The sequence below is a fragment of the Cyrtonyx montezumae genome, unplaced genomic scaffold (assembly GCF_038088225.1).
Source record: "Cyrtonyx montezumae isolate F1298 unplaced genomic scaffold, pur_monq_1.0 scaffold_9, whole genome shotgun sequence".
Classification (NCBI taxonomy): Eukaryota; Metazoa; Chordata; class Aves; order Galliformes; family Odontophoridae; genus Cyrtonyx; species Cyrtonyx montezumae.
This window is the reverse complement of record NW_027072100.1, coordinates 1004290-1120340: the sequence shown is the minus strand read 5'-3', so window position 1 is coordinate 1120340 and position 116051 is coordinate 1004290. Positions and strand designations below refer to the sequence as shown.

The following is a 116051-nucleotide window of genomic DNA, read 5'->3' as shown; positions in this document are numbered from 1 at the left end:
AGGTCTCCCTGGTTCTGGGGTCTCCCTTGGCCCAGCCCAGGCACACGAGTGGGTCGTTGGCTCATCCCAGGGGGAGCACACGCTGTGGGTTCGGTTCTCTGACCTCTGGCAGTTTCTGTTGAAGCACTCTGCTTCCTCCGTGGCCGAGCTCAGAGCTGCCGAGCCACCGCTGGGCTGTGCTGGGAAAAGATGTTTACAGCTACACCTTAATGCTGGGAATCTGGGAGCTGCAGAGGGCAGTGGTGTTCTCAGGAGTGCTTTTGGGCCCCCAGCACAGTGCTGCCTTGTGTGGCAGTAATGAATCGTCGCTGATGTTCCCATGTAGGTGCAGTGCACGTGTTCTTTTCCTCCCCCTGGGTGGGTAGCGGGAAAGCATAAACATAAGCAGGAATTTGTGGAGCTCCTCAAGTTTTAGAGTGTTTCTCGGAAGCTCTTTAATATGCGTTGTGGTAATGCCTGTGAGTCACATAACTTTGATATTTCAGTTACTTTTTGCAGCAGTTTTGACCTGAAACACTCTTACTTGTCTCATTACAGCTGCCCTGCCGGGGCTGTGCCCTGCTCCCATCTGCCTGTGGCTCTTCAGAGGGCTCATGCACACAGAGGCCCTGCAGAGCACACAGGCAGGGGCATGCGGGGTGTCAGCTGAGGGGAGCTGGGTGGCAGGAGTGCTTGCTGCAGGAGTGGGCACCCCGGGCTCCCGAGAGGTTTTGATCCAGGTGAATCACAAGTGGAGAAGTGAAACCACGTGATGAGATCACCATAGTGGTGAGTGGGGTGGCCTTGCTCCTGCGCTGCCTGGTTGTGAGGGGCAGCAGCTGTTACTGCTGGGCCTGGTGGCAAGGCACGAAGGGGAGCGTGGCCTCGTTGCTCCTCTCAGCTCTTGCCATGGTCCCTTTAGTGCACAGACACTACATTTACCCACAACCGTGTATGTACCTGTTGGATCTAATGGCCAAACACACTTTAGTCCACTGACCTAAAAGATATGAGCAGTGCATGAGTAGCAAAGAGAAACATGGAGCGGTCAAACATTCACACATCTTCAGTAACTTGAAGCCCCTATGCCACAGCCATGAGTGTGTGTCACGTGCAGAACCATCGCTTTATATCCCAGTGGGCTGCAGAAGCTGCTTTCAGGTGCACAGGTACGGACGGGAGCAGAGCTGTGGGCTGGGGGGGCCCCGGGTGCTGAAGTGGAGCACTGCGTCTCACCGCGTGGCTGAAGAGCAGCCCTTAGCTCTGTTCCTCGTTCCCACTGAGTGTGAGTGTGGTGCCCACCTGAGCAGTGCTCACAGGGGGAGATGGGCTCTGTGTGTGCCACCGCCCCTCCCCCACAGCCGGGGAGCAAGTGTTCATCACTCGCTTCATCCCATGTGTGCCGGCAGCGCTCCCTGCCTCGCACGTTTGTGGTGACCGAGCTGTGAGTTTGGGGCTTTTCGATCTGGAGAAGGGAACTTCAGACAGTGTCAGTGCAGGTGTGGCAGGGCTGTGACGCCAGACGCGTGCCGTGCTGCCAGCCCTTGGGTTGGGCACAGGCTGCAGGGCCCGGGGCAGAGCTGTGCCCTGTGCCTGACAGTGCTGTGAGGAGCCCAGAGCTGGGTGGCCCAGGACGGCTCCAGCTCTTCTCCCCCGAGGGCTTGGAGCACGGCCGAGGTTTGTGTCAGTCGTGGTGTGGCGCCGGGTGCCCTTTGCAGTTGTCAGCTTCACAGCTGGCGCGGCTCTGTGCTCTGCCCTTACCCATCCGAGGGCGGATCCCCACCGCCAGTTGCATCGCAGTGAGCTGCAGCTCAGCCACAGGTGTGACACAACCGCACCGAGTTCCTCTGTGTGCACTGTAAGACCCCTCAGCTTGGGCTGGTGACTGCTCTGAGTGACGTGGTGCAGGAAGGGGGGCAGCAGAGCGCAGCTGCCATCCGTGACTGAGCGGTGCCGCTGACGTCCTCCACGTGGATGTGAGCGGGCGCACGAGGTGAGGACGCCGGGTACCACGTGCTTCAAGTCCTACACAGTTCGTATGGGTCTCTGTGTGTTGCCAAGGAGTGATCTTTTTGTTCCTACTGTATTTTTCTGTAAATATCCCTGGCGCTGAGTTGTAAAGTAAAGGCAAAATGTAAATATGAAGATGTGAACTACGTTCCCTCGTCTCTAGTCCTTTATCTCTTATTTGTTTAGGGAAGGCACACAAAGGCTTGTTTGTATTTATGCCAATTCTTTGTCCAGGAGAAACACATCAAATACTGAATGTAACACAATTAGCCCAATAAATTTTAAAGATTCTTATCTAGTAATCTTTCAGGTTTCTGTTTTTGATGATAGTTTTCCAGTTATTTCGGTTGAAAATACCAGTGCTGGCGCTCCCCCCGTCCTGTGGGGCGGGCACGGGGGGCCAGAAGCCTGGTGTGCATGGGCAGGGGGATCTGAAGCACTGAAGCTGTGCAGTTGGAGGGCAGTGCTGCTGATGTTGCAGAAACTGCTTTACTGCAGGGTGCTGCCTCCTGTGAAGGCAGTGCAGCTGGGGTTATGGGTGCTGGCAGCACGGAGCTGGGGGCACCTGGGCCCCAAGAGGCGTTTGCTGGGTCTGGGCCCAGCTGTGCGTTTCGGAGCCGAGCAGTGTGTCCTGGCAGCCCCATACTGCTCTGCCATGTCCTGGCACACAACGCAGCTCAGCACAGAGCGCTCCTGTGGGGCTGGGGCTTTGCACGGGGGCTGGAACAGGAACCACTGGAGGCACCTTCAGAAACGCCGGGCAGAGCAGTGCAGTGCCCTCAACATTGGCACTGCAGTGTGAGGCTGCTTCCTGCTGCCCAGGAGAGCAGTGGGATTTTCTGCTTTATTACACCAAGGTATGATTTGTTACCAGAAACATCCACCCTGCATGCCAGGGCTCATCTCTGCTTGCAGCTCAGCTGTGGCTGTGATGGCAAAGAGGTGATGTGAGGTGGCTCCAATGCTCAGGGTTGTGTGGTATCCCCACCACGGCCTTGGGCACCCGCAGGATGCGGACACAGGAGGGGCCATCACCGAAACAGCTGTCCCCTCCAGCAGCAGGAGTGAGGCACGGACATGGGCCGGGCCCTGGCAGCACGGGGCCATAGGATGACAGTAGTAAATGATTCCACGCATCTTCTTAAAGCACTTAATGTATGTGCCCGTGTGATTCGTTATTATCATCTAATAAAAGATTATCTGACTCACTTTCATGTTTCTTCCAATTACAAATTGAAATTTTTCCCACTATGACCTTGCAGCTGCTAGATTTTCTAAAATTAGCCATAATGATGCATTTTACTAAGATAATTAATTATCTAAACTGAGAAAATTGAGTAGTAGAACTACTTCACATGCTGCTAATTATCTTTTATTATGTCATCTTTACATGCAAATAAAGAAATATTGTGATTATTTTAAATACTGTTTTCATTAGCTAATACACTTGTTAGCACAGTGATGGCTCGACTCCTCCTCTGCAGTAAGAGCCCCCAGGGACTCGGGTGCTTGTTGCCTGCAGGACTCTTATTTTCAGATTAAAAATACAGAGTTACACTCAGAACTTGAATGTTAGTATAAAACTTGAGAGCAGTTGGCAGAAATGGCCCTGGGGATGTGGGGTCACTCGAGTGCCCTTAGGGCACAGGGAACAGGGGTGCCCTGGGCAGCAGCAGAGTGCTGCTGGAGGGTTGAGGCCATCCTGCACCGCACTCAGTGCTGTGCGGCCGTGCAGGAGCGCTGGGCACAGCTCGGGGCTCGCCAACATGAGAGGGACGTGGGAGAGCAGAGAGGGAGCAGCTGAGGGCTGTGGAGGTGATGAAGGGAACAGAGCACCGCTGCTATGGGAGTGTGCAAAGAGGAGCAGGCAGTGGTGGCCGGGGACAGGACCACAGCCAGCAGAAACAAACAGGGAGCTGGGCAGTTCCCTCTGGACATCAGCACACACTGTGACCTGGGAGGCTGCAGGGTCTCCTCCATGGAGATCAGCAGCTTCTGGACACGGTGCTGGGTGCTTAAGGGTGCTTGCTGGAGCAGGATGGGAGCAGATGCTTCTGTGACATGCAGCAAATAGGCCCTTCGTGCTTCTGAACAGCAGCAGTGCCCTGGGAGCTTTGAGTTTCCCTCCGTGCCTCCACTCTCTGCTGCTCCACACAGAATCACAGAGATGTAGGGGTTGGAAGGGACCTCTAGAGATGATCAAGTCCAACCCCCTGCCAAAGCAGCTCCCAGCCCAGGTTGCACAGTTAGGCATCCAGGCGGGTCCTGAACATCTCCAGAGAAGGAGATCCACCACCTCTTTGTGCAGCTCCAGTGCTCCATCACTGCACTGTGAAGAAGTTCCCATGCACATTTGTGCAGAACTTCCTATGCTTCAGTTTGTGGCCATTTCCCCTCACCCTATTGCCACACACTGCTGAGAAGAGTCTGACCTCGTCCCTTTGCCTCCTGCTCCTTAGATATTGATAGACGTGTCATTTCACCTCTGAGTCTTCTTTTCTCAAGGCTGGACAGCCCCAGGTCTCTCACCCTTTCCTCATAAGGGAGGTGTTTTCTCCAAAAGCAGCATGAGCTGGCTCAGGGCATGGAGGCACCACCGTGTTCTGATAGCATCCCCACAGGGGATCAATTGGGTGTTCTTCCCCAGCCCTTGTTTTCTCCCTGTGAGCTGACTGGGAGCAGAGCCCCGCTGACCCAGGGCTGCCCTGGGGAGCTGTCCTTGGCAGATCTGGGGTTGCCTGGGAGGGCTGGCCTGTGCTGGGAGGACCCTGCGTGCTGACACCAGTGCTATGAGGAAGGCATTGGCAGCACCAGCATGGCACCGTGCCCCACACTGACATGGGCCCACCCAGCAGCAGCCATCGCAGGCTGTCTCTGCACGAGGAGCTGAGCCATAAATGTGCAGTGGGACGGGCTGCCTAGTGCTGCTCAGCCCTGCGGCCCCTTCCCGTCCTCTCGCGTGCTGGGGGGTGGCAGCTGTTGGAGCTTTAGAGCTTGCAGCCCCACTCTGGAAACCAGCACCCTTCCCAGCACGGGCAGGGGATGTTTCTGCTCTCTTCAGCCTTCAGCTCTTAAATCACATCTGTAAACAGGGGGGAATGTCAGGATGTTTGGGCACACAGGTTGGCACTTGGAGTGGGGGGGAATTAGAGGATTGGTCACAGGGCCGCTGGCTTTTGTCTCACAACTCCAAAGAGGGCTCCACTGGGTGGGCAAACCACACTGCCTGCCGTGCCCTGCTGCAGGAGCAGCCCACAGCCAAGGCCCGACCCGCAGCTGCAGCAGGAGCAGTGGGTGCAAGGAGTGGCGTGAGAGCGCACGGAGATGTGGCAAGGTGACATTGCTGAGATACACACTCCCAGCAGTGGGGCTGTGCTATGATGGAACAAAGCCGTGCCCAGGGCCGCGCCGCAAGGTTTAGTGGGCAGAATGGTTTTCAAAAGGGAGGAGTTGGCAGTGCGGATGGGACAGGGTGAGCTCAGACCTGTTCCCAAAAGGCCCATTTCCACCCCGCCACAGCACTGCTCAGCCTTAGCAGGCATGGCAGTTCTCCTGCCCAGGCACACTGTGCCCCATGCTCCAGCAGGGACACTCCACCTCCCAGCCAGAGCACTTCTCCCCATGCAGACACACAGGCAGCAGCACCTGCTCCAATCTCACATCTTCTGATGTTGAAGCATGGTGATGGACCCGAGCAGCACTGACCACACTGATGGCTTTGAGCATCTCCCGGCCAGAGCTCTGTTTCCCACAGTTGTGGTTCCTAAGCCCCAAATAGTGCAATAATCCACACCAAGCAAACACTGCTCTGATTTTCTGATGGCAGCTGCTGTGCAGGGTGAACAATCTCTGACCACGCTCCATCCCCTTGGACAACACAGAGCTGTCCCCTGCTCCACTGTGGCATGGAGGGATGGGCAGAGTGTCCTCAGATACACCAGCAGAGTGAGTGTATCCTCTCACTGAGGAGAAAAGCTGATCACCTTGCTGAGAGGGGGAAGCACACAGGGCTTGGGCAGGGATGAGCTGCAGCCAGCCTGGGGGGCAGGGCAGGGACACCTCCCACCCAGCCCAAAGCTGGTGCTGCTGAACCCACAGTTTCATGGGGGAGCCCAGCTTGACTGCCCCTTTCTTGTACATTGATGCACTTCTGTTGGAGCATTTATCAGAGGCTCTGCTTCAGGATTTTCAAACATGAACCCAACACCATATGTTTGCAAATGAAGTGAGGGGAGATTGAACAGCAATCTGTTTTTTGTGGCATTAGAAAAGACTGCATCTCCCTTGGTCCAACAGAGGAAGTTCCCGGGCTGACTTCTGGGAGGACGCTGCTCAGAGTTCCCTGTATACAGGGATGGTACACACAGAGATGGTGCACAGGGGATGGTGATATACAGGGGTGGTTGTGCACAAGGAATATTGCACACAGGGATACTGCACAGGGGGTGATGCACAAAGGGATGCTGCATAAGACGTGGTGCCTACAGGTATGGTGCACAGGAGGTGGTGCAAAGGGATGGTGAACACAGAGATGGTGAACACAGGGGTGGTGCACCAGAGATGGTACACACAGGGATGGTGCACATGGAGTCATCAAAGCCATCTGTGCTTGGAGGAGAGGCTTCAGCTACTGAGCCACAGCTGCTGGGGCACAGAGAAGAATGCCCAGCTTGGCAGCTGGCTTTTTTCCTTGATGTTCAAAATCCTTTAGATCAGAGGTTCCAGCAAACACTGCAGACACAGCCCAGGCTGTGGTGGGTCCCCTCTGCCCCCACCCCCCCCTGCACTGCTCTGCAGAGAGGCCATAGAGCCCAAAGCCAGCTTTGAGCCCTGGATAGATGCCTCAGCAAGGATCTGGGGACAGGGAACATGAGGTCAGCTTTGCAGAGTGGTAGGGCAGGGTGACAGCCGGGAGCACTGCAGGGAAGCAGAAGCATGGGGGCAAATCCCTGCTTGGTCCCTCTCCAGGTGGTGGGTGGTGCTGGTGGGTCCATTCTGCACAACCAGCCACCCCTTGGGGCACTCCTGAGAGCAGCACCTCCTGTGGGGTTCCTGACGAGGAAATGCACCAGGAGTGTGTCCCACCTGCTCACCCCTCAGGGCCATTGTCCCAGCCAGGTGCTCTTTGTGCCCCCATTCCCCACTACCTGCCCAACCGGACCTGTCACTCACCCGCATTCTTGCTTCAGAAATATGCCTTTGAAGTTTCTGGCCTTGCTTTCGCCCTGCCCCAGCTGTGTTCCTACACCTTGCCAGAGCTGCTTTGCTCAGGCCTTGAACCACCCCTTCCTCCAGGCCCTCTTCCAGACCCCTACTGAGAGATGCCTACCCCAGAGACGAGCCCAGAATCAGGCCCTGCAGCCTTTTGCCCCCTCCTGCTGGCAGCGGGCTCAGTGCCACGCTCACCTGGATGTGGTGGCATGAGGCCACCTCTGCTGTCCCAGCCCTCTCCAGCAGTGTCCAAGAGCAGAGTAAAGAAGTGCATGAGGCACGGCAAGGCACATGGCAGGAGGTAGAGCTCTTCCACTAAAGAAGTGGTAAAGTGAACTTCCACTAGGAAGTGCTAAAGAGCACTTCCACTAAATTATGGTGTTGGTTTTGAAAGGATTTGTAATGAAGGAATGAGATTTAAATTGGTTCTATTTCCTGAGAGTTGTTATAACCTGGAAAGGGAAAAAGTTGTTTTATCCCATGAAGGAAAATGAAAATAAGCTTTGTTTTCATGTCTGGAAACTCTCTTGGTAACAGGAATGCTGCAGTAAGACAAGACCTGAAATGGTTCTCTCCCTTGCTCTTTTGTGGAGGCCTTGACTGGGAGGATGGGCAGCAGTCTGGGCTGGAGCACCCCAGCATCTCTCATCTAGGGCCAGCAGTGGTACCAGGTGCTTGGGCTCTGTCCAGTTCGGACCTGAAACCATCAAGGACAGAGCCCAGCCCCACTGCTGGCCAAAAGGGGCCCGGGGCTCACACCCAGCTGCTGCTGATGCAGGGTGCAGCGTGGGTTTGTTGAGCTTTACCCAGTTGGTGGCAGAGCCCGGGAGCAGCAAGGGCCTGCAACACACTGACACGTGCTGTCCTTGCTGTAGGGCTGAACAATCGGCAGCTCTTCCCCCCCAGCCCCTTCTGGGGGAGGCAGGGGCAGCCCTAGGCTGGTGCAGGCATGCGGCAGAGCTGTGTGATGATGGCGATGCCCGCAGCTCTCCCAGCCTACGTGTGGGGAGAAAGAAGCTCCCGGCCCCAGGAGGGCCCCTTGTGTTGCTCCGTGTGCCATCCTGTAGCAACAGCATTTTGCAGCCAAAGTGAAGATCTGGGAAGGGTGAGAACAGCTCCGGACTCCTCGTGGTGGAGGACGATGCCCATCGGGTGGGATGGGGACGGTGCACACCCTGCAGGGCTAAGCCAGGACCCCCAGGATCCCTCCTGTGCTCGGCAGGGTGAGGACAGGGCTCACTGCTCCCTGGATGTGCCCGCCTGCAGCTCTCTTCCCACCAGGTCCAGGAAGCTGAGCAGACGTCTGTATGGATGCAGTGGTAGGATGTGAGTGATCCTCGCATTTGTGTTTATGGCTGTTTAATGAGCTAATTTTCCTTCACACTATTGATTTCCCTGGGTTCTGCTGAGAGATTGCTTGCTTCTGGGTAATGAGAAGTAACTCAGCCACTCCAGAGGGGTTATGCCTCAGCCCTGCAGGATGGGATAACGGGAAGCTGCTGTGGGACAGGGCCTTGCCAGACTCAGGGCTCCGTCACCTGTGGTCAGCACAGAGGTCCCTCCAGGTGCCAAGGACACCCCTACCTCCCTGAGTCCTTTCCCAGGTCTGAGATTAATGGACAGACCAGCATCATCCCTGCCCTGAACCACCTCCAGATCTTCAGCACAGCTTGGGGCCCCTTCAAGGAGGAAGAGTCAGTCATTTATCATTTTCACTCTCCCAGCCCAGCACTCAGGACAGCCTCACTCTGCTTAGCATCAATAGTGCCAAGGGAACAGGTGCAGCACTAATCCCACCTTCCTGCTGCATCACCTGGAAAGCCTCAGTGCCACGAGGGCTGCAACCCAAACTGTGAGCTCTGAGTGGCCCTGTGGGAGAGGGGGCTGCCCCAGGCGTCCTCCAGAGGTGCCCCCATCCACACAGTGCTCCTGGGGCTCTGGTAGCAGACGTGGGGGCTCCTGCTACAGAACCCCAAGGTTTGGCCTTGCTGTGGGGCGAGAAAACAAAGAGCTGTGCCACTGAGCCATGGCCACAGCCATCTATGTCCCCAGGCCCATGGCGAGACCCAGACAGTGCCAGCACTGGAAGAAGCTGCCTGCAGTACAGGGGGAGGCATTTCGGACATGGCCCTTGGGGACATGGTGGGCAGAGGGTCAGGCTGCCAAGCAGCTTCTGCAATGGTGAGCTGGCAGGGATAAACAAAAGGAGCTGGAAGTCTTAATGCATGATCAAGATTATGATTTAATTGGCATAACAAAGGCTTGGTGGGCTCAGCCACATGACTGGAATATTAATATCAGAGGATGCAGCTTGTTCTGGAAAGACAGGCAGGGGATTAAGGAGGAATGCGTTGCTTTGTATATTAAGGATGCAGACATCTGTTCTGCACTCCAGGGAGAACCTGGCTGCTGTGCAATCACAACAGCTACAGAGCACATGGAGGGGGCTGTGCCAGAGTCACGGCCAAGCTCAACCAAGGCTGGGATGCCAAGAGGTTGGGGGATTTCCCTGCCAGAGCTGCCAGTGTGAGATGGGACAGCAAATGAAAGCATCCAGAATCCAGCCCTCATGGGAAAACCTTGTCCTCACGTTTAGCTGCAGATCCCCGTCCGTGGCATGGCTGCTAAGGGGCAGGCTGTGGCACACCAACGGCATCTACCGCTGTGACAGACTAGAATGGCAGTTTAAATCTTGATGCTTGTAAGGCTTTCAACATTGTGTCATAAAACAGGCTCCTAAGCAAGTTACAGATCACATTCTGCCTAAACCTGCTATAAAGTGGGCACCGTGCCCAGCCCAGATAGATGCTGCCAGGCTGCAGCTACCAGCAGGTGAGATAAAGGGATGCAGGACTGGCCTTTAAACCTGCAGACAAAACATGAAGACAGGGAGGATGGGAAGCATGTCGGAAGGCAGGCTCCTCATCACAAGCTGCTCCTCCATGCCTCCACTGCTGACACAATATAGAAATGATCTCAGGGAAGAGGATGCCATGCAGTACAGATAAATGCCGTTGGCACTTCAGCACAAATAGGCAATTTTGCATAAACAAGAAATGGAAAAAAGGAAAATGGAAAGAAGGAAGAGATGAATGTGGGGGGAAAGGAGCTGTGGCTCTGCGGAAGCATGTGGAGCAGGGAATGCCAGCAGGGACTGGCACGGTGCTGGAGGCGTGGGGAGCAGTGGGAGGAGGCAGCAATGCCTTGACACTGCCCTTTGGGCAGCTTGGAGAGAATCCAGAGGATGTCAGAGACCTGGAAAACATGACCAGCAAGGAAAAACAGCGAGACGTGGGACTGCTTAATTGGTAGGAGGGAGCAGAGGAGGCTGGAGCGGTCGTCTGCAGGAATGCAAATGACTGCTGCAAAGAGGAAAGAATTAATCTGCCCGTGCTGAATAAAACAAGGAGAAACAGGCTTAAATTACCACAGAGCAATTCAAGGCAAATGCTGGGAAAACATTCCCCAAGGGACTGGAGTGTCAGCCACCAAGGTTTCTAGAAGTTCCCCCAAAGGTCATTAGCTGCTTGCTAAGGTTCCCTCTTTTCTATGATTTTACATTTCTTGGTAAAAGCATATGGAAAAACCCTTAAGGCAAGGGCCTGGCTGGCTTCACAGCATGTGGAGAAGGGAAAGAGGAGCAGCTGGGCAAGCCAGAGAACAACCCATGGAGACCCAAAGAGCTGGCGGTCTGCAGGGCAGCAGAGCAGCTGCTAGGAGTGGAGTGCAGCCATGGAAATGAGCTTTTTGGGCGATGCACAGTAGGAGAAGCTCACGTGGGCAGCAGAGGCCATCACAGTGGGTGCTCAGCAGAGACAGAGCAAAGCTGCCAGGAGTGCCTGGAAGTGACATCAGTCAAAGTCTGCAAGAGGAGAACGTGGTGGAGAGGAACTCTGCAAAGCGCTGGGGCTGCACAGGGTTGGTCCTGGTTGGCAGCTCCGCTCCATCTCCAGGCACACAGGAAGCAGAGCCTGGAGCAGGTAAGGGATGCTCAGTGGCCTGGAAAACGAGGAGTGGCACATAAAACACTTTTCACTCTCCTTAATTGGAGGAGTGATTGGCAGCACCTTTGAGCTGGTGGGTCTGAAGAAACAGGAGCCACAGAGCTTGAGCAGACAGCAAGTCATGGGGACTGTACTGGGAGATGGCTGTCAGGAAACCTTTCTCCTGGCCAAAGGACAACTTTGGGGCCTGACCAGTGTAAGGTAAATAACTCCTAATGATGGTACTCCGCAAGGAGATAGTATAGAGGATGGTATATTTTAAGTAGTTCTATATAAACAGATAATACAAAAGAGAAGATGGCTCACCTTTATGATGACAAGGCTCGCAGGGGACTCCACATAGGAGGGATCTCCAAGAAGAGATCCTTCCCTGGTGGTGGTCAGCCCTTAAATGGGGTCTGGGAGAGGTGGAGCCAGGCTCCACCCCTTCCAATCACACAGGTATATCACCTTCACCTGTGCCCCCATGGCTGACTGGGTGCTCACCTCAGGTGACCAATCAGTGGTTCAGGCTGTGATTCAGCAGTTCCCATACAACCACAAAGTTCCCTGTTCCTGGAAGCTCCCTGCATCTCCTCTGCCATCAATCATCCATGGCAGCAAAACCCAGGAAACCACTTAATAATCCCAAATAATCCCACAGGAAAATTTACAACACCAATCTTGCAGTTTATCTGATACAGGCCCTGCCCAGGCTCCTGAGGGCAGGGGAATTCCCTCAAACAACCACATTCAAGGAAAGCCTGTTCTTGAACAGGGAGTTTCCAGCTTCAGGGCTGCTTCACATATTCCCTAAAATCATCACTGTGTACCACAGGTGAGCAGCCCCAGGTCCAACCAGCTCCAGGTCCAACAACCAAGGGACTGAGCCTGCTGCACTCTGCAAGGGAGAACCCCATGAGCCTTAGCCGGGGGCTGCTTGCCCAGGGACACTGTCACGGTCCCTCATACAGAACCCCAAATGTGATTATCTCAGAGCAGATGAGAGGGATGGTGAGCCCAAGGATTGGGCAGAATGACAGCTGCAGGTGGCGAGGTATCCTGTGCCACATCCTGTGCCCCAAAGGGTCTGGGAATAGGTAGGACTTAATTCTGCCTTCTGCAAAGGCTAATGTGATTTACTTACTGGTGTGAGAATGCCTTGGGGCTGCCCAACAACAGAACCCATGATGGGAGGGAATCAGGTGGGAACACGAGGGCTTGTGCTCGCTCCTGCCTGAGTGTCAGCAACACAATAAAACGATGTCACCAGGACAGCCCTCCAAATCCCACTGTCCACAACAGTCACCCTGTGAACAGAACAGAAACAGGCAGGAGTCAGTGGACGAATTACCATCATCAAATTCTGTTTTTACTGTGTCCCTCTTTGGAGCCTCCAAAATTGTAAAAGCAGGTAGGCATCAGGGAAGGATGACCACAATGGGCACAGGCTGTTATTCTAAAGATGAACACAGAAGCTGCTCCATAAGGGGTGAAGTTAACAAAATGAATAATACCAAATGGCATTGTTAGCTGATGTATTTTACAGAGAGCATAATCAGAAATGTTATCTGGATGGATAAGAGATAACCAAAATAAAGAGAAACACTCACCCGTGTCCTAGACTCACAATAGGAAACTCCAAAGGAGCAATACCCAGAAAGAGACCCTTCCCCAGTGGAGGTCAGCCCTTACATGGGGTCTGGGAGTGGTGCACTCACACTCCACCCCTTCTGGTCACACAGTGCATTGCCTTCACCTGTGCTCCTGCAGCTGACTCAGTGCTCACCTTGGGTGACCCATCAGTGGTTCAGTCCGTGATTCAACAGTTCCCATACATGCTCTCATAGCACTGTACCAAGAGAAGAACTGCAAAGGCACTGGAGGCAAGCTCTTAGCAGAGTCTGGTGATAAATGGAAAGGCCAAAAGCAAAGAGCGAGTCCAGAAAGGTCCTAGTGGGATGTTTGGGAAAATCCTTTTGTAGGGCAGGTGGTGTGCAAGTCACCAAAGAGATGGGGAAATCCCTGGCTCGGATAGGCAGAGCCATGGCTTAAAATAAGATGCTTCAGTTTTCTGATTGCTGAGCACCAATTATTTCTGCCTTCGCAGGCATTCCTCAATTGGAGGACAAGTCACTGCTCCGGAGGCAGAGGGAGGATACAGGGAAGGGAGAGGGGGGCTGAGCAATGCAGGAGGCAAATGGAGCAATCAGGTACAGGGACACCTGATAGCTGCAGAAGGAATGGGAGGACTGGGGAAAAAGTTGATATTCTACGTGCAGAATGAGAATCTCAATGCAGGGGACAGGGAAGACAAAAATGTAATGTCTCAGAAGCGTCCATGTGTCACCTTCAGAGAAAAAGGGGTTAGGGTGCAGACACGAGCTGCAGCAAGCAAGGTCGTAGGAAGGGGAACACTGCAGGGAGGGAAGCCCTGGCTCACTGAGAGGGTTGCCGGGATGCAATGGGCCTGAATGAGGCATGGGAGATGAAGGCAGCTCTGAGGGGCACCTGTGCCCGTGAGCTGTCCCCTTTGTGCTTGGTCCACGCACAGCAGCAGGCACACCGGCACCGAGCAGACACTGCCCGCTGCCTGCCTGGCAAACAGGGCTGCTCCGCGAGCAGCAGGAGAGGCACGCAGCAACGAGAGGGCGGGGTGAGGTGAGGTACGGAGGGAATGTGCTAGCCAGACAGCACAGGACATCCACACCAGCAGCTGCTGGGCAAGTCAGGGCTTCCAAGGGTGCAGCGCAGCACCGTGTCAGCGCTCCCCCAGGGCCCTGCAGGCAGTGCGGCTGCACGAGGGCTGCGCTGCAAGAGGTTAATCAGCCTTGAGTCTCAGCAGAGCTAATTAGCTCTCAAACGGCTTTGCTTCAGTGCCGGTGCTAACTTGCTCCCCTCTGCACCAGCTGCACCGCCAGCCAGGTCAGCGCGGCTCCTGCTGCCGGCCCCGTTCCCCGCAGCCCAGGCCCCACACGGCTGCTGCTGGGGGCCGGGCTGGGGGCAGCACCGCAGCCGCTCGGCGGGTGATGCCTCCCGGGCGCTACTCAGCCCATTCCCGTCCTTCGGCCGCGAAGTACCACGTGCCGCGGCTGCGCCGCTCAGCCGCCCCCCAGTGCCCCTGGCCCGCTCAGCACGGCACGGCGCTCCCAGCACACCTCCCGGCCCCGGCAAAAACGGTACGCGGGACGCAGTGCGCTGTCGGCCGCGGGGCTCCCGCGCGCGCGCCGCGACCCTCGGGGCGGCCACATCCGGGCCCCGCGCGGACGCGGAGGGCGCGGGCGGTCCCGGCGGCGCGGGGGGCGGTGCGCGGGGGCGACGGCGCGGCCAATCGGCGCCGCGCTCTCATCGGTGCAAACAGGAGCACAATGGAGCGGGCCGCGGGCGCGCTGCAGCCAAGCTTGGCGCGAGCGGCTCAAGGCTGACGGGCCGGGCCGCCAATGGGCGGCGGCGCGCGGCGGCGGGCAGCCAATGGGCGCGCGGGGGGGGCGTGCCCGGGCGAGGTTCGGGTGTCCTTGCAGGGCGCTGGGCTAAACTTCACCAAATAATGGCTGTTGGCGCCGGGGCTGCCGGGGAGCCATTTTAGGTGAGTTCTGCTTCGAACTTTCAGGTCCGCCCGCGCGGCGCGGCCGGGGACGGCGGCAGGACGAGGGGCTGCGGCGGGGCCGGGCCGGACCGGGCGGTGGCGGCAGCGGCGGCGGCGGCGGCGGCGGCGGCGGCGGCTCTGGGGGCCCGGGCCGGCTCTGTCACGACGCCGTCCTTGGGGCGCGGGGCCGGGCCGGGCGCGGAGGGGCGCGGGGAGGGGCGGCCCGGGGGGCGGGGGCGCCCCGCAGCTCCTTCCGCGCCGCCCTCCCCGCCCCCGGGCCGCGGGGGACCGGCGGGGGCCGCGGCGCGGGGAGTGCGGGGCCGGGGGCGGTGCGGGCTCCTCCCGGGCGGGGCCGGGGCGACGCGGAGCGGAGCGCGACGCGGCCCGGGGTCCGCCGAGCGCTGCGGTGGCACTGCGGCCGTGGCACGGAGCGCCGCAGTCCGCCGCCGTCGTCCCCCGCGTCCGTGCGGCTCTGATGACGACGTCGCGGAATTTGCCGCGTTCCTGGCGCGGCTCTTACCGGCGGGCGGCGCGGACGGTAGCGCCGATCGGTGGGGCCCGCAGGGTCGGAGCCGCGAGCAGGAGGGAAACACAAGTGGATGGAGCGGGGCAAGGCGAGGCCGTGCGCTGGGGTCGCGGTGTCCCCGCACGGCCGTGCCGTGCCAGCCCTCCGCCACTGTTTCTCTGAACGCTTTCTTAAACCGGTGCTAAAAATCTTTTATTTATTTTTCTCTCTCTGCCGCCCTTCCTCCCGCCCCCCCCCGCTTGAGAATTGCAGCAAATGCTTTTGGACGCAGGGAACACAGGGAGAGGGGGTGGAGGGCTGCGGACGGCTCACCACGGTCACGCAAAGTTTCCGTAGGTCTGTGCAAGCCCCCCGCCCTGCCTGCAGGCACATGTGGCTGTCCGCGTCGGATGCAGTTGTTTATCGCTGACCCTTTTGCTTGCAGATTTTTGGCATCCCCTGTCATTGTTCGTTCAGCTGTTACGGGGTCGGCAGGGTTATGCTTTTACCCGTGGAGAGGGAATGTTGAGCTGTTCATCCTTCCCACGTTGAGGTGTCGGTGCTGGGGTGATGGCACGGCATTCGGTGCCTTAGTGCCTCTCCTTGTTTACCTCATTCATGTGGGAGCGCAGCTGTGCTGCTCTGCAGAGGAATTGTTGTTTGGGTCCAGCCGTTGAAGGATGAAGCAATAGCAGCGTTTTTTTGCTTCTAGGAGTAAATTCTTCCTCGAGTATAGATAGGCTGTTTCTCTTGAGGCTTCCGGCCTCCAGCTAGATTGCTTTCATTTAGGGTTCCTTTCCCTCTTGCTTAGTGGAAAATGGTCTTTTCTTCCGTCATAAAGTTTAATGCTGCAGTCTGTTTGCTTTTAGAGAGCCTATCACCCTAGCATCAACACAGCTGATTGGACTTACAGGTCCTGCCGGAGCGCCAGGCATTCTGCTGAATTTTTACCTCTACAAAGCCAGGAGGTGTGCAGCAGCAGTGGGCTGAAGCTCTCTGGGTGCTGCCCTTCGAGCTCTTCCAGCTGTAAAGCTGGTCAGTGGTGGGCTGCATCCTACCAGGACATCTGTAGCACCCGGTATGGCAGAACCAACACTACATGTTGCTGTTCTTCCAATAAAAACCGGAGTCAGCAAGAAGCTTTGAAGAAAGACTGATCTTCTTGGTTTGTTTTCACTTTAGGAAAGTCTGAAGACCATTCTGTGGCTGTGGATTTCTGCGTGTTGTCTCATTCTTCTGGACAGTGGCATCGGTTGCTCTGTGGCTGAGGGCAGTGGCTGCAGCCCCTTGCTGCAGGCAGCTGCAGGTGTGTTAAAAATTAACCTGTGAGAATCTGCGGAACAAAGGCAGCTCTTGCACTGTTGCTTGGCGCTTTTGATGTGCGAGGAACATGCATCTCTTGCTGAAGGTGCCTGTTCTGTGCGCTGCTGTCCAGTTGGGCAGTGTGTGCTCAAGTTTCCATCTCCATCCACTGGTTTCTCATTGGCAGCAGAGGAACTGGCCTCAGCTATCCCAGTGTTAGCCCCAGTGCTCACTGCTTGTTTGGGGGCTGCTGGTCTCCAGTGGCTTAGTGAGCTCTCAGAGGAATGTCTTCTTTTCTTGACTGCTTTCTGCTATATTTCATTAACAGGAAGGAAAGCTCTACCATTTTTTCCCCTCTAGATGTGCAGTCTCACAATAACTTTTTTATGATTTAGTCTTCCCTGAGATATCTTTACTATTTTCTTCTTAAATGCTTCTCTGAAGACAATAAAGTTTTACAGGTGGCTAACACAAAATGCTTCACTTCAGTAGTTTGTGTTACTTTGAGAAGGGTTTATGCAGGCAGGAGAGCTTTGGGTGAGATGTCAAGGCTGAGTGCGCAGCCACCAGAGCTGGCTGTTGTTTTTTACATGAGGCTGTGCTGTCCTGGGCCATCTCAGGTTCACGGAGATAAGAGCAAGTCTCCTGCTGCTCATGGTTGTGCAGGAGGAGCTGCTTTTCGAGGGAGGGAGAAGTCCAGTCAGCCTTGCACCAGGAGCGAGCCCTTAGTGGAGGAATGCGGCCTTGGTGTGTTGGGTCTGGAAAGCAGGCATGTTGCAGGGAGCTGTAAAGAAACACTGGCAAATGCAGCAGCTGGATGTCACTAGGCTTCCTGGGAGCTGAGCAGGCTTAACCACTGTGGCCCATGTAAGTAGCAGGGGAAGGGGCTCTCCGGTCTTGTCCCATTCCCTGCTCAGGATGGTGTTTGTCACTTGTGCTGGTCTGTGGGACCAGAGGCTGTTGCTGGGAGAGGGGAGGTGGTTGGGGGTGAGTGATCTACTCCTGGCTGAGCAGAGGTGCTGGGTACTCAGTGCCCCAAAAGAATGGGGCAACAGAGCTTCACCCTGGGAATGGTGGCAGTGCAGCAGTACCACTGTGCCAGCTCAGGAGCTCTGCAGGCAGGAGCCAGCGGGGAGCAATGGAGCTGTGGGGAGCAGCCCAGACTGACAGCGAGCTAGGATAATTGTGGGCTGTGGGTGTCCGCCTGTGACACGAGGAGATTCTGATTTTGTTTTCTATTATCTCAGGCTGGTGCAGCATGTTTTCCGTGTGATAGGACAATGCCTTCAACTTTCCCTTATATGGGAAAATCTGGTATGCAGCCTAGTAACCCGTCAATATGTGGCTATTAATTTTTAGCATTGTTACGTTGGTGGTGGCTGGCTGGCTGAAGCAGCAGGCGATACCTGGGCTGGGGCAGGTCCCGAGGCTGGGCAGGGCTGTCAGCTCAGGGAGCACCTGGCTCTGCGGGGGCTGCAGGAGGCACTGCCTGATATGGGGCTCCTGCTGCCCGGGGCCTGGTGCTGTGCTGCTGTGGTGGTGCAGCTATGCCAGGCCGGCACTGGGAGGTTGGTGAGGTACTCTGATTTTCCCCCTGGAGAGGAAGAGTTGCTTGAGATTAAGAGGTGCGTGCTGTGCTGCAGGCTGCTGCCTCTAGGGGATTCCCAGCCTGTAGCAACTATAGATCCTGCTCTAACGAGAGCAAAGCGCTCCTGCCCAGAAGAGAAAGCAAAAGAAGTGTGAAACTGAGCACCTGGTTTCTGCTGGTTTGTAGTGCAGGTGCTGCAGGCTGCTCAGAGAAGTGTGCTGGGCATGGACCAGGGAACACAGGTATTAATGTGAAGGTGAGAGCTGTTGGCTTGGCCGTGGGGGTGCACATCACATTTTCCAGCACTGCTTTTCCTGAGATGGATGCTGCTCAATAGCTGTCTGATGATGGTGTTATTAACAGCATATCTCATCACACAAGTTGCTAGGGATCACTCGTCACAGTGGTCCTGCCTTTGCCCCAGCTTTGTAGAGGCCTGTTGCTTCAGCAGTTTAGGTAGTTTTATCTGCTTGGGCTTCGTTTTGTTTTTCAGCTGTATTTTAACTGATGAGATTAAGTTTTTTGTCTCTTTTGTGCTGAATGCAGGTGAAAGTGTAGCTTGTAGGTACAAGAATTTGTAGAATACTTGTTCTTCCTGAACGTTTCCCTGAGAGGACGGGATCTGTGAGCCCAGTTCCCCCTGAAACAGAAGGAGGCAGTGCCAGACAGGCTGGAGGTGCCCAGCCCCGTGATGTGCAGCAGCAGAGCTGCATGTCCCTGTGGGAGAGGGGCAAGAGGAGCAAGGCTGTTTCCCTTGGTATCTGGTGGGTTCAAATTGCAGCTCCTGCACAGGAGCACAGCAGCACAGCTCTTGCTAGAAAGGCACAGCAGTGTGCTGTGAGGGACCCTGGAGCAAAAACCTGTGTGGGGGAGGTGAGCTGGGCTGCAAAGCCTCGTGTCCTGCGTGGAAAGTGTGCCTTGGATGATGGGAGCTGCTGCACTACAGCCCTGAGGACTGCAAAAAGAGCTGAGAACTCCCCAGGAGGAAACAGTAATTGAAGGACTGGCTACAAGGTGCTGCGTGTTAGCAGCTGCTGCTGAGAACTTTGGTACCTTTGCCTTGTGCTAGAAATATGCTTTGGTAAGTGGATAGTGTTGAGTTCCCTTCAAAAAAAGTTTCATTTGTTAAAGCACCCATCAGAAGTCATGGAGGTAGGTAGAGAAGTTTTTTACTTGCCAGTGTGTGCTTTCTGTATTTCCTGTTGCGCTGCGGCATATGGTCGGTGTAGTATGGTCTGTAAAGGTGACTCCCAGCATTAGCAGTGTGCTGGTGTGCATTGTGCAGGAACAAGGGAGATGCCAAGTTACAGAGGGTGTTCACTTTCTTGCCTTGTAGGTAGTGGAAGTATTGCTTCTCCAAGAAACATTAATGCCTTGTTATATGTGTGCATTGAGGCAGAATTACAGTCAGTCCTGGATACAAGAATAAACATTAATGCTTTGCTGTTTTGTGCTGCGAAAGCTGCTACCTCTGTGTGAGCTGCTGCCTTCTCCAGGACTTGCCTATGGAGCACCTTTAAGCCTTTATGTTTCAACCTCTTCGGCTGTACTTGCAATGAAGTTAAAATAAAATCAAGTGTAAGTGTGACATGCTTCTTGATTGAGGATCGCACAGGAGCACCATGCTGCCTTCTGTATATGTGCATGGTGCATCCCAGCTGTGCCCAGCAGAACAGCACGGCGTGCAGCTCGTGCTCGTGTCTCTGTGCTCCTCTGCTGCTGCTCATGGGCAAAGTCCCATACCTCAGAGATCTGTCGGTCTCCCGTAGAGTGCCCCTCACTGGGTTATCCGAGCTCTTCCCAGCATGCACTTTTGTGCACACATAAAGGCAGGATTCTCTTTCACGGCAGACTGTGGCCGTTTGTTCTCTGCGCACGGTGCTGCGTGCAGGCTGAGTGCAGCACAACCTGTGCATCTGGAGGGGCCAAGGTTTGTGGGTCCCCTTATTCCTGCAGAGGTGATTACAGATTTGTGGGCTGGGCCCCGTGCCTGCTCCACCTCCTCACTGGGGAAGCGATGCTTTCTGCCTGACAGGAACAGGGCTGGAGCTGGTCCAAGCTCACGTCACGCTCCTGGGTCCGGCAGCCGAAGGCAGCAGTGGTCACTGTTGGAGCTGTCACAGCTGTCGTTCTATTCAGAGTGGCCTGTCCTGGAGCCCCCCAGCTATGTGTGGCTCTGTGTGTGTTTGAGGAGGTGCAGCTGTGTGTGCATCTGTCAGGGCACAGAGATCTGTCTCTCTGCAGGTGCTGCTCTTCAGTTCCTGGCCAGACTGTGCCAGGTGAAGGGTGATGCTGGGGCTGAGGAGCTTGGGGCTCTGTGCCCAGCTCTGCATATCTCTGCTTCTGCCTTGCTCTGGGAGCGGAGGGTCCTGGAGCAGAACCACGTTCCTGGGCCTTGTTGTGTGCTGCTTCCTCCAGAGAACACCCTGCAGCCAGGAGCTGCAGGAGGTGTGAAGGCCTCCCTGAGACATCTGCTTCACGAAAGGGTCAGAAATTAGTTGCTCATCCAGGTACAGAGGGAGAGGAGGCTGCATTGACTTGGGCAGGTAAAGGCAGTAACCATGGGCTATGACACAAGGCCTTGCCCTTGTGTCCAGGGGCTTTCTGCCTGCCCTTCACAGTGCTGCATGTCAGAGGAGACGGAGGTCGGTGGGCAGCAGGGATGAGAGCACGGCGGCACTGCAGTGCAGGCAGTGCCACGTATGTGCCAGCTGGCAGGGGTGCTGTCTTCTGCTGCTGTGCCCTGGATGGGAGCAGCTCAGCTCTGTTTAGCCCTGTAGCAGCTCTCCTGTAGTGGAGGGAAAGCTGTGCTCAGTGCTCCTGGTTGTGCTTGGAAGAAAGATCGACAAGCACAGGGCTCTGCAGTGTTACCAGGGCAGCGTGGGCTGGGCTCTGTTGTTGGGCACATGCGGAACTCCAGCTGGGCAGGAAGGGGCATCTCAGTGTGTGCTTCTGGTGGTGGTTTACTGGCCATGTATTTGTGCAGGTCTTCAAAAGGGGTACTCAAGCGTGTAAGGGAATTGTGTGTGGCTGAGGAGAGCACTAGACCCTGTGCTGCTGAAATCCAGCTTCTTGCACAGGAGGGACTGATGAATTTTTTTTGTCACTTCTCTCTTCCTCCTGTGCTGGAGTGTTTCCTGGGACGGCATAAAGGACACAAATGCGAGGAAGCACGGAGATGATTGAAAGGGATGTCAGCTTACAGATGGTGTCTGAACTCTGGAGACTGTTCTTCAAAGTAGATTAAGCTGAGATTGTGAGGAACTTGTATCCCAGAGGGTCATAATTTATAATCAGCTGAATCCCTTGGAGGTAAGTACCAGGTGAGTTACAGCCCTGACAGGGCAGAGCAGAGCAGCTAGAGCATTGGCCTCGGTACCACAAGCAGCCTTGGAGAGGTGCTTGGGCTTTGTTGTGGATCAGGAAAGCTTGCTACATGTTGTGCGCTCTCCTTGTTCTTTAGGTGCTCCGGAAACAGCCCTGATGCTGCAGCATGCAAGTTCTTGGGCCAGTAGAGCAGCAGATTTGTCTGGTGCTATTTTAGGCTGATGTTTGCTAGTTTCTCCAAGGATGTATAGATGGACCAGATGCTAGGAGCTGTGGGACCTCACCATGGTATGCAGCAAGCCCTCAGGCCTTGGCTGTTCAGGACAGCACCTTGCAGGCTCTAGCATAGTGGCAGGGTGTGGGCAGCCAGCCCCTACCCTGTGTGGGGGTACACCCTCCTCAAACTTGAGAGCATCCAGCCAGTGACCTCTGTGGGCTGTTGTGGTGGCACTGAAGCTATCCTTTGCTAGGGGATGTTCTCCTGTGGTCCCTTCTGCTCCTCCTCCAGCATCTGCTGTGCATGAGGGAGCACAGATCAAGCTGAGCAATCATTGTCACCTGGTTTTGAGATCTGTGGGATGGGGCTGGCAGTGCTGACTGGCCCTAAAGAGGGCTGTTTGCACTCCAAGCACTTGAAGTGCAGTTTGCAGGCCTTCAACATGCACAGTGAACTCAGGGCTGCCCTGCTCTGCCCACCACTACCACAGCTCTCTAGTTGCCAAACCCTAGGACTGCGGTATGAGCCCTTGTGCCGCCTTGCTCTGCACCTTGCCTTGGGAAGGCATAGGGAAAGCTTAATGTTGGCTGCTGACAGCAGTGAAGAGGACTGGGGGCCACCAGGGCTCAGAGCAAGTCTTGGGCATGGAGTTTCAGCTGGAGAAGACTGACAGAAACACCAGGAGGAACAGTCTTCAGAGGGCTCTGCAGTGGGCTCAGTTTGGAGCTGTGGCTGTGCCAGGCCAGCTGGGGGTCTGCACTGTGCCGTCCATCCACACAGCCCAGGCTTGAGGGGCGTCACAAGTGCTTGTTCATCCTCCCAGCAGTCCCTCTGCAGAGGCTGATTTTTATCCTGATTCCACAGTTGGAAAGCAGAGGTGCAAACGGCTCTGATTGTCTTTGAGGAGCATGCTGCAGTGTGGCAAAGCTGCTTTCTGACAGCTTCAGTTTGCCGTGCAGGATGTCAACAGCAGCAAGAGGAGAATGTCTGCTTTCAGAAATGCTATCTCATTTTTTGACTGCCTGCCTTGGGATGGCTCTTCGGTGCACAGCTCTTGGGCAGCAGCCTTACCAGAGGTTCCTAGAATTGTGACTGTTGGGACCGGTAAGCTGGCTGCTGCGCACCTTCAGCACTGACAAAGATGCTGTGGGCTAAATTGTGTGCCTGGTGGTGTCTGTACATGCCCAGTGACCTTGAGGGTGGCCTTGGGCAGCTCACTGAAGCCTGCAGAGTGCTCTGAGCAAAAGATAGAAAGAATGAGGAAAACATGTCAAGTGCATGGGTGCTTGTTTCTGCAGAAACCTCTCAGTCCCTCCTGGTAGCTAGAGAACAGCTGGGTGATGTGCCAGCTGTAAGAAGCCTCTGAAGAGGCCAGCTGGGACCTCAGCCCAGAGATTCAGGCTTTTGGGGTGCTGCTGGGAAGTCTGGCTCCTCCTCTAGGAGCTGAGCCTGGATCCTATCTCTGACTGGGGTTACCAGCCAGACACTAAATGTGTTTTTCCAGCATGAGGAGGATGTCCTTTGAACAGTTGCTTTGCTTGTTTGCACCTAAAATTCTCCTAGGGCTGCATTGTCGCGTGTGTGCTTTGACCCTTGGCTTCATGCAGCCTCCTTGGCAGCCTTTGTGCCTGCTTCCTTTTTGCAGGCTGGTGTGCAGTCCCCAAGTGAGCAAGAGGGGATACCTTCCTGCTGACCAGTGGTGTGGGACAGCACAGTGCTAGCTCCTGCAGCACAGGGCACCAGCATTCGGAGTAGGAGGGCATGATGGAAGAAGTGGATAGGCTCCACGGTCACTGTGTGTCTGTTCCCTGGGTATGTGATTGGTGTCCTTCCCTTGCCTGGGCCTGTGAATGAGGGGAGGGAAAACATGGCGCTGGTGGCAGAGATGTCTAATTACGGTTTGGCAGCCAGGTAGCTTAGGGTTCATTTGGCCTGTGTGGTGGCCTGGACTGAATGCCATACCAGTGCGTGTTTGTGTTTAATGGGGGGTGAAGGGCTGGAAAGTGCTGTGCTTTGGTGCTCTGTGGTGGGCTTGCGCAGCGTGGTTGGCAGGAGCTGAGTGGGGCACCTGGCTGCCTGCAGAGAGCTGCATGCCTTGAGCTCCTGGCCCTGGCTGTGGGGCTGGGCAGGCTGCTCCCACTCCATTCCCTCTCTCATCTGCACAGATACAGAGCTGCAGCGGCTAGCTTTTGTTTTATTTTCCTTTACTTTCTTGCCCTGCTGATGCTGAAGATTACAATTCACTGCCGGAGGCTTGTGAGCAACTGTGCAGAGTGAGGCTTGGCCAGCTGGTCAGAGAGCACTAACCTCATCCTGGGAAACCTGTCCCAGTCCTATCTACTTGCCTGTGCCAGGATTGCAGCTGGCAGCAGGCACATCCCTGCTCTGAACCACAGCACTGCAGGCTGCTCAGAAAGGCACTGAGTGCTCCTGCAGCTGCTGGCTGGCCAGGCGGTGCTGCTCTGGGCTCTGCTGTCTCTCTCCAATGAACAAAACTGAGGGGGTCCTAACATTTTTGCAGCTTTCCCTCCCCTTGTGTTGTTGGTCTCTGTTCGCTGCTATGCTTGCTGGAGTCTCAGCAAACCCTCCGTCCCCAGCCCTCTGGCACTGTACGTCTTTGAAGTAACTGCTGAAGGTCATTGTGGTTACAGTCATGGGTTAGGAGCTGCATTTGAAAACTCCTACAAGGAGCTATCACTGTTTTTGGCATGTGAGCCTGATGTGAGAGTCATGTAGTGCCGCTGGCTGGGGGCTGCACCCACCCTGCATGTTCTGCTCACTGTGTGCTAGCACAGCATCCACAGAGTGTGAGCAGTGGCTCTGTCCCATGTGCTGGGATGTGGCTTCTGCTCCCAGTTGGGGCTGCCTGGGGCAGGGTGCTGCTGAGCCACCTTCTGGGGGGGAATGCTGTGCTGCTGTCAGTGTTGACTTTCTTCTCCCATGGAGTGAAGAGGCCATGGCTGTTCCCTGCCTGCCCTGTGGGGTGGGATGGAGCTGGGTGCACTGGGGAGGATGGGGATGCACTGGTACTGTTTATTTCCCTCTAGCCTTTCCTTTTTTTTTTTTTTTAAAGCTGAAAGTGAGGACAGAAGGCTGCTGGGAATGCAGCTTCACCTGCCCTGGGGCTGGCCATGGTGTGCTGCTCTGCATGCCTGTCCTGGACGTGTGCACCTGTGTGAGGTGTGTTCCCACCTGGCTTCTGGTTGCTCTCTGCCCTCTCCTTTCTCGCCGTAGTGCTGCTGTGTGTCCCTGCTTGGGAAAGCAGGGTCTGTGCCCCCGTACTGCTGGGGCCTGGAAGCAGAAGAGGGACCTGGGGGCAGCTTTGATGCAAAGCACATTTGGCTGCACAGTGAGGTTGGGTTGCTGGAGGGATCTGGGTTTCTGCAGCTGTGTGTGCAGAGCTGGGAGGCTGCCTTACCATATCCTGTGCTTGGGAAGGAAAAAATGTATGCCAGAGCTGCCTTGCAGCAAGCTTGCAGGCTCCCCAGCCCCCTGCCTTGCTGCTGCTGATTCTTTCTCACTAAACTACTGGGTTATTTTTAACTTGGAAGAATTACAACCCAAGATTTGCATTCTCTCCCCCCAGTGGAGGGCTGGAGGCAGGATGTGGGGGAGGCACTGCGGAGGGCTGGGAACGCAGCTCACCGCCCCGCAGGATCCGTGCCAGGGGCTCACGCCCTGGCAGTGCTCTGCCTGCTGGGCCCGGAGTGGTGAGATGGAAGACTGCTCCCTGCCTGGGCTGCCATGATGTGGAGCAGCTGCAGCCGCACAAACAAGCTCTGTTGCAGTGGGCTGTGGGGAGTGAGCCTGGTGTGGGGCTGCTGCTGCTGCAGCCTGCGGGTGGGGAGCTCTGGGCAGCTTTCGAGTGTCCTGTGGAGTAACTCTGAAGTGCTGAGCACGCTGCGGGGTGCTGTGCTGCCCAGTGCAGGCAGGCAGCTCTGCTGGGCCACGCCAAGCTGAGCCTGCTGGAGGCTGGATGGGAGGAACTGGGAGAGGTGTTGCTCCTTTCTTCTCCCCTAGCTCTCCCTCTTTGGGGTTTTGCAGGTAGGTAATGCATCAGCTCCACATCGCGCAGTGGGCTGCAAGGTGAGCAGAAGCGCTCTCTTGTCCAATGGTAGGGAGATGCCTTGGCAGAGCCCCTGTTCCAGGCGGCCTGCAGGAATGTAGCAGCTCCCAGTGCTCCACCAGCCTGAGACATGCTTAGGAGCAGAGACAGGAGAGGGAGTGAGAGCCAAACGGAACCATGGCACTGTGAGTGTCTGTCTGTCAGCACCTTGGTCACTTGAAAAAGAGTGCCAGTCAATCCAGGCGGTGGGTGCAGGGCAGCACAGGCCTGGAGCTCTGCTCCTGCTGTGGCCCAGGTGAGCCCAAAGTTCTCCTGCTGCCTGCATGTGCCGTGGTTGTGTTGGGTAGGGCAGGTGGCTGCTTGGTGCCTGGGCTGTGCCTAGTTCTTGTTGGCTACAAAGGGTGCAGAGTCCTGACTTGTCCTTGCCAGTGTTAGTGCCTCAGCTCTGCAGAGGCTGCACATGAAGCCTGACCCTACTGCAGAAGCCATGGGGACTGGCTGCAATCCTTGAGCGTGGTCACTGCTGGCAGGTTGGGACCCAGCCCTCCTAGCTCATCTCCTCTTATCCTTCAGGCTGTGCCCAAGCACTGAGAAGACGCACTGCTTTCTGTGGCAGAGCAGAGCTGCTGCTGAACATCGGTGATTACACTGCACGGCTGTGCCATTCTCATCTCCTCTTTGTCTTGCTGCCTCTACAGCTTGTCCTTTGGGTCTGAGTGCGATGTACTGTGCCTGTTTGGGATCTGAATTTTCAAGGCATCCTTTTCATTATCAGAGCTGTGGGAGGGAGAAGAGAGAAAATCCACATGATGCTTCGGAAATGAGGGAGGCTTGCACCCCCCCCGTCTGGTGGAAAGCGTCACAGGGAGATGGAGGTGGAACACTTCTCACTGCCTCTGCGGCCATGGCCCTGGGCTGCTACCTGCTTCTGCTCTGTGCCCCTCCACATCACGGGAGCCTGGGCTGTGTTCCAGTGCTGGGTATCTCTCTAGAAAGTGGAAAGAGGAGGTTGGTGTGTGTATGAGCACTGGTGTTGCTGACACCCATGGTGCCCTTTGTGAGGTGCCCTGTGGGTACTGTTGGTGCCCAGAATGCATGCTTCCCTTGCAAGGAGCTGCGTGCCCCTTTTGTTTGTCTGTCTGAACAGGATCAGCAGTCTCTGGAGACCTGGTGCTTGGGTTGATTTTTGTTATAACTGCATACGTTGTTTCCTGGCTGCAGCTTATTTCTACAGATAAAAATCTGTTTGCTCTCCCCTTTGAAGAGGGAAGCCACCTGCCTCTTTGCAGGCAGCTGAAAGTCGCACTGTGCTGCAGGGATGTGTGTCTAATAAAGCAAAAATTTCTTGTCCATTCTCAATTAGGAGCTTTCCTGGGAAAATGCCATTGCTTTATGTAGACAGTGAGGTCACTGCTTCCTCTGAGTTTTCTGCCCCTTTGGCTGGGAGTGGAAAGCACGTGGTAGAGCTGTGCCCACACCTACTGGGGGCAGCTCTGCTCCCTTGGCCATGCTGCAGATGTGATTTCCCTGCAGGAAATAGAAGTTGCTCTTTGGATAATGGTAAGGAATAAAACTTTCTTTCTGTGGCAGGGGGCAGTTGATGCATTGCTCCTGGCTTGGGCATTTGGATCACAGGACTCTGAAAAGGATATTGATGAAAACGCGCAATGGGGGAATGACAGCCTGAATCCCAAGCCCGTTCTGATCCCATCTGTGGTTACTGTGGGGCCTGGCTGATAGCTGGGTGCTGTTCTGGGGACATGCCCAGCAGTCAGGATGGGCTTGAGGGGTGCTGGATGTATGTCAGGGGAAGTGACACGGCAGTGCTGTGCTATGTGTCTCACTGCTCTTGGATTGTTCCCTGCTGTCAGGAATCAAGCCACATGCCCATGTGCCATACCTGTGTCCTGCTGGCACCCAAAGGACTGGCCTGCTGGGCTAAGCTCTGCTGGTGTATGTAATAATTGTGTGGGTGCACCTCTGGTGGGTGGTGGATATCCTGGTGATGAGAGAGCTTGCATCCCTTCGCTAGTTGGTTTTGGATGTGCTGTGAAATCAGCTGGAGTTCCAGAAGTGAGAGCCCACCAGCAGCCTCAAGAGAGCAAGTAGGGTGTCAGCTGAGAGCAACACGGCTGGTGCAGACTCATCCCGTTGCCTGCTCTTGGAATACATAACCTGTGGGCACAGTCTTCTGCTTGTTAACACTTGCAATGTTCTGAGCTCGTTGGCTGTGAAGATCATCAGACTTGTGGGCCGGTCTAATTACAGCTCATTCCCACAAGATACATTTTAATATAATTCCGTCTTAGGTGATGTTGGTGCTTTGTGTGCTGGAGCTGCTCTGCACAGCTGGAATAAGCCTTGTCTAGCTCTCACTGTTTTGCAGTGCCTCAGGCTGCCTTTTTTTGTAGAGTTTCAATGAGGATGAATGTTGTTTTTGAGGAAGGAAAAGGCAAAATTTGATATTTTACCTGTCCTTGTAAAAATTCAGCCAGCATCAGGAAAGCATCAGTCTCTGAAAACAAATATTTGATTTAAAAAAAAATGCTGTTTGTTGCTGTGCTCTTATTCCCTTTGCATCTGAATGAAGGCAGGCAGGATCCTGATTCTAGGGCTGCCTTGTGATACCCTACATGGAGAAGTTGTCTCTTCTCCAACCCAGCCCTGTTTTCCTGCTGAACTGTATGCAGAGACCCCCAGGTATTGTCCAGGTATTTTGCAGGTGAAACACTTCTCTCTTCCCAGTGTCTCAGCAGCCCCCATTTCGCTCTGGCAGCCTGCTTCCAGGAGTCCAACAGCAGCTCTTGTTCTGCAGTCCTGTCTCTAACCTTCTTTGTTCCTTGGATGTGCCCCTGGGGCCATTTCACAAACCAAAGGCTTCCCCCAGCCTGGGGCTCCCAGCAGCTTTTCCTTTCTGCAGCTCCTTTCCAGCCCCCCCTCTGTCAGCAGCTCTGGGCTTTCTCTTTCCCAGCCCTATCCTTGTTTCTGGAGGAGTGGCAGAGAAGGCTGTGAAGCCATTTCCAGCCCAGAGGCTTCTCCAAGCCCAGGTTATCTTTGCAGCTCCCACTTGGATTTTGACAGCCCATTTCCAGCCCCACTCCAGTTGCTTCTCTGTGCTGTCCTTTTCCCTCATTGTTGCCCTAACCCTAATTTTGAAGCTGAATCTTTTGAAGAGACTGCCATGCAAAAGATTATTCCCAGTTGAGGTCTCCTGACAGCCCGTTTCCAACTGAAACCCTGGGCTTCCAGCTTCTGTCAGCCTTAGCCCTAGCCCTCATTTTCCATCTGAGCATTAGGTGTGATAACCTGGATGGAAGTTTTCCCAGCCCAGCTCTCTTGACAGCCCCTTTCCAGGCACAGTCCAGCTGCAGCCCCATCTCTCTGACCTGGCCGCAGCACTCTGCTCTCATTTTCCTGCAGAGCAGCAGAAAAGGACCCATGACTCAACTGTGACAATGATTTCCACCTAGCCTAGGTATCTCAGTAGCCCCTGCTTGGCTGTTGAAGCCCCAGTCCAGGCTCAGCTGTAAGCTCTAACTTTAATTCAAACCTAACTATTTTGTGTAAGGGGCTGTTGAGAAGACCCTTGCTCATGCAAAGCTTTCTGCCAGTGCTGTGCTCCTGGCAGCCCTCAGCTCCCTGCAATGGTTCCCTCCCAGCACTCCCCTTGCTTCCCTGCTGGCCCCCAGCCCCAGGAGCTGGGCTCCAGCTGAGCTGTAGGGACAGCCTCTGAGTGCTTTCCTGGACTGATGCTTTCTCCCAGCCTGGCTCTCTTGGCAGCTCCCAGGTACTTTTGCAGCAGTGTTCAGCTCTGCTCTGACTACAGCTTTGATTTCCTTTGACCCAGTGTCATCCTAACCCAATCTCAGGGCTGAATGTTGGAACAGACCTTATTTATATGTTTCTGCAAGCTCAGGTCATTTCACAGCCCCTCCTTCCTTCTGGCAAGTGCTTTCCAGCTCCATTCACACTGCAGCTTTTGGCTTTCCCTCAGCCCAAAGGTGAAGTTTACATCTGAACCTGAGGGCTGAGCAGGGGCTGCTGGAGGGAGGCTTCTCCCAGCCAGGAGATGTTTTTGGTTTGTGTTTTTTTTAAACAAGTCACAAAACCTTTATTTCAGAATGAAGTGCTTGGAGGGGATTGTGCAATGTGAACTGCTTTCCTGGTGCTCTTGGGGAAGTGCAGCTCAGAGCCCTCCCTCGTACTGGGTGATGAGGGATGCCCATCACTGCACGAAGGTGCCCCTCCCTGGGTTTGGATCCAGGCTTTGGGTCTGGGTGCTGCTACTAGCATGCAGTAGGATCAGGCAGGGCTTCTCCCGTACTGCAGAAGCTCACATAAGCTTCACTTATCAGTGCTTGTGCAGCCTTCATTCCGGTGTTTTGGGGCTTTTGAGTGTTTCCACAGACATCCTGTGACCCCCTCCTGTGGAGGGGCTCTGGCCAGGGTGCAGTCAGTGCCACTGAGTGAGGAAGAAGCTCCTGAGTAGCATCACACGTGGCCAGAGAGAATGTCAGCGGTTTCATGGGCATTATGGGTTTTGCAGCCTGTAAAGCAGTTTTAGAGCTCTCATGTGGCTGTTAGAGGTGACCTGCACAGGTTTCATGGCAGGGAAGCCAGGGGTGGGGTTGTAGAGTGGTGAGGGATGTGGGCACTGGGCTGGTGCTGCGTCTGCTGGGTCTGAGTGTACTGCAGGCACTCCAGGAGGGCAGGGTGGGCGCAGGGGGAAGGGATGGGAGGAGGACTGAATATTGTTTTCCTTGGGTGAAACTGCAACATACTAAGTGTGTTGGAAAATGGCTTCAAAAAAGCAAGTGTCTCTGAAACACATTCGTTTTCTGAGGACAAGCAAGACCATGGAAGAGAGAGTGGCATGCTGAGAGCTCTCCCTCCTGCATGCCTGTGGTAGGAGCACTGCCCACCCTGATTGCTGTCCTTCTGACCCTGCTAAGTTTGTAGAAAGGTGAAGGTGGCCCTGCAGCAATCCCCACAGCTGATGGAGCCGTTGTAGGAGGCAGCAGCTGGGCTGTGTACAGCACAGTGCTGCCCCTTGAGCTGTGTCCCAGTCATGCTGCATCCTTCCTGCTCCCACAGGAGCTGAGCTGGAGCAGGCGTTGTGGAGGCTCTGTGCAGGCCTCACTAGGGCAGCCTTTGAGCTTGCTGTCATGTGAGGTGATGAGTATTAGAAATTACTCATTCTTCTGTGGTGAAATGAAGCACCTTCCATGCTGGAACAGGGCTGTGGAGTAACGTGTGGTGTTGTCAGAGCTTTGTGTGCTGCTCTGCAGCCCGATGCAGCACGTGGCTTCCTGGCAGACCAGTGCAGCAGGAAAGCACTGCTTGCTGTGGCAGCAGACCATAGCAATGAAATTATTACTAGAGAACATTTGTTGAGAGTTTGTTGTCTTTTCAGTTTCAAAATCAATCTCATTCCATGTGCTCGTTCCGTGAAACTGGGGGATTGCTTTGGTTGCTGACTTTGAAGCTGCTCTGAATTATGTTTGAACTTCCCGAGGTCTTTTTGGTGGTGAAGGGGGCACTGAGGAGCTGCTTGTTCTGACACCAAGGCATCCTGCACTGGAGTGTGATCTCTGCATCTCCAGGACAAAAAATATGCCACAAATTTATGCTGCTTGTTTTCAACAGCCTCTCCAACTCTTGTAAACAGCAAATGTGCAGTGAAATGCTATTGTGGAGATCTGAGTGCAGAAAGGCCTCATGCCTCGTCACTTTCAGCTTCAGACCTCTCTGGCTTGTGGCCTTGCTCTCAGTGCAGCCCCAGGCACAGTGTGGTGCTGGGAGCTGGGGTCCATGGCTCCTCCTGGCTCAGTGGTTTAGCACCTCTGACCAGCTTGGCATGGGGTGTTGCCAGAGCTGTGCCCAGGGTAATTCCACACGGCTCCTACCAACAGAGCTTGTGTTACAAGTCTCCTCGAACAGCCACGTGCTTCATTTCGTGATTCAGAGACAGAAGGGATGTGCTAGCTGTGGAGCTGTGGAGCCCTTGCCTGGCATGTGGCGACTCGCTGATGGAGCACCGCAGGGCTGAGGTGGGAGCTCCCCGAGGGCAGCAGTGCAGAGCAACTGCAGGAGCTGCTGTGGTGCGGCGGGCATTGCAGAGCACAGCTCCTGCTTCCAGGAGTGCTTGGGTGTTGGTTGGTGCCTTTTCTGCTGCATGCAGCAGGGGTGGATGTTGGATGCTGCTGAGTACAGAAAGTGTACCTGCTGCTCCAGAACATCCCAGCTCTGCTTTGCCCAAGTGCTTCTTGTTCTTCTGCAGTCTGGATGCAGCAATGTGCATCTCCTAACTGGACATCAGGTCCATGTACAAATGGGGCACATTGCCCAGCCTCTGCATTGGTTGCAGATCACACTTGGGGGTGAGTGTGTGTGCTTGTGTTTTGTTTGCCTAGTGCTAGGCGTTCAGCAGATGGTGTTCAGCAAGCAGAAACCTGGATGCTGGAGACACTGTGTGATAGGAAGTTTGGGAAGTTGCTTTGGCTGTTGTGCCAGGATCCTCTTCTCCTGACATGCAGCGGGACATGGACAGACAGATTGCCATTGCCTATCAGGTGCAGTCCTGACAGCAGCCTCAGCAGTGGCTTTGGCTTTGTCCTAGCCAGTCCTTGTGCTTCCTGGAGCTTCCCTTCTGCTGCTGCCCATCCTGGTGCTGATTGTAGCCCACAGCCTGTCCCTGCCTGCTGTGAACTCCTAACATAGTTTTTCATTGTGGTAGCACACTATGTGGTGTGTCACGGCCAAGGCTCTGTGTCTTGCAGGTGGCAGCCCAGGTGCCTTGTGAGCCCTGTGCTGACGTGGGCTGACAGGGACTGGCCTGAGGCCTCACCTTGTTATTGCTGTTGCCTTTCTCCCCAGACCTGTCTGGGACATTTCTGAAACGCGTGTTCGGAGTTCTTCAGTAGCTGTGCAAAGTGCAGTGAGTTTTGGAGCAGGGAAGGTTTGTCTCTCTTTGTGTTTACAAGTCTGGGCAACCTCCTGTTCTCTGTGCCTTTGTGATCAGCTTATTTTCTACACTCCTTTTCACTTCTTCCTGGTACTCATCTCTTCTCCCATTCCTAAGGGAAAACAGGGGCACTGCTGTGCAGGGCCATGCTCTGATGGAGCTGTGTGTGCAGAGCAGAGAGGTGATCGCTCCCCACACGAGCCAAGGTAGGTTTGTGCTGGCAGCTCTGGTGGTCGGAGCACTCTGTGTGTCTGCAGGATGCTCGGAGCTTGTGAGCCTCAGCCCCTGCACTGGGAAAGTTGGTCCTTCAGCTGCCGAACAGGGCCAGGCCACTCACGTGAGGAGCCCAGAAAGAGGAAGAGCACACAGCCACTGCTTGTTCTTGGGGTGGTGTTGGCTCCGATGTAGAAACTGCTGGTCATGTTTCTGGCTTGTGCACAAATGCGCCATGTGTTGGTGAGGCATAGGCAGGCATGCCAGGAAGTCCAGGCGTGATGTGGTCTTAGTCTGGTGTAAGGGATGTTGTGCTCTTGCAAAACAATAAAAATAAATTCCAGGGAAGATGCTAGTAGCCTGATGTGCCCCAAATTGTGTAACTGCAAACGTCACTGCTCGCAGCATATGAGGCCGTGCCACAGCGAGATGGTCTCTGCTCACGTGGAGGGACAGCACAGCTCTCGGCATAGCTTTGCTGCTGTCCTCAAACGCAACCGGACAGCTCCCGAGCGCCGGCAGCACGCAGCACTGTGCCCGGCGGGACCCGCTGTGCAGCACGAGCTGTCCGGGGCTGGCAGCACCGTGCGGCACTCATAGTGGGTTCAGAAGGCAGGAAAACTCGAGCACGGGGTGAAAACTCCCATTTGTGATGGTGGCACAAGCTGAATCTAGCAGCCTAGAGCACTTAGAGGAGGCATTGGGAGAACATGTTGATCTCCATATGAAAACCGTAAGCTGTATAGAAAATTGGGCTGCCTCTTTTGAGATTAGAGTTTCTCTTTAATCTGCAAATACTTAATTAGCATGGAAATGGCTAGCTAAATGGGGCTCATAGTGTATACATCCACATGCCAGCCTGCTGGTGCTCCTTGGCAGGTAGTGGTGAAGCTCTGGGGACAGGCACCAGGTGCTCTCCAGCAGGAACTTCAGAGCATGAGGCCATGCGCAGACAGACATGGGGCTGTTACCAAAATATGTAGCCAAGAAAACTCTCCAATTCAGAGGATAGTTTAGAAAGCCTGCACTGACTTACTACATTGGGTGCATGTCACGGTGTTATCCGTGACAGTGACCCAAGGGAAACCGAGAAGGGAGAGAGGAGAGAAGAAGAAACTGCGTCAGTGGCCACGCGGCCACCCGAGCAGAGCCGCGCTCCGGGAGGGGGAGGGGGAAACAGCCGAAGAGATGGGTCTACAAGAAAACAACGGCACGATCTGAGAAGGAACGGTAACTTTACTAAATCTAATAAAATTGAACAATTGAGAGAGAGAGAAAAATTTCCAAACCAAAAGCTGTGAGCTGACGTTAAGGAGGACCTGCAGGGGAAGCACACGTGCTGAACCTCCACGGCAGCCCAGAGCAACGCGCCCAGGCAGAGCGCCGCCTGCATCCGGTGCGGAGCTCCGCCCCTCTGCTGCTCCCCCAGCATTAACTCCTTCACTGCTGCGTGATGCTCTCATGTGGAATACCGGCATCAAAACCACAAAACCACAACATTCCACCCCTTATTCCACATCATCACATCATGCTTAACACACATCTATACATAACCAAAACAGTAATATAAGTTACATAGAAACATATATATATATATACATACATACACATGTAATTACAGACTGCATTCCCCCAGCATCAAATTCCCTTGTGGGACACACTGGACGTCCCCATTTTTATCCATTACCCACCAGGTGCACCCAGGTCCCTGCGCAAAAACGGTTCCACGGAGGGGTTTGCCCTTTCCAGAGGCTGGAAGGACCCACACCGCTTTTCCCAACATGCTCCTCACATGTACCACAGGGACCTTATCTCCCTCTATGGTCTGTAGGGAGCTGGACTGTGTAGGACCCCCTCGGTTGACTGATCCCCTAGTGTTGACCAGCCAGGTGGCTTCTGCCAGATGCTTCTCCCAGTGCTTGAATGTCCCACCACCCATTGCTTTCAACGTGGTTTTTAGCAACCCGTTGTAGCGCTCGATCTTACCAGCAGCTGGTGCATGGTAGGGGATATGGTAGATCCATTCAATGCCGTGTTCTTTGGCCCAGATATCCACAAGAGAATTTTTGAAATGAGTCCCATTATCGGACTCAATTCTCTCTGGAGTGCCATGTCGCCATAGGACTTGTTTCTCGAGCCCTAAGATGGTGTTTCGGGCGGTAGCATGGGGTACTGCGTATGTCTCAAGCCACCCAGTGGTCGCCTCCACCATGGTGAGCACGTGTCAACGGTTTACGGGCAGGTTCGGCCCGGTTCCGTGACGATTGGTGCGGGGGACCCACGGACCCACGCCCCAGGAAAGGGGAAGGGGGAAAGGGAAAAGGGAAAAGGGAGATGGGCCTAGAAACAAAACAGCGGCAACGATCTGAGGAGGAAAGCTAATTTACTAAATAAGATATCGGAAAAGCAAAATAACACAATATAATACAATATAATTGGAATTAAAGCTAATAAATCAAATAAAATGAGCAAGAGAGAGTGTCCGATAAACCGAAGGCCTTACGCTAACGCTGAAGGCGGACGGCAGCGAGCACCCACTGCTGAGTCGATCCCAAAGGAAAGAGAGTGTCCCGTGACCGCAGACAGTTTTTATCTTTCCCTCTGAGCGTAAACACGTAAGAACGCAAAGCATCGCAAAGTCCTCTGGGGAATGGAGTTCTTCTTCTCTTCTGAGACAGGTATACCTGGAACTATTGATGATCCACGGAGCTGGAGCATTAACTCTTTAACTCTAAATGCACTACATGATGTTATGATGTGGAATACCAGTACCAAAAATCATAAAACCATGACAGCACGTAACGCTTACCATCGCGAGTTCGTGGCAAGGTGATAGAATCAACCTGCCACGCCTCCCCATATTTATACTTTTCCCATCGCCCTTCCTGCCAGAGGGGTTTCATCCTCTTGGCCTGTTTAATTATGGCACATGTGTCACAGTCATGGATAACCTGTGCAACGGCATCCATAGTTAAGTCCACCCCTCGGTCTCTAGCCCACTTATAGGTCGCATCCCTTCCTTGATGGCCTGAGGTCTCATGGGCCCACCGAGCTAAAAATAGCTCTCCTTTGTTCTGCCAGTCCAAATCGATCTGAGACACCTCAATTCTGGCAGCTCGATCTACCTGATGGTTATTTTTCTGCTCTTCAGTAGCTCGATTCTTGGGCACATGAGCATCTACATGGCGCACCTTTACACCCAACCTTTTTGTTCGGGCAGCAATGTCTTTCCACAGTTCAGCAGCCCAAATAGGTTTACCCTTCCGTTGCCAGTTGTCCTGTTCCCACTGCTGCAACCACCCCCATAAAGCGTTTGCCACCATCCAAGAGTCAGTATAAAGATATAGCATGGGCCACCTCTCCCGTTCAGCCACATCTAAGGCCAGCTGGACAGCCTTTACCTCCACAAATTGGCTTGACTCTCCTTCTCCTTCGGTGGCCTCTGCAACTCGTCGTGTGGGGCTCCACACAGCAGCCTTCCATCTGCGATGCTTCCCAACGATACGACACGATCCATCAGTGAAGAGGGCATACGTCTTTTCATTCTCTAGTAGTTCGTTATATGGTGGGGCCTCTTTAGCACGTGGTATCTCCTCTGATAGGGATGTTCCAAATTTCTTGCCTTCAGGCCAGTCCATGATCACCTCCAGGATTCCTGGACGGTTGAGGTTCCCCATCCGAGCTCGCTGTGTAATCAGTGCAATCCACTTACTCCAGGTGGCATTGGTAGCATGATGGGTGGGGGGAACCTTTCCTTTGAACATCCAATTCAGCACTGGCAGTCGAGGTGCCAGGAGGAGCTGTGTCTCAGTACCAATTACTTCAGAGGCAGCCCAAACCCCCTCGTATGCTGCCAGAATCTCCTTCTCAGTTGGAGCGTAGCACTCCTCTGAACCCCTGTACGCTCTGCTCCAAAATCCAAGGGGTCGGCCTCGGGTCTCCCCAGAGGCTCTTTGCCACAGACTCCAAGTGGGACCTTTCTCTCCAGCAGCAGTGTAGAGGATGTTTTTCACATCCTGTCCCAACCGTACTGGCCCCAGGGCCACAGCACGGGCTATCTCCTGCTTGATTTGCTCAAAGGCCTGCTGCTGTTCAGGACCCCATGCAAAATTATTCTTTTTTCGGGTCACCTGATAGAGGGGGCTGACTATGAGGCTGTAGTTTGGGATGTGCATCCTCCAAAAACCTACTACACCCAGAAAAGACTGTGTCTCTTTCTTGCTAGTGGGTGGTGACATACTGGTGATTTTGTCAATCACATCTCCTGGGATGTGACGACGTCCATCTTGCCATTTTACTCCCAGGAACTGAATTTCTTGGGCAGGTCCCTTCACTTTGTTCCGTTTAATAGCAAAACCAGCACCCAGAAGAATTTGGATTATTCGCTCTCCTTTTTTAAAAACTTCCTCTGCTGTATCACCCCACACAACAATGTCATCAATGTACTGGAGGTGCTCAGGTGCCCCACCCTGTTCCAGTGTGGTTTGAATCAGCCCATGGCAGATGGTTGGGCTGTGTTTCCACCCCTGGGGCAAACGGTTCCAGGTGTACTGAACGCCCCTCCAGGTGAAAGCAAACTGTGGCCTGCATTCTGTGGCCAGAGGAATTGAAAAGAAGGCATTGGCAATGTCAGTGGTGGCATACCACTTGGCTGCTTTTGACTCCAGTTCATACTGCAGCTCCAACATATCTGGCACAGCAGCACTCAGTGGGGGTGTGACTTCATTCAGGCCACGGTAATCTACCGTCAGCCTCCATTCTCCACTGGCTTTACGCACCGGCCATATGGGGCTGTTAAAAGGTGAGTGAGTTTTGCTGATCACTCCCTGGCTCTCTAGCTGACGGATCAAGTTATGAATGGGGAGCAAGGAATCCCTGTTGGTGCAGTACTGCCGTCTGTGCATTGTTTTTGTAGCTATAGGTACCTGCTGCTCTTTCACTTTCAGTACCCCCACAACAGACGGATTTTCTGACAGGCCAGGTAAAACAGACAGCTGCTGAATGTTGTCTGCATCTACAGCAGCTATTCCAAAAGCCCATCGGTACCCCTTGGGATCCTTGAAATGTCCCCTTCTGAGATAGTCAATACCGAGTATGCATGGAGCCCCCTGTCCAGTCACTATGGGATGCTTCTGCCAGGTTTTACTGGTGAGGCTTATTTCTGCCTCCAACACAGACAGTTCCTGAGAACCCCCAGTCACTCCAGAAATATGAATCAATTCTGTCCCTTTATAACTCGAGGGCATCAGAGTGCACCGTGCACCAGTGTCTACCAGTGCCTTATATCTCTGTGGCTCTAATGTGCCAGGCCATCTAATCCACACAGTCCAATACACTCTATTATCCCTTTCCCTCCCCTGGCTGAGGGCAGGGCCCCTCTATTGGTTACCTGCAGTGACGGGAGCAATTTCATTGGTGGCTGATCTCTGCTGTAGTTCTCTCACTCGTGCTCGCAGTGCAGGAGTGGGTTTTTTATGCCACTTCCTCATGTCCTCTCCGTTTTCTCGTAAGAAGCTCCACATGACCACACGTGACATGATGTTACTGCCGTCATTTGCTCATGCAGAGGGGCGGTTGCCTTTGGTGGCAGAGACTTTCAACAGTTTGATCAATTGCTTCATCAGATTCTTTGCGTCATGCTCGTCTTCATCAGGTGTTTCCAATACTGACACAGGTTCATCCCTATTCATCAGTAATGACAGTTCCTCCAGTATAGTTTTCTGTGTCTCCTTAATCTCACCTACTTCTTCTGCTACTATAGCTGCAATGGAAGCACGTGATGGTGGAAACTGCTGTTCAAAGTTTTGGAGTGTAATAGTCAATTCTTAAACTGGGAGTCTTCTGTCCTGACCCTCGAATCTATGGAACATTGCTACCAGTGTACTTGCGTACCTCTCTGGTGCTGTTTTTGAGAGCTTGCGATATACATCAGGTGTGCACCTTACTCTATCAGGATCACGGTCCTGGTGTGGATTGTTAGGGACGAAATTGGGATCATACAGCATCTCTACTACGGCTGTTTCTCTCAAAAATTGGATGCCTTTCTCCACGGTGTTCCATCTTTCCACCTTAGGCTCCAGATCATCTTTGTAAGGGTATCTATCCTTTACAGCCACTAGTACTCGTTCCCAGAGGGTAGCGACTCCATTCAGACATCTGCCAATTCCTCTGTCGATAGCTGGGTCTCGGGCAATGCTTGCCAGTTGGCGGGCTTCGCTGCCATCTAGGGACACGCTGCTGGCACCGCTGTCCCAACACCGCAGCAACCAGGTGACAATAGATTCACCCGAGCGCTGTACAAACTCCTTTCTTGAACCTTGGATTTCAGTCATCTTTAGGGGCCGACGAGTAGTGGTAACAGTGACTCCATCATCATCGCTGTCTTCTCCATGTCTCTCACTTTTCTTAGTGGCCTTTTTAGGTGGTGGTGGTGGTGGTGGTGGTGCTGGGGAGGGCCCCTCGCCTGGATCTTCCTTTTTTTTCTCTGCTTCTTCTTCTTTCCGTTCTAGGCGCGAGGACGGCCGTGTCCATTTCTGGCCTTCCACAGGGGCAACCGACACTGATACCGGTGCTTCCTGTGATTGGTCAGGTCTAACTTCGAGGTTTTCATTTTTGCTTTGGACCTTGGTTTGGAAACCATTTCTCTCCAGAATATCAATTATAGCTCGATAAGCACAAGCCAGACCCCAAACAATACATTCCTTCTCAGATCGTCCTGAGTCACATGACTCCTTACCTAAACACTCGCTGAATTTCTCAGGATCCCACAGGTGCTCAAGATCAAAACTGCATAATACTGGGGGTCCCCATGCTTCTAATTTCTTTCCTAAGTTTTCCCACCTTCCCTGCCATTCAACACTCTCTGGTTTTGAGGAAAGCTTCCTCCACGCAATGTAAAATCCTGTTGTAAAGAACACATTCAGGAAAACGGATAACACAGTTGCCAGGCTGGCATCCTGAACATAGGTAAAAACCTGAAAAGAGTAACTGGAAACCAATCCAAATGCCACATAATCTGTCACGTTAGCCAGGGTGTTTAGGCAGGAGGTATGTAACCCCCTCAGCACACTAAAGTAGCTGTACACAGATATGACTCCAGTGCTGAACACGAGGAGCTTAAAAAAACACCAGCATGCTCTAAAGTACATGAAAACCCTTAGTCCACTTAGCACCAGATTTACAATGGAGTACCAATACTGCACTGCCCGCATCCTCCACCAATAATTGTCACGGTGTTGTCCGTGACAGTGACCCAAGGGAAACCGAGAAGGGAGAGGGGAGAGAAAAAGAAACTGCGTCAGTGGCCGCGCGGCCGCCCGAGCAGAGCCGCGCTCCGGGAGGGGGAGGGGGAGGGGGAAACAGCGGGAAGAGATGGGTCTACAAGAAAACAACGGCACGATCTGAGAAGGAACGGTAACTTTACTAAATCTAATAAAATTGAACAATTGAAAGAGAGAGAAAAAGTTTCAAACCAAAAGCTATGAGCTTACGCTAAGGAGGACCCGCAGGGGAAGCACACGTGCTGAACCTCCACGGCAGCCCAGAGCAACGCGCCCAGGCAGAGCGCCGCCTGCATCCGGTGCGGAGCTCCGCCCCTCTGCTGCTCCCCCAGCATTAACTCCTTCACTGCTGCGTGATGCTCTCATGTGGAATACCGGCATCAACACCGCAACACCACAACAGTGCATGAGGATCTCACACAAAGCATGCATGCCCCAGAACTAAATCACCCTCATTATATAAATTTAAGCCTTTGAATTTTGATATCAGGGCCATTAGGAACGCATGTCAACAGCAGTTCCCTGGTGTTTGGATTCATGTGTGGCTGTTGTTGCTGTGGTCAGTGGCCAGCTCCCAAAGCCAGGAGCTCATCACGCCTGGCGCTGCAGGGCCCTGCTAGAACCCAAAGGGACAGCATACTGTGTGGACAGCTTTGAGTGTCAGGAGACCAAACACCTCTGCCGATGTTAGCAGTGACTTTGCTGGGCTTTTCCTTGTGCTAGAGGGGCTTTGCTCTTTGTCAGAGCTGATGTCTCTGTTAAAGCTGTTTCCTCTGGGACTAATGAGCATTTCAGCTTTGATTTTCCAAGACAGATGTATGCACTGGCTTCAGTGCTGGGGAAATCAGATGGGAGTTTTGTAGGAGTGGTGATGGATGTCTGCTGGAATCAAGAGCCAGGGCATAGCATACCTGAGTCTGGCCTCGGGACTGCTCCTGGGCACAGCGTGGGCTTGGTCAACACAGCTGTGGCCTGTGGGGACAGCTCCTGGGCTGCTTCCCTGTCAAGGTGTGTGCTGAGAAGTGCTCCACATGCTTGACAACATTGTCACAGAGAAATATCCTCTAGTGTCCCCTCTTGAACCTGTTCGCTTGTCCCCTCCTGTGCCAGGCCAGGCGCTCACCCGCTGCTGCTGTGTGTCAGTTTGCTGCTGGCTGTGGCTTGGCCAGCATGGGGCTGGGCCACTGCCATGCCTCCTGCAGCCTGCTGTGGCTGGGACTGCCTGTGCCCTGCCATGCTGCAGTGAGCTACAGGAGTGCTTTTTAATGCAAACTTTTCCCTGGGAAAAGCTACTTATGAATGCTGTGTGTGTATATTGTGCATACAGTAGTCTGGACATCAGGAATTGGCAGCCCCGAGTGATGCTGGGATGGTATTGGAGGAGCAGCGGCTTCAGGAGAGGGGCTGGGCTGGTGGGAGGCCAGCAGGGCTGATGGCAGCAGGGCCCAGCATCCCACGGATGGGCTCTGGAGCAGCCGCTGGCTCTGTGGGTGTCTTGCACAGCACCTCCTGGCATACCCCTACCCTCCTGTTCTAGCTGTGTCAAAAGGAAGCCGTACAGAAAGTGGTGATCATGCTGATAGCAGCACTAAGTGTGTCTGATCCATAATGTATTGTGTTTGTTTTATTTGAATCAAAGAACATGAAGAGCAGGAAGAAAGTGCTAGTGCCTTCAAGAGTGGGAGAGCCCAAGATTCGTCTTCTGGGCTACATCAAAAGAAAATCTGTGAATGAGAGGCTGGGAAGCAGAGCCAGAGCTAAGAGCATCTTCAGCCTTGGGAGTTGGAGGAGCACAGTCTGATGGTGAGGAGAGGTCAGCTGAGAACCTGAGAGCTTCCTGCAGCCCAGAGGCCTCTGAACGCTGAACCAAACCCAGATTTTATCATTTCTTGCTCTGAGAAAACCCTCAGCCTGGGGCTGCTCTCTACTGGAGCCTGGCAGGATTGTTCTGAGCTTCAGCAGTCTCAGCCTGATACTTCTGCCTGGGCTTTTGTGGGCAGCTGTGCATGTCTGCCCAGTCTGTGTGAGCTCCCTGTCCTCTGGGCCTTCTGGCAGACATGGCTGTAAGGCAGGGGGAAGTTCTGCACCGTTCCATCCAGGTGTCATCCTGCTCAGCTGATGGCATTTGGGTGCCTTTACTGCCACCAAGCATGGCTTCCCTGTGGGACACGCCACATACTTGTGCCATACTGCATGGAGTAGGGTTTGTAAGATATGGGAAGGAAATGAAATCCCACGTGTCTGTGGGATTTGTGTCTCAAATGCTTGTCAGATGTTTCTGGGCTTCTTGGCTCCTGTTCCTGGTGCTATGGGAGCAGACAACTGCTGGCCTTTGTGCAGTTTGTGCTGCAGTAGGGGCTTCTGGCAAGGCCCGACAACTCTGTCAGAGCACCACAGAAAGGCTGCATTGGGTATGGAGGGGTGTGGGACTGAAACTACACTGTGTTTCCTTGACTGTCCTCATGGTGAACAGTTCTGAGCCAGGGAGAGCAGCGTGGAACCCAGATGTGCTTCCCGCCTGTCCCCGGCTGTGGGAGCACAGGGGTAGCCCTCGCCTCCGGGCTTCCTTGGCTCATGCATCCTCTTCGTGCATTTCACACTCCTGTCATCATAGCTTGGCACAGCGAATTGGTTTGCTGCTTCTCTTTACTGCTGCAGGGCTGGCAGCATCTGGCAGGTCTCCCAGGTCCTGCTGTGGGGTTTGTGTGGTGGTGGGCTGGAAGGCAGTTCTGCAAGCCCCAGGTGCTCCACTTTGTGCTGGGACTGCGAGTGTGAAGCTGGGTTTGGGTTGCCCTGAGTTTCACGGGGTTGTGTGGCCTTATTGTTCTGGGTGGGATGGGTTTGTATGGCCTCTTAGGGGGGGTGAAGTGGAAGATTTAAGTGTCTTGGGTTCACCCATCTTTTTATTGTCAATTTTTTGTTGTATTGTGTCTTACAGAGATAACATTCATCCCAGATTTGATGATAATGAAAATACAGAAAAAAGACAAGCAGGTTTGTGACCCTCTCTCCTTCTCCTAAGTCAGCTGGTGAAGCGTCAGGAGCTTGTGCTGTGTGTTGTTGCAGTACATGTGTGGTGGGAAGTGGGCAGAAAGGGATTGCTGCATTTCCGGTGAGGACCACAGCTCTGGATGCTGAAATTTGACCAGAGCTGCAACCTACAGTGGGTAAATCTTACTTGAGCGATTGGGATTTGTGTTCCATAATGGAAGCGCTCTTGATTTGGTCCTGGTCTCTGTGTAGAAGCAGCCCTTCTTTCCCCTGAAGTTACTAGTTCTGGCTCTTGTTTGAATCTCATCATGCATACATTACAAAAATGCATGTTTGCTGCGATTGCTGCTAATATGCTCCAGGACTGACACTGCTGGGGAGGCTGGGGACCAGCACATCTGTGGTGCTGCAGGAGCTTGGCCAGCAAATCTTCCCTTGCTCAGAAATAATCCCATCACACCAAGCTGCCGTTTCCAAATTGCTGCATCAGATCAAAACTACCTGCTGGTCCCAGAGGAGATTTATTAGCCAGCAGTCTTTGTATTAAGTGTGTGCACAGGCAAACCTGACCATCGGTGCTCTGGGAAGAGCACAAGACGTGTTATATGCGTGCAGACTGTCAGCAGGGTTGAAATATGACTAGGGCTATAAAACAGCCCACTCCGCCTTGAGCTGATTTGTGCTTGTGCTGCTTTAATGGGAAACCACAAAGCTGAACACTGAGCTGAGGGGTGAATCTGCTGGAGAGCACAAACTGGTGCTGTTGGCACTGGAGCCGTGCTCAGGGCAACACTTTGCAGCTGTGGCAGGTTAGCAGGGAGGAGGAAGGGGGAAGGATTTGGAAAAGATGTGTGGCCATGATATGAAACTATGGCACGTGGGGCAAGGTGTGTGTGTGCAGGAGGCTGGTTTGGTAAGGAGTTTAATAACTGCATGTCCTAAAGATGCTGTGAGGAGGCAGAGCCAGCCTCAAGCTGAGGGTGGGAGCGCAGCACGGGCTCTGCTGCCGGGTGGGGCCTTGGGGCATGCCTGTGTGAGACCCATCTGCCAGGTAGAAAATTCCCACACTTGTGTAGCAGCTCTGACTGCTCTGTAAATGGGATTGCTGAAATGATGTGGGTTTGAACACAGCAAAATCTTCCTCCTCCCACATTTGGAGGTTTTTAAATAGCTCAGGTGTCAGTGCTTTGTACAACTGCCCCTGCAGATCACATCTGGGAGGGAGATAAAGGCCAAATAGGAAGAGGAAGGTGTAGGGTTGAGCTGTCCATCTCCTGTGCTCTCTGAACCAGCAGCAGCGTGGGGTGTTCCTTTCACTGTGTCATGGAGTGTGCTGCAGTGTTCCCAAAGTCATCAGCTCCACAGGAACTGTGCAGGGATGTCCCTTTCCCTGAGGGGTCTGGACAGCACTAATGGCAGCCAGGGTGAGCTCTGTGTGTGGGAGGAGGCTGCTGCTCACCTGCAGGACCTTGGCTGCGGTGTCACCCTGCAGGTGGCTGTTCAGGGCCTTGGGGAGCTGCAGGGGCTGGCAGAGTGCTGGCACCCTTTGCGTTGGTGCCAGATGCTGGGAGAGCTGTTGGCTTCCTTTGGAGTGGGTTCTGGATGTGGTCTGTGCTGGCCTGGTGGCCCAGGCAGCACTGTGGGACAGCACCAGCCGAGGGACCCTGCTGGCAATCAGGGCCTGCATTGACATGACTCTTCTTCCCTAGCAATGCCTGAAATTCTTGGGGGCTTGTCACCAGGCTGTGACTAACTTGTGAAACAGGTCACTTCCCTTGTGACTGATGATGCAGTGTGCTGGGACACCTTGTCTGCTGGCAGAGCAGGAGAAGCCACAGGCTGTGGTACTCTCATCTGCAGCACTGCAACCGGCCCCGGGGCCACTGGCACAAGGACACAGAGCAGCTGGAGTTGGTCCAGAGGACACCACGATGATGCTCAGATGACTGGAGCACCTCTGCCATGGAGACGAGCCGAGGGAGTTGGGGGTGTTGTGCCTGGAAGAGAGGGCTCTGGGGAGACCTCATGTGGCCGTCCAGTACTCGAAGGGAGCTTATAAGAAGTCAGTCTCCCTCCTGTTCACACAGTCTGGTAGTGATAGGACAAGGGGTGTGGCTTTAAACTAAAAGAGGGGAGATTTAGGTCAAGTGTGAGGAGGAAGCTCTTTACCCATAGGTGGTGAAGCCCTGACACTGCTGTCCAGAGGAGCAGGGGATGCCCCACCCCTGTAGGTGCCCACAACCATGGCTGGGCCCTGGGCAGCTTGAACTGGCAGTGGGGGCAGCCAGCCCACGGCAGGGGTCTGGCTGGGGTCTGTGAGGGCCCTTCCCGCCCAGCCATGTTGGAATTCTCTGAGTTTCAGTGACTGTGGCAGCCCCATCCATCTCTGGACAGTGTTCTTGATTGTGTCCTGCTCCCTGGGCACCATGGGTGCTTACTTTCTGCCACATTAGCAGGGCATAACCCCTGCTAATTTTTGCCAGGGTCTGGCTTGTTGAATAACCTGAGAAGTACCAAACTAAAATGTTGTTATCCCATGGTGCTTGTAAATCTCTACAGCTGCCATGGAAATGGCCCTGTCTGTCTCGGGCTGTTGGAGCAGAGCAGCATGTGTCCCTGTCTCCTGCCTGCCCTGGGATTTCCTCTGGCTTGAGCCTGGGCACACAGGTGAGGAAAGGCTGCATGATCTGGGTCTGCTCAGCCTTGAGAAAAGGAGACTCTGGGGTGATCTTATTAATGTTTATAAATATGTTACATGTGAGAGTCAAACTGGCATGGCCAACCTCTATTCAGAAGCCTGTGGGGACCGGACAAGGGGAAAGAGCCATTAACTTGAGCATAGGATGTTCCTCACCAGTATGCGAAGGAACTTCACTGTGCAGTGATGGAGCACTGAACAGACTGCCCAGGGAGGCTGTAGATTCTCCTTCTCTGGAGATACTCAAGACCCACATGGACTCCTACCTGTGCAGCTGTAGGCAGCTGTTTTGCAGGGGACTAGATGATCAGTAAAAATCCCTTCCAACCCCTACAGTTCTGTGATTCTGTGGGGGCAGGTGGGAACAGCCCGGGACTGCAGGGACTGCAGTGTGGAGGCTCTTGTTTGCCTTTGCTTCCAGTGCTCACTGCTTTTCCCTGAATGATATAGGTCTGTTTTATTGAAATGTGGACTTTGATGTTTCTCCTACTGCAGACAATGTCAAGGGCCATAAACAGAGCTCACCTGATAGCTGTAGGACCTCAAGCAGGGGCTGGGGCACCCTATGAGTGTTTGAGGCTCAGTCCCAAGCTGTGTCCGTGGGCTCCTGACATTATTTCAGATGAGCGGGGAGCGGTGGGGGTGCCCTGCTCCTCCTGCCAGCTCCCACATCCCCCACCCTGGAGTGCTCACCCCAGTGCTGCGCATGGTTCTCTGCAGGGCCCATGGCCCTTGCCTCCCTGTGCCCACTGCTTGTGTTGGTCATGCCCCAGGGCAGAGCTCCCCAGCTGAGGGCTGTGGCTCATAGAGCACCTTGGGAACAGAGCCAGCCTCCACCTCCATCATGCTCATCCAGTGCTGGCTGTGGAGCCTGCTCGGAGACATGATGGAGGGTGGCACTTGGGTATTTATAGCTTTCTGCTGCATTGCATTAAGAGCTGGAAGCAAGGGGTGCGGACAGCCGGTGAGAGGATGCACCAGCCTGTGCTGTGCTGCTGGTGGGACTGCAGCTGCCAGTGAGGGTGGCTTGACAGCCTGTGGAAACACTGCACGTGGGAAAAGTTGCCTTCTGCACTCCTCTGGTGCACTGTGACTGGCCGTGGGGACAGGCGGGCAGAGCTGCTGGGCACGGGGCCCATTGGCTGAATGGTACTGCAGGGAGAGGCAGCTGGTAGAGGTGTGGGTCAGACCCTGGGTGGTGGGCTCTGCTTTAGGAAACCTGTGGTGCACCCTTTTGTCATCTTGAGGCTGCCTGTGTAGGACAGGTCTCCATGAGGTTCAAGCCAGGCCTGCAGGGTGTCCCCAGGCCTCCTGCTGCCAGAGGCTGCAGCAAAAGGGTACTGAATAGTGCTGGTGCCTGCAGGGTACTGGAAGCTAAGGACAGTGTGTGACATAGCCACTGCTGCAGGCTGCAGTCCACACCCTGCAGGAGCACTTTGTGTGGGTGCCATCTAACCAAGGGAGCTGTGGGTGATGCCCAGGAGAAGGGCTGGGGAGGTTGCGCTGCTTGGTGTCCACCACTGCCTCCCTTGGGGCTGTGCATGAGGTGTGGCCCAGTCCAGGCCCTGCCATGGGCCTGGGCCCCCTGCTCCCTGTGCAGGTGCTGGGCTGGCAGCAGTGCCCCTTGCCTGTTTTTGTGGTACTACCCATCTGTTGTGCTGGTTTCCCTCAAGTCCTGAGTAAAAGCAGGGGAGTTGAATCAAGCTGTGACTCCTAATGAAATAAACTGATTTCAAGTTAAGGAAGCACACCATTAGGGCCCTTCCTGACCTTGGCTTTGCCCTCTTATGGGGTCATGCAATTATGAGTGCTCTCTGTTAGCCCTTACAGATCTCTGGCGGAGCTTAAGCACTTCTTTGCTCCTGACTTTCTTTTTGTCAGTAGTTCAACATGTGGGAGAAGACCGCATGCTGTTGCTGGGGGACTTCCCTCTACCAAATGTGATTTGTGCAAGGTTCTGCTGGAAATAAAAAGTGTCCAAGCTATACGTAGAATTGTATTCTGAAAGTGTAAAATCATTACAATCTTCACCAACAAAAGAGCAAAAAAAAGCCAACCCAACAACAAAAAATGAAAGATAATTCAAAGGAACTGACCTAAGGATAAACGTAGTGCAGGGAAACAGGACAGGAGGAGGGGTGTTGGGTGGGGGAGCTCTGTGCTTCCCCCTGCCCCTCCAGATTACCTCAGGAGGGAACAGCAAAGCTCTCCTGGTCACACAGCTCCACAAGAAGACGTGTGGAAGGCTGTTGAGTGTAAAAAGATGGGTTTTTTTAATTAAAACGTTTTAGTGAAAAGAAAAGGACACCTAGTGGGAATTTAAAATAAACCTATAATGAGGCAGGGCTAAAAATATTTGAGGAGCCGCTTGCTAAAAGCATGAGATCTAATAATGTTCGTTTTCAAATATCTCAAGACCACAGCGCGTTTACGTGGGGCTGTGGTTGGAGTGCGGCTGGTGGCAGCGGTGCCGGGGCAGCAGCACGGCTGTCTCCAATGGCATGTGCACAGGGGCCTTAAATTACAGCTGATGTGGCTGAAAGTAAGCAGTACCCTTGGTGCCCAGGGAGCAGGACACAGCTGGGAAGCACTGCCCAGGGATGGATGGAGCTGATGGAGCTGCCACAGCCACTGAACCTCAGAAGAAATCACAGAATCCCGGCGTGGCTGGGTGGGAAGGACCCTCGCAGCCCCCTGCTGTGTTCTGGCTGCCCCCCACCAGTTCAAGCTGCTTAGGGCCCAGCCATGGCCTCAGGCAGCTGCAGGGATGGGGCACCCGCAGCTTTGGGCAGCAGTACCCAGGCTGCACGCCTCTGGGTTAAGAAGCTCCATTCACACCTGACCTAAATCTCCCCTCTTTCAGTGTAAACTCATTTCCCATTGTGCTATCGCTGTTTGCCCCTGAGAGAAGTTGGTTTCCCTCCTGTTCATATGCATATGTTCTTTTGGGGCTGTCCCTGCTCCTGGAGGAGGCTGTAAAGCACTGGAAGAGGGTTTGGTTCTGCCTGCAGTGATTTGTAAAGGGAGAGGGAACAGAGCTGTTCCCTCCTGCTGCTCCGTGGTTCATCTGCAGTGCCAGGTGCTTTCCTGCTACCAGCTCATGCAGGTGGTTGAGAGGTGGAGCAGCTGGTGTCTGTGGAGAGGGAGGCATCTGTGCTGGATCTGGGCAGGGAGCTCTGCAGGGGAAGAGCAGGGCAAGCAGGGAGTGGGGCAAAGAGGGCAGCAAGGAGAGGTGATTCTTTGTATTCACCCCTTGAGAACCAGGAGCCGTGCAGTAGGGCAGCAGGATTAAAACAAAAGGAGCGTGTCTTTTCCCACATCTTCCTAGTTGGTAGCACCAAATGCTGCCAGGTGCTTGGAGCCCGTGGTTACAAAGAGCAGTGGGGCTTCAGAGGGCTGGCAGGACTGCACCAGGCAAGCTGCAGGAGTCCTTTGTAGCCACGCAGGAGCACAGATAACACCTGCACTGCTTTTCCAGACTTTTTCTCTTGGCTTTTGGTGGAGAGAAGCAGGATAAGCTGAACTTCATCAAAGGAAGCAGGAAGAGCCTGTCCCTGGCTCTCCCCATTGCACCAAATCAACTGCAAATGGCAGCGATTGCAGCGCAGGTGGGCAGCAGAAGCATGCTGCAGCCTCATGGCAGCACGGCAGCGTTCCACCCTCGGGCACACCAGGTCATTGCTGTGGGTGCAGCAGAGTGCCTGGGCTAGCAGCCCTTATCCAGCCCCTCTGGAGGTGCCTGGTTTTGGTGTTGCCATGTTCAGCTGCTGTCTGTGTGAACTGCGTGCTGCTTGGTCCTGAAGCTGCTGGTTGTGACCCTCTCACTGTGCCACAGCTTTGGGCTGTTCTTGTGTACTGCTGGCTGCTCCCAGAGGTCTGCTGTGACACCCCTGGCAGGCTTTGGTGACAGCTGCCTGCAGGGTACCTCGTGGCCAGCACTGGCCTTGGGGCACACAGCCACAGCACTGCCTGGGGCTCTGGCGAGTGCTTGGAGCTGGAATGGCTGCTGGCAGCCCAGCTCAGTGCATCGGGAGAGAAGTTCCTGCCTTGTGCTCTCCTCGCAGGCTCTGCAGCCTGTGGCTCTGTGCAGATGTCCCATGGCTTGGGCAGACAGCATGGAGCACTGGCTTTTGGGAAGAGCTGATGCATGAAAGGTACCCCATGCCCTTGCCCAGCCATTGTTGCTTGGTGTAGGACTGAGATTGGCTCAGGAGCAACTTGCCCTCCTGCCACTCTGGGATGCTGGAGACTGGCTTTCTATCTGGTATCTGTGCTTGGCTGCTGTTCAGCACAGAAGCAAAAGGAGATCCATTCTCATGGGGTCTGTGCGCTTTGTAGCTAATCCAGTACATTGTTCCAGCTAATCCCCAGCTCGGGCAGCCTGCAAGATCTGAGGTGCAAAGGCTGAGGCTGACCCCATTGCTCAGCCCCTGGGTTTGGAGGCAGCACCTGTAGTGCAGTTTTTCTCCCTGCAAGAAAAAAGTCTCTCTCAGCGGCCTGGAGGCACAGTGCCACGTGGGTATTGGTGCCTGGTGGCCCGGCAGCCTGGCAGAGCTGCTCTGTGTCAGTGTTTCTGCTAATCCGAATTAGAAGTGAGTGCGCAGAGTGCTCTGTGCTTGGACAACTGTGAATGGGTTCCAGCCTCAGCCTATGGGACAAAAATATTTACAAACCCCAGCAACTCCAGAGTACCCAAGGATCTGGGTGGGGCTGGGAGTCCTAGCGTGCCGGAGGCTGCTTCAGGACAGGCCCTGCCCTCAGGGGAAGCAGCTGTCCTGGCATGGGGCAGGAGAGTGCAGGGTGCCAGGAGGGCCCCCACAGCATGCTGTAGCCCTGCGGCTCCCAGGCTCCTTTCCAGCTATGGGAGCAGGGCTCTGCCCTTGGGACACAATTGCTGCAAGATGTGGAAGAGGTGTCTTTAGGGGAAAAATTGGGCAGTTCTGTGTTTTGGGACAAAAAGCTCTTATTGCCAAGTGCATCCTAGTTTTCACAAGCCCTGGCCTGAGAACAGGGATCCCTGGATGTCCCTTGTGGAGGCCCCAGGCTGACCATGCCTTCCAGGAGAGGCCCTGGTGGTGGCACAGGACGGTCACTGCTCCCAGTGGGGCAGTTGGACTGGTGCTGAGCTGTCAGCCCTCTGCAGAGCCCTGGGCAGGGGATGGCCATGACAGCACGCTCTTTTTGGCTGAGTTCCTTGTTAGAAGTGAAGCCCTCCCTTGGTCCTCCTATGCCTGCCACACCATCCCAGCTGCTTGTGAGGAGCTGGAATCATTGTTGGAAAATGTGGAGGAAATGAGGGTAGGGTCAGGGCAGGGCGAGCAGCTCTGTTTCCCCACCTCAGGCCGTGAGCTCAAGGTCTCTGCGGGGTCAGGGGCTGCAGGGTGCTGCTGAACTAGGGCTGTGCTTGGGGCCACAGGTGAGGTGCCAGGCCGAGGTCCATAGCTTGTCCTGCTGTGCCACTGTTAGGCAGGACCTGGGACTCCTGCCTGTGGAGCTGTCTGTGTGGGGTAGTGAGCGGATCCTCCACACGTCGAGGGGCATGGCTCAAATAGCACCATGGCCTGGAAAGCTTTGCTAGGTCTGTAGTCCAGCATCCCCTCTGCAAACACCTTCTGCTTTAATCTGTGGCATTTGCTTCACTTGTTGCCTCTCTGTTCTCTCTGCAGCCACCCAGCTTAAAAGTGCTGAGCCGCTCACCAATGTCGGATGCCTCAGACACCTGGGAGTGCAAGGTGCAGGGCCTCTTGGCTGGCAGTGAGGAGCAGGAGTCCCACCGGGCGACAGCCACGGACACGGGTGGGCAGTGCCAGTGCCCCGAGGAGCAGCCTGACAGGGCTCTGCTGCGGCGGCCAAGCGCCCAGAATGGGATGCAGGACGCTGGGGCTGTGGGCACGGGGGTGAAGAAGAAACGGAAGAAAAAGGACCTGGCTGAGCAGGAAGGAGGAGAAAAAGCATCTGTGGAGGTGAAACCAAAGAGGAGAAGAGAGCCTAAAGAACCAAAAGAGCCTAAAAAGGTCAAGGAGCCCAAGAAGCAGAAGGAGCCCAAGCAGAGGGAGGTGGCCAAGAAGCCCCGGAAACCTCGGGAGCCTAAAGCTCCCAAGGAGCCTAAAGACAGGAAGAGCAGCTCTGAGCCTGGGCCCAGAACAAGGACTAAGAAGAGCAGGTGGGTGCTGCTGTGGACTTGTTACATAGTGGGGATTGTGGGCTCCAGGGGCTGGCAGGGTGCAGCCCACCACAGTGGCCATGGGCTTGTAGCAGAGCTGTGCCTGGGAGGCCTGAGGGCTCCCTTGTACTGCGCAGCTGAACACCACTGCCTCTGGTAATTCCTCATCCTATTAATTAACATCATTGGCCAGAAGAGGAGCTCTGATTTCTTTTTAATTGGGAATGTGTGCAGATAGTAGAGCTGGTCACAACTGGCATCATTTTATTTACTGTCAAGGACTTGCAGTGTTTTTGGAGAGTCCTGTACAAGGCTGGCTTATTGATTGGAGCTGGGTCCTCCTCATGTGTTGTAAATAACCCATAGGATGAATGTATTTGTGCCTATTTTTATTTCTATTTCTCATAGAAATGAGATCAGTAGAGGTTCCAGCTTGGATTTTTTCATCAAAACCTTTCTTTGTTGGAAGACATCAGTTTGGTAGAGCTGCTTGAAGGAGCATTCCTGGAAACAGTCACCAGAATGGGCTTCCCAGAGTCCACTGCATCCACCCACCCGCCTCCCTCCTGCCACTGCTGTTTGTGTGCAGGATGGGATGGAGCCCCTGATCTTCCCTGCCCCAGAGGCTCTAGCTCCTTTGTAGCTCGCTTATGGCTGGAGGAGAGGCTGTGCTAGGTAGGCCATGCCCAGGGCTCGGGTGGATTGTATGGGGCAACAGAGCTACCACAGCAGGCTAGTGGGGAGCTGAGTAGTTGAGAGCTGGGCTCTGCCCCTGGTGGAGCACCCACAGCTGAGCTGCACAGTGCTGCCACTTCTGCTCTTCCTCGAACCCAGTGCTCTGCACACAAGTGATGCCTGGCCCTGTATCATGGGCTGGTGAGATGGGGATGACAGGTCAAGCAGAGAGTGCCCTAGAGCAAAGAGGTCAGTGCTAAAGAGCAGGGCTGAAGCAGAGTGGGAAGGAAGAGGAAGATGAGGCACACACAGAGGTGGCCCAGAAGGATCATGCTGTTCCTAGGAAGGACAAACTGCAGTCTCAATCTCAGAGCACCTGCAGGGTCAGCACCTGCTCCTAACTCTGCAGTTTAAAAGAGCAGGATTTCTGTTTGCTCGGTGTGGCCCATGGGCCAGCCAGGCAGTACTGTCACCATGTCCTGCAGGAGGGGTGAGCACACGGCTCTCCCAGAGCCCCCAGCCTGGCATCAAGCCCAGCCTGGCCTTGTGCCCTGCACACAGGGCTGATGTGGCCTTTCTTGGCAGGAGGCTGAACTGGAGGCCTTGAAGGCAGCTTGTTTCAACCTTTGCCAGAGATGAAGGATGCAGCTGGCAGCCTTTTCTAGTGCCGCCTCTGCTGCTGTGGGTGGTTCACACACATCCACCCCATGGTGGAACCTTGGGGTCCAGGCCAGCAGAGGGGAGGCTTGGGAAAGAGCAGACCTCAGAAGCCAGGGCCCAGCTGTTGTCCAGGAGCCTGCTGCCACATGGCAGTTCCCTTGGTTGCCAGCAGCGCCTTCACACAGTGCTAAAGGCAGCTTGTGACAGCATGACCTGCCCGCCGTGGCACTGGTCTGACTGACTGGGCAGGGGGATGTGGTGGGGTTACTCCAGCTGCAGTCCAGGGCCCACTGTCTCTGCTGCAGAAGGCAAGGCAGGGCCCATTATGAGCCTCTCTGATGATTGCTTTGCCTTTGGTTCAGCAGCCAGAGAAGGAACCCATGTGAAGCAGGAGCAGGCGCTGGGTGCGGACACCCCAAGGTGGAATACAGAGCCTGCTCCCCGCCATGGGGAGGGCTGGGGACTCGGGGCACAGGGCCACTGGTGAGATGGGCGCTCTGCATGAAGGGAATGATTGCTGGGAGTCCTCTAAGTGGCAGATAATGGTGGCGTAATTTCTTCTAAATTATTTCTAATCACAGCCAACTACTGGCTCATGAATGAAGCAATTGTTAATTGTGACTTGCAAATCAATATCTTGGGAGTTATTGCTCGGGTGGAAGCAGTGCTCTCCATGCATTTTCAGGCCCTCTAATTGAACCACTGCTACACAACCAGGTCAAATTTGGCCTGAACAACAGATTTTTAACTGTGTGGCTTATGATGGCCCCAGGCAAGCATGATTGTCTCACAAAATGGGGACAAAATCTCAATGGGGCTTTGAAACTGACTGTTCTCTGCAGCCGTGCAAGTCTTGGATGTGGGGAGGCTGCTGGAAAGAGCAGTAGACAGCTCTGCTCCTGGGCTTCTTGCTCAGCCTGGGGACAGGGACCAGCTCCTGGATGTCTTTCCCTTAGCAGTGTTTGTTGCGGTGGGTAAGGACACCTGTGCTCCCTAGCTGGGTGGGGAGGTGCTTCTCCTTGCTCCTTGCCCCACCTCTGTCACAGCATTCAGCCTGGCTCTCGTGCTCCAGGAGCTGTGCAGACTGGCAGTGAGCTGAACCCCTTTTCCAGCAGCCCTTGTGGTGCTGCTCCCCAGGTCAGGGGAGCCCCCAGCCCCCTGCTGCCCTGCACCAGGCTGTGCAGTTGGGCCCTTTTGTCCTGGTGTGCTGGAATGAGCTGGAAATAATCTGATGGTGATCAAAGAGAAGGTCAAACTGCCAGCATTGCTGGCTGTGCTGATATGCCCAGTGCTGGGGGGGGGGCTGGGAGACCCATGCTGCCCTTGGGAGAAGAGGGAAGAGGAGCCTAGAGCAGAGCCTAGTGCGGGTTCCTGCTGGCTCCTCACAGAACCCCAAAACAGTGTCTGACCATCAGTCTGTCCTGACGTTAAGGAGCAAGGTCTAACTGTTGGTCTGTCCTGGCAGCAAGGAACAGGGGCCTACTCCTGTAGAGAAGAAGAAGAAAGGAAAGAGGAAAAATGAGATCCCAGTGGACAGCTTGGATTTAGATCAGGATCTTCTGAGCCCATCAGTGCAGAGCCCTGAGGAGTCTGCGGAGTCGGCTGACAGCCAGGTATGGCCAAAACCCTTGGCTGGCAACTGGCTGGGGAAATCCCAGCTGCATCTTAGTGGAAAAAGAGTTGGGGGCACTGTCCTCTGTGCCATCTGCTACTACACCTCCCCACGATGGCACGGGAAGGCTGGGGAGCATTTCTGCAGGGCTCTGCTGCATATGGCCTTGTGGCCAGCAGCACCATGCAGGCCAGGTGCTCTGCTCCAAGGCACTACTGGAGGCCTCACTGATGGCAGCTGCTCTACCTGTGGCAGCAGTGCAGGGGCTTACATCCCATGGAGGCCTGTTCTTTCCCACACCTCCACCCCACCTGTGCAGCCGATGCATGGTCTGGAGAACAGGCAGCCCTGGGGCTCTCTCTCCTCAGGCTCCCATCCAGGAGGGATGGTACTTGAGCTGCCCATCTCCCTGTGTCTACCTCTTTCATCCCATACACAGAAACGCCGCTCTGGCCGGCAGGTGAAGAGGAGGAAGTACAATGAGGACTTGGACTTCAAGGTGGTGGATGATGACGGCGAGACGATAGCTGTGCTCGGAGCTGGGCGAACCTCCGCACTTTCCGCCTCCACTTTGGCTTGGCAGGCAGAGGTAGGGACGGTGGTGGTGGGGCTTCCTGTGTGTCAGGGTGTCCCCAGGGCATCACTGTGGGATTTGAGGAAGTATAGGATCCCTGTACAAGGATGGAGAAGCAGTGTGCATGTAGGATTGTGCCAGCAGGAGGTCTGAGTGCACAGCGGGATGGGTAAGATCCTCCTGCTGTGAGAGTAAGGACTGGGACATGTCATGTAGTTGGAGGTGTCCCTGAACGCATGACCACCCCACTGCCTGTGCCTGCCTTTGACTCCTGTCTCTGTAGCTCTTGCCCTTGAGGTTAACCTAGTATTTTAGCTGACAACCAAAGGCTTTGTGGGTGCCAGATGATTGTTTTCTGCACAAGTTGCCACTCTTCATTAGTCCTGATTGAGAAATGCCCAGCGTGACACTTGCCACAAACCTCTGCTGGGCAGCATGGAAGGACATGGGCAGTGTGGCAGGGACCAACTGGAGTCAGCATGGTATGAAGCTCACTGACCTTCCTCCTCTGCCCACTGATCTTGTTCCTCGTTCCTTCTGATGTGTGCACCACATGCCTGCAGCTCACTGCCTTTCTGTGGTCACTGACAGAGCTGCCAGATATTAATAACAGTCACTAATTGTTCTCCTGATGCTGTTGTGTCCCTCTGTAATCCCTTTTATCAAGGTTTTATTGTGGACCTTAGCCAGACTGTTGCTGAGCCAGTAAGACCTGGCCCGGTGCCCCAGCTCTGTCTGGAGGGCTGCCAGGCACCCTCAGGATGTGTTGCCCTTTCCTTCAGCAGCTGCTTGGGGCCATGTCCTCGCTGGGCTCCCACCAGTGAACTTATCAAGTGAGATTTTCATAACAGCCATTGGTAATAGATTACCTTTGTAAGGTGTCCATGCTGCAAGCCTGTTTCTCTTTGCTTCTCTTTTCACCCACTTCGATATGCCCAGCACCAGATGAGCTGTGAAGGCAGGTGTTGTGACCAGACTGAGCTGAGGACCTGCTCTGGGCTCTTGCCAACAGGCTTGGCAAGGCCTGGCTGTGGCTGCTCCTGGCACCAGGATTGGCACCAGGCAGCAGGAAAGAAGGGAGCCCTGTGGCCCCAGAGCTGCTCTTCCTGTGGCCTGAGGTTGCAGCTTTCCTCCCTGGATCCTGTGCCTCGGAGAGTCACAGGGAGGGCCTGAGGCTCCCTCCTTGTTTTGCAACTGCCGGTGTGGGGCTGAGGGCAGGACAGTGTTTGAATCACCTCCAGCACAAGTTTGTGGAGTGGGTGCCTATGGTGGCCATCAGAAGGTCTCTGCATCCTCAGGGGGGATTTTTTCACAGTAGGCTCAAAGCCTCCCTTGTCCTGTCCCCTTGCATGTGCTGTGGCCGTGGGAAGGTGGCAGTGATGGAGGGTGCACCTTCCTTCCCCTCTGCGAGTCTTGGCAGAGAAGCTCTCAAGCTTCCTCCACTTTTCTGGACTGGTGAGCTGGCAGAAGAAATGCAACTGCTCTGTGGTAGGGTGGTGCCAGAGGCCAAGCTGGGAAAACAGCTCTCTGCTCTCCTTCCACTGTCCCCAGGAGCCTCCTGAGGATGATGCCAATATCATTGAGAAGATCCTTGCCTCCAGGATGGTGCAGAAGGAGGTGAGTGGCAAAGATGACAGAGGGGCTGGAGGTCCCTGGGCAGAGGATGGAGAAAACCTGGCTGACTTCGTGCATCAGGCACAGTAGATGTAGCAGCAGTCTGTGCTATTCTCTCACCCGTGCCTTTCAGGGTGCTGGCAGAGCATACCCAAACTGTCACCTCCCTGGGCAGGGGATTAGTGTAGTGCTTCTTCTGTCCTGGGCACCGGGCAGCCTCTGGAGAGGATTCAGACCTGGACTGGTCTCCAGGTGTTTGAGTCCCTCATCCTCAAGGGTGGTCTTGCACCATGCTCCTCAGGGCCATTGAGCCTCAGAGCAGGCACCACGCCACACTTCACCATCGTCACTGTTTGTGAGACTCATGCTGCCTGGGGCCCATGGCCAAGGTTGCACCCCTTTATATTCTGCACAGGCTCTGGATGCCACTAACTTTCCTTCCCTTGGTTTCAGACTCATCCTGGAGGCCTGACGTTTGAGATGGAGGAGTTCTACGTCAAGTACAGGAACTTGTACGTGCAGCGTTGTGGTGCTCTGTGCTGCAGTGGTGCACACTCCATGTGCAGGAGTGTGATCTGTGTGCTCTCACTTCTGTCTCAGCCCCAGCTGCAGCTCTGATCTTGCTGCTGCTGCCCTCCCAAGCCAGGCCTGGGCTCTGGGGAGCAAAGTAGCCACTGCAACTGCAGTGCTCAGTCTTGTCCAGGACTTTGTCTGGTCTGGGGCCCCATGTGGCGAGATATGAGCTGGGTATTCTGTGGGTCTTGGGATTCTGTGGGCTTGACTGCATGGTAAATAGGATAATTGCCCTAGGGCCTCTCTGGTCACGTTTTGTTGATGTTTTCCCTCTGCAGCTCCTACCTGCACTGTAAGTGGGCAACTCTGGAGGAGCTGGAGAAAGACCCCAGGATATCCCAGAAAATAAAGCGCTTCCGAAACAAGCAGGCTCAGATGAAGCATATTTTTACAGAGGTGAGAGCTGAGTGCAGCAGGCAGCCATTCTCTTCCCTGGCACAGCTGGGCCAGAGATGTGGCTGAGCAAGTGACTGCTATGAACACCCCTGGTGTCACCAGAGGACCTATGGGCAGGTTGACAGATGGCCTTTGCTGGTCACTGCCAACCCTGGAAGCATTGCTCAGTGGGAAGGAAGGCAGCACGTAGTGCTGATGGTGCTTTCTGTGTTCATTTGGGGAATGTGCCTTCTTGTGGTGGAGTGGAGATGCTCGTTGTGGAGCAGAGGAGAGAGAGACCTAGAAATACCTGGGCATAGGGCCACTGCTGCCTGCTTTGCTGTATAGATGGATTAATCTTGTTTAATACAGAAGGTGTTCTATCATTTATTGTGATGTTCCAAAGACAGTTGTTGGATCTCCTAGAACTGCCCCTTGGAAATGTAAACTGGGCTGGTAGGCTTTGAACATTTCTTCATGGATATAATTGCTATCCCAGGGGTATGTGTCAAATTTCTCATTCCTGAGTCTGGGTCTTTTCCAGGATGCAAAGAAAAAGCCTATGTTGATGCATTGTTCCAATGACAGTTTAACAAAGAGAATCTGCTCTTTCCTGCTTGGGGAGCTGTAAACATAGAAGTCTTTTTCTCAGTCCCAAGCCCTAGACACCTCTCTCCAAGGCCAACTGCTGCTCTGAAGCCCACTCATCCCTGGGCTTTTCTGACACGAGAGAAAGCCCTTGCTTCCTGCGCAGTTGCTGCTGGTGTCTGCTGAGTTGAAAGTGGGGAAGAAGAGAGGTGGAGGGAGCAAAGTGCCATCTCCTGTAGAGGAATTGGGATCTGAGGGGACAGCTGCAGAGACCCAGGTGGTGCTTTGGGTGGTTCTGGTCTGTGGCAGTTGCAGCTCTGAATGCTGTATATAAGCTGGAGCATACAGTTCAAGTCTTTGTGCCTCAGGGCCAGATGGGCTGGAGTGGACAGTTCTGCCTCCCAGCAAGGGCAGCACAGGGCCAGCAGCTGCTCCAAAGCAAGAGCTTTGCCTTCTGCGGGGCTTCTGCATCCTCCCTGCCCAGAGACAGATGTCACGTACCTGGGTCCATGGGCACTTGGTGTGCTGCACACAGCAAGCAGCATGCTGGGGACAGATGTCCCACAGTTGTTTTTTCATGCCCACCATCTGTTTAACCCTTGAATCACCTTGAACTTACCTCTCCTTTTGCTGTCACAGCCTGATGAGGATTTGTTTAACCCGGACTATGTGGAGGTGGATCGAATTCTGGAGGTGGCTCACACAAAGGACCCTGACACTGGAGAGGTAAGTGGCTGCATCCCTCACCTATCTCAAAGAGGGAGGGAGGTTCAGCAGGCAAGCTTGATCCTGCCCATACATCAATGTCATCTCTCATCAACTTGCCTTTCCAGCTTTGCACAGCTCAAACCGTACTTCTGGGGGCCCTCTAGCAGTGGGGTAATACAAGGGCCACTGAGCATTGCAGTGACTCAGTCTCACTTGCAGCCTGTTCCCGTGCTCTGGGGCTGAGCAGCTGTGAGCCCTGCATTGGCCTACAAGCCTCTCTATGTGCTGCAGGAGGTGACACACTATCTGGTGAAGTGGTGCTCACTGCCCTACGAGGAGAGCACCTGGGAGCTGGAGGAGGATGTCGACCCAGGGAAGATTAAAGAGTTTGAAGCCCTCCAAATCCCTCCAGAAATCAAGCACATGGTAACGTACCCAGAGGTAACGTACCCAGCTGGCAACTGCTGCCCTGGGCAGGAAGGGGCTGTCTGTGTTTTGCCAGGGTCCAACAGTGGTCACCTTCTTATCCCTGCTACTTCAGTGCAAGCCTCGTCTCCTCCCCTCTGGAGTTGTTAGCTAGTGGGGTTTGCGGGTGGGATCCAGAAGCCAGGACCTGACTTTGAATGTGCTGTATGACTGAAGCATTGTCCTGGTGAACAGTCCCAAAATCAGGGGCTGGTTACACTGGATGTTTGCCTTTTCCTCTCCATGAATCTTGCTCCTGCTCTCTCCTCCAAGGAGCGCCCAGCATCTGAGTCCTGGCAAAAGCTGGAGAAGTCCCGAGAGTATAAGAATAGCAACCAGCTGCGGGAGTATCAGCTGGAGGGAATGAACTGGCTGCTCTTTAACTGGTATAACAGGTGAGGAGGGGCTGGAGTGCTGAAGTCCCATGAAGGGCACTGGCAGTTGCCTTTGCAGGAGCAGAGCTGACATGCAGGGGCCTGACAGCAGCTGCTGAAAGCTGACAGTGCTGGAGCTGATGGGCAGTGGCCACAGCAGCTGTGTCTGTGCTAGCCTTGCAGTTGAGTCTTTAAGAATGTTTCTCTGTAGTGGTATTATGGGCTTAGCTATGGGTCTAAAGTACAGCTGATTTTTGGTATTGGTCAGGCTTCTGATGACCCATTTTTGTGGCAGGAATGCAGAAGTATGCATGTTCTCACCATCGGCAGGTGTTGTTCACAAGCTAGAGTGCACCCAAAAGGCAGCTTCTTTCACACTAACTTCAAGTCCATCATCTGGAAGAGGTTGGATGGTCTGGCTTACCCAGACCAGTATGGGCCACTGACCTGATGTCCCCCACACCACGGAGTCAGGTGTGCATGGAGGTGACACGCCTGACATCACATCGAAGGGCTAGTGACAGGGTGGTTCCTGCCCCTGTGGGCCACGTTAACCTGTCCTTGCCCATATCTGCAGGAAGAACTGCATCCTGGCTGATGAGATGGGGCTGGGGAAGACAATCCAGTCAATCACCTTCCTCTCAGAAATCTTCCTGATGGGCATCCATGGCCCCTTCCTCATCATCGCTCCCCTCTCCACCATCACTAACTGGGAGAGGGAGTTTCGTACCTGGACAGAGATGAATGCCATCGTGTACCACGGCAGCCAGATCAGCCGGCAGATGATCCAACAGTATGAGATGGTGTACAGGGACACACAGGTGACTGATGCACACAGCACTCCCAGGATGTGTCCTCCAGTTCTGCCTTTCTTTTCTGGGGAAGCACTGAGTTGTACATGGGGCTTATGGTGATCTTTTAAGGACCCCTCTGGTGGCATGGGCTCAGGGTGCACTGTATATGAGTGAAGAAAAGACCCAATTCAAACAGAAAGGGGAAAATAGTCTGAGTCACAGCCGCAGCTCTTGTCCAGGCCTGAATTTTTGCCGTGAAGCGGTGCCTGGTTTGGTGACATGCAGACTGCAGCCAGCATGGAGGCTTGCAGGAACCTGCCCACTGCTTGAGGGAGGTGAATGTGGGAGAATCCCAAGTAGAGTTCAGATACTAACATTGTTATGGTGGCCAGCTTCTGTGGGCCGCCAGGATGTGTGACAGTGTCCTGCTGCCCTGCAGAAGTCAAGCACTGCATATGGTTTATATTTCCCTAGGGCAACCCTCTCCCTGGGATCTTCAAGTTCCAGGTGGTTATCACCACCTTTGAGATGATCCTTGCTGACTGCCCAGAGCTGAAGAAGATCCAGTGGCGCTGCGTGGTCATTGATGAGGCACATCGCCTGAAGAACAGGAACTGCAAGCTGCTGGAGGGGCTGAAACTTATGGCCCTGGTGAGCACGTCCTGCTCGGGTTCATATGAGAGTAGGGTGGGCCAGAGGTGGCTAATGACAGGCAATAAATGCCTGTGCCAGCTGCTTAGTCCCAGGGCCAGAGCTGAGATCTCCCTGTCTCAGAGGGGGGGCTCTCTGGGAGTCACTGAGTTGCTAAAGCAGCACTAGTGATGGAGGACCCTTTGATGGATGGGGAACTGGTGACCTGTATGCATTGCAATATTCCTTTTGCTGAAGTGGAATACTAACCCACACCTAGACAACTCCTTCTATGTCCTTCCATCTGCCTGCACTCCCTGGCAGAGCACTAGCTGGCCACACAGCGCAGCTTTGGGCTGCTTCAGCACACAGAGGTGGTGGCTGAGCAGCTGTGTGCAGCATCCTTCGGCTGTGGTGTACCTTGTACCCTGCAGTGAGCAGGACTGCCATATTGAAGGCGTTCTCTTAATTCTTCGCAAACATGGGAATAGTATGTGCCAGGGATAGTGGTGCAGGACTGCGTGTTCTGGTCAGTGAGCTGCTCAGGGAAGTAGATTTGGATGTTCACCTCCTTCACAGCTGTTCGTTGAGCAGAGGGCCATCAGGTGTATTGGCCCCATCTGAAATACTGTGTCCAGGCCTGGGACTCCCAGCACAGGAGGGCTGTGGAGCTGTTGAAGTAGGTCCAGAAGGAGGGCTGCGAAGATGATCAGAGAGCTGGAGCACCTCTCCTATGAGGATAGGCAGAGGGAGTTGGGTTTGTTCAACTTGGAGAAGAGAAGGGTCCAGGGAGACGGCATCATGGCCTGCCATACTTGAAGGGAGCTTACAAGCAGGAGGAGGCCGACTTCTTAAATAGTCTGATAGTGATAGGACAAGGGAGAATGGCTTTAAATTAAAAGAGGGGAGATTTAGATTAGATGTCTGGGGAAATTTTTTGCTCAGGGGAGTATGAGGCACTGGAACATGTTGCCCTGGGAGGTTGTGAGTGCCCCATCTCTGGAGGCATTCAAGGTTGGGTAGGATCCTGGTCAGTGGGATCTGGTGGTAGGCAGTCCTGCCTGTGGCAGGGGGTTGGAACTAGATGATCATTAAGGTCCCCTCCAACCTAAGCCATTCTATGACCTAAGCCTACCCAGCTGAATCACACTGTAGCTGCATCAAGCTCCAGAAATTATTGGTCTCTTGTCTCCATTGTTCCCCAAATCCCTGCTGTCTCCCCACGACCTTGGCTGTCTCCCCTTGACTCTTGTGGGGCTAGGAGGGAATGCTGCTGTCCTGCCTTCATAACAGTCACCTTCCTTTGCACGAGTCCCATGGCAACCTCCCAACCATTTGCCCTTCTTTCATAGCAGGTGACTCTTGAGATGGTGCCTGCTTTAGGTCTAGCAGGAAGATTAACCTGAGCAGTGAGTGGGTGTCCGGGTCTCTGGCAAAGCTGAGACAGAGCAGCTGGTAAGCCCTGGGAGGCAGTGCTCTGGTCTGACAGAAAAAATCTTGCCCTTAAATGCATGGGGTCTTGGGCTTTGTCAGCATTCCTGTCTGCGTGCCAACACAGCCCTACTGAGGGGCTCATGCCAAGGCAAGGCTGAGTCATGGGGGCAGCATGGGGGTCTCAGTGTTGGCCATTTTTGCTGCACATCCTGGGAAACATCCTGGGAGCCACAAGACAGCAGCTGGGTCAGTGCTGTGGCCAAGGAGCCGCTCTGGGGGTTCCTTTGCCTCTAGGTCACACAGTGCTCTTCTGGGGCTGGAAGATGATGAACATTGTGATCTTGTGGCCCTTTGGACCTAACCAGCGGGTCAGCCTTCAACCTGTTTTCTGTGTACACCCAGGAACACAAGGTGCTGCTGACAGGCACACCCCTGCAGAACTCAGTGGAGGAGCTCTTTAGCCTCTTGAATTTCCTGGAGCCACAACAGTTTCCCTCAGAGACAGCCTTCCTGGAGGAGTTTGGGGACCTGAAGACAGAAGAGCAGGTACCTAGAAGAGAGAGGCTGGTGACTTAGTGCAGGTCACTGGAGCAGCTGGCACACACAGACTTTGTGGAAATGAACACCACCCTTTAAAGATCTGCTCTTTGCAAGGTGCAGCGCTGCACTTGTAGGTCCTGGACTCAGCCAGGAAAAGCAAAACTATGACAGAAGCCGTAGGCCAGTGCTGCTTTGGAGAGGGGAGACCTGCCATGACAGGGGCAGTGTCTGCTCCCTTTCTAGCTCCCCACTGGCCCTTGCTTGCTTGGGCAGCTCAGTGCACCCACCTTTCCCATCTTGTCTGTCCAGCAGGAGTGTAGGGAGAGTAGCTAAGTCAGTAAGTCCACATGTCTGTCACTCTGTCTGACTCCCCTGGAGAACCGTCCTCCAAAAATACCCTTGGGCATGGGTCATTGGGAGCAGCACAGTACCCTGGGTTGCTTCACTGTTCTATGAATGTCTAGCTTAAGTGAAGATTGCAAAAGATATCATTGTAGGGGAGCGGGCATAGACACGTGGAGCACCCAGCAGCTGTGATGGAAGCCTCTGGCTCTCCTGCAGCAGACACATATATCCAAGGCTGCCTGCAGCAGAACTGTGCAGAGTTCATGGCCCATTCATTTGCCTGCTGCAGGGAAGCCAGTTCCTAAAGGAATCCTGTTTGTCAGAGCAGCTGTTTCAGGGCTGTATATAGTGAGTTTCCAGCCTGAAGAGGCTCCAGTGATGCTGGCCTCTCTACTGTTGTCACCATGTGCTTGCCATGCAGGGGGGGCAGTGAATCTCTTTTCTTGCTCTGGCAGGTGAAGAAACTGCAGTCCATCCTGAAACCCATGATGCTGCGACGGCTGAAAGATGATGTAGAGAAGAATCTGGCACCCAAGCAGGAGACCATCATTGAGGTGGAGCTGACCAACATACAAAAGAAATACTACCGGGCCATTTTGGAGAAGAACTTCTCCTTTCTGTCCAAGGGTGCCAACCAGCACAATATGCCCAATCTCATCAACACCATGATGGAGCTGCGGAAGTGCTGCAATCACCCATATCTCATTAATGGTGAGGGCTGTGCACTGGTGGTGTGGGGGTTGGGTCTCAGCACAGCGTTTACTTGTTGTTACCCTTAGGGCTCACTCAGCTCTGGCCTTCTGCCTGCAGTGATCTGCCTTGGTGCCCTCGTGGGCAGCCCAGCTCCCCTGCAGTGCTGCCTGCTGGTGGGCACTGCCAGCCGCAGGGTCCTACCAGGCTCTCTGTGTACAGCTGTTTCAGGGACATTTTAGAGTGGAGTCCTCTTTAGCATTCCAATGTGACATGTCCTGACAAGAGCTGGGGCAAGCCCTGAAGGAGTAGAGTCAGAGTGGAGGAGGAGCTTTTGGAGATCTCTAGCCAGCCTCCCTAGATCAAGTCACTGCGTGGATTCTGTTCCTTGCATGGTGGCTTGCTGTTGCCCTAGAGAGGAAGCTGGAATCGACTGCACTGCCAGCCTGACCAAGAGCTCTCACTCCTTGGGGTTGGAACTAGATGACCTTTAAGGTCCTTTTCAGCCCAGGCCTTTCTATGAATCTGTGATCCATTCTTACCTGGCAGGGGCAGAGGAGAAGATCCTGGAAGACTTCCGTAAAACACACAGCCCAGAGGCAGCAGACTTCCAGCTGCAGGCAATGATCCAGGCAGCTGGGAAACTGGTGCTCATCGACAAGCTGCTTCCCAAGCTGATTGCTGGTGGGCACAAGGTGCTCATCTTCTCCCAGATGGTGCGCTGCCTTGACATCCTGGAAGACTATCTCATTCAGAGGCGGTTAGTACAAACTTCAGCATTCACTACAGCTCCTCCAAGTCATATCTATCCTGCACTGTAGATAGTGGAGTGGAAAAAGCCCAGGGTGGGGATTTTGTCATTCTCTTCCCATGTACAGAAGGATCTGAGTTACGACTTGCCACTGATGGGTGCAGAGGCTCCAAATCTGGGCAATCTGACCTGGGCATTCTGTGTTGCCCAGGGCTGGTCCTAGCAATGACCAGATGGAGATAGTTGGTCCTCGTTTAAGCTAACAGCATGCACACACACAGCTTGTGGGAAGGAGCAAGCAGGGCTTTGTAGCTATAGCCAGGTCAGGCTCTGCCACAGCCCTGCTCTCATCTCTTCCCTCTTGGAGCAGGTACACCTACGAGCGAATCGATGGGCGGGTGCGTGGCAACCTGCGCCAAGCTGCCATCGACCGCTTCTGCAAGCCTGACTCAGATCGCTTCGTCTTTCTGCTGTGCACACGGGCGGGTGGACTAGGCATCAACCTTACTGCTGCCGACACTTGCATCATCTTTGATTCAGACTGGAACCCACAGAACGACCTCCAGGTAACGGATCAGGCAAGGCTGGACCATACAGGTCCCACAGCACGGCTCCTATTGCCTCAACCAGCTGGAGAGGTGTGGGCAGCAGCGTGTAGCTGCTCTGATACAGTGTGCAGCACATGGAGAGCCAGCACGCATCATGGGGGAGATCCCTCTGTGGCTCTAAAAGTATGGGTGGACAACACTTTGCCCATACCTGGTGATGGAGGGGCTGAGGAGGGCAAGGGCTGAACCTGATCCTTGCCTTAGAGTGCTGGGTCTGGCTCTTGCTCCATCTCAGCCACAGGTGCTCGGTGAGGGGTGTCCCGGGAGGTGGGAGGTGACCATGGTTTTGGTGGGTGAGTAGCGATTGCTGACGGAAGTACCACAAGCCTAACTGTCTCTGTCATGCTGAACTCGTGACATTTAAGCCTGTGCCCTCCTCTCTCCCAGGCTCAAGCTCGCTGCCACCGGATTGGGCAGAGCAAGGCAGTGAAGGTCTATCGCCTCATCACCAGGAACTCCTACGAGCGGGAGATGTTTGACAAGGCCAGCCTGAAACTGGGCCTGGATAAGGCTGTGCTGCAGGACATCAACCGCAAGGGTGGCACAAATGGGGTAGGTTGGCTATCAGAGTGGGGTTCAGCAGGAGAGTCTGACAGAGAGTATATCTCCTTCCCATGCATCCTGTCCTGCTGTTTCCTCTGGGCAGCTGTGCAGGGCTGTGTCCCCACATGGAGCTGAAATCCTCAGATTCAAGGTGGGAAGGTTCTCACCTGGGCTAAGACTATGCAGCTTTCTGCAGCACTGGGTGCTGTCACATGGACACTACAACATTGCTCGGTCAGATTGGCCAACATCCCCAGCCTGTCTGTCCCGCTCCTCCTAGAGAAAGAGGCCAAAGCCTGTGTGGCAGCTCTGCTGCCCCTCATGAGAAAAGTTTGTGGGCTATATTAGCATTCCACCCATCCCATTGCAGCTGTGCAGAGCTGTTTTGTGAGCACTATGCAGTGTTGTGCAAAGCAGAAAAGCAGACTGGAGAGAGGAAGAGGCTGGGTAACTTCTGGAAGAAGAGCAAGTAACTTCCAAGTTGCTTCTGTATAGGGAAAGCCCAGTCCCACACACTCACATTGCTGTTTTTCAGCCTGGCAGGCTGCTCCTGCACTGTCACAAAGTTTGTGAACATGTGGTACTGTGTCTGGTTGACGTGGACTCATGTAGCAGGAGGTCTGGGTCAGAAGAGCCTTCTGCCACAGTGTTGGTGCCCAGAGCAGCTGGCAGTGTTGGTGATGCACTTGTGTTTGGGCAGGTCCAGCAGCTCTCAAAGATGGAGGTGGAGGACCTGCTTCGAAAAGGTGCCTATGGTGCTCTCATGGATGAGGAGGATGAAGGATCAAAGTTCTGCGAGGAGGACATTGACCAGATCCTCCAGCGCAGGACACAGACCATCACAATCCAGTCCGAGGGGAAGGGCTCCACCTTTGCCAAGGTATGTCATGCTCTTTGGATGGGAAGGGAACTGCCTCCTGGGGCAGCAGGGGATGTTCTGAGTGGGTGTAGCTCGGTTCTGTTGACGTGGCCTCTTCCCTGTGTATGACTGAAGCTTTGTCTGCCTGGATGCCAGGCTCTCCTGCCTGTCCCTCCATGCCCACGAATATGACCTTGTTGGAACATGGAGGCAGCAGGTTCTCTTGTCTTGGGAGGTCAGCAGTGAGGAGGGTGCTGCTGGCCTGAGAGAACTGAGAGCTGTGCCAGCTTGGCAGTGTGCACTTGCAGTCCAGAAAGTCAACCATATCCTGGTCTGTGTCAAAGGAAACATGACCAGAAGAACACAGAGGTGATTTTTTCCCTCTACTCTGCCCTTGTGAGACCCCGTTCTTGTGTGAGTACTGCATTCAGCTCTGGGGCCTCTGGCAGAAGAAGGACATGGAGCTGCTGGAGTGGGTCCAGAGGAGACCACAAAGATGGAACACCTCTGCTATGGAGGCAGGATGAGGGAGCTGGGGGTGTTGTGCCCAGAGAAGAGAGGGCTGTGGAAGACCTCAGTGTGGCCTTCCAGTACCTAAAGGCCTACAGGAAATCTGAGGAGGGACTCTTCATGAAGGAGTGATAGAACAAGGGGGAATAGTTCTAAACTAGAAGAGGAGAGGTTTAAGTTAGATATTTGGAAGAAATTCTTTCATGTGAGTGTGATGTGACCTTGGCACAGGCTGCCTACAGAAGCTTTGTGGACCTCATCCATGAAAGTGCTGATCTGGGCAGATCTCCTACTGTTTCTGTTATTATTCTGAACACTGCTGCTGCCTTGGTATGATGCTTTGCTGACCAGAAATACAAGTGGAAGCCAAGGCTGCAAGTGGTGTGGGAAAGCTTTGTGGTACCTTCATCACAGCCCATCTCTGTAGCCACCTCACTCTTCTGCCACAGGACCTGGCTCTGCAGAGTACCCCTGGGGAGGTGGTGGGATGTGGCTGCTGGCCTCCATGATGGCAGGAGCTGTGTGCTGCCACACCATGGGGATCTGTGTGCCATGGGGTCCTGATAGCCCCACCAGGGCAGCCTCCTGCAGCCAGCTCACAGGAGGGAGCCCACTGGGCCAGCTCTGTGCTATGAGCTTGCCTACTGTGTACAGAGAGCTGTTGGGCTTCCCTCCACTCACAGGTGGCACAACCCAGGCTGTTTCCAGTGGGCCAGGCAGGACAGTAGAGGAGAGAGGTTTAGCTTCCTTAAGCGAACAAAGAGCCCTCTGGCATGTGTTGACATAGGGTGTAATGTGTTGGGAATCTCTGCTGGGGAAAATACGTCTAGGGAGCACAGTTCTAACCTGTTCACTCACCTTCTCTCACTCTCAGGCCAGCTTTGTAGCATCAGGCAACAGAACTGACATCTCCTTAGATGACCCCAACTTCTGGCAAAAGTGGGCCAAAATAGCAGAGCTTGATACCGATGCCAAGAATGAAAAGGTAAGATCAGCTCATGGCCTGTGAGCCCCACAGCTGGTACAGAATTGCCCCATGTTCACCCGAGTCTGAGAGGTTCTTCAGTGGCTGTGTAGGTCATGTTCAAGCTCCAAGTTCTGAAAGAAGCAAACTGCTTTAAAATCCAGACACTAATAGGGGTGAGGGGCACTGCCCAGGGCTTCTCCAGCCTTGTTGGAGCCAGTGGGGACAGGTTTGAATGATGTCACTGCTTTCTCCGTCTGCATTTGCAGCCCTACTGCCCTGCCTTAAGGCTAGTGATGGGAGCAAGGAATAAAGCCAGGTTATCCAGCAGCTCATCTCTATGTCTGAGGAAGGGGGTATGGTCTGTGAATTGGACACTCCAGTGGTCTTGTCTACTGCCCTGCCTGGCAAACAGCCTCCTTCCCAGCAGGGACCATGGGGAATGTGTTAACTGGAGCTCCAGGGAGCCAGAGCTTGGCTTCCCCTGACCTGACTGCAAAACTGCTGGACCTTTCTCATGCACCTCTGTGGATCATCTCCCAGGGTGATGCCCTTGTTCTCGGCCCTGCCTCCTGTGTGAATGCTAAGCCAATCTGCAGGCATGCTGATGACTCACTGTACATCTGGAGGCAGCACAGATGGAGCTCCTGCCCTGAGCTGGGCTGATGAGGACATGGATGCATTTGGCAGGGTGATGGGAAGAAGAGGAGGCATGTACATACCATTTGATTTCTTATTGCTCCCTCCTGCCCTTTGTAGGTAGCTGCCTTTCCTCTTCCAGCCCACCTGCCTCCTCATTGAGACAGCAGTTACACCACCTTCAGCACTGCTTATCCCAGGCATTGCTGGGAGGGCCAGGAGAGTGCTTCAGAGCTGAATCAGCTGCTGAGCATCAGCAGTTTGACCTCTGAGGCTCTGATTTTCAGCATGTGAGCATTCAGGCTGAATTCTGTGCTGGCTAGGAATTGTCTTGTGTGCAGACAAAGCCACATGAAGCAAATTTGGGGCAGGGATCGTAGTGGCAAGGTGGTGACCAGCCCCAGGCCTGGGAGCCTGGAACCAGAGGTGTGAGCAGAGCCAGGGAGCAGCAGCAGGGAGGACTTACTGTGCCACGATGGAGGGTAGGTGTTTCTGCCCACACCTGAGTGCATTCCCTCTGTGTCCCCATAGGAGAGCTTGGTCATCGACAGGCCCCGTGTGCGGAAGCAGACCAAACACTACAACTCCTTCGAGGAGGATGAGCTGATGGAGTTCTCTGAGCTGGACAGTGACTCCGATGAGCGACCCACGCGCTCGCGGCGCTTCAATGAGAAGACGCGGCGGTACCTGCGGGCTGAGTGCTTCCGCGTAGAGAAGAACCTGCTCATATTTGGGTGAGTCTCACCCCCTCCCAGAGACCACGGCCATGGTCTCCAGCTGCCCCAGCACACAGGTGGGCCTCCAGCTGCCATGGTCGTGTTTTGTCTATCCTCAGTGACAGATGCCCAAAGCAGTGTTCCCTTCTAGCAGTGACCTCCACAGTGGTATCTGGACTCTTAGGCTCTAAGCAAACATTTGGGCAGAAGAAACGGGGCAAAGCAGGAGCTGGCAGTCAGGGCTTCCAGAGTCTGCTCCTGCCTCCAGCCTGTTCAGTCCTGTGCAAACTCTCCCTGTCTCTGCTCTCATGATGCAGGGATGTAAGACCCCTTGAGAGCTGTGCCGCTGTGTGAACTCATGGAGTGTGGTGCCGGTGAGGTCTCTAACTGCACAGGAGTGTTTATTATCTTTCTGTTACTGCTGTTCCAGCTGGGGACGATGGAAAGATATCCTGACCCACGGGCGCTTCAAGTGGCACCTGAATGAGAAGGACATGGAGATGATTTGTCGAGCACTGCTGGTTTATTGCGTCAAGCACTACAAAGGGGATGAGAAGATAAAGAGTTTTATCTGGGATCTCATCACACCAACAAAGGATGGCCAGAACCAGGCTCTGCAGAATCACTCAGGTATTGCGTGTTCTCTGCCATTGCACCAGTACCTGTCATTAGTGTGTCTTGTGCAGGACTTAGGCTGAAGAATTGAAAGCAGAGCCATTTGAAACAAGCCAGGATACACTTGTGTTTGAGCATGATGACTCTCTCTTTGCAGAGAAAGTGTCTGCCATGGGACTGACCTCCAACCAGACCTCAGAAATAGCAGCAGGGACATCCCGTGTGTGGCAGTGCATTTTGTGATTCCTAATGCTTATTTGGCTGTGGCTGGTGTGGAGAGAGCCTTGCAGTGGGAGCAGAAATGCCATCCCACTTTTGAAAGGGGCCTGCAAAGTTTTATCTCTGTATATTCTCAGTGTTGCTTGAGTGTTGGTGACTTGGCTGGGCCAGTCGTGAGGATGCCTGGCTATTCCTCTGGGCAGCATAAGAGGCAGAACAGATCATCACGTGAGGACCTACCGGTGCCATCCCAGCATGCAGGCTAAGTTGGATCTGCCTGGCCCTGGCCTTGCAGCTGCCCAGTCCCCTGGAGATGGCAAGGGATACTGGCAGCACAGACTGTGCAGCTTTCTCATCCCAGGTCAGCAGCTTGTGCCTTCTCTTGTCACAGTTCTTGTCTCAGACGCTCTGCTCTGCAGTGCCTGCCCTGGTTGGTGGGGATGCAGTGTTGGTGATTTGTCATGAGATGCTGCAGTCCAGAATCCTGCCAGGGTGGTGCAGTACCCTTTATCTCAGATATCTGTGCCCTCCCAGTTGACAAGACTAGTGCATGTATATGTGAAGTTTGAATACCCCATGTATCACACCATGTGTTCAGATTTTAGTTGCATCTGGGTTCCTTTTGGCTGAGGCTTCCTATGTGTCCTCAGCTTCTGATGGGGTCCAGCAGAGCCTTTCCTTTCCCTGCTGTCCCACCGCCCCTCTGACTTACAGGGGAATTGGGCTTTGCAGACTTGGCCCAGTGCCTGTGTTGCAGCATCTGCTCTGTAGGAGTCCCTTGCAGCATGGTAAAGTGCATCACGCAGCTTCAGAGCCTTTTGTCTTTCATGGTATGAAGCCTATCCTGGCTCCTTGAACCAGCTGGAGGGTTGCAGCCTGGGACACTTGTGCCTGTTCTGTGTCAGAGAACTCTGCACCAGAGGCAGCACTGTGCCTGCATCACAGGGCTTTCAGGACAGGTGAGTTGGGCTGGGAAGCTGTGGGGGGAGCCCTTAGCGCTCTCTAGGGTGATGAAGCCCCATGGCTGTTGCTGCTTGTGGTGCACACAGTGAGGAGTGAGGAGGCTGGGTCTCCCCAACCTGTTTTTGGCACCACTGAAACAGGCTGAAACCTGAGGCCTTCCTGTTTGAAGACAGTAGCTTGCAGGTGGAGCACCCCTGGAGCAGGGCTGTTCATGTGCCCCAAGGATGTGCTGAGCCCAACATGGTGCTCAGACACAATTGTGCAGTCTGAAGACCCAGCATAACTGTTTCCTTCTGTCTGGAAATGTCTGACTGGGTTTATAGTGTGAGGTCTGAGCATGTGGCCTACAGGGTCTTCCTGCAGTCACTTCCTTCAGTGGGAACTGCTGGCAGGGCTCCCTCCTGCTCTCCCATGCAGCCCATTGCAGAGCCTGTGGTCTGGACCTGACAGCCCTGTGGGGAGAAAACCAAGAGTAAGAAATGAAGTCGCTGATAAGAGTGGGCTTGATATAAGTAGTGCCAAGTGAAGAATGAGCAGTATTACTGCAAGAGCAGCACTGTAACCTATGCATTTGGATATTTAGCACAGGGAAGCAACCTGGAGCTTCTCTGTCAGCTTTTCAGAATGGCTTTTCTCAGCTGTGGAACTCCACTGTGGCATTGGCCAGGAGATTGACAGAACCACCTAATCTGAAGTCGGGGTCTGGAGCAGAGCAGAGCCCTCCAGCACAGAGCAGGGACACAGCAGTTGCTGCCATGGCTCACTGAGGAGCTAAGAGTTCTCTTGGATGCAGAGCTGACCAGGCAAGACATGTTCCAGGCACTTCTGATACGCAGAAAGCAACAGAAAACCTCCAGACCTTGCCTCCTGGCTCCTCGATCCTGTGTCAGGGTGAGTGGGGCCTGCAGCCAGCCCAGCAGGCTCCTGGCAGTCATCCTGGCATGGGGCCGAGCTGCGAGGGGCAGTGTTTGACCAGACTTTATGAGCCATACTGGTGCTGGGGGCAGAGCCTGGTGACCACCGTGGGCCCCACAGGTGCCTGAGCTGGAGCCATCTTCATGTCATGGAGCTCAGGCACTGTGCAAGGTGTTGAGGGCACCACGACGCACTCTGTTCTGCCCAGTGTCCCACACCAGCTGGCTGGGGCAGCACTGCTGAGGCTTTTCTTTCCCCTCTGTGTGCACATACGCAGGAGAGGACATCAGCAAGACTGCCAGGGAAGTGGCTGCACACATCACTGTTCATCTCTCTCGGATTACCCTAAACTATAGTGACCTCACAGGTGTCATTCCTGTGCTCTGCTCCGAATTCACGTGTTATTTCAAGGTTGAAAATGTGTTTTTCAACTCCAGCCGCTGGATCACTCTTTGTCTTTGTCAGACAGGTGGAACTGTGTTGCTTTCCCATTCAGTGTGTTTGCCAAGTGCAAATATCACCTGCAGTGATCTGGTTCCTACATAGCCCTCCTTCTGGTGCATCGAATGGGAAGCAACCCTAAAAAGATCAGGTCATCAGGATTATTTTCTGATCTTCGATCAGGGGATCTTTGATCAGAGGATTCTTGTCCAGAATTACACTGTGGTCCCTGGAGGGTCAACTTCAGAGCAGGCAGTGTTGGCCAGGGAAGGCTCTGAGAGCTGTGCCCGGGTCCAAGGTCCCTTCCCCTCTTCCATTTGATATTTTCATATGTACATCAATGGATCCTGTTATCCCTTGGGCTCAGTGCTGCACTCAGCACTCACAGCAGTACCGTTTCTGTGGTGATCCCCACATTTTTCTACAAGATGGAGACTCCCACACTCTAGGTTTATGCCCTGTGCTTCATTGACAACTCTTTCACCTGCTTTGGGCTGAGTGAAGATGTTACAGACCCCCTGAGATCTGTGAGCTTTAATCTGTCTGAGATATGCCTTGTTTATCCCATGTGATGCAAGTGTTAAACAGAAATGGCACATCATGTTAAACAATGTCAGAGTGCTGCTTGTTGGCTTTATCAACCAGTGTGTTATCAAAAGGCAACAGCCTGTTTTCTTAAGATCTTTCCTCTCCCAATCCAGCGCTGACTGGTAGTTTTATTGGAGCTGTTGTAGTGACATAGGAATGAATCTTCCTGTGATTTTACCCAGCCCAGTCTCCCTTTCCAGTCCATCCCTTGTACCTTCTTGGAACAGCTTTCAAGCTGTTCAGCCACGATTGTCTCTATGGTCGTGGGCACAGGATCTCAGAGATCAGTGTGGTGCTCCCAGCTCTGCACTGGGGGTGACCTGAAGAGCTGCAGATGAAGCAGACTGGAGACTCTGAAGTGTGCTGAGCAATACCTGCCCCACAGCTGCCAGCCTTACCTGGGCTGTTAGGAGGGTCATGACCCCACCACATACCTCAGCCTCGTGGGCTCTGCTGTTCAGTGGCAGCAATTTGTAAACCTGGGCACATACTCATGTCTGCAACCCTGGCTTGCAGCCTGCAGCCTTGCAGGGCCTCCCTCAGCTCCCAGCCATGCTGCCATACCTTGACACGGCTTTGCTGGAGGTGCCTGGCCTGGCCCGTGGTGCCCATGGTGCTCACTTGCTGCCACTTGCTGTTACAGGATTGTCAGCACCAGTGCCCAGAGGCAGAAAGGGTAAGAAGACAAAGAACCAGATGCTGCTTCCTGAGATAAAGAACGCAGACTGGCTTGCTACATGCAACCCTGAGGTGGTCCTGCATGATGACAGCTACAAGAAGCACCTCAAACAGCACTGCAACAAGTGAGTGTAGGAGCCCGTGACAACTTGTGGGGCATGAAGGGGGTGGGAGCAAGCCGTGGGGGGCTGAGCCCATGCAGATTGTTGTGTTTGGGTGCTCCTCCTGCTGACAAGGCTGGAGCAGTGTTCCTCAAGCTGCCCATCCTACAAGGAGTCAGATGGCTTTCAGAGTATGGGTCTTCCCATGTAAGAATGCAGTATGGGACAGCTTTTGCTGCTCTAAAGACCTTCACAGCATCCCCCTGCAGATGCTCCAGTGAGAGCTCTGAGCACCTGCATGCGAATGTGCATTCTCTGTGTGCCTGAGAACAGGGTTCTGCTGCGAGTGCGGATGCTCTACTACCTGAAGGCCGAGGTGCTGGGGGAGGCTGCTGACAGAGCCTTCGAGGGCACTCCTGCCAGGTAGGATCACGAGTTGTACTCCAGCAATGCTTCTCATGGGATGGTAGTGGTGCTTGAGCAATGTCACAGTCAGGCCATCCCAGCCCAGCCAGGCCTGCTCTGAGCTCCCTGTGGCTTAGGGTGAGCCAGGCACTGCAGCCCATCCCCAGGCAAAGCCTCATCCTTTGGAGGTGGCTGTGCGTGAGCAGGGACCGTGGCAGCTCTGAGGCCCTGGCACCAGTCTTGGGGGAAAATCTCCATGTGCTGTCTGATAAATTGACCTTCAGTCCCAAAGGGGGAGCCTGCAGGGACTGCGCCCGCTTCCCAGGGCCAAGCATCAGAGCAGAGCGTGCCCCACTGCTGGGGCCTGCAATCCCTTCCCCATGCAGAGAACAAAGGGGCTCTGTTAATGCCACCCAGCTTCTGACTTTCCCACTGGCAGCTCTTGGTGCTTCAGAAAGAAGCATGGAATATTCAGCTGAATTTCCTAGAGGAGGGTCTTCTGCCTTTCCCAGGATGGTTTGTGCCAGCCCAGCTCCATAAGCGCAGCTTTGCGTGGAGGGGATGTTGCACCCCAGTCTACCAGCTGTACTGCTCCTGTGGGTCTGGCTGGCTTGCAGTGCTTCCTCCCAGCAGACAAGAGCTCTCATACCCTGGTGTTGCTCAAGTGAGAGGTCAGAGGGGCTGTGTAGTCTTTGGAGAAACAACACAGAATGCAGTGGAGCAGACCCCAGCTCTCTGACCCCAGGGAGAGGTGTCAGGGCAGCCCTGCACTCCTAGCTGCCCCCAGCTCCGGCCTCCCCATGCCCCTGTCCTGCAGCACCCAGCACGCTGCTGTGCATGGTGAGGCTGCAAGAGGAGTGCTCACACTTGTCTGCTGCAGAGAGCTGGATGTGCTGCTGCCAGACATCGACTACGTGGAGATCCCAGTGGACTGGTGGAATGCCGAAGCTGATAAATCTTTGCTCATCGGGGTCTTCAAGCACGGTATGTTGCCAGCTTGCCTGGGGGGGCAGCAGGTGAGAGGGACATGCATGGAGCACCTGGCCAGAGCCACAGGACCCAAAGTGGATGTGTTGTGTGTGCTCCCACATCCGTGAGAGGGGCAGAGCCACAGCCATGCACTGAAGCTGTGCAGGGCCAGAGCAGCTCTTTTCAGTCACCTGCAGCTGTGCAGGGCCATGGCAGCTCTTTCCTAGATGTGCAGCAGGAGGTTCACGAGAGCAAGGCTAGGGCCTGCCCTCACCCTGTCTTTCTTCTCCATGATGGCTGTGGCAGGTTATGAGAGGTACAATGCCATGCGGGCAGACCCAGCGCTGTGCTTCCTGGAGAAGGTGGGCATGCCAGATGAGAAGCTGCTTTCTGCAGAGCAGGGCATCAGCGACGGGGCTCAGGACACTGCTGAAAGGTGGGCAGGGGATGGAGCTGAGCCCTTGGGTGTTTGCAGAGCTCCTGAGTCCGTGTGAGAATTGGGTTGGTGTTGAGGAGTGTGCTGTGCTTATGAGGGGTTCTGAGGGGAGAAGGAAGCAGTGTGGGCTGGAGTGTGGCGGGCAGTGGAGAGTGCAGGTGGGTGCTGTTCCATGCTGCAGGGCGAAGGGCTGGCACTGCTGGCTGCACTGCTGGCACTGCACAGGAAGTGGCACCACACCACTAGGGTCTAATTCTCTGTCTTATCCAGGGGCAGCATGGAAAAGGAAGAGAACAATGGAGAAAAGCTGGAGGGGCTGCCAAAGCAGGAGGTGAGTGGGATTAGCAGTGATGGATGCACACCTGCTGCTGCCAGGCCTGCTGTCCTGCCTGATGCTGCAGATGTGGCTCAGCTCTGCTGTGGAGCACAGAGGAGCAGTGCTACCTGAGTCCCAGTTCTATGCAGGTGTTGCCTTGCCAAGCACAATCTCTGGCCCATGCCATTTCTGCTTATTGGAGCATGGCTTCTTCATGCTGACCTGGACAGTATCCACCTCACGAGGAGCAGAGGGATGTTGGGCTAGGAATAGCCAGGAGGCTTTCATGCTTGGCTTCAGCAGCCATAAAGGGGTGGCAGAGGAGCCACAAGCATTTCCAGAGAAGTAGTCCTGGAGGGGATGACAAGCAGTGGATCAGGCATCTCGTGAGAGTGTGGCATTTGTGTGTGCTGTCAGTGCTGCTATGGCCCAATTCATTGTGGTGGGGCCCAGAAAAGAGACTGCTGCATGCTTGAGCCATCACCTCCACTGTCCACACTGCTGTGCTCCCGTGTGCTGAGGGCTGCTTGCAAGGATGTGTGGTCCTGAAGCCCAGACCCTGCCTGGGCCATGGAGTGAGGGCTGGACAGCACGGTCTCCTGTGCAGCTCTACGGAGGTTCCTCTGATGGTTTCTTTCTGCAGGACATTGTGGCTGCCGGGGCGGGCGAAGCTGGTGAGAAGCGGGATGAGCCATCGGCAGGTGAGGCTGAATCTCCCACAGCATGGGGCAGTGCTACCCAGGGACTGCCATAGAAGGCCTGAAACAGCAGTGACACGGGGCTGCTGAGGGCAGGAGGGGTTGGGATATGCAGGGCTGTGCTCATGGCTGACAGTATAACCTGGGCAGCAGTGCTCACTCTGCACTTCTCCCTGGCTCTGCTGAAGGGCAGAGGAGGCTCACAGAAAGCCCATTTGGCATCTGGCCCTGCTGGCTACAGGAGGAGTGTCTTTGGGCTTGGCTTTGCTGTAGCCCAGTGCAGTGATGGCAAGAGCATTTTTGGGATGAGAGTACAAATGTGCTCTCTTAACTAAGTCATGCATGACCCAAAGATGGGCCCTGTGGCAGGACAGGCAGCATCTTGAAAATGAGCAGTACTGAAGCCAGCCGTGGGCATGAGATGAGTACACAGGGTCTCTGTTGTTGGTGCTGAGGGCTCCCAACCCCTCTGCAGGGTAAGCAGGGCAGAGCAAGTCTTGGGGACTGCTTGGCCCAGAGTTGTTGTTTCTACCCTGGGCTCTCTGAAAGAGGTTTGGACCTGGTCAGGGCATGAGCCAGCAGCTTTTGGGGTGCAGAGGCACAGGGGTGGCCGCTACACAGCCCCCCTTTCCCAGTCACGTGAAGGGAAGTGGGAGGGAACTCTCAGAGGCAGGCGGCAGCGCGCGGCCCTGGGGCTCTGCAGCATGCGTTAAATACTGATGTCCTTGCTGATGTTTGAAGCCCAGGATGGCTCCGACTCAGACAGATCCTGCTGGCCTGTCTCGTCTGCCCTCACAGCCAGGCTGCGGCGGCTCGTCACTGTCTACCAGCGCTGCAACCGCAAAGAGTTGCCTGCGCGCGGTGAGATGCTGGTGCCCGGTAACCATGGATACTGGCTGCAGGATGAAGTGTTCCGGAGAGCCTCTGAGATGGATTCAGTGAACAAAGAGATGCAGAAAAGGTAACAGAGCAGCAGGCCCATGTATGGGTCCTTTTCACGGCTGGTTTAGGCCTGGTGAAGTCCCTTCACCCCAACAGCCACTGTCCCTGCAGCAAGCTGCCTGCAGCGGAGGCACATGGCTCCTTCCTGCACATGGGAGCACTGCTCTCAGCCATGTGGACCCCCAAGGCTTGGCTACCAGCCCAGCCCAGGGAGTGGCAAACTGTGGCTTGCAGGTAATGGCTGGTGGCAGCACAAAAGCAAGCAGAGGATATGGCATTGGGGTCAAATCCAGCAGCTGCTGGGCTAGGGATCCACCTCCAGCCTTCAGCATGGTGTCACTGAGCAGAGCTGTGTGCTCAGAGCTCTTCGTGGGTGGCAGATAAGCACCATAACTGCCAGCCTGCCCTGACTGCCCAGCCCTCCTGGCTGCATTAGCCTCCTGCTGGGGGCTTATTGCCATATGTTCCCATTACTCTGCGCTCCAGCAAATGGTGAGACCATTGTCTGGTACCCAGAGTGGTTCTCTGTGGGTGTGAAGTGGGGCAATGCTGCCTGCAGACCCACCAGTCCCCAGCACATGTCCTGCTGTGAATTGCCTCTGTGTGGGTGGCACTCCTCAGTGGTTTTGTCTCCTGTGAACATGCCTGCACTGCATACACCCACATAACTGTGTGGTATCTGTGCTGCCCAGTGGCAGGGAGTTTGGTGGTTTAGCTCCATCTTTGGTGAGGTATCCCCTTTTGCCCATTTTGAGCACATCTTCTGCTCCTCCCTAATTCTTCTGCCATGGGAAGGTCTGACACACTTTGCCTTTTGAGGATGGTGTTACTGGAATTACAGCTTCCCTCCCTGCTCACTGTGTGGTTGTACAGAAGCTGCTCCAGCACACTGGCCTTCCCCAGAGCTCTTTTCTGAGGAAGGGACATCAGTGTTTCTCACAGTGGTCAAGGCATGGTTGTGCTGTAGATGCTGCAGCAGTCAAATATTTCCTGTGCTTTATCCCTGTGGGACACTTTTTGGGTCTCCTCACTGGTGTGTCCCTTTAACTGGAAGCTGTGTAATAAGCTCTGCTTTGGCCTGTCGGTTTGGATCATTCATTTTTTTAATGACTTCCTTCGTGTTATTCTCCTTTTTGGAATGAAACATCACTGCAGAAGGCTCAGCCTGTGGGAGCAGGGTGGAAATGCTAGTCCAGATGTACTGGGTTGGCTTTGGAGTGCTGTGGGTGCTGTCACCCTGACTGCTCTCCCTTGACATGTAATACCTGCTTGCAGCTGCTGGCACAGGGATGCAATTTGGAGCTCAGATTTGACTTCAGCACTTCTTTAGCACACAGCACTCTCCTACTTCTGCTCTGGCCCTACCATTTGTTCCCTGACTGCTTCTCTGTAGCCCACTTTTCTCTGCTGTTTACACAGGGCTGTATGTATCCCATGTACTCTTCAGCATTTCTGTCCTGGATTGTTCCTTTGTGTGATCCCTATGGGATGAAAGCTCAGAGTCTGAGGCAAGGTGAAAAATGATGCTGTACCTGTACTGCAACTAAAAAAACTCATCTCCAGGGGTGCTTTCCTTCAGTGCCCTGTCACCAGGAGTCCTGCTGACTCCTTTCCTCACAGGGGCTGCTGTTTGTTATTAGAACCGTTGTGGCAATGAGCTGCAGTCCCAGCTCACCTCCTAGAGAGAGCAGATGAGAACTTTGCAAACTGCTGGTACATAAAGTTGAAATTTTCTGTGGAGGTGATGAGACCAAACTCAATTCAGCAGGCAGCAAGTAAATGTCATAGCTTTGTGCATCCACAGAAGCTGTTGGACCTTGCCCTCCATTGGCAGCACACCCAGGAGCTGCTGTGGGTTTTAGACACCGCAGTGAGCCAAGAGCCAGAGAGCCCATGGCCTTTGCTCCTCCTCGCTATGCACCTTAGGGCCTCAGGTGATGGTGCTCCTCCTGCATCTCCCCCAGAACTAGTGGGCAGTAGCTTATAACCCGCTCTAAGCCTCTCTGCCTGCTATCTTGTCCATGCTGGCACCAGTGCATGTGTCAGTGGTGCTCATGTGTGTCCTTCTCTGCCCCACAGGTGGACAAGGAGGGAGCAGGCAGATTTTTACCGCACTGTCTCTTCCTTCGGGGTTGTCTATGACCAGGAAAAGAAGACATTTGACTGGACCCAGTTCCGAGCCATCTCTCGTTTGGAGAAGAAAACAGACGAGAGCTTAGAGAAATACTTCTACAGCTTCATGGCCATGTGCAAGAATGTCTGTGGTCTCCCACTGTGGAAAGAAGATGGTAAGTGAAAATTATGTGGCCTTTGTGGAAGATCCATGTAGCCATGGGCCAGAAATGGTCCCACTGCTCTCATGGAGCAGGAGAGCAAGGGAGCAGTTTCATGGAGAGTAGGATGCAGCAGGACATCAGCCAGGTTGTGGGTTTGCAGAAGACACCTGCATTTCTGGCTCTCTGGTGCAACAGGAAAGCAGGACTGCTGCACAGGCTTCAGCCCTTTCTCACACAGTTCATGGAATTCTCCCATGAAATCTCAACTAATTTTTTCCAAGGCAGGTGATCTTTACGTGTGAGGGAAGAGAAGCAGAGAAGCAGCAGCTCACACCTCCTCCATGCTGACGCTGGGGTTTGTGTGGTATGTGTTGCTGCTTTCTTCCTAAGCACCCTTCTGCTGGCGCTGTACAGGGTCCATGTTGTGCCCACACTGCTGCCCAGCTGTCTGAGGAGCATTCCTGCAGGGCAGAGGAGGCCTGAAGGTGGCTTGGGAAGCTTGACCAACACACCAGGCATCTGCTCTCTGGGAATGCCCAGTGGAGCATATTGGCCCATGCAGGGCATGGCAGATGAAAAGCTGCCTGGGTGCTACTTGAGCACAAAGTGATTTGCTTTGAACAGGAGCAGGAAAGATCTTGTCTCAGACCTGCCAGGAGATCCAGACTTGTGCAGAGCACCTTAGAGTTGTGTGTTAATGCCTTAGATATGGATGTGTGGGTGTTCCTCATCAAAAGAGCTTGCGTGAGTTGAAGGATTCACTTCTCTGAAAAGCTGCTGAAGGGGTTCCCCCAGCTCACGCCTCAAGGAGCAGCTCTTTCAGCAGCTCCCTGCAGCTCCAGCACTGCTGGCTCTGATGGGCAGAGCTCAGGCAAGGCACTGAACCTTCTGTAGCCGAGTGCTGCTCTTGGCCCAGCTGGGCAACTCAAGAAAGCGTGCTCCAGTGTGAGTATTTGGAGACTAATGAATGGAAGGTGGTAGCACTGGGAAACTCCATCTCAGTGGCAACTGCAAGCACTGTCCCCCTCACACGCAGTCTGAGCAGCAGAAAACTCACCCACCCTCTCGCTGCCTTTGTGCAGCCCTCCTCAGTCTGTCTGATAATGCCTTGGCTCTTCTGTCCCCATTGTAGGTCCCCCGGACCCTGACATCTACGTGGAGCCCATCCCAGAGGAGCGTGCTGCCAGGACCCTGTACCGTATCGAGCTGCTGCGGAAGGTGCGCGAGCAGGTGCTCCAGTGTCCGCAGCTCCACGAGCGGCTCCAGCTGTGCCGGCCGAGCCTCTACCTGCCGGTGTGGTGGGAGTGTGGCAAACACGACCGGGACCTGCTGATCGGCACCGCCAAGCACGGCCTCAATCGCACCGACTACTACATCATGAATGACCCTCAGCTGTCCTTTTTGGATGCATATAGGAACTATGCTCAGCATAAAAGAGCAGGGATCCCAGGCTCAGAAACCCTGTGCTGCCTTTACCAGACTAACTCCAAACTCTACAGTTCCCCTCTATACAGAGGGGACCAGGTGGACCGGACTTGTGAATCCCTGGAGAATGAGATCGAGAGTCAGATCAAGCTGGAAAACATTGACAGCTCCATGTCTCAGGCTGGGGGCAGCCCACCAGATGCAAACTGTGAACCATTCATGTCTAAAGTCCGGGACATCATTTCCAGTAACTACGATGAGAGCTCGCTGCCGGACTCGCTGATGTGCATGATGTATGACGAGAAGGCCTGCAACAGTGAGCAGAGCTCCCTCGCCCGAGACAGCCCAAGTTGCACAGATGTTGGAAGCAGCATTGCTAAACTGTCTGAGGGCAAGCTAGAGGGGGATGAGGATCCATCCAGCTGTGATGCAGAGGCCATGAGAGAGGCTTCCTTCCTGGAGGGTTTGCAGGTGGGCTGTGACCAAATGGACTGTCAGAACGAAGAAGCTGAGCCTTCACCCTGTACTCCTGAAGGTGACCCTTCACGGAGCGTCCCAGCAGAGCTCTGTGAGGCTTTGCAGCAGAAGAGAGACCTCGGCAGCCCTGTGCCAGTGCTGCCTGAGCACCGTGCCGTGGAAGGGGTCATAAGCGTGGGGCTGTACAGTCCCGGTCTTCACAACTATGACATGAAGGTCCCTCCTGAGCAGAAGTTCATTAATATGCTGCAGGAGAAAGGAATGGAGGCAAAAGCAGGTCCAAGTCAGAGCCACAGTGAGGAAGATGAGGAAGAAGAGGATGATGATAACTTGGAAACGGCAGCAGATGTTACAGAAGGCTTGAGTGGTCTGAGGGCCAGGGCTGGCTGCGACCCTGAGGATAACGAACTAGGGGGTGAGGAGGGGAGCCCTGGCCTCCACACACAAGAGGATGCTTGTCCTGAAGATGTGAACAGTGAGAGTGTATCCCTGGGGCTAGGGATGCTTGAAGGGCCCATGGAGCCTGGGCTGGAGGGCAGGGAGGAGCACAGCCTGGATGAGGAGAGCACCCTGCAGCACTCGCCAGGCCAGACTCAAAGCCGGGTTTTTAGCCTGCCTGCCCCTCCACTGGGGGCCTCTGCAGCAGAGCCTCTCCATGCTGGGGGGGAGGCCTGGGGCCAAGAGGCCGAGGGGCAGGCGGGCTGCAGGGAGGCCCTGCATCCTGAGCTCCCAGGCATGAAGCAAGAAGAGTGTGAGATCAGAGATGAGGAGGAGAAAACTGGCAGCAGCCAGAGTCAAGGTACAGTCTGAGAGTTCCCACTGTCTGATAGTCCCCTCTCCCCTCCAGCTGGGATGGGAAGGACCTGCTGTCCCCAGGACTGAGCCAGAGCCACAGGTCTGCCCAGCCTCCTGGAGCAGCTACCACCCCTGCAGGAGCTGGCCCCTCTGGCTGATGTGACCAAGGAGCAAAGAGGGCTTACCAGTAGCCCTAATGCCCTGGGTACATCCATGGGATGTCCACACCCTTCCCTTCCCAACCCAGAGCACTCTCTGGGGAGCAGCTCTGTCTGTAATGCCCCTGCCCTTCTCCTCTCCCACCAGTGCTCCAGCTGTGTCACTGGGGAGGCCCAGAATATAAGTCCAGAACTCAGCTCAGAGTGGTGTTCAGCTGCCTGCTCCTGAGTAGCATGGGCTGCCTTCTCTTGGCCCAGGGCCGCTGTGTTTCTTGTTGGGTTGTTGGGAAGTGGGATTTGTGGGAGATCTGCTGGGCATAAGGGTGGGAAGGGGAGAGGAAGCACTACCACCCTGAGGGGTAGTGGAGGGAGAGTGATGATGGGCTCTGTTCTGTCACTTTCTCAGATGGCCCGGAGAAGTACTTGGAGGAAGAGAGCAAGAGTTCGACTTCTGTCCTGCCTGGGGAGATTGATGACCTGCAGGATGCCCGAGCACCAACCATCGCCCAGCTGCTGCAGGAAAAGACGCTTTACTCCTTCTCTGAATGGCCTAAGGTGAGCTGAAGATGAACACTTTCTATTGCAGATTTTACTGCCTTGTACTGACTGGGGTTCACAGCTGCAGTTCTGCATCCTCCTGCTCCTCTGCATTTGGCTCCCCACAAACTCTGTGCTCGGTGCTCTCACCAGGCTATGGCTGTAGCTGCCCCACAGCAGTTTGCTGCTGATCTGGGGCAAAAGGGTTGGGTTTATCTTTAATCCTGAGCTGGAATATGTGAGTTAAAGTCATTTGAGTCCCAGCATCCCACTGTCCAATCCTGTTCTCAGGATCGCGTGATCATCAACCGCATTGACAACATCTGCCATGCCATCCTGAAGGGCAAGTGGCCATCCTCCAGCCAGCAGTTTGAGACCCAGAGCCTGCTGGCAGCCCCAGCCATAGCCAGCAATGCCGGCAGCAGGAACAGCTTTGCTGAGTCAGAAGCCCCCGATCCCAGCTTCAACAATGGAGTGTTAATCTCACAGGTACAAAAGGTGAGGGGGACCCTTGGGTGGGGACAGGCTTAGGACCCTGGGGTGAAGCATTTCCCCAAGTGCTCAAGTAGCTTTCTGGGCAGGGGTTTCACTGCCTCTTGGTGCCACTTGTGGCACATTATGTGTGGCTTGGGTTGCTTGATCCCTCTGGAGAGGGCTCCTGGTGAGCTCCCAGCCCCTGGCTGCCCTGGTGTCCTTAAGGAAGGAGTGCAGGAGAGAGCACTGCCCTGTCAGTTTCTCATCTCCCACTTACGGACATGGCACAGAGCGAGAAGCTGCTGACGTGGGACTCCACCTCTCCCCCAGCAGTGGATGAAGCATGTGGGAGTCAGTATTGGCATGAGGGTACCACAGTGCCACTTGTGCACAGGGTGAGGTGTGCTGTGCCCAGGGAAAGGGCATCCTGCAGAGGAGCAGAGCAGCCTGACAGCCAGCTCTGTGTGCTGGTTTGAAGAGTGTAGTCCATGGCACTGTGCTAGCAGCTATAACCCACTATGTGCCTCTCATCCACACAGGAAGGCTTCCTGAGCCCTGCCTTTGCAAAAGATGAGCGGAAACACAGGCGGCTGTATGAATTTGAGATGGAGAGAGACGCCAAGCAGAGGAGCTTGGAGCAGTTGGCAGCAGCACACGTTCATCCTTCCATCGTGCTGAATGGCTGGCGTGACACAGCTATGGACCTGTCCAGGGCCTCTGATGGGTCCCCAGGGAACTCCTCTCCTTTCCCTCTGAACACAAACATGCCCAAGCTGGGGACTGTCAACACCCTCCAGGGCTCCTTGGGCATGGACTTGTCTGGCATTCTGCAGGCAGGGTTAATCCATCCTGTCACAGGACAAATTGTAAATGGCAGCCTCCGAAGAGACGATGCTGCCATGAGGAGGAGACGGGGCAGGAGAAAAAATGTAGAAGGGATGGACCTCATCTTCCTGAAGGAGAGGCCTCTTCCAACCAGGCTGCAGGTTAGCTGATGCTCCCTCCTTTCACATGGCCCCCGTGCAGTCAGCACAGTTGATCTCATGGTCCAGCTTCCCTTTATAAGCTCTGCTGCCCCTGATAAGCATTACAACAGGCAGTTGTTCCAGATGTGGAGTGTTGGGGTTAGAGAACATGAGAAAAAGTCCATGACTGTATTTAAGCTGCTGCCAAGAGGCTTCTGCCCTATGATCCACTTGAGGAATGGTGACTGGGAGCCAGAGCAGCTCCCTCAAACCATGTATAGGAGTGATTGGTTGGGAAAGTGGCTCTTCTGGTTGTGATCGGGTTTGCAGGTGAGATGCAGAAGCAACCCCCAGCTCTCTGCTCTCCATACTGGCTGTGCTGGCGCTGAGTGGAAGCAGAGTGCATTGGGAGTGGTGAGTTAAGGAGCGGGTGCAAGGAATACGGGGATGAAGAAGCCAACCTATGTTGTGGTGACAGTTGAGCTGCTCTGGGAGCTGTGTGGGGGCAGATGCATCATTACGTGCTGCTGATGGGCTGCCCTTGCTCCTCCCTTCAATCCAGGATGTTCAGGATGATCAGCTGCAGCCGCCCCAGAACAGCCCCCTCCCAGATGGGCCGGCAGCTGCTACCTCAACTCCACAGCCAGTCCCAGCTGCAGGCGGCCACAGCCAGTCCCAGCTGCAGGAGAAGGCTGTCCCCAACAAGAGTCTCCTCGACTGGCTCCGTCAGCAGTCTGACTACACGCTCGACGTTCCCAGCTTCGGCACAGTAAGGGTGGCCTTCGGTGGCATGTGTGTGTTTCTGTGTCTGCCTTGTGTGCTGCCTTTAGTGTTGTTTTTAGTGTGGTTGCTTTGGAGTTCAAGGCTTCCGTGAAGTATTTCGAAGTGTAGTGTCTTTCTCTGTGCCACGTGTGTTCATGTGGCCTGGGTCAGGCTTTTGGAGGGGAGCATGGTTCCCTGTGCAGTCACAGAACTCACCTGCTGAGCTACATGCCCCTGCCCTGAGGTCCATTCTACAGCTCCAGTCCTGGGCATCAGAGAGATGTGGTGTGAGTTTGTAGTTCAGTGTCTTCCAGAAGTGGCAGGGATAAGGAGACAAATGGGAAAAGGCATTTGAGATGCTTAGAGCCCTTGGGCTCCCTTACACTTGGGGTCATTTTAGGCCATGCTCTTGTATTAGGTGAGGCCCCCAGATGGCAGGTTCCCTGCAAAGCAGAGCTCCTTGCTTGGGAAACATATCAGAAGCACTGTGCTGTGGTCACATGTCCACAGGCACAGTCATCACAGTGGCACTGAACAGAACACAAGGCCTCTCTCATTCTTCTTGCAGTCTCCTAGGCATCCATCCACCTTTCCGTTTTACAGGGTGATCTGCTTCTCAGATTTCAGCCTGTTTAGCCACTGAGACAGTGTGGTAGGCCGAGCACAAGCTGTAGAGCAGAGCAGGAAGAAATGTGGTGCCATGCATAATAGACTGCTTCTTGGTCACAGAAGACTGTGTGTGCCCAAGGCAGGGGTTTCCCAGGACTGGTGTGTGGGAGTGTGGAGTAGGGGTGAGCTGGGAAGAGGTGTGGGGCTTCTGAGAGCTGAGGAGCCCAGTATATGCTCAAGAATCAGGGCCCTTGTTTTTCAAGACTCAGACCTCTTTTCAAGAGGTCTGTGCCCCAGACCAGGAGCACTGCAGGAAGCAGTCCGTTGGAGGAGCAGCAGTGGAGCTGCCTGTCCACCACTGCCCATTGCTCTGGCCTTCTGGGGGGCTGGTGGAGCTCACACATCTGCCACACCAGTGACCTGCTGCTGCCAGAAAGCTTTGTCAGCACTGCAGAGTTCCCTGCGTCAGGGCAGCTGTCCAGTCTCTCAGGAGTTAATTTGAAAGCTGCTCTGGGGTCCTGGAGCAGCTCTATTGAGTTCTCAAAGGCCAGACCAGGCTCAGGGTCTTCTCATTGACTCCTGGGACTCACAGCTTGCAGTTGGTGCACTGCTGTATCCTCCATGCCTGCACCTTGCTGGTTGTGCCAGGGCTTGATGTACGCAGTGGGTGTGCAGCAACTCAGCTGTAACTGCACTGTGGTCCTGAAGGGCTGGGACCCCAAACAGGGCGCAGCAGCTGTGCAGTGGGAATGGCTGAAATACAGCAGAACGAAGTGTGGCTGAGCTGCAAAGAAATGGGACACCCTACTTAGATGTGTGTGAATGAGATCAGAGCAGGCTGGTGGGAGCCAGGAGGTGGTGCTGAGGTGGTCAGTGGGGCGTGCTGGAAGTCCCTTCGTACCTACAGCAATTAATTCTTGTTTGAAAACAGGCCCTGTGGCAGAGGCTGGTGTGTGCTGCTTGCAGTGCTTCTGCCCAGGGCTGCGGGGACATCCCTGTCCCTGGGATGCTCATTTGTGTTGTCCTTCTGCAGGGCTGCTAGCCAGCCAGGCTCATTAAGCTGTCCTCTTTCATTAATATTACGTTGTTTCACTTCAGAATTTTTCAGACAAGCCCAAGCAGAGGAGGCAGCGCTGCAAGGACCCCAGCAAACTGGACATTAGTGCACTCACGGGCGAGGAGCGGGTGCCAGTGGTACATAAGGGTACCGGACGGAGGGTAAGCAAAGGTCTCTTTGTGCTCTGCCCTTGGTATCCTGAAGCACTTAGCAGAACCTGAGCTGGCTGGGTTAGGTCTTAATCCAGGGAGCCACGTGGATGTGGCAAAAGTCTGGAACACACGCTTGGTGTATGATATTCTGTGACGCATGTGTGACAGAGGGGACACCTTCCTGTGCCTGGCTGCAGCAGGAGGGGCTGGCTGCTCACTGCTGTGCTGTACACTGACCCCACAGCAGCACAGTGACAGCCTTTGGTGTGAGAGCTCCTGTCAGTGTAGCCCTGGCTGCCATTTCCAGTTCTGGATCTCATCATTACCTCTGAACTCACAGCAGTATTCCAGAACTTGTAATATTCCCACATATTCCAAATGTTTCTGTTTTGTTCCTCCTTATGAGGTGCAGCAAGAGCACACTGACACCCTGCAGAGTGAGGGGTGTGTGGGAATGGAGGGCTTGCAGTGCTTTCTCTTGCTTACTGAGCTGTGCTTACTGAGCAGCTAGAGACACGAGTTGGGAACGTGGAGTTATCAGCCTCTTGTGCACTGATATCAGCCTCTCTGAATGATACAGGAAACTCTGTACCCAAATGAGCTGTTAAACTCACCCAGGGCTTCACGAGGTGATGTGGCCATAATCACCTCTAAACCCAAAGCTGAGTGGTGGGGTAGAAAGAGACTGATTCAGTCACACCTGTTTTTCCATGTTACAATGGCTGCTGGAGACCTGGGTGGGTCGGGTGGGTTTCTCCAGTTCTGAGCATGTCTTACACTCCCCCATCCCATGGCACACTCATGGGCAGGGAGGGCAGGGCAGGGCACAGGAGCTGGCCTTCTGCTCCCTGATCTGCGTGGCTGGAAGCAGCGGTCCCGTACTGAGTCCTGCGAAGTGGCATGGCGAGGGAAGAGCTGCTGCCCCGGCCAAACTGCAGCCTGAAAGAGCGAGCCAGGGGACATGCTGTCATCCCCTTCACAGCATGGGTGGAGGGACTGGCCTGCAGCTGAGATCAGAGATCCCTGGCCTCGGCTCCCAGCTGCATCTTAACACCTCAGTCTCAGGGTGTCCTCCCTCTTGGACAGGACCAGGATGGCCTCTGTCTTTTCAGCCACCTCTTACACAAGCTTCTCAGGTGTGTAGCAGCCATCCCCTTCAGATGCTGGCGGATGCTCCTTAACTGTGTGTTTGCCTAGACATTTAATCGTTTTTCTTGTGTTATTTTGCATAACTCTTTCTGCAATAGAGGTCATCCTTCTGCTGTGTTTTATAGTTAGGGGGAGCCACAGCACCAGCATTGAAGGAATTGCCAAGGTGGCTTGATGCAAACTTGGAGTATGCTGTTGCAGCTGACTGGGCTGACATTGTTAAGCTTTCAGTAAGTTAGAGCTTTTGGAGAAATCTGTATCATGTCATCTTTTCTTCCTCCTCCCCATCCCCTCCACCTTTCTGCAGTGAGGCCCCATGAGCTGCAGGGCAGGGCTTTGGGGAGGGCCGGCTGGGCCGCGTGGCACAGGAAGCTTGGGCACAGCCACGGCTCTGAATCGTGGATGAGCAGGAGTGGAGGTGCTCAGTGTCCCTGGGAACGGGGCATGGCAGGATAGGGCAGCCACTGCAGGACCTTCCTGGAAGGTCTGGGAGACTGAGAGACAGCTGGGGCAGCAGGAGAGCCTCAGAAACAGTCATCCATCTGTGCGCAGGGCAGGGGCTGCACACAGTGCTTTCTCATGGGTTGCATTTTCCAGCAGTTCCCTGGGCCAAGCTTTTTATCAGCTCCTGCAAGCTGTGCCAGCCTGAGCCTGCTGGTGGGTGTGCAGCTCTGGGGGCCCAAGGGCTGGAATAGGACAGCAGGGAGCAGGGCCCTGTCAGTGCACTCGCTCACCAGTCCCTGCCCTGGTGAGGGGCAGCAGCCACATGTATCCCCCCAGGCTGCTCCCGGAGGCCCTGCTCACTGCTCCTTGTTTGAGGGCTATGTCCTGCAGCTCCCTTGCTGAACAGGAGCGAGAGGGGGAATCAGGCAGCTTAGAAGCTTATACCACTCTGAAATCCACTTTTAATTAGTGCTGGCAATTCAGCACGCCCTGCCTCAGTCTCCCAAAACCCAGCCTGCATGCTGCGTGCAGACAGCTGCTGTGCATTGCCCCCAGCTCCTGCAGATGGCCCCTAGGCTCCCCAGCAGAGGGAGAGCTGTGCACCAGCCCGCAGTGCTCAGCAGCCCCATCTGCCTGGCTCTATGCATGCATGCAGAGGGATGGCTGCTGGCTGGATGTCGGGCAGGCTGTCCCGTGGTGCCCAGGCTACCCGGGCTGCTGTGAGGATTTACACACACACCAGCATGTGCTCGTCCCTCCTGGGGCAGCAGCTGGGCTGCACAAACTTCCCCAATGGTTTGTTCTGCACTTCAGGTGTCAGTGGGAAGCACAGCTCATGTGCAAATCTATTATTGGAAATTATTCAAGGGCACAAAAGTCTTTGAAGCTCAAGGGGGGCATGAAAGGAAACATTCAGATATTTGTGATGAGAACACTGAAAAATGGAGTCTTAAGCTGTGCTGTGGGTCTCCCTGCACTGCTCCATGTAAGTGGGATGTCTTCTCCCTTGCTGTGGTTGCTGGGCTGTTCCTGCAGTAAATGCTGGTGGAGCTCATGCCTGCTGTCTTTGTGCCATCTCCTGCAGCCCTGCTGTCTGGCACTGCACTAAAAATTTGTCCCTTAGAGCTCGTATCTGGCTGTTGCTGAAGCTGGACTAAAACTGGGGTGGGAGTGAACTTTAAGTTTCTGATGTGGAGCTGCCTGGGTGCTCCTGGTGCTAGGAAGGGTTCCAGCCCTTGGGAGCAGCTGGTGAGGGCTCAGGGGAGCCAAGGGTTGCTGTCCCTGCTGCCTCCCTCCCCCCTGCACACTTTGTGACTGCAGCATTGTGCCAGGCCACAGTGAGGATGTTCTGCACTAGGCAGCGTCCCTTGGGGAAAAGTTGTGAGTACCTCTCAAATTCCATATCCAAAATCATGTGAGCAAACGTTTCTGTGCTGACACCATCTGGGATGGAGACATGAGTATGGAAAAGCCAGATTTCCTCTGATGCAGTGACGAGGCATTTTCTGCTGTGTGTGTTTCGTTCTCAGGGCTACTTACCAGAAAGCAAATTCAACCGTGTGCTCACTGAGCCGGTGCTGCGCGACGCGGGGCCGCGCCGTAGGGGGAGGCGGCCCAGGAGTGAGCTCATCAAAGGCCCCGGCGTCGTAGCAGACTCTTCTTCTGGAATGGGACCATTGTTCATGAACGGACTGATTGCTGGCATGGATCTAGTGGGACTTCAGAACATGAGAAACATGCAAGGGATCCCCCTGACCGGGCTGGTCGGCTTTCCTGCGGGATTCGCAGCCGTGCCCACTGGCGAGGATGTGAAGAGCACCCTGAGCATGTTGCCTATGATGCTGCCAGGCATGGCCACCGTACCACAGATGTTTGGTGTTGGAGGTCTTCTCAACCCACCCATGGCAACTACTTGTACTGCGACTGCTCCAACTTCGTTAACAAGCACAACAAAAAGTGGTACATCTAATGCAGAGAAAGCTACTGAGGATAAACAGAGCAGCCAGGATGCGAAAAAAGAAACTCTTTCTGAAGATAAGCCCGGTCCTAGTTCGTTTTCTAATCAGACAGAATCTGCAATAACTACCAGTAGTCCTGTAGCTTTTAACCCGTTTCTTATCCCAGGGATGTCACCCGGACTGATCTATCCGTCTATGTTCCTCTCCCCTGGCATTGGCATGGCGCTGCCGGGCATGCAGCAGGCCAGGCACGCAGAGGCAGCCAACCTGGAGAGCCAGAAGCGGAAGAGAAAGAAAGCAAAAGGGGACGCAGCAAACCCAGAACCAGAAACTGTCTTGCTGCCCGAAAAAGAAGCTGCAAACGGTCAAAACTGTACAGAGCAAACACCGCCTTTGCCAGCAGAGAGAGAGCAGGATGTACCAGCAGAGGAGGAGGTCAAAGAAGTGAACGATACCAATTAGAACTTTTGTTTCATTGAAAAAAGATTGTGGCTTGTAAGTTTCTTATCCCATGCCTATTTGTTACTTACCCTCCTGCCCCCACTCCACCTTCATAAACCTGTGTTTCCATGAGTACTATTATCTACCTAACTCCCTGTCAGAAAACTATGGTGACATACTATATGTTAATAGTTGCAGGGTCTTGCCACTTTATTAGATAAACAGTGTTGTCTAGCTAGTGTGGGAGGCACAGAATTCTCGTTCTGTTTTCCAGTCGTTCATCCCGGCCGACAAGAGCAAATCCAGTTCTTGGTCACCCCAAAAACTGCTCACACTTTTGAGAAGAAAAGGAAGCAAAAACAGCAAAAGCAAAGTTGTAACCTCTTGGTCTACACACAGACAAGGGTGTTTGTTTCTCCAGCGACACTGAGTGACAAAGCCTGTATTTGGGGGTTAAAAGCACAGCTATAGTAAGTGCTGATGTGTATTTTTGATTTGAAGTATTTCCCTATTTTATCATGGTTACTAGAATAGTAGTATAGACAGAAGTATATACCTAATGATTGAAAAATGCATATATTCATTTCTTTGAAACAAAGAGACATAACCGGTAGTGGTATAATTTCTCTATCACCCCCACCTCAAAGGTTTGGAAACAAACAGCAGTGAGTGAAGATATTACGTAGGTGTTCTTTTGTATTTTTTCAGACCGAAGTTTGGTTTTAGGTTCAGTGGGGTTTTAGTTGCCCTCTCCTCAATAGTTACGAGAGCTTTTCAGCGCAAGCTGAAAACATTTTGCACATCTTGCATGACTTTTCGGGATTCCTGTACCAGTTCCCTCATGGCCCCACTAGAATTCTGTTCTCATCTATGGCATCAGTCCTCATCTACGGCATTAGGAGTGCTGTAACGTTATTTTTTCAAGCCACAAACAGGCCACGCTGATGTGAATGCTCTTTATGCATACTGAGGCTTTTTGAGTTGCTGTAGGTCGGGGTCTGTGCCCAGATGTGGCGTGCTGTCTGAGCAGGGAAGCTGTAGGCCGGCTGTGCTGCTCTGGGTCCTCACAGAAGGACCACGAGATCTCCAAAGCTTGAGTTTGTTTTCTAGTGGTAGACTGTGAAGAGATCACGTTTGCTTCTTCTTTCCATTCCTCTACGTGCTGTTGAACAGTATTTTTGAGTCCCCCTCCCTCCCCCATCAGCAAATGATTTTGACGTGTGCGTTTTAAACGGACAGGTTTTAATGCAGTCAGTGCCCAAAACTGTGTGGACACCTCCACAGGCAACTCCTTCATTTCTCCTTCCCTGCACTCCTCCTTTCCGTTTCCTTTCACTTGGGCTTGTTCTCATTTGCAGCTCATGGTTTGAGACTTGAAGCAAAGGCGCAGCAGTGCGACGGCTGCAGAGGGCGTTGGGAGCGTGCTCGTCATCAGTCACACATTTGGTCGTCACAATTTACTGTATTTTTTACTTATTTTCTGTTACAGTTTTGCTAATTTATCAGATGGTCCAAATGTTTTGGCATAACTATTTCGGTTTGCATTATTTATTTATGATGCTTTTTTTGTCATTGTCTTTTATACATTTGGAATTATAAATGGTGTACGTGTTGAAATTAGCATCTCAAAGAAGTCTGTTACCCACGAGCTGAAAAGCATTCAGTTCATACCTTCACGGGATGTATTCCCAGATTACTGGATTGGGTGATTTTTTTAAAGTCTGTAATCAATCACAATGCAATCCCCCCCCCAACCTCCCATGATTAAATGTCTTCTATTTAATAACTTCCTCGTAGCATAGATACTGTATCGCAGTCGACAAGATTTCTTAGAAATGCTGCTATCTCTATTTAACTAACATTTTGTTCAGTTTTGCCTCCAGTGGAAGCAGAAGGGGTTTTCTCAGCTGTTAAATCCAAAATCAATATAATTTATTTATGTAAAAAAAATCACAATTGATATATTTTTGAACCTTTTAAGTACTAACTTTCTTTTTATTCAGTAGAAGAACATGTACTTGCCCTAAATCCTTAAAATACAAATGCTATAAAAATTCATCTATCTTCAAAGCCTTACTGTGACTGGATGTAGACATCTCTTCAGAATCCACGTCTCGCGTGGGATGGTTTTTCCAGGGTTACACTCCTAAGGAACAGGGTTTTAAGTGGCGTTTATTTACTTAGCCAGCATGCTCTATACCTTGTTCTTATTATCAGACCTGTATGCTAAGTCTCTGGGTGTTTAGGCTTCTCTTTGACTGCTACTTTGTGACCCTTTCGCAACCCGATATACTCTGTGGATACGTAGACTGTAAGGCATTAAGTGGCTTCTTATAATTTTCCATCCTATCCAAAAGAAATGCCAAATTTTCGCCGGTTTTCATGAGTACTCACACGAACATACATCCTCCACCAAATGTGCTAACAAAATAAACGGTCTGTGCTCTTGGACATGGATAAAAAGAAAAAGATTTAAAGGTCAGATTTTTATTTTTTTAATTTAGTGACTAGATGATGCTTATCTTTCAGACTTGGCAGAGCCTTGCTACAGATGTATATAATTTTTTTCAGCAAATATATGTGAACGTTTAATTCACCTGACTCAGTGATAACAGTTCCTTGCCTTTCTCTCGGCAACAAGTTCCTCGCTCCCAGGGCCGGCGATCCCGGCGTGCTCCCGCAGCAGAGCTCTGCTCCCAGGGCTTTCGCGGCCCCCCGAGGCGCGGCACGCTGAGCCCAAAGCCGTCGCCCCGCGGGTGCCCGGGGGTTCCCGGCGCCGGTGGAGCCCCGAGAGCGGCCGCACCGCCCCGCTGACCGCGCGCTCGGCCGGCACCCACCAGCAGGAGTCGTGCGGCGCTCGGAGGCGCCCAACCAAGGCCGGTAACGGCTGCGCACGGAAGAGCCGCACGCCTTAGGAAAGCAGGTCGCAGTTGGGTTTCTCAGACGGACGAGTAAAGCGCGCAGGAAAAAGAAGGCGCGAGGAGAGCTGCGGGGCTGGGAGCGGCCCGAGCGCGCGCTCGCTGCCCCTGCTCACGTCAGCGCCGGTCCTCGCGGCGGTACCACGGCGAGCGGCCGAACACTGCGGGCCCCACCCCGCCGGTAAACGCGCTCATGCCGTCGTTCCGCGAGAAGCGATCCCTATGTCGGGCGGGTCCGGGTTCCGGTACGGCGGCCCGAGCCGGGCGCTTCCGCCGCCGCCCGCGCGCTCCGCAACCGCCTCTGCCCCTCCCCACAGCCGGCGCTCGCAGCGCCGGAAGCGGCCGCGCCCTTCCGGTGCGGAGGTTTTGGCGCGCAGAGCGGATCGCGGTGAGGGGCCGTGCCGGCCGCGCCGGGCCGCCATGTCCCGCGCGGAACCGCTGCCCGATCCCGAGTCCGAACCCAGGGCCGCCATCGAGCGGCTGTGCCGGGAGCTCAACCTGGACGCGGGCAGCGCGGCCGAGGCGCTCCGCGACTTCACGGCGCTGCGCGGCACCTACAGCCTGGAGGTGGGCCGCGGGGCCGGGCCGTGGGGCCGGGCCGTGGGGCTGTGTGTGGCGAGGCGCCCCCGGCCCCACGAGCGGCGTTGCCTTGCAGGGGGACGCGCAGCACTGGTTGGCCTGCGCGCTGTACGCCGCGTGCCGCCGCAGCGTGCTGCCCACCGTGGGGAGCGGCCTGATGGAGGGCAACTGCGTGTCGCTGACCCGGATCCTGCGATCCGCCAGGCTCAGGTGCGCCGCGGCCCCTCTCCCTCCTCCCTGCGGCGGCGCTGAGGCCGAACGTCGGTTAAAGCCGATGATAATACGACGCTTTCTTTGTTGTCGTTTTTCTTTTTTTTTTCCTTTTAAGTTTGATTCAGTTCTTTAGCAAAATGAAGAAGTGGATGGACATGTCGAACGTGCCGCAGGAGTTCCGGGAGCGCGTGGAGAGGTTGGAGAGGAACTTCGAGGTGTCCACCGTTATCTTCAGGAAGTTTGAACCGATATTTTTGGACATCTTTCAAAACCCTCACGAAGAAACTGCAAAACCCCAACGGAGCAGGAAGCAGAGGTAGTGGGGAGCTCTCATGTGGCTTTGCAACAGGTTTACAAATAACGGGAGCGTTAGTTGTGCTTTAAAAGATATGGCTAAGTTCTGAAGTGACTGCGTGGGTGCACAGGGATGCTCGGTGCTGGCACCGGGTGGTGGCTGATACCATTGTACTCCCTCCATGCACTCCCTGCTGTGCTGCATCAGTGGGGCTCCCGTGTTTGGTTGCTTTATGTGACTTGCCAGGTGAGCACTGGCACTTCTGTGGGAGAAAATTGCAGCCAGTGTGCTCGCCTGTATGACACATAGTAACTGGTGGCGTTGTCTTCCTGATGCACAGAGCACTTCATAACTTTGTCGTTATTCTCCATGGCTGTGCCTGCTAGCCCCACTGAGGATAAGACCTTCAGCAGAGGGAGCCAAGCTAGCTCTGTGCTGGCGGTTTCTGCTGCCTCATGTCTTGGTCTGGATGTGAGAGGGTAATTTATGGTAACCCACCCTGGTGTAGCTCCTTGTCTACAAATAGAAAAGGAGCTGCCACTGCAGTACCTCCAGTTGGGCTGTGGGCTCTGAGCTTTGCTGCATCTGTATGAGTAGAAGTGTCCGTGTGCTCTGTGTTCCTTCATTGGAGCAGCATTCGTTAGCATAACTGCACCTTTAGCTTCTCTGTCAGATGGTTTTAGTTCATCCTACTGTTGCAGTATTCATCAGAAGAGCTGCAGTGCAAATTGTAGTTGTGTATTTTGAAAGGATAAATGATGCTTTAGTAAAATATTTGGGAAGGTGACTCACTGTAATTGATAGAGCCCTCAGCATCATTCTGCATTCAGTGAGACTCCTGTCAATTGCAGCAATGCCAAAATGGTGATGCTGTACAAGAAGCTCTGCAGAGCTAGCCAGGAGGCTGCAGTGGGAGCTGCTGTGTGCACTTAAGGTGTGCTTTAGTGTGCACATATGAAGTGATGGCTCTGGCTGTTGCTTTGAGCATGGGAATGGGATGAAACGCTTGCTGTGTAGCACATTTCAGCTTCCTGGAAGCAAAGACTGACTCCTGCCCCTCTTGTTGGCAGGCGGGTACTGTGTGGCGTTAAGGATCTCTTCAACTTCTGCTGGACCCTGTTTGTGTACACTAAGGGTAGGCTTGCATTTTGTAGCTGTTTGTTTCGAGTGCCTTCTGAGTTATGAACTTCTGATGCGTTGCCTGATGATGTGCTGTCTCTTAAAGGTAATTTCCGTATGATTGGAGATGATTTAGTAAATTCCTATCATCTGCTCTTGTGCTGCTTGGACCTGGTTTTTGCAAATGCCCTTTTGTGTTCAAATCGAAGAGATTTGCTGAATCCATCATTTAGAGGTATGGTGGGGATAGGTTGTTTCAAATGAAATACTCTTTGTTCTTTTGGTTGCTTTTTTGTTTTGTTTTAAGTTAAGTTGAAAGTTAGTTGTCATTTTGTTTTTTCCCCTCCTCCCTGTTCCCAGGCTTACCAGCAGACTTCCATGCACCAGAGATGAAAGCCTCAGAGGATCTTCCATGCATCATTGCCACTCTGTGTGAGCTGCATGATGGGCTTCTTGTTGAAGCAAAAGGAATAAAGGAGCACTACTTCAAGCCATACATTTCAAAGCTGTTTGATAGGAAGGTGTGTGTTACTCTTTGAAAGATATGTGACAGTGTTCATACAGACAGTTCTGCCTCGAGAGCATTTAAATCCTGCATGTGCTGGAGGAAAGTGCTCTGATAGGCACGTGGACTGATGATGGCTCATGTCTGTTCCTCTGTATGTGTTTCAGCAGGAGCAGAACTGAACTTTCCCTTCTAATGATGCATGCTGTACAGTCCCCTTTGTTTTGTCTTTTTATGTTAGTGGAGAATCCTTACTTTCTTGGCAGTATGGAAGCTGAATCATGGGCAGTAACCTTTTATAGCTAGAGAAGATGTTATCTTGTGGAGCAGCCGTAGTGATTTTCTGGGTCCTGGTGTGTGTCTTGGAATAAAGAAAATGCTTTGAATGGGGAGGCTGGGGTCACAGATGGAAAAACTGTTCTGTGTGGCTTTGCTCCTGGAGAACTTCTCCAAGCTCTGTGGATATGTCTGTAGTCACCCAGCAAGTTGCTTCCTCCCTGCTATCCTGAGCTTGGATAGATCTGAGGTTTGACCTGGCCTTCGCCTCTCACTAACAGCATTGTGCTGCTTCAGGCAGGGCAAAAAGAAAAGTTCGGATATGCTCCTAAATCTCGTTGCACTTCTGCCAAAAACCATCTTGCTGTCATGTTATTAGAGATGGAACAGCTTTAGTTTATTATGTAAGATATTTCTGCTTTTTTTTTTTATTCTTAGATCTTAAAAGGAGAATGCCTGTTGGATCTTTGCAATTTTGCAGAAAATAAGTAAGTTATAACTTGCATTTTTTAATTGTGGACCTCAGTTTTATTTCTTGAGTGTGGGTCTTTGGGTGCTCAGTCTTGGGTTTTCCTTATCTTACTGTATCACACTGCTTTTGGTGATTTGAGAATTTATGTTGTTACTTGCCTCAATGCTTCCTGGCTCTGAGATGCCTCCAATATCAGAGGGTGAGCTACAGGGTTTCTTCCTTAATGTCAGGTCACAGAAAGGCACTCAGGTGATGGACCAGGCTGCCCAGAGCAGGGCTGCACTCCCCATCCCTAGAAGCATCGCACGTGTGGACCTGGTTTAGTGGTGGGCTCAGTAGTGCTGGCTGGTAGCTGAGCTCTATCTTTAGGATCTTTTCCAGCATAAATAACACTTTGTTATTCTGGCAGCTGTGAACTTTTGTATAGTTTAATGCAAATCAAAACTCTGAAGTTCATGAGTGGGTTTCTGTGCATACCTCAAATATTGTATGCGAATAGGGAAGTACTTATGATTGTTGATTAGTCTCCAGCTAAGTGTATACATCTGAATGCAATGGTAAAGTTCAAAAGAAAAAGGAGCAACAATTGCAAAACCACAAGAGAAGAGTGGAGTGTTTCCAGGGAGGGAAGCAGAGTTGTTTCAGGAACTTCTGACATTTCATTCTCAAAACTAATTCAAATGAAAACATAAGTAGCAGCTGCTTTGTTCTGGATCTCATAAAGAGCTTTTTCCTTTTCCAAAAATAGCTAATTTATTTTTGCAAGGTGAGGTTTTAATTCATCAGGTTGCTTTCTGAGAAGTGTGAGAAGTGGCTCCGCCGTTGTAGCAGTGTGGATCACTCAGATGTGGAGTGCTGCTGTGATCTGTAGGAAGCAGTGAGCCGTATTGGTGTTTCTGCTTCAAGAATCATAGCATTAATAGTTACTGTCATGTTGAATAAGGTAGTGTTCCCTGTTCTTGGTTAAATGACGTCTGGGGAAATCTGTCTTTGCCCAAATAGAAGGCTCTGCAGCCCTTGTGAGGTTAAATGTTCTCCTTTACAGACAGGTTAGCTGGAATCAAGAAACCAGAGGAGTTGTTCAGTATCATGGTATGTCAGCAGTGATTCAAAGAACTGAAGCTTCAATTTCCCTTCCTCTGTGCCATTGAGGGAGGATGCCTGTAATGCTATAATGGGATGGGAAGTATTGTGATAATAGTGAGGTGGCAAAGTCTTTGGCTACAGCAAACGAGAACAAGCCTAAATGTAGCAGCCACAGACATGAAGGAAAGGAGCTGCTTACCTTTAGAAGACCTCTGGTAGGAAGGGATCCCTAGCAAGAGCTACCTGCACCTCCACTGCCAACCCTTACATGAGGCCTGGGAAGGGGTGGATCCTGACTCCACCCCTTCTGGTTACTCAGGTACATTGCATTCACCTGAACTCCAGTGGGTTGGTCCTGCTTTTCCACCAGGAAGGTGCTCCATCACTGTTTCAAGCTGTGACTTAGCATTTCTGCTACAGTGCCACGGAGCACCAGGTGGCCAAAGCAGAGCTCCAGCTTACCTCATTTAGTGCAACCAATGCTGCTCTGCTTGGACAAAGCTTTAACTTCTGATTGGCTGAGCATTTCAAAACTGTTTTATTTGTATCTGAGATGGAAGCAAATGTGAGCCCAATGATTCATTATCAGGGTGTTTTCTGTTCAGTGAGATTTCACAGTGGAACATATTGAAATTCAACTCATTGATGTTCCTTATGACAAAGAGATCAGGATTTGCTAGGAATCTCCCTGAGCAGCATTAGGGGCGTGGAAGACACTACTCCACCTGACATTAGTGAAGCTCAGTCAGTCCATATTTTTTTTTATTTGGGAATTTCTGTCAGCATTTTGTATTCTGCGCTTGGACTTCCACTGCCCCAAAGAGACAGCTCCATTCATGTCTAGATTTCCTTCCTTTTGAAGGACTTGCCCTTTATCTCACAGATACCTGCAAGCTCGGTTCTAAAAAAAAAAAAAAATAAAAAAAAATTGCTATTGAGCACTCTCCATGTGCACAGTGCTTCTCTCATGTACCATTCAGAACCCAACCTGTGCAGTCATTTCCCTTTTCTGAATAGCAGCACTGGTATAGTAGATCTCTTTCCATTCCCAGACCAGAGTGGTTCCATTTTCTTTACACGGTGCTGAGAGATCTTATGTCTGTTCACTTGACAGCACAGAGGGTAATGGGTACAGGAATGGAAGTGGGAATAAGGCTGTAGCAGCCTTGGAGTGTGTCACCAGGTGCATTGTGGTCCCTCATTCCATTATCTACTCAATTTTCAAAGCATTTGGTCATATTTCTCCTATTTCCACACAGTAGAGTGTGTGGAACTAATTTAATGCTAATTGCCATCTAAGAAAGGTAATTATTTTTTCTACTTCCTTAGGAATATAGGGGAAATGTAATAATTCTGAAAATGCCCGTGTCAGTGAATGTCTTCTAAAGGAAATGCATCTTAGTTTCTCAGGTTTCAGTCTAAGATCCCAGTATTTCTGGCTCAGCAGATGGGAAAATTGTCCAGAAAAGCCAGATCCATATATATGTATAGATAGAGATAGATAGATAGATGAATCTATATGTATAGGTAGTGTATATATATTAATACATATATATACTATATATATATGAATACATAGATATATCTAGTGTGTGTGTGTAAAGCAATTCCACTGTGGAGCAGAGCCTGGTGCCTTGATTTCAGCACCATCTGAGATTAATGCACTGCACTAGCACTCCTGGGGGCTTGGAATGGGGGTGATCTTTAAGGTCCCTTCCCACCCAAGCCATTCTATAGTTCCATGAAGCACTGGTGGGAGAAAAGGGCTGTGTGATGGGCTGTTGTGGGAGGTTTGGAGCTGAAGGCAGCTAAGGAGGGCGGTGAGTGGGCAGCTCAAGCAGGGAAGATCCACATACAAGCACTACTGCTACTGAGAGCATTAGCTTTGAGCTTGTATTGGCTTCAGTTTTGTTTGTTCAGCAGTTTAACCTTTGCTGTAAAACTTTGGTTTCTCTTCCAGCAAAGCGCTGAATAAAGAGTATGAAGAGTATGTTCTAACAGTGGGTGACTTTGATGAGAGAGTTTTCCTAGGAGCAGATGCTGAGGAGGAAATTGGCACTCCTCGGAAATTTCCTGCAGACTTGCCAGGGGGAAAAACAGCAGCAAGAGCTCAGGTGGAGAGTCACCTTCAGCAGCATTTTGAAAAGGTGATCCATTTAACTTGTTTTCTTGTGGAGTACTTCTTCATTTGGAGTCAAGTTTTCCCATCAATGAATGCAGCTTGAGTCTGAGATGACTTGGAAAAGCTGCGTTTCTTGAATGGTTGTTGGGAGGGTGAAGGTGAATGCCTCTTGTGGGCTTATTCTTGCTAAGGAAGAAATGATGGTGTTGCCTTTGCTATGTAATGTAGTAAATAACTGCTCCTTAAGCAGAGTGGGAGTGCTTTCATATGTGGGCTGGTATTATTTTCTTCAGGAAAAATGTCAAGGTAGTTAAGACCTTCAGACATAGATTTACTGGAAAAACAAACTAGTTTTTAGGAAGTTCTGAGATCCCAGGTTTGGCAACCTTCTTTGGAACTGTTTTACTGATGGTATTTTAAACTTAGAAGTAATTTTTCAGGAGATGCTTTTTCTGTTCCACTTCTGCTGTTTCTTATTGATTATCCATCTCTCTCACAGAAGAGGTCATTTGCCCCTTCGACTCCTCTGACTGGAAGAAGATACCTCCGAGAAAAGGAAGCTGTCATCACTCCTGTTGCTTCAGCCACACAAAGTGTGAGCCGGTTGCAGAACATTGTGGCTGGGTTGAAAAATGCACCTAGTGACCTACTTATGTCTATTTTTGAGTAAGTACATCCACTGCAGTTGTTCTCTTACAAATGCAAACTTATCTTTTTTTGCTTGGGTTTGCTTTCTTCCTCAGATTGTACTTTTTTGTTTCGTGCAGTGTATTTTTACTTGTGTTTCTGTTATTTCCAGTTAACAGGTCTTGATATAAGTAAAACAATGTTATTTTGAAATGGTCTTTTGGAAGAGCTGAACTCTCCCGTTCCTGAGGTGTCGTCACCACCATCTTCTCATTCATCGCTTCCAGTTGTTTTATGATGCTGGGAAATCATATTAAGTGACTGCTGAAGGCAGCCCCAGGCATTCCTCATCACCATTTCTGGGAGCAAGACCATGTTCTGTAGCTCAGCCTATGTTTTAGCCTCCCAGATGCATGTCTGAATGCTGACTGTAGTGAAATAAATTTGAAAACATTGGTGTGTAAGCAGATAGATGCAAATAGTGCATCAGTAAAAGGTGGACCAGTGTTGCTTCATAACAAAAATTTAGTAGTACTTAATTATGGAGCTGTTGGGCATTTGTCTAACTGTCAAAGTGGAGTCTTGCTGTATAGGGGTGTATGGGTTCTGGGTTTTTTATTTATTACTACTTCTAGTAATAATGGGCACTTTAATATTAGCACCTAGTATTTGACAAGTAAAAGTAATGTTTTATAGCAGCCTTCATAAGGTGAAAATACTACTTCTAGTTCTCATCTTTGGAATTACGTCTGTTTTGAAAGTCTTCCTAACATATTCTTAGAAGTTGGAATTACAAATGCTTAGAAAGATGTGTTTCTGTTTGGCAGTTGTTTTTTTGGAAGTCTGATGCTATTTCCACTATGCAATTAAAATGTACCTGTAATCTGTAATGAAAAGCATGTTCATTCAAGTAATAACCCATCTATCAAAGAGATGTAAATGCTAAGACTTAGATAAGCATTGAGAGAAGCCTCTGATAGTGAATGTGTTGAATGCTTTGCTCATCTCGAATCTGAGTTCAGCAAGTGCTGATGTGTGTTGTCTGACTGGGAGGAATAGAAAGAGCTGTGGTTTTGACTGAGTGAAACAGCCCAGCTTTTGAATGTTCTCTCTTTCAAATGTAAATTCCTTGGAAGAGTACCTCTTTAATAAATAGAAGGCTTCATTTGAGGAAACCATTGTTGCAGCATTAGCTTTTCAGCATAACTCAATGTCTGCATTTGATACCAGTCCTCTAAATCTGGAGACATTCAGAAAGAGCATCTCCAAATGGAGAGCTTCTCAGGTTCCTTTTCCTGGCAGAGACCTTGATAGGGGTTTGTCAGTTCCCTTCTGCCTTGCTGTTGTTTTTTGAAAGCTCTCCTGAGCTCTCACGCCTTACTCCTCTTGGATACGTTTTTTTTCCTGAATGTGCTGTTGTAGCTCTCAATTTCTCCTGCATTGGCTCTAAAATCTATACAGCAGGAGAAACAATCTTTGTGTGGTATTTATGGTAATGGAGTTACTGTGTAACAGAAAGCTCAGGGAAGCCAGTATTGTTTGTTTGTTTGCCTGGGACCTTTACTAATGCAGCCAAGGCTTTCTTCTTGTGTCCTCTTGCAGGTCTTGTGCACGCAGCCCTGCAGAAAGCATCATGAACAGAGTGAGAGAAATAGGGGAGATGTTCTGTCACAGCTACACTCAGACAACAGACGAACTGCCGGGATCTCATATAGGTATGAAGGTGAAATGCATGGGATGTTTCAGAACGTGAAGTTCAGCCATGTGTTGTCTCAGTACATGAAAACTGTTTTTAACAGTCAGCTCTCCCAAACAGAAAACTGTTGCTGTCAACACTACGATGAATATCTTATCAGAAAATTAAAAGGTTACCAGTCAAAACGAAGTAACCAAGAGAGCTATGAAACTTTAGAGATTTTAACAAAAATTGTAGACTTGTGTTCCTAAAGCTAAAGGAAGTGCAGTACGACTAGGAAAGGCATTGCAACTGTTTGCAGAATTACTTTGCCATCAGAAGTAATAATCCTCTACAATATTTCCAGATTAGCTCTTGTGACTAGCACATATTGAAGGATACTTGCATTTGCAGAGTGTGTGAAGGATATTTGCATTTGCAAAGTGTGTATACATGTGCTGTGTTTTGCTAGAGAAGGCCAAGGATGGGTCAGTTCAGTCAGGCCATCTGTGGAAACAACACAGGACTTCATCAGCATTGGTTTTCAATTTCAGATTTTGCTGTAAACAGATTAAAACTGGCAGAGATACTGTACTATAAGATCTTGGAGACTATAATGGTACAAGAAATGCGAAGACTACATGGGAAAGACATGACTGTAAGTAAAGAATTTACAAAAGAGAATGGTTTGTATAAGTCCTCTGTGGGGGGAATTTGGACAGCTCCAGCACTCATCAGTCTGCAGACAAGCAACCGTATGTATCGTTAATGTTATGTGCCTTTTGTGTATGTGTTGTTTAAGTGTAAGCTACTATTGAAACTGTATAAATCTGCAGTTAATGTGTTAATCTGTGTTGCTTTTTATAATAACGAATTTAAGGGCCGTTTTTCAGTCTCTTTTGAGGTGTAAAAAAAAAAAGTGATCATCCCATCTTTTCTCATCCTAAAAAGTTGGGTTTTTTGGAGGCTGTATGCAGCATGGAGTTTCTTAGATTAATACTCAGCTGCCTGCAGTTCTGTCTAGAAGACTTTTAACGTATCTGTGCCTCTATTTCCACAAGCTCAGGCCATTGGCATCTTCTCTGATCTCTTAAGGCTGTCTTGGAACAAGATGTGTTTCACCGCTCCCTCATAGCGTGCTGCTTGGAGATCGTGCTTTTTGCGTACAGCTCTCCTCGCACCTTTCCCTGGATAATCGAAGTGCTTGACCTCAGGCCATTCTATTTCTATAAGGTAAATATAGAGGTCTCTATAAGGTCTAAATGTGCCCTGCAGGTGGCACATTACTGGACTGACAGTCTTAGAGGGTGGGGTGGTGCTCTCCTAGGTAGTCACGTAGGAGAGAGGCAGATGTTAACATGTGCCTTGCCTCTCCCAAGTTCTGTCTGACCTTAATGTTACCTGACTGTTTGAGTTGAAGCTGAAATTTAAAGCAAGTAAACTGTTTTGTAAATGATACTTCACTGTAACATGCTATTGATAAACTTCTTTTCATGTGCTCAGCTGAATCTGATGCACCTGCTTACGTCTGCCTGGGTGTATCACAGCGTGTGCTTTGTGTATCCCTTCTGTATATGCTCAGTGGTGGTGAGAGGGGACCTCAAGGCACCCTGCAAGGAGTCATTCTCTGCTAATGGGATGTTTTCAGATTCCCCTTTGGCAAAGGGAGTAAAAATAAGTAATTAATTTGTACATTTAAAAGGAAATAAAGGAATGTGTTTGGCCTTGACGTGTCTATTTCCTGTATATTTACCCTGTATTTTGTATATTTTCAGTTGTGAGCTAGCATGGATGCAGGACAGCATGGCTGTACTGAAATGCAAAATTAAACATGCAAAAAAATTCTTGAACAGAGGTGCAAAGGCCTTCTGTTGAGATGTGACATAAGATGAAAAATCAGAAAGCTGAACCAATAGTGGAAGGTGGTGTTCAGGGCAGAGCATTTGGGAAATCTGCTTCTGAGGGTGTCTTGATGGTAGCTGGTTTGCTCAGGGGAGTCAGAAAGAGCTGGGAAGGTGCAAGGGGGAGGAGGAGGCTGGAGTATTCCACCTTGAAGAGAAGCTTTGAAGAGGGTCCTGAAATTAATAATGTTAAGTGTTAAGCAGGAGTGATATGACTTCGCTTTGATGTGTGTGCCTTGTTACTATTAGGTAATTGAAGTACTGATTCGATCTGAAGAAGGACTTTCCAGAGACATGGTGAAGCACCTCAACAGCATAGAGGAGCAAATCCTTGAGAGCCTTGCCTGGACTCGTGATTCAGCACTCTGGAGTGCTCTCCAGGCTTCAGAAAACAGGGTTCCCACCTGTGAAGAAGTATGTTAATATTTTACTCTTCATTACTAGAACTGTGATCTTACTTTTCCTTTATACAGAACATTGTTCAAATAGGACGGTTTATGCAGAAGAAGAAAAATTATTGGTGAGTTGGGACAAAGGAAAGCTATTTGTTACCTTACATTGGTATTTCTTATTTCTCAGGTAATATTTCCCAATAATTTTGAAGCAAGCAATGGAGGAAGTGGGCTTGGGCATTTGCCTATGATGCCAATATCTCCAATAGTTCATCCTCGAGTAAAAGAGGTTCGGACAGATCTCAGTGGGAGTTTAAGACGGGGTATGTTCAAGGTTTCTGATATATTTTGGATGTGTGATTTTATTTATTTCTAGTCCCAGTTGATCAAGGAAAAGTCTAGACGCACCCAGTCAAAACTTGCAGCAGTCATTGGTAATAAGTGGAGCAAGGACATGCCTTTGTGAGGGTGCAGGGGTTACCTGACTTCAAGCGTGGGTTGTAGCTTTGCAGCCTTTGCTAGGGTTATGGGGGTTTTTGTTGCTGGGGATATTTTTCTTCATGGTTTTGTTTGGTTTTTTTTCCTCAGTGTTCTCAAAAAACTGTTTTTTCTATTAAATACTTGAGTGTATTGGGAAAGTGACGTTAGCAGTTACTGTAGATGTTATGCTGAGTTTTTCAGTAGAAAGGAAAGCAACTTAGAGATGGTACCAGGTTCTCACACACCTCTGTCCATCTCTTAAGATACCTGGTGTCCTTCCTAATTTCAAATGGAAAACAGTGGGGATTAGAAATGTTTGTTTACTCCTGGTACCCAGAAGACCATCCTGGCAGAGTGAAAGTGAGGTGTCCAAACAGTTTTACCTTGCTGGATAGCCAGAAGGCTTCTGTGCTGTTGGAAATGATCTGCTCACAAGCAGCACTGGTAGCTTGGTTACTTTTTCTTGTTGCTATCAGATTATGAAATCAAACTGTCTGGGATAACTACAGAGTAACAGAAATCATTTAAAGGACTGTAGGTCTCTGTTCATATTGCCAAGAAACAGAGAACTGTGAGATTACTACTTAACCAGAAATGAGGCATCTCAGTCTGTTTTTATAGTCTGACAGATATATTTCTCTGCAGAAGTTTCCTGTTCTTCTGCTCCTCTGAAGATGTTTTCTTTTCTCCTTTGCTCAGTAGACATGCAGTCATTGTCACCAATCTCTGTGCATGAGCGCTACAGTTCCCCTGTCGCAGGAAGTGCCAAGAGAAGACTCTTTGGAGATGACAGCCCCAAAGAAATGCAGATGGAAAAGGTTTTAACAGAAGGAACTAAGTTGACAATTGCACCAGCATCAAGCATTGCTGCTGAAAATGTGTCTGTCTCTCCTGGGCAAACAGTACTGACTGTGACAACAGCAACTGTAGCAGGAAGAGCAGGGCAGAAGGTCACTATTCCACTGCACGGTATGAATTCTTTCTGGTTTTCTTCTATGTGAGATGTTTTGCTTACTTTTAAGATCTGGCTAGAAGGACCATACACCTTGTATCTGTTTTTCCTTTTCTAAGAGAGCATTAACAAAGCAAGCAAACTAACACAACACCAAAAGTTAAGCTTTTGTACTAACATCTCATTCTGTCTTAATCTGATGTCTGACGAGTCCTGAGGATTCCACCTGGCAAACGAAGTTGTGGAGTTCTTCCTTCCAGTTAAATCTCATCACAGGTTAAGCATTGGTTTGTTTCTCAACTCAGATAGTGATTAATTCCTGCTTGCTTTAGTTTTTGTCTATTGTAATCTAAAAAGAGTCTGGAATTACTGAATAAGGGCTGTGTGTGGACATTAAGCAAAATAGTGGGGGGTTGCATTTGTTTACTTATTTTTGGGTTGGCTTTTTTTGTTTTACTGGGCTGACGCTTGACTCTTATGAGGATACATGAGAAATGAGTTTTGTGGCCTTTCTGAATTTTAAAATCTGTGTCTTCATATATGAAGATAAAAAGAAAAAAGACATTAAAGAGACATTCATCAAGAGAATTTGATGACTACAGAAACTAATGTGGACTGCAGACAATATACTGTCAGACTTGCAAAATAATATTAAAAAACGAACAAGAACATGCTCCACTCCTAAAAGGGAGGAACACTGACCACAGAGATTGTGATCACGTAAACCTTGTACTTCTAAGATTGGTTGTGAATTATCATTTCTAAAACTTACTCTTCCTTTAAGCATTACCAGAAATGTACTTTTCCTTCATTTATGAAGACTTGGTCTTCTTAGTGTTTGATATAGAAGGATGAAATATCGTCTGTATGAAATATTTGTGAAAGAGTTTGGGATTTGCAGTTCTACTATGTGTGACCATGGCAGCAAACAGTTCATTTCTTGGATGCGTGTGTCATCTCCAGGTATCACAAATGAATTGGGTGGGATCACATTGATACCTGTTTCAGTGAATCTAGGTCAGGGACCTAAAATAGAGGCCCGGGCTCCCTGCCACCCTCAGGTGAATCAGGATCAAGAAGTACAGCTCTCGTCAGGAAACAAGCCAAAGAAAACAGGATCCTTGGCACTTTTTTACAGGAAGGTAAGCATCTTTGTAAGGAAGTTGTGCCATACTTGTGTGGCTGTGCTGAAACTCCATGAGCAGTTTACATTACCTTTCAGTCTTCACATACCTGGTCTTCCGCTTGAAGAATTCTCATGTAGCTGGGAGGAAAAGGGAAAAGTAGAGAATTTAGTAAACTGTTCATCTTCTGCCCTGTGCCATCAGAAGATGGTTTTTTGGTTTTGTTTTTTGGTCTTTTTTTTTTTCAATTTACTTAGCAGCTTCTGTAAGAAACAATGTCAGCTTTTAATTCTCTTGTCTCTTGCTCCTGCTTATTTGCAAGTGTTAGACATACGAGAAATTAGATTGCCCTTCTGTGTCTTGAAAATTCCAAACTGCCATGTTTTGGATCCTGTACCAGGAGATTCTCTTGCTCACGTGTTTGAGATCACCCAGTACTGCCGATTTTTCTGACATGGGCATCAGAAATCAGGGATGTGAAACATGCTGTCTCAAAGCTTCTAGAAAAAAGGGAACTGATGAAACAATGAGAAGTTAAAGGAGTAGGTTAAGAACTACACTTTTTTTTTTGTTTTTTTTTTTTTTAAGAGCGGGGAGAAATATTTTTGCTGGAGAACTGTTCCCAGAGATTTTCTCCCTTATGTTATCTTTATATCCTAAACCGGAGAGGGATAGATTTGAAAGCTGGACTGTTTGGTGCATGATGAACTGGTTGGATCATCATACCCAGAGGGTTGAATGCACCCCTTTGTAGTGAGTGAATGAGTGATGTAATACAAAAGGAATCGAATATTTTTAATCACATTTCCTATAAGCATACAGCATTAGAGCAGAGTTGACAACTTAGTATTTGAAAACATTCTTGTGTGCAGAAGGAGAAAGCTTTGAGGAAGCAAAGTACTGAAACAGAACAGTCACACTTATGTGATGGCTTTCACTTCTGCACAGCAGTTCAAGCTCAGTTGCTTTGACTCGTTACTGTGTTCTCTTCTAGGTTTACCATCTGGCAAGTGTGCGCTTGCGTGATCTGTGTTTAAAGTTGGATGTCTCCAATGATTTGCGCAGGAAGATCTGGACATGTTTTGAATTCACATTGGTTCACTGTCCTGATCTAATGAAGGATAGACATTTGGACCAGCTTCTCCTCTGTGCCTTTTATATCATGGCAAAGGTAACGTGTAGGCTTAAGGAACTAGAATTTCATTTCAGTTAAAAATATAAACTGGATGGCTGGAAAACCAAGCCCTGTAGCAAATGAGCAATTCTGACAGCTGGAAGAAAACCAAAGATGTATGTATGTGTATATACCTGCGTGGTGTTCTGATGACTATTTCCTCTTTTTCTACTTAGAAAAGTTAAGACATAGTTTTCAAATTTGCCAATACATCTTCTGATGGAATAGTACTTCCTTTTTTAATTTTTAGTACCACTGGAAGAAAAACAGGAAAAGGAATAATAGTTAACGTAGGCAACAAGTAGCTGTACTATCAGAAATAAAACATGGAAGTGTAGATTTTTTTGTTCATATTCCCATCATTTGATCCATCCCATCAACTTATGAATGTTCATGAAAAGATCTATGTACTAGAAAGTTGACTGAGTACACTTGCATCTGAGCAGCCTTACCTTTCTGTGTGCTCTGTTTTCAATATCCTTTTCTTCTCCAGGTCACCAAAGAGGAAAGAACTTTTCAGGATATAATGAAAAGTTACAGGAATCAGCCACAAGCAAACAGCCATGTGAGTAAATGATGGCACCATTCCTTTGTATAAATGTTAGACAGAGGTGGCCTTCAAATGATTCTGAAGCCAACTTCATTGCTATATTCATTCTTACTCAGATGGATTTCACCTCACAGGATCACCAAAGTTGGAAAAGACCCCCAAGATCATCCAGTCCAACCATCCACCTACCACCAGTGTTTCCCACTAACCCGTGTCCCTCAGTACAACATTTAAACATTCCTTGAACACCTCCAGGGTTGGTGACTCCCCCACCTCCCTGGGCAGCTCATTCCTGCACCTGATCATCTTCTGACTTTTCTGTTTTCCCTTACAATGTTTTTTTCCCCCTCTGTGTCCTGTAGGTTTATAGGAGTGTCTTGTTAAGAAATACTTCTGCTGATGTCCTTTTGGGCGAAAATGCAAACAAAGATGGACAGATGACAGAAGGTAAGTAAAGTAATCTCATAGTTTTTAGAAATGTAAGTAAATGCTTTTATGTAACTGAACTGTCAAGTGATAAAGGAAATAAGTTTTAGAGCTTTACATGTATTGAAGAAAAACAAGTATATTGTTGAAAAATAAACCATTTTATCAACTGCCCTATTGTATTAGAGAGAGAGAAAACATTCTTTCCAGTTGGAACAAATGGTTTTTTTCCTTGAAAAAAGTTAAAGGTTCATCATCCTGTCTAGCAGCTGCTTGAATGTTAAGTGTCTCCTTTATCTAGTATTAACTCCAGATTTTTAACTTTTGACAACCTTGTAACACAAGACAGATGTACTAAAGAATTACAGATAGCAGCGTTTGATTTTTTTAATTTTTGTTATGTTTCATATTGCACTGATTTCTTTTGCATTCTTGTTTTGCTTGGTAGTCAGTAGAATAAGGAATGAAACAGTGTTGTGTTCGGTAGTGGTCTGAATTGAGTAGGCAACTGATAATGTTAATGGCAGTAACCTTGCTGTGCAGCTGCAGCTTTTTCCACTGACCCACCACGGAATTACAAAGGTGGTGTCATGGCAGCCTTGCAGTAGGTGAGAGTAGAGGAAAAAGTTGTTTGTTTTTTTTTGTTGGTTTTTTGCCAGCTGGTGACTAGAAAGTTTCACAGAAGCTACAAGCTGCAAGCTGTCAGTCTGCTTAAAGCACTGTTCCATGTTTGCATAGTGCATACACTGAACATTGGCGAGGTGAAGGTTCTGAGGACCTTAGCATTGTTCAGCTAATCCTGGCTATGCTGTGCTTCTTTCTCCTAAGCTGGAAATAGCTGTAGCACAGATTTGCATTATCTGCTTTAATCATAATCTACTAGTCTGCTAGCAGTGCTTTGTAACTGTCTCTAATGGTCATAACCACCTGCAGTGCATCTTTGTCTGAGGTGTGTTTCACGAATTCGTCTTACTGATTGGTCAGTTTATGAATGAGCTCTTGTGAGTTGGATATTACAAGTTTAAATCTGAAGAAGTCAGTTTAATATCACACTCTGAAATCTGATACTTTCTCTTATAATTAGACTCATCTATGAAAACTGGTAATTCCTTGGGAAGATCGGCAGCAGAGAACTCCTCTGAGTCGGGAACAGAGGAGAGAGGAGATCTCATTAAATTTTACAATGCAGTCTATGTTGGAAGAGTCAAGTCTTTTGCACTGAAGTACGATATCACAAACCAGGATCATATAGTAAGTAAAATATATTGGAGCTTTGATCTAATAATCAGATGCTGGTTTATTCCTAGTCTGTGTCAGTTTTTGTTTATAGGATAAAATGTTCTAGAGAAAACCTGGAAGTGTGGTTATGTTGCTTTTTTGTGAAGTTACTGCTATTAGGTAATTCGTGATTCATCTCTTCTGGGGACTCATCCTCTCTTTCAGATGGAAGCCCCTCCCTTGTCTCCATTCCCCAGCATTAAGCAGCAGCCCGTATCTCCTCGGCGGATCTCTCAGCAGCACTCGGTCTATGTTTCACCTCACAAGAATGGTGCCTGCTTGACACCTCGAACTGCACTCCTGTATCAGTTTAACGGGAGTCCTTCCAAGGTAGAAAATGAAAGGGTTGAAAGGGGTTCATTTGGGAGAGGATGAACTCATCTCACAACTAGAATATGCTCTAATTCAGTGGGAAGCCATTGAACTAGTTCCTCAGTTTGTGGTGAGGAACAGTGTTCTTTATGTTGAGTTCTTCAGTCACTCTGTGGACAGGTTCAGAATAATAACTTTTTGGTTCTCAGATAATTGAGAACAAAATTGAGTTTGAAATGAAGTCAGAGTAACTCATGTTACTTTATTCTTAAATTCTCATTCACAGAGTCTGAAGGATATCAATAATATGATAAAACAGGGTGAACACAGAAGTAAGAAACGAGCCATAACAATTGATAGTGACACTGAACCTCCTCTGAAGCGACTCTGCCAGGAAAACGATGATGTTCTACTGAAGCGCCTTCAGGATGTCGTCAGTGAAAGAGCAAATCACTAAAACTGACGGTTTCCTTTGGGATCTCGGAGCTGTCCCAACAGTCTGATACAGCTGTCGTGCGATTGCTCCTTTTACGATGCGGTGTTGTATTGGCAACTGTTGAATCACAGCCTGAACCACGGATGGATCACCTGAGGTGAGCACTGAGTCAGCCACAGGAGCACAGGTGAAGGCAGTGCACTGTGTGACCAGAAGGGGTGGAGTCTGAGTGCACCTCTCCCAGACCCCATGTAAGAGATGACCTCCACTGAGTAAGGATCTCTTGTTGGAGATCCCCCTGTGTGGGGTTCCAGGTGAGCCCTTCCTAATTAATTGGATGTCTTCATACCATCTGGGTAATCCGTCCAAAAATATGCTGTCTGTCTTCATTATATTGTGTGGGTACTATTCATTCAAGGTATGTACCCTACAGGTACATACAGAAACTGCCAAATTTCACTAATGTTTAACCTCTGACTTCCACAGGATGTAGAAAGCAAGAGTTAGGTAGTAAGTAACAGAGACTGGAAGGTGGTTTTGTTCTCAGAGAACATACTGTACTGTAGGTACTCTTTTTGAGCTGTTTTAGGAGAAGAGCGATCTGCAGGAAGCTGTGATGGATGTTCTTGAGTAAGTTCTGAGCATAACTCAGCTTCTAGTAACTATTTTTAGAATAAAAACAGACAGGAAATGAGTGAAGTTGGTTAAGTTTCTCAAGCTTTGGTACTTGGGGTAGAGACTTTATAAGTGCCTTATTTCTAAAAGAATGTGGAGAAACTAGGAAGGAGATCAGATGGATTCTGTCTCAGAGTGGAACAGTTGTGAAGGGTATGGCTCAGTGTCCTGTGCTGTCATCTCCTGTCAGAGCTTCAGCAAAAGTGTACGTCACATCAGAGAGTTTCTGTGGCAATAATCAGAAAGTAGAAGCAGCCATAGGTTAAACTGTATGCTGATAACTGAAAAAGCACCGAGATACCTTTCTGAATGAGTCTAAATTACCCTTCTCCTAAGCCAGTGAGCACTGCCATGGGAGCTGCTCCTTTCCAACGGGAAGCTTGATTGCTGCCTTGCTGTAGAAGCTGTTAATAGGAATCGTAGCTTATCTACAAAGACCTACATGTTGGTTACATTTGGAAAAATAGCTTGGCCTTTGACTGCCTTACAGCTGTTGAAATGTGCAAATTCATTTGACGCGTTAAGTACCTCTACATTTTATTTTAATATCTTACTCTCTTGTTGTGTAGTATCTACACTGAAGGTAAACCCATTGGATAAGGTATGTTTGTATGTATGATTTTTCTAGCTACTAAAGGATTGATTTCATTGGAAATGTAAGTTCTTATTTCTTATAACTAAACTGTTAACACTGAGGGATTTAATAGGACTTATTTTACCAAAATTGAAAAAGTTGAGTTTTACTGTATGTCAGTATTTTGATCTTATTTCTTAATTGCATTTAAAGTTAGAGCCTGTAGAAACTTCTCAGCACAGATGTTATGTTTTGTTTTTATGCGTGTGTATTTGCTGGAAAAAATAACAGTTCCATAGGATTTGTGCAAAGGGCTCTGTTCACTTCACTTTTTGGTTTAAGTATGTGCTGCCAGGTCTGCTGTGCTGCACTTGCAGGAAGAAAGCTTGTGTGATCTCAAATGTCCTCAGCTAGTGAATCTGGCCAGCAGCCATGGAGGAAGTGTACGTGTACTGTGTGCGTGCAGGGACCCTGCTCAGCAAGGATAGGAAGTTTACAAACCAGTTCATTTTTGAGTTGTTAACTACTTTGATTTTTGACTTCTAAAAAAAGGTGCTCATTTCCTTAAGGGTGTGACTGTTGGGAGCTGCAGAGTGGGGTAGTGAATGCAGATGATTAATGCAGGCTCTTCAGTTCCTTTAAATTTTATTCAGTTTGAATATTTGTCTTCAGATCATGAGATAAAACGTACAATAGAATTGTAGAGGTTGGAAGGGACCTCCCAAGATCATTGAGTCCAACCCTCTGCCAGAGCAGCTCCCAGCCCAGGTTGCACAGCTCGGCGTCCAGGTGGGCCTTGAATGTCTCCAGAGAAGGAGATCCACCAGCTCTGTGTGCAGCTCCAGTGCTGCATCACTGCACTGTGAAGAAGTTCCAATGCACATTTGTGCAGAACTTCCTATGCTTCAGTCTGTGGCCATTTCTCCTCATCCTACTGTCACACACTGCTGAGAAGAGTCCGGCCTCATCCCTTTGCCTCCTGCTCCTTAGATATATAGATGTGGATCAGATCCCCTCTGAGTCTTCTTTTTTCAAGGCTGAACAGCCCCAGGTCTCTCAGCCTTTCCTCATAAGGGAGGTGTTCCACACCTTTTATCATCTTTGTAGCCCTCTACTCGACTCTTTCCAGGAGATCCTGTCTGTTTTGTACTGGGGAGCCCAGAACTGGACACAGTACTCCAGATGAAGCCTCACCAGGGCAGAGTAGAGGGGGAGGATCACCTCCCTCGACCTGCTGGCCACGCTCTTTTTAATTGCATGCCAGGATCCCGTTGTCCTTGGCCACCAGGGCACCCTGCTGGCTCATGGCCAGCCTGTCATCCACCAGATCCCTTTCCTCAGAATAGATCATCCCCCAGTAGAAACAAACTTTGTCTTGATCCACTCGTGCTGTTACAGCCATATCCTTTCAATGTATAATGCAGCCCTAGAAGCCTCCTGCGTTGTGGGGAAAATGAGGAATTCTGATTCTGCCAGACCTGCAGGAGGACTGCAGCCTTTATGGGTGATGAATGTAACCTCAAACTCAGCAGGGTTTTGCTTTCCCACAGTATTACATGGTAAGAAGGTAGCTGATATGATTGTAACATCCCTTAAGATCA

The 116051-nt window shown here is 52.1% G+C and overlaps 2 protein-coding genes across 8 annotated transcripts; both read left to right on the top strand.

Moving 5' to 3' along the window:
- The first annotated feature begins 14628 nt into the window (after positions 1–14628).
- On the top strand, positions 14629–94890 carry CHD6 (chromodomain helicase DNA binding protein 6). Of its 6 annotated transcripts, none has more exons than XM_065754186.1 (38): positions 14629–14769; positions 43170–43225; positions 51587–52083; positions 54884–55031; positions 55470–55619; positions 57156–57221; positions 57672–57730; positions 58070–58187; positions 59394–59480; positions 59754–59903; positions 60201–60322; positions 60879–61122; positions 61570–61746; positions 63562–63705; positions 64500–64755; positions 65284–65494; positions 65856–66051; positions 66481–66645; positions 67337–67516; positions 68880–68990; positions 70140–70342; positions 70755–70954; positions 74709–74868; positions 75178–75267; positions 76130–76233; positions 76525–76654; positions 76925–76985; positions 77614–77671; positions 78410–78629; positions 80690–80898; positions 82019–83587; positions 84148–84296; positions 84570–84776; positions 85292–85738; positions 86280–86486; positions 88187–88306; positions 89572–89676; positions 91420–94890. In XM_065754186.1, the coding sequence occupies exons 2-38, from the start codon at positions 43193–43195 to the stop codon at positions 92308–92310; spliced, it is 8244 nt and encodes a 2747-aa protein (XP_065610258.1). In that variant the 5' UTR covers positions 14629–14769; positions 43170–43192; the 3' UTR covers positions 92311–94890. The 6 variants fall into 6 exon arrangements, with proteins under 6 accessions (XP_065610258.1, XP_065610263.1, XP_065610262.1 ...); XM_065754188.1 differs by lacking the exon at positions 14629–14769 and adding an exon at positions 15245–15307; XM_065754191.1 differs by lacking the exon at positions 89572–89676 and having other exon boundaries at positions 14630–14769; positions 59754–59888.
- Positions 94891–95588: 698 nt separating this feature from the next.
- Positions 95589–113397, top strand: RBL1 (RB transcriptional corepressor like 1). Of its 2 annotated transcripts, none has more exons than XM_065754217.1 (22): positions 95589–95774; positions 95863–95996; positions 96115–96315; positions 97365–97429; positions 97520–97648; positions 97774–97934; positions 98633–98682; positions 101713–101899; positions 102374–102540; positions 104104–104216; positions 104731–104834; positions 105272–105409; positions 106327–106491; positions 106657–106792; positions 107652–107918; positions 108865–109043; positions 110020–110196; positions 110693–110764; positions 111112–111196; positions 112260–112426; positions 112619–112783; positions 113052–113397. In XM_065754217.1, exons 1-22 carry the CDS (start codon positions 95628–95630, stop codon positions 113220–113222), a joined length of 3180 nt encoding a protein of 1059 aa, XP_065610289.1. In that variant the 5' UTR covers positions 95589–95627; the 3' UTR covers positions 113223–113397. The 2 variants fall into 2 exon arrangements, with proteins under 2 accessions (XP_065610289.1, XP_065610288.1); XM_065754216.1 differs by having other exon boundaries at positions 107649–107918.
- The last annotated feature ends 2654 nt before the right edge of the window (positions 113398–116051 follow it).

What these genes read in the sequence shown, in the direction of transcription:
- CHD6 (XM_065754186.1), top strand. Translation starts at nt 43,193, where the DNA reads ATGATAATGAAAATACAGAAAAAAGACAAGCAG. An exon ending in CCGATGCCAAGAATGAAAAG is followed by an intron (nt 68,991 to 70,139) that starts GTAAGATCAGCT and finishes GTGTCCCCATAG; the next exon opens with GAGAGCTTGGTCATCGACAG. An exon ending in CCTTCTCTGAATGGCCTAAG is followed by an intron (nt 84,297 to 84,569) that starts GTGAGCTGAAGA and finishes TCCTGTTCTCAG; the next exon opens with GATCGCGTGATCATCAACCG.
- RBL1 (XM_065754216.1), top strand. Translation starts at nt 95,628, where the DNA reads ATGTCCCGCGCGGAACCGCTGCCCGATCCCGAGTCCGAACCCAGGGCC. An exon ending in GCGGCACCTACAGCCTGGAG is followed by an intron (nt 95,775 to 95,862) that starts GTGGGCCGCGGG and finishes GTTGCCTTGCAG; the next exon opens with GGGGACGCGCAGCACTGGTT. An exon ending in TGGCACTTTTTTACAGGAAG is followed by an intron (nt 109,044 to 110,019) that starts GTAAGCATCTTT and finishes GTTCTCTTCTAG; the next exon opens with GTTTACCATCTGGCAAGTGT.